At 36.8% G+C, this 108,470-nt stretch overlaps 2 protein-coding genes across 12 annotated transcripts in view; both read left to right on the forward strand.

The window, feature by feature from the left end:
• Nucleotides 1-217: 217 nt before the first annotated feature.
• LOC120539084 (agglutinin-like protein ARB_02240) lies at nucleotides 218-67,051 on the forward strand. Of its 11 annotated transcripts, XM_039768820.1 has the most exons (28): nucleotides 218-266; nucleotides 10,202-10,246; nucleotides 12,569-12,598; nucleotides 12,692-12,721; nucleotides 20,851-20,883; nucleotides 20,980-21,009; nucleotides 23,750-23,782; nucleotides 23,885-23,914; nucleotides 27,317-27,349; nucleotides 27,454-27,483; nucleotides 32,298-32,330; nucleotides 32,433-32,462; nucleotides 33,865-33,894; nucleotides 34,956-34,985; nucleotides 36,066-36,095; nucleotides 38,241-38,270; nucleotides 39,486-39,515; nucleotides 41,678-41,707; nucleotides 42,926-42,955; nucleotides 45,114-45,143; nucleotides 53,972-54,001; nucleotides 54,987-55,016; nucleotides 57,133-57,165; nucleotides 58,151-58,180; nucleotides 61,124-61,156; nucleotides 62,686-62,715; nucleotides 64,537-64,628; nucleotides 66,064-67,051. In XM_039768820.1, exons 2-28 carry the CDS (start codon nucleotides 10,210-10,212, stop codon nucleotides 66,148-66,150), a joined length of 954 nt encoding a protein of 317 aa, XP_039624754.1. In that variant the 5' UTR covers nucleotides 218-266; nucleotides 10,202-10,209; the 3' UTR covers nucleotides 66,151-67,051. The 11 variants fall into 11 exon arrangements, with proteins under 11 accessions (XP_039624754.1, XP_039624756.1, XP_039624757.1 ...); XM_039768822.1 differs by lacking the exon at nucleotides 45,114-45,143; XM_039768823.1 differs by lacking the exon at nucleotides 39,486-39,515.
• Nucleotides 67,052-87,938: 20,887 nt separating this feature from the next.
• Nucleotides 87,939-108,470, forward strand: part of LOC120538559 (secretory phospholipase A2 receptor-like) — a 34,654-nt gene continuing 14,122 nt past the window's right edge. Inside the window, exons 1-5 of the mRNA XM_039767955.1 lie at nucleotides 87,939-88,732; nucleotides 93,247-93,301; nucleotides 98,777-99,124; nucleotides 102,627-102,971; nucleotides 103,320-103,646. Coding sequence (XP_039623889.1) covers nucleotides 88,715-88,732; nucleotides 93,247-93,301; nucleotides 98,777-99,124; nucleotides 102,627-102,971; nucleotides 103,320-103,646 — 1,093 coding nt within the window. The 5' untranslated portion in view covers nucleotides 87,939-88,714. The remainder of the gene's footprint in view (nucleotides 88,733-93,246; nucleotides 93,302-98,776; nucleotides 99,125-102,626; nucleotides 102,972-103,319; nucleotides 103,647-108,470) is intronic.

Genomic DNA, 108,470 nt, shown 5'->3' on the forward strand with positions numbered 1-108,470 from the left:
TTAGACCAATGGATGACATTTGTGTAGTAGACTGCAGTAAGCAAATAAACTTAAAAGTCATAATTTCAATACAGTAAAGCTAATTTTAAACCTGATGAACTGCTTGCTTCTGAGAATGACAGCATGTGATGAAATGTAAAATTAAATTTACTCAAATCAAATGCAAATTCATGCTCTTAAAACAAACATTGTGAAAGTTTATGTTTCATACTGCAAAGTGCAAGCCACATACTTCACACGGCTTGAGACGATCAATCAATAAATAGGTAAGATTAAATTAGTAAGAAAAATAAAATGTAAGTAAAATATTTAGGGTATCATGCAAAAGTGCTGTACCCTTTTCTTTCTTTATATATTCCATTTTTCTACCTATTTCTTTAAAATGTCTCTCAGTGAAAATGGGGGAAACTTTTACCTTAAAACTGAGAAATTAAACCAAGTCATTATTAGATACTTTTTTTGCTTTTTGGAGCTTGCATACTACTTGATTAAGGCAGTACAGCTGATGCTACTGTTTAAACATATTATTAATATTAGACATATTATGTAAACTAGCAGAACTCCCTCATTAGTAAACACTGATGGCATACTTTGGTTTATGGCATTTATAATACCTAAAGTTTAATGGCTTCCAATATAAATTTGTAATCATTAATGTTGGTTCTTTAATTACTGTATTTCATGTTTAGGGTTAAGTACCTTGACAGAAGATGCAAACTGTTTCAAAAAATAACAACATGGGGCTCTTACACAGACCACACAATCTAGTGAATTTTTTTACACTTATGCTTGGACAGATAAGCTCTTGGTCTACCTCACTGAATAATATCTGACTTTAATGGAAATCTTTAGCAGATGCAAAGTCATATACTTTTCACAGAACTGCACATTTTGTCAGATGTTTTCTGTTTTAGAGTATTAATGAACTGTATCACATTTTATTCACTTATTTCTAAGACTGCAAAATAGATTTACTATATTGTTATGATTTTGCAAATAACAGACAACAGCACTTTCTTTTAAATCAAGTTCCTTACCACGCTATTGAACTATTCCTTGCTTTTTTTAATCTGAATTGTTTCCGATTATTATAATAACAGTAACGGCGCACTGCATGATAACATGAGTGAATACACGACCTAGTTTTCAAACTCTTTCTCTGTATGTTTAGCATTCATTTGCTCAGAGATTGATGTGCTTGTTGCTTCCTGAGCAGCTCTTCTTTTCTCCACCCTAGTGGCCCACTTCTTCTCTTCTTTCGTGAGGCATCTTTTTGCGTTACAACTGATTAAGTCAGTTTTTGTGTTGCAATTACTTAGTATGCTTTCTTTAATTTTTCACTTAAGCTTGCACTTAAATCTTCAATCTGCCTCAAGAATGATTTAAGAAATGAAGGGGTAGGGGAAGTGATGGCGAAGGTGGTACGGAATGAAAATGGCACCTGTACGCATGCGCCACATGACTGCCCTGCTGGCCGCTGCCGAGATTTGATTCTACAATAAAATAAAATAAAAAGAGGAATAACCTTGGAGGTCAATCATTACCCCAAAACCAGATAGTAGACGTCACGTAGTATATGTGTACCGAATTTCAGGTGAATAGGTCAAATGGTTTGAAAGCTACAGGTGATTTAAAATCCAGGACAGATAAACGAACAGCCACGGTAGCGTATTATATATAAAGATGTATAGCAGGGGCCTTGTGTAAGGTAACATGCCTCCTAGACATAACCAAATGTGTTGGGAGACTATTATCTATATATATAATTCACTAAGGCAAGACAACCATGAAAAGCATGCCGGAAGGGGCGTGGATTCACTAAGCCCGACAAGTGAGACACCTATGGCGCACACAGGAAGGAGTCACGCCCACCAACTCCAAGACCATTGGATATGACGACAACTTGCAGGGCCACACCCACCAACTCGGACGTGACGACACAGAAAAAATGGCGTCGTTTATGTTCGTCTGTCGTAGAGGCCACATGCAGTGCAGGTCAGGTTAATGTCATGTACCTCCGAGCTACGTTGACTGTTCATAGAGGCATGTTTCTCGCTGAGGTGAATCGCCATATGCAGCGTGTGAAACGGTTTGCGAGGGGTATCCCATGGGATCCTTAAAACAATCCTTTAAAACTGAGGTTAAAGCACAATGAAGGAATCAGTCTTTAAAAACCAATAAGCCCTGTGCCTCTGTTTCATTACCGTCTCACCTGCTTCACCAATGCAGGCCCTGCAACAGTCGAGACGCTCTGTCAGCAGCTGACCTTCTCTGTGTCTGACTGGTTCACACAGAGGCAGCGCAAGAGAAAGCCGCGCCAGAGACAGACAGAGGCACACACACAGGCAGCTGGTGGGCGGCTCTCCGTGAGTTTCTCTTGCGAGCGGACACATGACCAGGCGGTGTGTATGCTTTGAGAACGAGGCTGGACGCGGATTGCGACCGGGCACATGAGCAGGCAGTGTGTATGCTTCGAGTGCGAGGGTGGACGCAACAGGACCATTTAGGAAAAATCATGTCGCGGATGTGATTCGCTGTATGCAGTGTGTAAAACAGTTTTGTTTGTCGCAGATGTGAATCGCTGTATGCGGCATGTAGAACAGTTTGCGAGGGGTGTCCCTGTGTCTTTCCAGAAGTGTTCAACCAACAATAAATAATTATGCGGCGTTTGTTATGCCGCGGGTTCACTATTGTGTTGTATTTTGCTCTCTCCAGAGTTCCATCTTTTCATTCACTTACTGTTGTATTCTCACACTAACCTGTTTTAGACAACCGTGTCTTTCCAGAAGTGTTTACCATTCAATAAATAATTATGCATGAGATTGAGTGTGTTTCTAGGTGTGGGTAAGCCGTTGAACCCCATTCGGGCTGCAAACCGTGGAATTGCCACTAAGTGCGACTCATTTGCTCCCACTGTTTTTGTCCCTACCCTTTGTACACACCCCCCTCCCACACGTTGACTGTTAATAGAGGCATGTTTCTCACGGAGGTGAATCTCCATATGAAGCGTGTAAAACTGTTTGCGAGGGGTATCCCATGGGATCATTAAAACATTCCTTTACAACAGAGGTTAAAACACAATGAAGTGAGCAGTCTTTAAAAAAACGAGTTATTGTTTACGACGCACTACCGCATGCAGCATAGCAAAGTGTTGTACACGCTACATACAGCAATTCGCATCCGCAACAAACATGCGTTTTCTTAGATGCTCCTGCACTTTGTACACACCCCCCTCCCACCTCGCTACACCGCACGGACGATTCTGTATTGGTTCGTTCCGTGCATTGTTACAATGTTGCTTTTCTTGCTGATTTATTACATTACTGATTTGCAAATGTTACATTTTCTCCCTGTGCTTAAAAATTATTAAAAAAACGGCCTGATTATGCGGCGTATGGTACGCTGCGGATTGCCTAGTTCCATTAAATACTTTCCTCAGTTGTTCCTCCATTAAAAAATCTCCCCAGAATAGTTACTCTTGGGAATCCATTTATAATTTCACAACCTGTCCTTCTTGCTAGGACAAGATACTCTCAGCATTTCATCTACAGTATAACCCTGTTTCTTAGGTTATGTGTTTTCTGACAATTTAAAGTTAACTCTACAAAGGTCCTAAGAAATCACCCAAGATTCAAGAATCAGAATACCAGATCCTTGCTAGGCACACTCATACATTCACTTTCATTGGCATGTGAACAAATACAGATAGTTAATGAGCCTAAAAGACACTTTGTTAGAACACAGAAAAGCCACAAAGACTGGTGGAGTATCCAAACTCCACATACATTTCAAATTAGATGGACATTAAACTGGAACTGTAAAAAAAAGTCATAAACACTTTTTCCATCAAACATAAAAAGGTAATAGAGTAAAAGATAAAAAAAGAACTTACTGAACATTGCTGTTCAATTGTGAATTGCTGTCTCTCTTCATCAAACAATTACAAAATAATCACAGAAAAATGCCACACTTATAATAATTTGCATTGTTTCATTAAATCTGAAAAAGTGTGTCAACGCTACAATGATTTCAGTTAGGTGAAAAACAAATATGAAATGCCATCACAATGTTTTCTTTGAATACAAAGGGCACGGTAAGCATCAGTATGACCAGGGGAAAGGAGAACATACAAGATGGCACATGGCATATTGTGGATGGAGCAAGCTGCAAGTGAAGACCACAGCCTTTGGATGATGGCTTACTCTCCATGTTCTCACAGACACATCATACCCTAAAATGTATACAAATGAAAAAAACAAGCTTTATAATAAATAATAAAGTTTCTTTGATAGTGACATATGAATGTACTGACATATAGTTCAGTAGGTTAAAGTGAAAGGAGCAATGGAATTTTTGACTTTGTATTGAATGTAGAGCCATTTGGGAAAAATATTGGATATTTCCACATTTATACATATATATGTGACAACTGTATTGAACCACCTCCTGTAGGCTCACTACCTGCAGGAGGAGTAGTGGCCGAGTGTGTTGTGACCTGGGCGTCGGTCAAAGGCAGAGGTCTGGAAAAGGGGCATATCTCACTGCTAAGACTGTTGTCCCTGTGACCAGTTGGATAAGTGGTGGAAAATGAATGAATGAATGCACTGAACCATACTTTAAGCACTAGGATATGATGCTGCAGTTATATTGAAATGATAGTGCATGTGTTGAATCAGAAAACACAATCCCATGTAGAGATTCACATTCAATCATAATGGCTTGGCAGAAGGTGTATACACAGCTAGAGAAAAATTCTCGAATTTACAGACATTATCGGATCTGCCTTGTCTGTAAAAAACATGAGTGAGCCACCTTCCAGCACTGTGCTCTATGCTCATGGCTTGCTCTGTCCACAATGTGTCATCTTTTGTGTTCTTATTTCTCCAGGTCAAATTTATGCTGGCTGTATACTTTGTATACCTACAGTTGTGCTGCTATATGATACATTTGGAATAATTAATGAAGAAGTGCAACATGTATTCTAAGTAAAAGCAGAACATAACAGTTGATGAACAATTAGTTATGAGAAATTGGTGCCATTTCACTCAGTACAAGTCAAGAAACCAAAAAATATGGTATCAAATTTTGGATAGCTGCCAATATAAATAACAAATCCCACCCAAATATCAGGGAAAGACATTCTGCAACTCTGGTGATGTTACTTGTTGAGATTTTTACAGGCAATGGAAGCAATGTCAGTTATCACAACATTTCCAGTTCTCTTCAAACAGCAAAAAGAAAAGCCTGCTTAATATAGTTGACAAAATAAGACTGGAATTACTTCCTTCCATGAAAGGCAACACAACAGATGTTCAAGGGGGCTGTTATATCAGAAATAGTGTATCACATACATATAATGCTTATCTACTTTATTAAGTTCCACACAAACAATACTTCTGTTTTTCTTGTTTCTGTTAAACCCAACAACCCCTCATATCTGCTTCTGGCCAGACACCACATCCCCCCCTAGTTGATAACATCTTCTAAATGAATGTAAAACCCCAGAGGAAGCCTGTGGTAGTGATTGAGGACCAGTCATTCCATTTCCAGTCACTGTTTGGGGCTTCCATGCAATGCATATTTGGATCATGATGAATCTGACTAGGTGGTGTGACTTTTTCGGGCTGTTTGCAAGACATCTAGAACCATCTTGCAGGAAAAAAAGTAGCTGGTCCAAGCCACTGAGTAATTAGCAATGGATTTGATCAACAGGGTCTAATCTTACTGATGCGGGGAGGAAGCCACGCACACACTCAGGCTTGTTCCTATAGCAATGGTAGTTTTGGTTTTCTGGCCTGAATGAAATGCTGTTGTTGAAATGTAACATGTGTCTGTGAATGTGTTGGCAGAGGTAAAATTTTACCCAAAGGTGGTCCAAAGGGATGGTCAGTTATCTGCCTAACATCATTATCAGTAGTTATCATGTCTGGCAGAGCCCACCGAGCAAAAGGTAATCCAGGCCCCTAATGATGGACTGGGTTGTTACAGTTGCATGAGGCAGGGCTTCTGGCCATTTGAAATAGAGATCATATGCCATCAGGAGACAGCAAGCATTGTGTGGGGCACCAAGTAATTCACCGCAAAAGCCAATCTGAATGTGCTTCCAGGGAGCAAGTGGCCAATGTACAGGAGTGAATGGCGCTGGTGCTCTGGGTGGAGATTTTCTACTGAGGAGACAGGCAGTACAGTCTTTTGCATGTATCTCAACATAACGGTTTATAGGCCACCACACAATATGCCTGCAATTCTGTTTCAGCTTTATGATGCCCAAATTGCCCTTATGTGCCATTCGCAAAAGTTGAGCTTGTAGCACTGCTGGTATCAGAGTACGATGGCCTCCAACAATATAGACATTTTCCCAACAGAATAAATCATCCTTAACTCTATAGTATCGAACCAGTTCCTGTTCTATAGCGGTGGGCCAGCCTTCCCTAATAAAAGAGCAAAGTTTACAAAAAATAGGATCATCTCTAGATGCTTGGCACAGCTGGTCCAATGAGATATCAGAAGAGACAGGAGAATGCAGCATAAACGTCAGGTGTGGCTCCGTGTCACAAATCTGCTTATACTGCAGCTGGCACTCATGCCTAGGATAAGAGGTCTGCTACTGCATTGTGGATAAAGGCCTAAAAATTGTAATGGTGCAGATGGTCTGCCCAGCGTAGAAAACCGAGGGATTAATGACCAGACTCATTCATGTTTAACAGTGCTGTGATAGTCTGGTGTTCAGTATAGTGAGTAAAAGGCCTGCCATACAAGTAGAGGTGCCAGAATTCACAAGCCCACATACAGGCCAACGTTTTTCTTTCACTAACAGAATATTTCTGTTCAGTGACAGATACCAATCATGAAGCATAAGCGACAGGCCTTTCTATGCCATTGTGCACTTGAGAAAGAACTGCTCACAATGCTACAGCAGAAGCATCTCATGCCACAACAGTGGGAGCTATAAGACTAAGGTGAGTTAAAGTAGGAGAACTGGTGAGTTGCTGCTTAATTGTCTCCACTGTCTTCTGACAGTATGATGTTCAGGAGATAACATAGAGGTGCTGTTGTTGAGGCAAACAGTGTGAGGAAGTAAAGATAATATGCTGCCATTCCCAAAAAGGATGACAGTTGTGAGAACTTTTGAGTTTCAGGAAGAGATCAGAGAGCATTCACATTCAACATTATAGGTGTGATGCCTTGCCCTGAGAGCCAATGCCCCACAAATTCAGTTTCGTGCACCCAAAAAGATTATTTTCTGAGTTAAGGGTGACATTGTGATTTAAGAGTTGGTGGAACATCTGAGAAAGGTGCTCATCATGTTGACCCAGGGTGGCCAAATGCACTATGATGCCATCCAAATAAATGGCTACACCTGGAATTCCTGCCAGCAAGAGAGACATAACCTTCTGGAAACAGCTAGGTGCTGTTCTGAGGCCAAAAGGCATCCTCTTGTAATGGAAGACTCCGTGGTGTGTCACAAAATCTGTGAGATCTCTGATTATAGGATGAAGGGTAGCCTGCAGATAGCTGTGATTTAGGTCCAGTTTCCTGAACACTGTAGATCCATGAATATGTGTGGTCAGCTCCTCGGCAGATGGCAAAGGGTATTTATTAGGAATGAATGCTTTATTTACAGAATACAGATCAATGCAAAGATGCAGACCCCTGATTTTTTCTTTGCCACAACTAAATCTGAAATCCACTAGTTCAATAATGTCCTCTTCCAGGAGGAGAAACTTGTTCTCTTAATGATAATGACACTCTCCCCAGTTGTTGCATAAATGAAGAAATTAATTTATCCACTGTAGGTCAACCCAGTGATGCAGCCTAACCCTATAAACTACACTGGGAAATCCTGCTGCCAGTGTGATGTTATCTGCATAATGTCAGTGCTACTTAAATGACACAATTCAAAACAGATCCAAACCCATCAGATTTGCACCCAAGGTGGTAACAAAAATGTAAAATCAAAAGGCCCTTGATCTTCATACTGTACTGTAAGACAAACAGTACCCAGCACTGTTATGTTTAAATTGCCATATTCTGCAAGTGATATAGAGGAGTGTTGAAGTGGGACATGAAAAAAATGTCTGTCATTTGTCACTTTATTGAACAAAGAAACCTTGGCTCCTGTATCAGTGAGCAAGGGGAGAAGGATACATAACAGGCACACATTTTGAAAAGGCTATCTGGTCTGGACACTGAATTAATTATTGTTGAAGATGGAGGTGTCTCGGAAGGGGGGAATTAGGAGCTGAGCGTCACCACCAAGTAAAAAGGTTCATTTTTTGACAATTTCTGCAGTGCTGGCAGAGAGTAGGATATTTTGGTTATTTGGTAAAATGTCTGAGGGAGCCACTGCTTCCACAACACTGTTGGTGAACTTGCGGAGCATTCTTTACAGTCTGCACAAGCATTGGGAGTGATGTGTCAGTAGATGGTGCTGTTGCCTTGCCTGCCAACTTAGATGTGGCCAAAATCTCTGCTTCAACTTGTTCCCCAATCTCTATGGCTTTGCTTAATGATACCATATTCGGTTCCAATAATAAACGTTTTCTCAGCTGTTCACAAGACATTTTCTCAATCAGTTGGTGCCTTATTAACTCGTCTTGTAATGTCCTGAACTTAGAGTGTTGCACAAGCTCACACAACACTGAGATGAAGTGCATGATTGACTAACCTGGCTGCTGAGCATGCTGACAAAACTGGAAATGGCTTAGGAGAACACTGCGTTGGTCCAAAATGGCCAGCCAGTGCTGTCACCAAGGCTGCAAGAAACTCAAGAGTCGGTTGCAGGGTAGAAAAAATGTACTGCCCTTCCACTCCCAAGCAATGTAAAAGAAGTTCCCTTTTCCTTGTTGTATTAACATTATTCATTCCGGCCACCAACAGGAACGTCTATAATGAAAGACACCAGCAGCTCCAGAGAACTAGCGGTTTACCAGGTACTGGCAAGAATGCAGCTTGAGAAGGCAGGACAAACTTTGCCATCCTTGTCAATCTGTTGTATCAAAAATTGTGGGTCACACACGTATAATGCTTAACTAATCTTTATCATCCAAACAAACAATAAAAAAGTTCAAAAAGGTTCTTGCAGTTTAATTGCTCACAAGACTGAGTATCAGAGATCCTGCCCTGCAATAAACCTATCCTCTTTAGACATGTGCCTACTGCTTTCATCCTGCTTGGAATTTTATACAGTTACAGTTGATAAGGCTTTTGGTGACATGTTAAGCCTGAGCAACTATTTGGATTCTGCTTCCATCTACTGGATGAAATAACATGATGCTGAAAAAAAAATCTATGGTTTTCTGCCATTTTATAGAAACTCCAAGATAACTCATCAATATTGAGTGGGACGCAGCCTCCAACAAAAATGAAAAGCTGTAAAGGCAGTTTAAGAATGAACTATAACTGAACCATTCATTGATCAAATCAAGCAATACTGGGTGATGATGAGAATTGTTCATCAGTTATTGGCCTGGAAAGTAAAACTAAAGCCCCAGTAAAATTGAATATTAAATCAAAAATCAAAAATGGATAAAATTATCCAAATCATGATCAAACTCTCTAGAATCTTTAAGTAATGATTATGCCTGTAATAAGGTTACTTATAGGAATGTTGGTATTTGGAATGTTTTTGGTGGACAATTCTTTGATGTGAAAAGTCAAATCAAAACAAAAACAACGATCATCAAATGCATATAATTTAGATTTATTATTACTGTTATATTACCTTGCATATCTTTCTTAATCTTGCAAATCTGATGAATTAAGACTGGAAAGAGCTTTTATTTGAATTTATTTTTTTAATGTAGGGATTTTTTGTATTATTTAATGGAGAAATTTTATTTTACTATATTAAACAGAAGAGGGGAAAAATGAATCTTTTGTAATTTTACCTAACTGTTTTTAAATCTTTAAATCAAGGGACTGATTCAAAAAAACATTTCTTAATTGGCCGAATGTTATATTTTTTGCAACAGTTTGTGTTTCCAAGCAACTAAAAAATTAATAGAAGGGCTACTAGAAAATTGAAGTTGATGTTAAACTTTTTTGGTTTAGGAGGTCTTTGATGTAACACTAAGAGGTATTAATGAAGAGAACGGTAAAAGCATACAGTCAATCCACTTTCAAAAGGTCACGAAGAAAATTTTCAGATATCCCTGAGATCACTGACATTAAAACTTTTATGTGTTTCCTTTCTCTACAGTTACTAAAATGAAGGTGACAGCATTGATCCTACTTGTACTGATATGTAAGTCTTTATTTCGTACATAAATACAATTTTAAACTAATAACAATATAAATCTATAAACATAATAACTGAGGTATTGCTAGCTGACAGTATAGAAGGAGAAAAAAAAATGCCACTCAGCAGAATTCCTGTAGAACGTTCTGGCCCCACCTGGTCAGTTTTAACAGACAAACATGGACAAAGTCACAGTTCTGGTAGTCTTGCGGGGTCAAATGTGATTCTCAAATGTGAATACACTTTTGGAGGCAACCTGTTAAAAAGGTGTGTATGGAATTGTAGAGAAATCCTGCACTGCAAAGGCTGTACCCATAGGGCTTCTGCCTGAAATACATACCACCAGATTCTTCAGTCTTTACATTGTAAACCACTGCTGGGGTTATTTTTATACAGATGTGGACAAATTTGTTGGTATCTTCAAAGTGCATTGAAAAAGCGCTGTATTCCTCCTGAAAATTATTAAATAAAAGACAATTGTCCATTTAACTAAAGCAAGGCCACACCAGGACACATTGCTTGGTATCCCTGGAAAAGATTATAATAATAATTGGATTCAAATGATTTTTCAAACTAGCTGTTTTCTTTAATTAGTATCATACATGTCTCCAATTGTACAATCAGTGACTCAGCCTACTTAAATGGATAAAAACTGTCACTTGGTATTATCTTGCATCCTACACTGAACACAGAGCAGCAAAAACAAAGGAGAGAGTTGTCTGAGGAGATCAGAAGGAAAATTCTAGACAAGCAAGTTAAAGTCAAAGGCTACAAGAACAACTCCATGTAGCTTGATGTTCCTGTGACAATGTTTGAGAAATATTATTAGGAGGTTTAAGGTCCATGGGACTGTAGACAACCTTCTTGATGTGTCTGCAAATGGAAAATCAACCCCGGAATGGGCAGAAGGATAGTGAGAATGGCAGACAAATAGCCAGGGAAAACATCTGAAGAGATACAAACTGAACTACTAGGTCAAGGTCCATGGAGGAGGCTTGGTTTGTTTTGTGGCTGTTTTGCTGCATCTGGCAAGAAACAATGAAATCTGAAGACTATCAAGACATTCTGGAATGAAATGTACTGCCTATTGTCAAAAAGCTCTGTCTCAGTTACAGGTCACTGATCATCCAACAGAACTGTGACCCAAAACACACAGCTAAAAGCACCCAAGAATGGCTAAGAACAAAACACTGGACTATTCTGAAATTGTCTTCTCTGAACACTGATTTAAATCTTAACAAACATCTATGGAAAAAAACAAAATATGCAGTCTGGAGAAGGCATTTTTTAAACCAGATACAGCTGGAACAGTTTGTTCAGGATGAGTGGGCCAAAGTATCTGCTGATGGGTGCTGAAGTCTCATTGACAGCTACAGGAATTGCTTGTTGGCAGTAATTGCCACTAAAGGTTATGCAATAAAATATAAGGTTAAGTGTCCCATCATGTTCTGTCTATGAGTGTTTTCATTTGTGCTACTATTTAAAATATTCTGTTGAATTAAAGCTCCAAAGCAAAGTCTAACTTTTGTAAAATATGGAATAAACAATAAAGGGTGACAATTACTTTAGTCCGTTTCAAGTTATTTCAGAGACAATTCTGAATTATTTTTTATGGCGGAATACTAACAAATTTGCCACATCTGTATAATACTGTAATTATATTCATAAGAATTATCTATTAAAGTTTTGAAAATATTTCAGTTTTTTTTTTTTTCCTGTGCTTTCTTAGTCACTGATACTAGAAAACCCCCACATATAATTTTCAATGAGATTCATCTGGATGTCCAGCTCCGCAAGACATCATGCTTTCCAGGGTTTTCCCCCAATTTGTGCCCTACAGACATAAAATAAAACTTACTTTTAGGCCATTATTTGACCATATTCTTTGTGCACAATTTTTGATATTTGATGTTGTTGATTACAAATATGATAATATTGTTGATATTTGAATCTTTACCTTTGGTTGTAGCCTTTTAACAGTCACTCCCAGGTGAAAAATGCCAAATTTTAAACACAAGCATGTTAGGTAAAGTTTTACATTATTTCAAAGTCAGTGATAACATGTTTATTTGGTATTTTAAATCGTTTAGTACGAATCTAGCCCTTTATGGACATTTATTATAGGGTGAAAAATTACAAATTTGTATTACAACTGAGAATATTTAGACTTAAAACATTTAAATTGAAGAAAACATTTTAATATTTCAAATATTCGAGGCAACTATTCTTGTATATAATGTGCTTCTAACTTATGAAGCAAGGCATTAGCTACTTAAGCTAATTCAGACTTTTTAAAGTAAGTTTATAATTTTGATTTTATTTTCACAGATTCATCCTTAACTTCTCCAAGCACAACAGGTAAAGCATGAATTTAAAAAAGATTTCCCATTAAAATGTATGTTGTGATATTGATAAAATACTGTACGTTTTATTAAATTATTTTCTTTTCAGTCTTATTGTTAACTTCTACAGACACAACAGGTAACCACTGATAAAATATTTCCATTAAAATGTATGTTGTTATAATATATTGAACTGATAATGTTAATTGAATGATATATTTTTTTATTAATTTTATGTTTATAAAATCAACCTTAACTTCTAAAATCACAACAGGTAACCACTGATACAAACACTATCCATTGAAACTTAAGTGGTTAAATTTATATAGTGTGATATGGTAATTATTATAGACAGATAAATAACTCTTCAAAATGAATATATTGCCATTTAATTTATAAAAGCACTGCAGTATGAAAATCATCAAAAATACTATCAAGTTATCCTTTTCATCTGAAATAAGAGTTTTGCTAAAATGTCATTATTATTAAATGTAAGCTTAATAACAGAGTTTAAGGCAAGACATTCTAAATACTCTGTACATACCTACTGACATAATTTTATTTTTTCAGTTTTAAATATTTTGTTGTTTTTTCCTCCTGGCATTTCCACTGCATAACACATAAGCAATCTTATTTTCTTTTCCATTATTTTTCCATGGGCCTTCTACCCTCCCACTCAACGCTCTCGATACTTACATTATTCTATAGTGTGTATTCACACTTAAAGAGAGGTTTACTCTGGTTCAGAGGAATATTTTTTCAAGGAAACATTGTAATACTAAAACCTTATCCTGTTTCTTATGCTAAGAGTTTTAATTGTCATACTTGAGATTTTCAAGAAAGGTAGATAGTTGAGAAGCTCAGGCACTTCAGAGAGTTCACCTCAACACACGCATTACAAGAAAAGGAAAACCTGAAGTCATTTAACTTCTCCTTAAAGCTAAAATTCTACCTCAAACTTTTCATCAAGCTCTACTTACTGTCTTTCCTAAGCAAAATAAGGACTTATTGCAATGTGCATCATACAGACCAATCTCACTTTTGAATAATGATGTAAAGATACTTTCTAAAGTCCTAGTTAGAAGGACTGAGAAAGTGCTTCCTTCTGTAATATCACAACCAAATTGAATTTATTAAAGGCAGACTCTTAATTTCCAATCTTCAATGCCTGTTTAATGTGATATATTCACCCACAAAGTCAAACACCCCGGAGATATTATCATTGGATGCAGAAAAAGCATTTGATATGATTGAATGGAAGTACCTTTTTACTATATTGGAGAATTTTGGGTTTGGCCCAAACATCTTTGCATGGTTCAAATTACTGTATACCTGTCCAGAAGCTTAAGTTTCTATTAACTCAGACTGCTTCAAACTAGAACGGGGTACTAGACAAGGAAGTCCCTTGTCACCACTGCTGTTTGCAATCATCATTGAGCTACTGGCTGCTCACTGTCGAAATGCTTATGAGATAAAGGAGATTATCACAAAAGGACTTGAATATAAAATTTCTCTATATGCAGATGATATGGTACTGTATATATCTGATCGACAAAATACTGTGCCTGCAGTCCTCACAGCACTTACAGAATTTCAAAACATTTCTAGTCTCAGAATTAATTTGAATAAAAGTGTGCTGTCTCCAGTGAATTCACAAGCACACAAAATTAGATTGGACTCCTTCCCTTTAATCATCGCAGATCAGTTTAAATACCTAGGGGTAAACATCACCAGTAAATATAAAGCTCATCTGTCTGCATGGAAAAAAATAAGCAAGACTTGCATAGATGATCTACCCTTTATCTCACTTTAGCTGGAAGAATTAACATTGTCAAGATGAATATCCTTCCTAAGCTTCTTTTATCTATTTCAAAACATTCCAATATATATCAATAAATATTTTTTTAAGAAATGAGATTCAACCATAACCTCATTTATTTCGAATTCAAAACCTCCATGTATCCAAAAGGCGACCCTACAAAGACCTAAGGAAGATGGTGGCATTGCTGTACCTCACTTTCAAATTTATTACTGGGTGGTGAATATACAAGCTATAAAAACCTGGACAGTTACACAATTAGATGAACAGACACAGACTTGGTCCACAATAGAAATAAGATCCTGCAGTACTTCTTTATATTCCTTGCTTTGTACCCTAATAAGTACAAGTCACCGTCAATACACTAACAACCTAATAAGTATTTCACTCACTCAGAATATGGAACCAATGTAAGAAGTATTTTAAGATAGAGAAGCTTTTATCTGTGGCACCTCTGCACAATAACCACCTTTTTCCACTCTCTCAAATGTACACAGTTTTTAATGTCTGGAAAACATCCGGGATTAAATCAATTAAGAGATCTGTACATAGACAATGTCTTTGCATCCTGTGAACAATTACACTCCAAATTTAACTTTCCAGCAATACAATTCTTTCACTACATTCAAATTAGAAACTTTGTTTAACAAAACCTACCCAATTTCCCTCACCTCACACCTACCTCTATACCAGAAGAAATTTTGATCAGTCTTGAGGATTCAAACAGCATTTCTGTAATATATAAAAACATTTTGAAGTCCCTCCCTTTCAAAGATCCCAGAGTACAGTGGGAAAAGGATCTCTCACTCAACATGTGAGAAAAGGAATGGAAAGTAGCAATGCACAGAATTCACTTGAGCTCCATAAGCACAAAGCATAAAATTACTCAACTTAAAATTATACCGTATTTACTCGTGTACCACGCGCAGATTTTTTCCTAAAAATGAGCAATAGAAAATCCGGTGCACGTCATACACGAGGAACATGGTAGAGGGGTAGGTTTGTTTTTGAATCAGTTTGGTGTCTTCATTCAGCATGGATAGTAAGCGTTTACGCTCCTTAACAGTGGGAGAGAAACTAAAAATGATTTTGGAAGCAGAGAAGATAGGAAATCGGGCAGTGGGTCGCAAGTACGGTGTTCCAGAGTCATGTATTCGAGATTGGCGACAGAAGAAAGAAAAACTTTTGTCATGCAACATAAACAGACAGGCATTTCGCGAAAAACATGCCCAGTTCCCACAAGTTGAAGTTGCACTCGCTGATTACATTCAAGGCAGGCGTCAGCTTGGATATGCAGTGTCCACGGAAATGATTTAGGTGAAAGCTCGTGATATAGCGAAAGAACGTGGAATACCCATTACTCAGTTCAAAGCAAGCCGCAGATGGGTTACGCGCTTCATGAAAAGGAATGGCCTATTAATAAGATGCCGCACGACCATTTCTTAGTGTCTACTGGACGCATATGAAGAAAAGCTACTAGCTTTCCAAAAATACGTTATTCAGTTGAGGCAGCAGAAAATGTATTTAATAGGGCAAATCGGTAATGCTGATCAAACTTCAGTTAATTTTGAGAACCCCTCAAACACTACTGTTAATGCAGTCGGAGACAAGAGTGTCCCGATACACACGGGAGGCAGAGAGAAGCAGCGGTGTACCGTGTACCGTATGGGATGTCAGTAGCGGTGGAGAATCCAGCAGTGAATCGGAGGATGATGATTAAACTGGAATATTCTGGTGAGTACAATAATTTTCCACTTGCCGTTACAGTCCTTTACCGATTGTCTCTATACGGTTCTTTCTTGTCTCATTTCACATGGCTATTTGTCATTCCCACCTTTCGCAGCATGGTGTGACAAACACTTAACGTTCTGTAGTAGGGGTACTGCATCATGTGCAGAAAGAATTAAATGAGACATAATTATTCTCCATTACAGTTATTCACGTCGGTGTCTTACTCCAACCTCACTCGCTTCCTATACAATCACAATGCATGTCGTACACGAGGCAAAAGATTTTTTCCCGATTTTCTTTGTAAAAATTAGGGTGCGCGTCTTACACGAGGGAGCGTGGTACAGGAGTAAATACGGTATATCAAGTGCATCTCTCTCATTTAAAATTGTCCAAAATGTTTCCTAGGTAAGATCTAACCTGTGAACATTGCAATTGAGTGCCAGTCTCACTGGGCCATATGTGTTGGGTGTACAACAAATTAACATAATTTTGGACAAAATTTTTTAAATGACTCTCAGACAGCCTTGGTGTCACAATCCCTCCTAACCCATTAACAGCTGTGTTTAGTGTACTTCCAGATGGGCTTAAAGTAGAGTAGGACAAACTGTAATTGTCTTTACTAAACTATTGGCACGTAGACTTATCATGCTCAACTGGAAGAATCCTAACTCACTTCTTTTAAGTCAGTGGATAACTGATGTTATTAGATATATAGATAGATAGATAGATAGATAGATAGATAGATAGATAGATAGATAGATAGATAGATAGATAGATAGATAGATAGATAAATCCCAAGGGTAAATTCACATACTCCAACAGCAGCATACTGATAAAAAACAATATTAAATTAAAGAAAGATAAAAATGCAGGTAAAACAGACAATAACTTTGTATAATGTTAATGTTGCATAGTGTGGGGGAGGAACGATCTCCTCAGTCTGTCAGTGGAGCAGGACAGTGACAGCAGTTTGTCGCTGAAGCTGCTCCTCTGTCTGGAGATGATACTGTTTAGTGGATGCAGTGGATTCTCCATGATTGACTGGAGCCTGCTCAGCACCCGTCACTCTGCCACTGATATCAAACTGTCCAGCTCCGTGCCTACAATAGAGCCTGCCTTCCTCACCAGTTTGTCCAGGCATGAGATGCCCTTCTTCTTTATGCTGCCTCCCCAGCACACCACCACATAGAAGAGGGCACTCTGATAGAACCACTGCAGCATCTGATTGCAGATGTTGCAGGACGCCAGTCTTCTAAGGAAGTATAGTCGGCTCTGTTCTCTCTTGCATAGAGCATCAGTATTGGCAGTCCAGTCCAATTTATCAACCAGCTGCACTCCCAGGTATTTATAGGTCTGTACCCTCTGCACACAGTCACCTCTGATTATTACGGGGTCCAGGAATGGCCTGGGCCCTCCTAAAATCCACCACCAGCTCCTTGTTTTTTCTGGTGTTCAGATGTAAGTGGTTTAAGTTGCACCATTTAACAAAGTCCTTGATTAGGTTCCTATACTCCTCCTCCTGCCCACTCCTGATGCAGCCCACGATAGCAGTGTCGTCAGTGAACGTTTGCACGTGGCAGGACTCCGAGTTGTATTGGAAGTCCGATGTATATAGACTGAACAGGACCGGAGAAAGTACAGTCCCCTGTGGTGCTCCTGTGTTGCTGACTAGAATGTCAGACCTGCAGTTCCCGAGACGCACATACTGAGGTCTGTCTGTATGATAGTCCACGATCCATGCCACCAGGTATGAATCTACTCCCATCTCTGTCAGCTTGTCCCTAAGGAGCAGAGGTTGGAGGGTGTTGAAGGTGCTAGAGAAGTCCAGCAATATAATTCTTACAACACCACTGCCTCTGTCCAAGTGGGAGGGGGATCAGTATAGCATATAGATGATGGCATCCTCCGCTCCCACCTTCTCCTGGTATGCAAACTTCAGAGGGTCAAGGGCATGGCAGACCTGTGGCCTCAGGTGGTGAAGCAGCAGCCGCTCCATGGTCTTCATCACATGTGACGTCAGGGCAACAGGTCGGAAGTCATTCAGCTCACTAGGACGTGATACCTTTGGGACTGGAGTGATGCAAGATGTTTTCCAAAGCTTCAGGACTCTTCCCTATTATGGAGGAATATTTCGGACAAAATGAAATAAATAAATAAATGCGTAAATAAATAAAAGTACTGTGAAATGTGAGCATAAATAAATAAATGTGTCATGAAATGAGAGCCTTAATAAATAAATATGTCATGAAATGAGAGCATAAATAAATAAATGTGTCACGAAATATGTTTTTCGTTGCTTATTTATTTATTTCATTTTGTCCGTAACATTCCTGCAAACCGTCATGAAATACGGCTTGAAATAAAACTGTCACTTTCACTCGTCAAAGTTGAGAGGGTGGGCTCTAACACGCCCTCTAGTTACTGATTGGTGAATCGATAGCACAAGAATTAATTAGAAAAATACTTACTACTGTCGATTAAATGGATTCTGCCGAAGATATTACGTATTTCAGAGAGAGCATTGAAGATTTATCGGAAGAAATTACAATGTTTCTTCAAGGTGTTCTATTGACTCAGCTGGAATGTCAAAGGATGGGCGTCCAGAGCAGGGAACTGCATCACCTGAACTGGAGTGTAGTAGAGTCCGTTCCACCTGTTCTTCGATAATTTCAAAAACAGTTTCATCTATATCGGAGTCTAAAAGGGCCGCCAACATTGTAATTTCTTCCGATAAATCTTCAATTCTCTCTGAAATACGTAATATCTTCGGCAGAATCCATTTAATCGGCAGTAGTAAGCATTTTTCTAATTAACTCTTGTGCTATCGATTCACCAATCAGTAACTAGAGGGCGTGTTAGAGCCCACCCTCTCAACTTTGACGAGTGAAAGTGACAGTTTTATTTCACGCCGTATTTCATGACGGTTTGTAGGAATGTTACGGACAAAATGAAATAAATAAATAAGCAACGAAAAACATATTTCGTGACACATTTATTTATTTATGCTCTCATTTCATGACATATTTATTTATTAAGGCTCTCATTTCATGACACATTTATTTATTTATGCTCACATTTCACAGTACTTTTATTTATTTACGCATTTATTTATTTATTTCATTTTGTCCGAAATATTCCTCCATACCCTATTCCAGGCTCAGGTTGAAGATGCGCTGTAGAGGACTCACCAGTTCCGGCGCACAGGCATTCAGCAGTCGTGGCGATACTCCATCTGGACCCACTGCTTTGCTGGCACCAAGTCTCCTCAACTCTCTGTTCACCTGGGCTGCTGTAATTGTAGGTGGGGATGTCTCTCCTATGCTAGTATCAGCAGAAGGATGGGTGGAGGGCACAGTACTCCAAGGTAAGAGTGGGTTAGGGTGGTCAAACCTGTTAAAGAAGTTGTTTATTTAGTTTGCTCTCTTCATGTCTCTCTCGACGGTGGCACCCCGCTTCGAGTCTGAAGACGGTGATGATCTTCATCCCATCCCACACTTCCTTCATGCTGTTACTCTGCAAATTCTGCTCCAGCTTTCTCCTGTACTGCTCCTTCGCCGACCTGAGCTGGAATCGGAGTTCCTTGTGCACGCGCTTGAGCTCATGCTGATCACCTCCTTTAAAAGCCCTTTTCCTCTGATTATTACTATTTGAAATTGGAAAAAATCTAATTCTCACTTAGAGGATCTGTACAAAACTTTTTCTAAACCTTGGAGGATCTGATAAATAACATTTTAGAATAAGCATTTAAATTGAGAAAGTGAATTCTCTCCCTTCTTTTCTATTCTAGTTTTATTAATTTATTTATTTGCATATTTTTACTATTATGAAAGTGCTTTCACATGGGTGGGGGTCGATTTGTTTCAAACCAGTTTAGTTAAACTTGACTGGCATGTATGGAATGTTTTTTGATTTTAATAAAGTAAAATATAAAAAATATTAATAAGTTCTACTTTTAGCTAAGAAATGAATACTTGTCAGGGTGTGAAGAAGTGGAAGTAATCTTCACTCTAGAATTGTTAAACTACTCAAAAACTGCTGAATTTCTGGAATTGGGAGGACAAGCAGTGGTGCAAGAGCTTTGCTTTCACACGTGTAAAGTCCAGAAAATAATTTTTAGAACTTGAGCTTTCTTTAAATATAATTTTGCTGTTTAAAGTACATTTACCTTCTGTCTGCTGCCACTGCCTAACACTTCTTGTTTTATGTTTAGACAAGCTCGTTTCAAATGAAACAGAACTGTGCTTAAAGTTGAAGCATACAGCAAAGAAAACATTGGTCTATAATCCTTTTAACAATTTAAAGAACATGAAATATAACATAAAATCACTTTCATCTACAGTTGCCATTTCTGATTATTGAGTATCATTCAAAAAACATCTCCACTTTTCAAAGTTTTCAATGTCTTCTAATTTGTTATAAATTGCCTGGATAATACTGCTGAATCCTCATTTATTTAACTGAAAATTGTCTTTGAGAAAAAATAACCATTTACTTTCCAAATTTTGCACAGGCAAAATATTGAAAGGTTTGTTTGTAGTTAATTTTTGAAAGTTTATGAATACTTGACATAAACATTATAATATCTTCCAGTTATGTAAATTACCTGTGTAATGTTACTGTAGCGCACATCAAGTGATCAAGTGAATTACACTCACATTAGTACAAAGTATTTCCACAAGATTTTCAACATGAATTAAATTTTAATTTTATTTTCACAGGACTGTTCTTCAGTTATGCAAACACAACAACAGGTAACCACTGATAAAATAAAGATTTCCTATTTAAGCTTAGGTTGTTTTACATTTTTATGATACAATGTTAATTATATATTTTATCTTTTTTCACAGAATTGTCCTTTTACTGTACAAGCACAAAAGGTAACTGCTGTTTTAAAAAAAGATTTCCTATTGAAATGTATGCTGCTAAATTAATATGATACTATAATTTTTATAAACAGTATGATCATAAATTATTTGTGAAACTGGGTAAAATTGAGTAAAATGACATTAAATTTCAAAAGCACTGCAGTATGCCAATAATCAAAATACTTAACGTAGTCAGTTTCATCAGACATAAGTGTTTGGGTAAATTAGGATTATTAGGGTTATTAGGGTATAATAGTTATTGAATGTAAGCTTATACAGTATTGGAGATAAAAACAGAACATTGTGCTGTATATTTACCTGCAAATGCTTACTTTTTAGTTGTGAATATTTATGTTTTCCCTCCTGACCTTTTCACAGCATATCACATAAGCAATCTAATTTTCTATTCCATCTTTGCTGGTGGGCCTTCTACCCTCTCACTGAATGCTCTCCATACTTCCATTACACTATACAGTAGTATTGTATTCACACTTAAAAGTAGGTTTCCCCTGGTTCAGAGGGATAATTTTCAAGGAAATATTGTAACACTCACTAAAACCTTACCCGGTTTCTTAAGCTAGGAGTGTTAATTATCGTACTTGAGATTTTCACAAAATGTAGATAGGTGTGAAGCTCAGGAATTTGAGATAATTCACCTCAACACATGCATTGTGAATATATAGAGAAGGAAAAGCTGAAATCATTTTAGTTCTACTTATAGCTAAGAAATTAATATATGTCAGGGTGTGAAGAAGTGGCAGTAGTTTTCACACTAGAACTGTTAAACTACTTCAATGTAGTGAATTTCTGGAATTGTGTTTCCTTCCTTGCTCCATAGCTGTCAAATTGGGTCTTAACTGCAGTTTAATTTTTGAAACAATACACCTGCATATTTAAGAAGCAAGACTGTCTTTGTGTTGTGGAAAGAGACATCAAAACAGCAAATGGCAGAACTGTACTATTAGAATTAGTTTATATTTTAATTCAGGATTGTACATCTGAAAGGAAAAAAGGACAGCTAAGCTTCTTAATAATTATAATGTAAATTTATTACATACTTTAATAATTATAATGTAAATGGTTTGTGACATGGTACAATCACTTTAACTACAGTTGGAAGGCAATGTGCTCACAGATTACCTGTTGTAAAAGGCTTCACAATGATTATTTTCACTTTTTATTCCACTATGAACAATTGATCAACTTTCAAGAACTTTTAAAAATCACAAGAAAAAAAGAGAGGCGCATGTAAGTTCAACATACTGCAATGCTCCCCATGCCATATCATAATTGTTGAACTTTTCTGGCTGCTGTTTGATTGTGGAAAGGTTTCGGGGTGACTTTTTCCAAAAACATATATTTTTATTCCCACGTCCCCCTTCTTTGTTATGCAGACCCACACATATGTCCTCTACGTCTGCTCTAGTTTTCTTATTCTTATACTTGCCTGGCCTGCAAGAAGACAGCTCACAGACAGCATGCACTTGCCACTGGGACTACAGACCATCTAAATCAAGAAACGACTGCTACTGTGCTACACTTCACCAATCACAGGACATCTCCTCTTTCTGTATGCCATGGGCTGCAAATAGAGAAACAAGGCAAGCAAGCAGAGCAGAAAATAAACTTGTATTCAGTCATTATACATTTAACGCTCTTAATTATTCTTAATGTGTCTAAGAAAACCAAAAATAAATAAAAGGGTGTTGCAAATCAGATGATGACCTGTCATCGATAATGCAGGCCTGTGCACTTAGATGTATGTGACTTTCCAGCGCTTGTCAGAATGTTGTGTAGATGTGTTCCTTCTGCTTCTCCTCCTTCCTGGTTTTTCTCATCAATTCTGTAGACAAAAGATGATAGAAAAGATACTTTCAGTTTAAGCAGATGACTTTTTAAAGCTTGTCAGGGCCAAGGTGAAAACCCCTAGCCCCTCAGTGTCCAATGTCATTTACACTGGCCATATCAGTTCATGTCCATAAAGCGAGCATGCATTAAGACAAGCAATGGTGCAAGGTCTTTGCTTTCATGCATGTGTAAATTCCAGAAAATAATTATTAAAACTTGAGCTTTCTTAAAATATAATTTTGCAGCTTAAAGTTTTGACCTACTAAATCATACTTGTTTGCTAAAGGTGTCCGCCTGATCTTCTGACTGCAGAAAAATCCTTTCTTTGTGCAACTGTCTGCTGTCTCTGTTAACACTTCTTGGTTTTTGTTTAGACAAGCTGGTTTCAAATAAAAGAGAACTGTGCTTACAGTTAAAGCATATGGCAAATATAACAAACCATTGTGTATACTCTTGAACAAATTAAAGAATATGAAATATAAAAAAATCACTTTCATCTACAGCTGCCATTTCTGATTTTCTATCATGCTTTTGTATTTCTCTGTATAAATCAAAAACAGGTCAACTCTGTTTTCCAAAGTTTTTGCTGTCTTCAAATTTGTTATAAACCTCCTTGAAAACACCGATGAATCCCATTTTATAACTGAAATCTATTTGTTGAAAAACAAATATGTATTTACTTTCCAAATTTTGAACAGGGAAAAACGTTCACAGTTTTGTTTGTAGATTATTTTTTAAATTTTTGACATAAACATTGTAATATCTTCCAGTTATGTATATTACCTGTGTACTGTTACTGTAGCACATGCCAATAACTATGTAAATTACACCAGCATTTGTATAAAGTATTTCTATAATATTTTCATCATAAATTATGTATATTTTTTTCATTTTATTTTCACAGAACTGGTTTTCAGTTATACAAAAATAACAACAGGTAACCACTGATAAAATAAAGATTTCCTATTGAAACTTAGGTTGTTTTACTTTTTTATGATACAATGGTAATCATATATTAATTCTAACTTGTTTTCCACAGAATTGTTATTTCGTTGTACAAACACAACAGGTAACCACAGATTAAGAAAAAAACGATTTCCAATTCAAACGTATGCTGTTATATTGCTATGATACTGCAATTTTTATAAACAATTCCATAATAAATTATTTATGAAAGTGAGTAAAAAGGTTGAAAATAAATGATTTGTGAAACTCCGTAAAATGACATTAAGTTTCTAAAGCACTGCGGTATGCCAATAAAACACTTAACATGTAGTCACAGTTTCATCTGATTTAAGAGTTGGGGAAAAGTGAATTTAAGCTTATACAGTAATAGAGATAAAATAAAAGGACATTATGCTGTATATTTACCTATAAAGTTTAATTTTTAATTTTATGTTTTCTTCTCATGTCCTTTCCACAGCATATCACATAAGCAATCTTATTTTCTATTCCATCTTTGCTGATTGGCCTTCTACCCTCTCACTGAATGCTCTCTGTACTTCCATTGCTCTATTGTATTGTATTCACACTTAAAAGGAGGTTTCCCTGGTTCTGAGGGATATTTTTCAAGGAAACATTGTAACACTTGTGGAACATGACCCGGACACAGACAGGCAGACACGTTCATTTTACCCACCACACGTTTATTTACAATATTTATATGTCTTAAGTGCACCACAAACCCCACAAGTCCCCCAAAATCCTGGCCACAATAATGCCTAGCTTCAGAGCGCCTCCTTCTCTCCTCTCCAGCTCAGTCCACTCCGCTCCCGACTCTCGCCATTGTATGAAGGGAGGCGGCCCCTTTTATACACACCCGGATGTGTTCCAGGTGCTTCCCAGCAATCTCCCACCGACATGCCCCCATGTGGCGGAAGTGCTGTTAGTGCACCCGGAAGCACTCCAGGTATCCCCAGTCTTCTTCCCCCCTGCTCTTCCGGGTGTGGCGGAAGTGCCAAGGTCCAGGGCTCCAAAGGCACGGGGTGCCCCCTGTCGGTGACCACAGGCCCCTACATGGGTTGAGCTTCTAAGCTTTGTACCCATGGCCCCCAAAGGAACCAGGGCAGTCACCCCCACATGGTCTGGGGAAGGTGTAAGCCCTCCTCTGGTCTTCCTAGGTGTCCCGGCTGGGTCGCCACCCCAGCCATCTCTGACACATTCATTAAAAAATTACCCTGTTTCTTATGTTAGGGATGTTAATTATCATACTTGAGATTTTCACAAAATGTAGATAGGTGTGAAGCTCAGGAACTTGGAAGAGTTCACTTTAACACACACAATGTGAATTTATAGAGAAGGAAAAGCTGAAGTTGTTTTAGTTCTTCTTATAACTTAGAAAGTAATACATGTTAGGGTGTGAAGAAGTGGAACTAGTCTTAACTCTAGAACTGTTAAACTATTCCAACATACTGAATTTTTGTAATTGTTTCCTTTCTTGCTCTATAGCTGTCAGCTGGGTTCACACTGTTATTACCTTAACATTTAGTCACGGTGCCAGTTACCCTACACAACCTTACAAGCACTTTTGGGGAAGGTGCAACAAAATGCATATCATGGAAAGGACTGCAATTTAATTTTTGAAACAATACACCTGCATATTTAAGAAACAAGAATGTCTTTGTGTTGTAGAAAGAGACATCAAAACAGCAAATGGCAGAACTGTACTTTTAGAATTTGTTTTTATTTTAATTCATGATTATGCACCTGAAAAGGAAAAAAAGGAAGCATAAGGTTTTTAATAATTATAATGTAAATTGACTGCATAATTTAATAATTATAATGTAAATGGTTTGTGATATGGTACAATCACTTTAAGTTGAGTTGGAAGGTAGTGAGCTCACAGATTACCTGTTCTATAATGCTTTACAATGATTATTTTCATTTTTTATTCCACTATGAACAATTAATTAACTTTAAAAAACTTTTAAATAACACAAAAAAAAAGAGAGACACATGCAAGTTCAACATATTGCAATGCTCCCCAACATGCTTGTTGAACATTTTTGGTTGTTTTTTGTTTGTGGATGGGTTTTTGTGGTGACCTTTTCAGAAACATATATTTTTAATCCCATATCCACATTCTTTTTAATGTAGACCCACACATACTTCCTTCACATATGCTCTACTTTTCTTATTCTTGCACTCAGCTGTCCTGGAAGGACAAATAGTCCACAGACTCCATACACTTGGCGCTGGGACTATGGGCCGTATTAACCAAGAAATGACAGCTACTGTGCTACAGTTCACCAATCAGAGGACATATCCTCTTTCTTTATAGCCCAAACTGCAAGTAGAGAAACAAGGCAAGCAAACAGAGCAGGGAATAAACTTTTATTCAATCACTATAGATTTAACACTTTTAATTATTTTTAATGCTCCTAAAAAAAAGAAAAGCAAATAAAAGGGTGTTGCAATTCAGTGATACACCCTACTATTTGATGAGCTGTCATCGTTGATGCAGGCCGATATGTATGGCTTTTCAGTCTTTGTCACACTGTTGTGTCACTGTTTTCCTTCTGGTTCTCCTTCTTCCTGGTTCTTCTCATCGATTCTGTAGACAACAGATGATAGAATAGTATACAAGAATGCTTTCAGTTTAAGCAGATGACTTTTTAAAGCTTATCAGGGCCAAGGTGAACACCCCTAGCCCCTCACTGTTCAATGTTATTTAAACCGACCATATCACTGCATGTCCATGAGGTGAGCATGCATGAAGACAAGGCATGGTGCAAGAGCTTCGCTTTTATGCAGGTGTAAAGTCCAGAAAATAATTATTAGAATTTGAGTTTTCTTTAAATATGATTTTCATTTTTAAAGTTTTGAACTGTTAAATCATACTTGTTTGCCAAAGGTGTCTGTCTGATTTTCTGACTGAAGAAATATCCCTTCTTTGTACAACTGCCTACTGTCGGCTGTCTCTACTAACACTTCTTGGTTTTTGTTTAGACAAGCTGGTTTCAAGTCAAAGAGAACTGTGCCTACAGTTAAAGCATACGGCAGATATAACATAAAAATTGTCTATAATACTTTTAACAATTTAAAGAATATGAAAAATAATATACTAAAATCACTTTTCTCTATGGCTACCATTTCTGATTTTCTTTCATGCTTTTGTATCTGTCTGTATCATTTGAAAACAGGTCATCCCTGCTTTCAAAAGATTTAATCATCTCTTAATTTGTTATAAATTGCCTTTAAAATACTGATGAATCCCATTTTTATAACTGAAAAAGAAATAATTTACTTTCCAAATTTTGCGCAGGCAAAATGTTCACTGTTTTGCTTGTAGTTATTTTTGATATAGTTTATGAATACTTGACATAAACATTGTAATATCTTCCATTTATGTATATGTGTAATGTTACTGTAGCTCAAAAATCATCAAAAAATGATGTGAATTACAAAAAACAAGTATTTCCAAAAGATTTTCATCATGAATTATATTTTTATTTCAATTTTATTTTCACAGGACTGCTCTTCAATTATAGAAACATGACAACAGGTAGCCACTGATTACAATAAATATTTCCTATTGAAACGTACGTTGTTTTACATTTTTATGATACAATATTAATTATATATTAATTTTCACTTTTTTTTCCACAGAATTGTCCTTCAATTCTGCAAACACAACTGGTAATCTCTGATTAAAAAAAAGATTTCCAATTGAAACTTATCCTGTTATATTAATATGATACTGTAATGTTTGTAAACAGTTTGATCATAAATTATTTGTCACACTGAATAAAATGACATTAAGTTTTAAAAACACTGCAGTATGCCAGTAATCAAAACACTTAGCATATAGTCAGACAGTGTTTGGGTAAGTTTTAATTGTTTTTGAATGTAAGCTTATACAGCATTAGGCATTAGAACAGGACACTGTTTGAGGGAATAGGAAAAAGGAGGTTTTTAAAGGTCAGTATAGGAAGTGACGTCAAAGGGGCAGGACGGGAAGGAACTTCAACCATAGGCTCGGGCCCAGACATGACATCAAGGGGGCCAGAACCAGAAAGGTCTTCATCCATTGGTTCTGACCCAGAAGTGATGTCAACAGGGCGAGGCAGAATTTCCGTGAATGGTCTGCAGGAAAGCAAGAAAAAGAATCGGTGCACTCTGCCACATCCCGGTCTGATTCAGAGTTGCCCTCATTCAAGCCATTTAGCTGCCTCCCATGTGCATATGTGTGACACTATACATTTTTCATTTTGTCAGTTTTGAATATTTTGTTTTTTCCTCCTGTCCTTTCCAAAGCATATAACATAAGCAATCTTTTTTTTTTTATTCCAACTTTGCTGATGGCCCCTCTACCCCCTAAATGAATGCCCTCTATACTTCTATTGATCTATAGTATTGTATTCACACTTAAAAGGAGTTTTCCCCTGGTTCAAAGGGATATTTTTCAAGGAAATATTGTAACACTCACTAAAACCTTACTCTGTTTTCTTACGTTAGGGGTGTTAGTTATCATACTTAATACATACATAATTGTAGGCTGAGTGGTGGCTCTCTGGCTAGGGATCTGTACTGGCAATCAGAAGGTTGCCAGTTCGAATCCCATAAATGTCATTAGGGACTCGCTCAGTTGGGCCCTTGAGCAAGGCCCTTAACTTGCAATTGCTGAGTGCTTTGAGTAGTGAGAAAAGCGCTATATAAATGAAAAGAATTATTACTTGAGATTTTCACAAAATGTAGATAGGTTAAAAGCTGAGGAACTTGGGAGAGTTCACCTAAACACACGCACTGCAAATGTATGCAGAAGGAAAAGCTGAAGTCATTTAAATTCTGTTTATAGCTGAGAAATGAATAAGTGTGAAGGTGTGAAGTGGATGTAGTCTTAACTCTAGAACTGTTAATCTACTGAAATGTACTGAATTTCTGAAATTGTGTTTCCTTCCTTGCTCCATAGTGGTCAAGATGAATTCATACTGTTATTACCTTAACATTTAGTCAAGGTGGCAGTTACTTACCATGCAAAAACTTAGAAAGCACTTTTGAGGAAGGGCAACTAAATGCATGTCATGGATAACGACTGCAGTTTAATTTTTCAAACAATACACTTACATATTTAAGAAGCAAGATTGTCTTTGTGTTGTGGAAAGATGAATCAAAACAATGAATGGCAGAACTGTACTTTTAGAATTTGTTTATATTTTAATTCAAGATTGTTGCACCTGAAAAAGAAAAAAAACACAGTGTAAGCTTTTTTATAATTATAATGTAAATGGATTATATAATTTAGTAAATATAATGTAATTGGCTTATGGCATGGTACAAACACTAATTCGAGTTGGAAAGTAATCAAAACACAGATTACCTTTTCTAAAATACTTCACAATGGTTATTTTAACTTTTTATTCCACTATGAACAATTAATTAATTTTCATGAACTTTTAAAAACACAAGACAAGAACGAGGCACATGCAAGTACGGTATATTGCAATGCTTCCCATTATGCCTGTTGAACATTTTTGGCTGCTTTTTGATTGTAGATGGGTTTTTGGGGTGACCTTTTCCAGAAACATAGATTTTTATTCCCACTTCCACATTGTTTTTTTATGAGAACTTACACATACTTCCTCCACATTTGCTCTAGTTCTCTTATACTTTCAGTCACTTTTCCTGGAAGGAGACACAGCCCACAGACACACTTGCCACTTGGACTATGGGCCGTACTGATCAAGAAATGACTGCTACTTTGCTACACTTCACCAGTCAGAGGACATCTCACCTTTTCTGTAACCCAAACTACAAATAAAGATACAAGACAAGCAAGCAGAGCAGGGAATAAACTTTTATTCAGTCATTATAGATTTAACACTCAATGATTCTTAAAAAAACAAAAGCAAATAAAATGGTGTTGCAAATCAGTGATACCCCCTGCTATTTGAAGACCTGCCATCAATGATGCAGGCCAATGTACTTAGATGTGTGTGGCTTTCCAGTGTTTGTCATATTGTTGGGTGGCTGTGTACTTTCTGCTTCTCCTCCTTCCTGGTTCTTCTCACCGATTCTGTAGGCAACAGATACACTGATAGAAAAGAATACTTTCATTTTAAGAAGCTTGTCAGGGCCAAGGTGAACACCCCTAACCCCTCACTATCCAATGTTATTTACATTGACCATATCAGTACATGTCCATGAGGTGAGCATGCATGAAGACAAGCAATGGTGCAAAAGCTTCACTCCTATTTATTTAACACTAGAATTACCAAAGTTTACAAAACATCTCGTAAACCCGGCCCACCTTAAATCCATTCGCACCTTTCCATCAGAGTCTTTTGTGTAAATGTGTCAATAAGCCCAAGCTGCCTGCTATCCCATGCTCCCTCCACTGCAGAAACGGCAAAAACCTCTCCCAGCTCAAGCCTTGTTTATCAGGGAGTCAGGTACCTAGAGCTGTATAGGCTAATAAATATAGTTATTTGGAACACATGCATTTCATGTGTGTTCTGTGTCTACAAAGATCTATGTAAGTGTAGGATGACAGGAAATGCAAGAAACATTGAGAACATACCTAAAAGACAAACTTTTTCATGTTTTAGTACCAACAGCAACATTTTTACATGAAGTGTATAATGTGTGAAGACTGAAGACCAAATATCAAATAAGCACTTTCAGAAAAGGTACAAATATAACAGAACAAGTGTGCTTTTATTCAAGACTATAAACGAAGAAAAAGAAATTAGGTTAGTGTGGTTTGTTGACTTCTTTGGTAGTACAGCGTTAAGAACTGCTGACTCCTATTCAAAAGGTTGCGAGTTTGAGCCTTCCTGCATCCCAAAATAAACGTTTTCAGTAGTGAGCTGCTCATATTGTAACTAATATACAATAAAAACATACATTTGATTTGAGTCTGTAACAGCCGGTGTAAATGTATGGTACTTGTAAAGATTAGCGTTTCTTTTTTATTCAGTTTTATTCTCTCAGTCATGTTCAGGCTCGCCCTAATCTGACACTGCTGTTTTCAAATAAAGACATGCTATGACAGAGGTGAACTCAGATGAGGATGAGGGTTCTACATCAGAGAAAGAAAACATAAGTCCTCCCCACAAGAAACGTCCACTCACATATAACAACAACGCAGCTGCACCAGGCATAAAGGCAAGATAGATGACACCGTTTGGATGCAAGAAGAGGTCCGGTGTCATCCTGCCAGTCAGTCTGCCCCACACCTGTCCTTCAGCAAAACAGCACGACTTACAGAGCTCGCCAACGTATCGTGCAAAGTCCTGTTTGTGATTATGTTTTGTCATGGTCTTTACATAAGAAACATTTATATGTTACTTATACAGTATAAAAGCCAGATCGAAAGTTATTTACCTTCATTTATTTACTTATCTTCCTACAGCGTAAGGTCATAAGTAGACTTTAGAGCTTCCTGTATTTGATCGACAAGTGCATGCTCACAAATTACACACGTAATGTCATGAAAAATGCTTGCTTACATGTGAGTATGCGAGCAATTCTACAAGAATGCAGTCAGACTTCTTTTTTGGGCACATATACCATCCAGATCTAAACACTAGCGTGGAGAGTTGCTCACATACTGAAGAGTCTATAGCTGCAGGTGGAAGCTGCCGTCACACTTTTGCCATCACTATACTTTGTATATAAAAGTCAGATTGAATGTTATTTACCTTGATTTATTTACTTACCTTCTACAGCGTAAAGTCACAAGTAAACTGCAGTGCTTCCTGTGTTTGATCGACACGGGCATGTTGACACAGCACATGTGTACTGAAGTGACTTTAGCTGCAGCTGGAAGCTCCTTTCACACCCTATGCAACTGTGTTTGATCTTATTCAGAAGAAGATCCTAGTCACCGCACAGGACAAAGGCTTTCCGAGACTAAGGTCATAAAGCTTTGGAAACCGTTTATGGACAGAACCGTAACAACAGCTGCTTGAAGTTTCCACCTCGAGCTAAAGTCACTTCAGTATTAATGTATTGTGTCGACGTGCCCGTGTTGCTCAAACACAGGAAGCTCCGCAGTTTACTTGTGACTTTACGCTGTAGGAAGTTAAGTAAACACATCAAGGTATAGTAAATAACAGGTTGTTTGCTGCTTGGGATTATCAACACATTTGCAACACAAAAGACACTGACGGAGAGATGCGAATGGATTTAAGGTGGACTGGGTTTTACGAGTTTTTTCATAGGCTTTGGTATTTCTACTGTTAACTGAAAACTGTCTTTGAGAAAAAATAATCTTTTATTTTCTAGATTTTACATAGGCAAAATGTTCACAGTTTTGTTTGCAGTTTATTTTTTAAATAGTTTATGAATGTTTAACATAAACATTGTAATATGTTCCAGTTATGTATGTTACATGTGTAATATTATTTTAGCGCTTATCAAAAACTATTAATTTCACTTACATTTGTATAATGAATTTCCATAAGATTTTCATCATGAACTTTACTTTTATTTTCATTTTATTTTCACAGACCTATTCTTCAATTATACAAACCCAACAACAGGTGACCACTGATAAAATAAAGATTTCCTATTGAAACTTAAGTTGTTTTACATTTTTATGACACATTAAGAATTATATATTAATTTTGACTTTTTCCCCACAGAATTGTCCTTTCATTGTACAAACACAACAGGTAACCACTGGATAAACAGAAAAAAAAGATTTCCCTTTGAAAATTATGCTGTAACATTAATATGGTACTGTAATTTTTATAAACAGCTTGATCATAAATTATTTGTGTAACTGAGTAAAACAGTTTGATCATAAATTATTAGTTAAACTGAATAAAATTGTTTTAAATTTAACAAGCACTTTAATATGGCAATCATCAAAACAATTAACATGGACCGTATATACTCATGTATAAGTCAGGTCTTGAAACCTGAAAAATTGATCATAAAATCAGACCCTGACATATACGCCTGTTCAAAAATAGAACACTTAATTTTTTTTTTTCACATCTTCTTGCCTCCTCCGATCTCGCATCAGTTTCTCAGATGCATCGAATTTTGTTGCAGCAGGGAAGTTGCTAATTTCTATCGCTACTCCAACGACATTTAATTTAAAACCAGCCTCATATTTTCTCCTGATCGAATGCTCCATCGTAGATAAGGGATGCTCCTACGATAAAGGTGTATAAAGGCGTGAGATACAAAAAACACAACCAGTGCAAACATCGCTTTGGAATTGTTCAGGTATTACTGCGTGGTCACTTAGGGACAATACAGACAGAGAGGTTAGGAGCATAGGGTAAAAAGGCAGTGTGCTCCGTAGTTACTCTCTCAGGTGTGCGTTAGCATATCATAATCTCTTGGACCAATAGTGTGAGTTTTCCGCATTCGACTTATATGACTAACATTATAAAATACCAGAAATTTCTGCAGTAAAATCAAGTCCCGACTTATCTGATGGAGGACTTATCTGAGAGTGTATGCGGTAGTCAGTTTCATCTGACAAGTGTTTGGGTAAATTTGAATAGTTAGTGAGTGTACGCTTATACAGTATGACATATATAAACAGCACATTGTTTGTGCTCTACATGTACGTATCGATGTTTAATTTTTTCAGATTAGGATATTTTATGTTTTTCCCTCCTAGCCTTTCCACTGCATAACATATAAGCAATCTTATTATCTTTTTTTATCTTTGCTGATGCTTAAGCTAATTTTTACTTTTTAAAATAAGTTTATAATTTTGATTTTATTTTCACAGATTCATCCTTAACTTCTCCAAGCACAACAGATAAAACATGAATTTAAAAAAGATTTCCCATTAAAATGTATTTTAAATCGTTTAGTACGAATCTAGCCCTTTATGGACATTTATTATAGGGTGAAAAATTACAAATTTGTATTACAACTGAGAATATTTAGACTTAAAACATTTAAATTGAAGAAAACATTTTAATATTTCAAATATTCGAGGCAACTATTTTTGTATATAATGTGCTTCTAACTTATGAAGCAAGGCATTAGCTACTTAAGCTAATTCAGACTTTTTAAAATAAGTTTATAATTTTGATTTTATTTTCACAGATTCATCCTTAACTTCTCCAAGCACAACAGGTAAAACATGAATTTAAAAAAGATTTCCCATTAAAATGTATGTTGTGATATTGATAAAATAGTGTGTTTTATTAAATTATTTTCTTTTCAGTCTTATTACTAACTACTACAGACACAACAGATAACCAGTGATAAACTAGTTTCCATTAAAATGTATGTTGTTATAATATATTGATCGGATAATGTTAATTGAATATTTTTTATTAATTTTATGTTTATAAATTCAACCTTAACTTCTAAAAACACAACAGGTAACCACTGATAAAAACAGTATCCATTGTATACAGTGTGATATGGTAATTATTATAGACAGATATAGAACTCTTCAAAATGAGTATATTGACATTTTATATATAAAAGCACTGCAGTATGCAAATTATCAAAAATGCTATCAAGTTATCCTTTTCATCTGAAATAAGAGTTTTGCTAAAATGTTATTATTATTAAATGTAAGCTTAATAACAGAGTTGAAGGCAAGAAATTCTAAATACCGTGTACATACCTACTGACATAATTTTATTTTTTCAGTTTTAAATATTTTGTAGCTTTTTCATAATACTTTAGGTTGTTTTTTAATTAGTAATGTTTCCTGAAAATTCTTTCAAATATTAGTTATCTTGTTTGGAAATTGAAGTATGTACAGAACAACTCATTATTTTCAGCATTGTTCTTTTTTGGACTTTTGCCTGTGATTCTGTCACAATGGCAGCTATTCAGCAAATTTTGTAACTCAACCTGAAAGTCTGTCTGATATTGTCAATTATTGGGTTGAGGTTATGTGTATTTTATGATTTACTGTTATGTTGGTTAATTTTGAGTGATTATTTCTCCCATTTTCATATTATTTATGTTTATGTCATAGGTGATTTTGTAATAATGTTCTGTCTCCTTGACTCAACTAAATTGATAATGTACAAGTAAAAGTAATTGTGATTTCTGTGGTCTACATCTTAAAACAAATTTTTTAAAAATATGACTTCCTGCTTTAGTCAAATGAATGCTTCATGAGTTCTTCATTAGGACTATATTAATTTTACGTTTTCATATGTTTTAAATGCCAGTCACAATTATGAATTCTACTTTAACAACAAGTAAGTTTTATCTGTTTTTTTCTTTGTATGCAGAAGTTGTAAACTCTAGGCTTTGTTCTATTAACTGTTTTTATTGTATTAAGTTTGTGGAATTATAATTCCTTACCTCTTTCATATTCTGTAAGATAGCTACGTGCTGTTTCAACTGTACCTTGTTGTTAACCAGCAGTCAGACCACAATATTATGAAGTTAGAGTTAATTGAAGTTAATTGAAGTTAATTGAGTTGGGAATCTCAATTAAATTTAAAGAAAAAGACAAAACATCTGGACATTTCGTAAGGCTATGGTTGTTTTGTGGAAGGAGGAAACAAAACAGTACAAGGATTCTATTTTCAGAATTTGTTCATGCTTAAATGAGATTATATACCTGGAATGCTAAAGAAGAACAGTGAAAGTTTTTTTTAAATAATTATAAACTGTTAAAGACGTAGTAAAAAGCACATGAATTTCTGTTGAAAGAAGATGTGTGACTAAAAACCAAAACAAAGGAAAACAAAGAAATCTTACTATGGTTTCTTAACCTTTCATGTTTTAGTATTTGTCCACGTCACATTAAAAAAACAGATTACCGATGCTACAGATGTTTTTACTTTTGCCTCTTTTAATATAAATTGATTTGGAAATACTGATGAATACTGGTGGTTTAATTGAAAAACTTATCTCTGAAAAAAAGTAAAAAAAGTCTTTCTTTGGAAAATGATGTAAACTCAAAATAATGCAGTATTGTCTTTTTATTTCCTTCATTAAAAGTAGATTAAGAAAACCAGACATAAAGATTTTAATATATTCCAGCGATCAGAAGTTCCTGCGTAATGTTAATTTAAAACGCATCAAGAATTATGTGAATCACCTTTATGTTTCTGCAGAATATTTGATCTTGAGAAGGTGGTCAATCAGTCTGTTCTAATTTTATCTCTCTTAGCAAGCCACATCAGTAAGTGATGTAGAAAGGAGGGAGGGTAAAAGACCCTGAACGGAAGAAATTTAGGTCTAAAATATTAAATTGTATGTAAGGTATGGAAGTATTCCACAACATATTCATTGTGCCTAAGGCTTTTATTGTCATTATATTTTCGCAGAATCAACTTTAACGTCTACAAACCAAACAGGTAACCACTGATGAAAAACATTTCCCATTGAAACCTATCTTTGTTATAATGCTATGTCAGTCCGTCAATTCTATCCTGAAGTTGGTCACGGGGGTCTTCTGCGCCCATCCTAGCAAACATAGGACACAAGGCAGGAACAAACATTAGACAGGGAACTAGTCCATCACAGGACAAAAACACTCAAAATATCAACCCCAACCTCACTCTTGGGCCAATTTAGGAACACTGATTCACTTAGGCTACATGTCTTTGGACTGTGGGGGGAAACTGGAGCACCCTGAGGAAACGCACACAGACATGGGGAGGACCCAAGATGTGAACCCTGGTCTCCTTATTGCCTGGCAGCAACGCTGTCACTGTGCCACCATACCACCCAATATTCATATGATGATGCTATAATTTCAATTTTATTTTCATAACATCAACCTTCTTCAAAATCAGCAATATTGACTAAAATAACATATCCCATTAAACTGTATGTTGTTTTATTTATATGATACCATTATTTTCATACATAAGTGGATCATAAATATCTTATGAAAGTGAATATAATTACATTTAATCTACAATAACACTGCTGTATTGTAATAATCCGAATTCTTAAAAAGTTGTCCATTTCATCTGACATAGATGTTTTGGTAATTTTTTATTATTATTCAATATAAGCCCACTTTAGAAATGGAAACTGGACATTTTAGTTGTTTTGTACATCCCTATCAATATCGTTTCAGTTTTTTATTTTTGAATATTTCCTGTTGTTTCCACTTAAATTTCCTACCGCATATCACATGCACAAATTTTATTTGTATCCCATCATTGCTGATGGGCCTTCAATCCTCCTCTGAAAACATTGACCCTTTGTTACATTAGCAAACATGTGCATCAGCATTTAAGAAGGACATTTCCCCAGGTCTGTACAGTGTAGTGTAGTGTAGTGTTCCTTTTCAAGGTATCATTGCAACAGTCACCCAGATCTTTATGTGCTTCTTATTATAGGGTTGTTAGTTGTCATATTTGACATATTTATAAAAACGTGAGTGCGTGGGGAGCTCAGGCATTTCAGGGAGTTCACCTCAACACAAACATTATGGTTATAGGGAAAAAAGCTGAAGAGCTTTGTGTTCTGCTTAACCCAAGAAAGGAACACGTATCTGGATGCAAAACGATGGAAATATTCCTAACTCTATCCTTGAAATGACAATTACAACACTTCCCTTTAAATGACCAATGCCAAGATGCTTGGAAGATGGAAGGAAGGAGCAATTAGTTTCTCATCTAATGCACTTATGCCAGAGGAATTTTTTGCAGATATGCTCCAGTGTGTAGTGGAGAAGACTGCACTGTCTTCCTGTGTTTCCTGAAAGCTTCACGACTCTAAGTAGCTCATTATCTCTTACTTAAGATTGTTAATTAGTGAGTGTTTCCAGAAAACTTTTTCAACTAAAGTAGTATGTGACATTCTTTGGAAATGAAAGTATGAACCGAACAACTCGTTATTTTCAGTTTTGTTCTTTTTTGGACTTGTGCCTGTAATTCTTTTTACAAACAGACAGAGGTTTCCATACAGATTATCTTCTTTGGACAATGTAATAACAAGAACTGTATTAATAATATTATTCTATAAAATTATAACATAGCCTATAAATTAGCACAAAAGAGTCTCTTTGTAGCTTTAATGGTTGTAGACAATTTGAGTACCTAATTCGTTGACCAATCAAACTGGTTATGTAATCAGTCACATTATTTGAATGGAAAGGTAAATCATGCCTTAGTATAAGCAAGGACAATGGCAGCTATTCAGATAATTATGTGACTCAACCTGAGAGTCTGTGTAAGATTGTCGATTACTGGGCTAATGTTATGTGTATTTTATGTTTTACTGTTATGTTGGTTAATTTTGAGTGATTATTTCTCCCATCTTTATGTGATTTCTGTTTATTTTATAGGTGATTTTGTAATAGTGTTCTGTCTCCTTGACTCAGCTAAATTGATAATGCAGAAGTAAAAGTAATTGTGATTTCTGTGGTCTACATCTTAAAACAAATTTAAAAAAATGTGACTTTCTACGTTAGTCAAATGAATGCTTCATGAGTTCTTCATTAGCAACTATACTAATTTTAGCTTTTCATTCATTTTAAATGCCAGTCACAATTCCGACTTCTACTTTAACAACAGGTAAGTTGTATCCATTTTTTTCTTTGTATGCAGCAGTTCTAAACTCTAGGCTTTGTTCTATAAACTGTTTGATTATATTAAGTTTGTGGAATTATAATTCCTTACCTCTTTCATATTCTGTAAACTAGCTACGTGCTGTTTCTAACGTACCATTTTGTTAACCAGCAGTCAGACCACAATATTATGGGGTTAGAGAAAGACCACGGTTAGGAATCTCAATTAAATTTAAAGAAAGAGACAAAACATTTGGACATTTCGTAAGGCTATAGTTGTGTCATGGAAGGAGAAAACAAAACAGTATAAGGATTCTATTTTCAGAATTTGTTCATGTTTAAATCAGATTATATACCTGGATTGCAAAAGAAGGACAGTGAAAGTTTTTTTTAAATAATTATAAACTGTTAAAGACGTAGTAAAAAGCACATGAATTTCTGTTGAAAGAAGATGTGTGAAAATAGCCCAAGCTGGAAACAGCTTTACAAAGACTGTTTTTCCTTTTTAACCCACAATTAGCCATTTAATCTGCATTAACTCCTTTTAAAAAACTTTCAAAAAAGAAGAAAATTCAAGTTCAGTGTACTGCAATGCAGTCTGCCATATTATGACAAAAAAACAAAACAAAGGAAAACAAAGAAATCTTACTATGGTTTCTTTACCTTTCATGTTTTAGTATTTGTCCATGTTGCATTAGAAGAACAGATTACCGATGTTACAGATGTTTTTACTTTTGCCTCTTTTATTATAAATTGATTTGGAAATACTGATGAATACTGGCAGTTTAATTGAAAAACTTACCTCTGAAAAAAAGTTAAAAAAGGTCTTTCTTTGAAAAATGATGTAAAGTCAAAATAATGCAGTATTGTGTTTTTATTTCCTTCATTAAAAGTAGTTTAAGAAAACCAGACATAAAGATTTTAATATATTCCAGCGATCAGAAGTTCCTGCGTAATGTTAATTTAAAACACATCAAGAATGATGTGAATCACCTTTATGTTTGTGCAGAATATTTGATCTTGAGAAGGTGGTCAATCAGTCGGTTCTAATTTTATATCTCTTAGCAAGCCACATCAGTAAGTGATGTAGAAAGGAGGGAGGGTAAAAGACCCTGAACGGAAGAAATTTTGGCCTGAAATATTAAATTGTATGTAAGGTATGGAAATATTCCACAACATATTCATTGTGCATTATGTTTTTATTATCATTTTATTTTCGCAGAATCAACTTTAACGTCTACAAATCAAACAGGTAACCACTGATGAAAAACATTTCCCATTGAAACCTATCTTTGTTATAATGCTATGTCAGTCAGTCAATTCTATACTGAACTTGGTCACAGGGGTCTTCTGCAGCCCATCCTAGCTAACATAGGGCACAAGGCAGGAACAAATCTTAGACGGGTACTAGTCCATCACAGGGCAAAAACACTGAAACATCAACTCCAACCACACTCTTGGGCCAATTTAGGAACACTGATTCACTTAGGCTATATGTCTTTGGACTGCTGGGGGAAACTTGAGCACCCTGAGGAAATGCACACAGACATGGGGAGGACCCAAGATGTGAACCCTGGTCTCTTTACTGCCTGGCAGCAGCGCTGTCACTGTGCCACGATACCACCCAATATTCATATGATGATGCTATAATTTAAATTTTATTTTTATTCGATTTTTATTTTCATAACATCATCCTTCTTCAAAATCAACAATATTGACTAAAATAACATCCCATTAAACCATATGTTGTTTTATTGATATGATACCATTATTTTCATACATAAATGGATCATAAAAATCTCATGAAAGTGAATATAATTATATTTAATCTACAATAGCACTGCTGTATTGTAATAATCAGAATTCTTAAAAAGTTGCCCATTTCATCTGACATAGATGTTTTGGTAATTTTTTATTATTATTCAATATAAGCCCACTTTAGAAATGGAAACTGGAAATTTTAGCTGTTCTGTACATCCCTACCAATATCGTTTTAGTTTTTTTTTTTGTTGAATATTTCCTGTTGTTTCCACTTAAATTTCTTGTTGCATATCACATGCACACTTTCTATTTGTATCCCATCATTGCTGATGGGCCTTCAGTCCTCCTCTGAAAACACTGACCCTTTGTTACATTAGCAAATATGTGCATCAGCATTTAAGAAGGACATTTCCCCAGGTCTGTACAGTGTAGTGTAGTGTAGTGTTCCTTTTCAAGGTATCATTGCAACAGTCACCCAGATCTTTATGTGCTTCTTATTATAGGGTTGTTAGTTGTCATATTTGACATATTTATAAAAACGTGAGTGCGTGGGGAGCTCAGGCATTTCAGGGAGTTCACCTCAACACAAACATTATGATTATAGGGAAAAAAAGCTGAAGAGCTTTGTGTTCTGCTTAACCCAAGAAAGGAACACGTATCTGGATGCAAAACGATGGAAATATTCCTAACTCTATCCTTGAAATGACAATTACAGCACTTCCCTTTAAATGACCAACGCCAAGATGCTTGGAAGATGGAAGGAAGGAGCAATTAGTTTCTCATCTAATGCACTTATGCCAGAGGAATTTTTTGCAGATATGCTCCAGTGTGTAGTGGAGAAGACTGCACTGTCTTCCTGTGTTTCCTGAAAGCTTCACGACTCTAAGTAGTTCATTATCTCTTACTTAAGATCGTTAATTAGTGAGTGTTTCCAGAAAACTTTTTCAACTAAAGTAGTATGTGACATTCTTTGGAAATAAAAGTATGAACCGAACAACTCGTTATTTTCAGTTTTGTTCTTTTTTGGACTTGTGCCTGTAATTCTTTTTACAAACAGACAGAGGTTTCCATACAGATTATCTTCTTTGGACAATGTAATAACAAGAACTGTATTAATAATATTATTCTATAAAATTATAACATAGCCTATAAATTAGCACAAAAGAGTCTCTTTGTAGCTTTAATGGTTGTAGACAATTTGAGTACCTAATTCGTTGACCAATCAAACTGGTTATGTAATCAGTCACATTATTTGAATGGAAAGGTAAATCATGCCTTAGTATAAGAAATGACAATGGCATCTATTCAGATAATTATGTGACTCAACCTGAGAGTCTGTGTGAGATTGTCGATTACTGGGCTAATGTTATGTGTATTTTATGTTTTACTGTTATGTTGGTTAATTTTGAGTGATTATTTCTCCCATCTTTATGTGATTTCTGTTTATTTTATAGGTGATTTTGTAATAGTGTTCTGTCTCCTTGACTCAACTAAATTGATAATGCATAAGTAAAAGTAATTGTGATTTCTGTGGTCTACATCTTAAAACAAATTTTAAAAAATGTGACTTTCTGCGTTAGTCAAATGAATGCTTCATGAGTTCTTCATTAGCAACTATACTAATTTTAGCTTTTCATTCATTTTAAATGCCAGTCACAATTCCGACTTCTACTTTAACAACAGGTAAGTTGTATCCATTTTTTTCTTTGTATGCAGCAGTTCTAAACTCTAGGCTTTGTTCTATAAACTGTTTGATTATATTAAGTTTGTGGAATTATAATTCCTTACCTCTTTCATATTCTGTAAATTAGCTACATGCTGTTTCTAACGTACCATTTTGTTAACCAGCAGTCAGACCACAATATTATGGGGTTAGAGAAAGACCACGGTTAGGAATCTCAATTAAATTTAAACAAAGAGACAAAACATTTGGACATTTCGTAAGGCTATAGTTATGTCATGGAAGGAGAAAACAAAACAGTATAATGATTCTATTTTCAGAATTTGTTCATGTTTAAATCAGATTATATACCTGGCTTGCAAAAGAAGGACAGTGAAAGTTTTTTTTTAATAATTATAAACTGTTAAAGACGTAGTAAAAAGCACATGAATTTCTGTTGAAAGAAGATGTGTGAAAATAGCCCAAGCTGGAAACAGCTTTACAAAGACTGTTTTTCCTTTTTAACCCACAATTAACCATTTATTTAATGTGCATTAACTCCTTTTAAAAAACTTTCAAAAAAGAAGAAAATTCAAGTTCAGTGTACTGCAATGCAGTCTGCCATATTATGACAAAAAAAACAAAACAAAGGAAAACAAAGAAATCTTACTATGGTTTCTTTACCTTTCATGTTTTAGTATTTGTCCATGTTGCATTAGAAGAACAGATTACCGATGTTCCAGATGTTTTTACTTTTGCCTCTTTTATTATAAATTGATTTAGAAATACTGATGAATACTGGCAGTTTAATTGAAAAACTTACCTTTGAAAAAAAGTTAAAAAGGTCTTTCTTTGGAAAATGATGTAAATCAAAATAATGCAGTATTGTGTTTTTATTTCCTTCATTAAAAGTAGTTTAAGAAAACCAAACATGAAGATTTTAATATATTCCAGCGATCAGAAGTTCCTGCGTAATGTTAATTTAAAACACATCAAGAATGATGTGAATCACTTTTATGTTTGTGCAGAATAATTGATCTTGAGAAGGTGGTCAATCAGTCGGTTCTAATTTTATATCTCTTAGCAAGCCACATCAGTAAGTGATGTAGAAAGGAAGAAGTGTAAAAGACCCTGAACGGAAGAAATTTTGGTCTGAAATATTAAATTGTATGTAAGGTATGGAAATATTCCACAACATATTCATTGTGCATTATGTTTTTATTATCATTTTATTCTCGCAGAATCAACTTTAACGTCTACAAACCAAACAGGTAACCACTGATGAAAAACATTTCCCATTGAAACCTTTCTTTGTTATAATGCCATGTCAGTCAGTCAATTTTATCCTGAACTTGGTCACAGGGGTCTTCTGCAGCCAATCCTAGCTAACATAGGGCACAAGGCAAGAACAAACCTTAGACAGGGTACTAGTCCATCACAGGGCAAAAACACTGAAATATCAACTCCAACCACACTCTTGGGCCAATTTAGGAACACTGATTCACTTAGGCTACATGTCTTTGGACTGTTGGGGGAAACTGGAGCACCCTGAGGAAACGCACACAGACATGGGGAGGACCCAAGATGTGAACCCTGGTCTCTTTACTGCCTGGCAGCAGCGCTGTCACTGTGCCACCATACCACCCAATATTCATATGATGATGCTATAATTTAAATTTTATTTTTATTTGATTTTTATTTTCATAACATCATCCTTCTTCAAAATCAACAATATTGACTAAAATAACATCCCATTAAACCGTATGTTGTTTTTTGATATGATACCATTATTTTCATACATAAATGGATCATAAAAATCTCATGAAAGTGAATATAATTACATTTAATCTACAATAGCACTGCTGTATTGTAATAATCAGAATTCTTAAAAAGTTGCCCATTTCATCTGATATAGATGTTTTGGTAATTTTTTATTATTATTCAATATAAGCCCACTTTAGAAATGGAAACTGGAAATTTTAGCTGTTCTGTACATCCCTACCAATATCGTTTTAGTTTTTTTTTTTTTTGAATATTTCCTGTTGTTTCCACTTAAATTTACTGCCACATATCACATGCACAATTTTTATTTGTATCCCATCATTGCTGATGGGCCTTTAATCCTCATCTGAAAACATTGACCCTTTGTTACATTAGCAAATATGTGCATCAGCATTTAAGAAGGACATTTCCCCAGGTCTGTACAGTGTAGTGTAGTGTAGTGTTCCTTTTCAAGGTATCATTGCAGCAGTCAACCAGATTTTTACGTGTTTCTTATTACAGGGTTGTTAGTTGTCATGTTTGACATATTTATGAAAAGGTGAGTGTGTGGGGAGCTCAGGCATTTCAGGGAGTTCACCTCAACACAAACATTATGGTTATAGGGAAAAAAGCTGAAGAGTTTTGTGTTCTGCTTCTACCTAAGAAAAGAACATGTATCTGGATGCAAAACGGTGGAAATATTCCTAACTCTATCGTTGAAGTGACAATTACAGCACTTCCCTTTTAAATGACCAACGCCAAGATGCTTGGAAGATGGAAGGAAGGAGCAATTAGTTTCTAATCTAATGCACTTATGCCAGAGGAATTTTTTGCAGATATGCTCCAGTGTGTAGTGGAGAAGACTGCACTGTCTTCCTGTGTTTCCTGAAAGCTTCATGACTCTAAGTAGTTCATTATCTCTTACTTAAGATTGTTTGTTAATTAGTGAGTGTTTCCAGAAAACTTTTTCAATTAAAGTAGTATGTAATCTTGTTTGGAAATTAAAGTATGAACTGAACAACTCGTTTTTTTCAGTATTGTTCTTTTTTGGACTTGTGCCTGTAATTCTGTTTACAAACAGGCAGAGGTTTCCAAACAGATTTGGACAATGTAATAACAAGAACTGTATTAATAATAATATGCTATAAAATTATAACATAGCCTATAAATTAGCACAGAACTGTCTCTTTGTAGCTTTAATGCTTGTAGACAATTTGAGTACATAATTCGTTAACCAATCAAACTGCTTATGTAATCAGTCACATTATTTGAATGGAAAGGTAAATCATGCCTTAGTATAAGCAAGGACAATGGCAGCTATTCAGAGAATTATGTGACTCAACCTGAGAGTCTGTGTGAAATTGTCGATTATTGGGCTAATGTTATGTGTATTTTATGTTTTACTGTTATGTTGGTTAATTTTGAGTGATTATTTCTCCCATCTTTATGTGATTTCTGTTTATTTTATAGGTGATTTTGTAATAGTGTTCTGTCTTCTTGACTCAGCTAAATTTATAATGCACAAGTAAAAGTAACTGTGATTTCTGTGGTCTACATCTTAAAACAAATTTTAAAAAATGTGACTTTCTACTTTAGTCAAATGAATCCTTCATGAGTTCTTCATTAGCAAAGTATTAATTTTAGCTTTTCATTCATTTTAAATGCCAGTCACAATTCCAACTTCTACTTTAACAACAGGTAAGTTTTATCTGTTTTTTCTTTGTAGGCAGCAGTTCTAAACTCTAGGCTTTGTTCTATAAACTGTTTGATTATATTAAGTTTGTGGAATTATAATTCCTTACTTCTTTCATATTCTGTAAGATAGCTACGTGCTGTTTCTAACGTACCATTTTATTAACCAGCAGTCAGACCACAATATTATGGGGTTAGAGAAAGACCACAGTTAGGAATCTCAATTAAATTTAAAGAAAAAGACAAAACATCTGGACATTTCGTAAGGCTATAGTTGTGTCATGGAAGGAGAAAAGAAAATAGTATAAGGATTCTATTTTCAGAATTTGTTCATGTTTAAATGAGACTAGCAAAACACCTGCGCTTCGCAGCGGAGAAGTAGTGTGTTAATGAAGTTATGAAAAAGAAAAGGAAATATTTTAAAAATAACGTAACATGATTGTCAATGTTGCTGTCATATATATATATATATATATATATATATATACACACACATAAAAATATATACATATATACATACATACAGATAAATATATATACACACACATACATATATATGAGCATATACACATACATACACACTATAATATATATATATATATATATATATATATATATATATAGCAAAATACCCACGCTTTGCAGCGGAGAAGTAGTGTGTTAAAGAAGTAATGAAAAGAAAAGGAAACATTTTGAAAATAACACAACATGATTGTCAATGTAATCAATGTAATTGTTTTGTCACTGTTATCTATATCTATATATATAATATCTATATATCTATCTATATATATATATATACATATTTGTATATATTATATATATATATATATTTATATATATATATATATATATTTATATATATCTCCTTTGGGGTCCGAGCAGCTGTTGCTGGGGGTGCCAGAATCCATCGAGGAAGAAAAATGAAAAACATTATTTGTACAAAATCTTAATTTATCTATCCATTCTTAAATAATTAAATGGGCTGGCTATTTCGTATCAGTGTAATATGCTGCTTGTTAAAACGGATGACTCCTGTTCTTACGTGCACTTACTGTAGTGCTGCGTGGGTATTATGAACTATCGTATCTGTTCAAGTTCTATGTAAATTTTAAATATAAGTAATTTTTATTTAGTAGACAGAAATATGTTTGGTAGGAATGTAAGTTAAATTTAGTCATCATTGCATAAATTTTTCTTCAACATAGAAATTTAAAGACTTTTAAATTCAACTTACATTCCTACCAAAGATATTTCTGTTGACTAAATAGAACCTACTGTAGTATATCCAAATTCGAGCTATTGAGCTGTCGCCTGCCTGCCTGGATAAGTCAACCTCGCTTCGCTCTTACTTTTTTACCGTTCATTTAATCATGGCGAGTCGCGAAAAAATTAGAACATGGAAGGAGGATTACACCGAGTATGGCTTTACCAAAACAATTATGGATGGCGAATAAAGTATCAATTATTCATAAAGCTTCAATTGGTGATCTGTTTTTCTGCATTAACCTCATATTTTTTCATAGTTCTTCTCAAACCAAGGGGGTGCGAGGGTAAAATGAATCGAGAAGCGCTGATATAGATATATTGAATATATTGAAATAGTTTTACTGTCAAATAATGGAAACAGTACGCGACACGTGTGTTTCGCCCTAATTCTGGATTCATCATGCATACACACTCGCTGCACCTCCTCTCGGGAATCGAACCTCAGTGTTGCGCCACGGCGTGTGGTTCGTTTATTTGACAGTATGTATGTAGATCGGGGTATATATATATATATATATATATATATACAGTATATATGTGCATATATATGCATATACATATCTATATATATATATACACATATATGTACATATCTACATATATATATTAGGGGTGGGATTCGATTTAAAAAAATTTATCTAATTAATTAGAGGCTTTGTAATTAATTAATATTGATTAATAGCATGTATTCGCACAAGTAAATTTGCCCCAAAGCGCAAATGTTTTTTTAATTTAAAAGTGTTTTAGTGGGCGACAGAATCAAATAATAGACATGGACATGAATATTGTAAACTGAAGCTGTTTTAATTTCTGAAAAAAAATGCATATAAACTGCATTTCAATTCAAAAGAGAAACAAAAATATCATCCCTGGCTAAAATTGGGCAGACTTAAAAATAAAGTGGTATTCTAAGTACTTTAAGCACATGTTCAGAATGGTATTATCTTTAAATAATAATAATAAAAAGTTCAAAATAAAGTGCAGTTTTTTTTTCTTAAAAAAATAAGGCAGAAACATAAAAGGTAATTTGACCAGCTTCACCTTTAAACTCTGAGTAACCCTAGCCAAAATTATTTTGTATATTAGGCTAAAACAGTGTGATCATTGAACATTTTGTAATAAGAATTTATTAAAATTACTAACGGTCACGGATGTCTAATGATCCCCAGTAAGAGCCACAAAGTCCACTTTCTGTAATGCATCTAATTTTGCTTGCTTTTCAGTGTCATAAAACTCTTGAATTTAACTTGAAATAGTCTCTCGGCATGGCAGTTGAAAAGATGGATCACCTGACGGTAACTGTAGCAAATTTTTTCAACCCCCTATCTTCCACCACTATTAGTGGTCTACAGTACAAAGCAATCCGTTTTGCGAGAGAATTTGAAAGTTTGACCGATGTTGACTTACTAATTTTGGTCCTGAAGCCAGTCATTTCATCAGGTTTGGGCTGCCGACACCTTTTGTTGGAACTCAAACTGCTAGTGCTAACATCATACACAGTTTCTGTGTTCGCTGTAACATGTTTTGCATTTAGATGGTACCGTAAGGTTGAAGTTCTTCGGTGGAATGCAAACTCCTTTTGGCACAGTTTGCACAAAACGACTCTTTTATCAAGGCTTCCGTCGGGTAGTCTTTTGAAATGAAATTTTCCTCAGATCAGTCCTAGCAACACGCGTTTTTCTGACTGTTCCATTTTTGTAATTCTGATGTGTGCATCAATGTAATCGATGTACCAGGAAATCATTCATTAACAAAAGTTTCCCTTTTTTGGAATGCAAAGTGTGATTAAATGCGTTATTTTTTAACGCGTTATGGAGCACATGCATCGAAGCTTCTCAGCTGTGCTTGTGCTAAGAAAAGGAAACATTTTAAAAATAACGAAAAATGATTGTCAATGTAACCTTTTGTAGGGTCTGTCCCTGAGACTTATTGTCATCGCAAAGCAGAGCCTTACTGGAAATTGGAGGCATTTGAATTGAAATTGGAGATCAGAGGGTATAACAGTGATGCGAGGAATAAAAACTCTCTCCCCTGAGCAACCGCCAGTAAAAATAGTTGCCTCAATTAGGTTCTTTTGCAGACACGTGACCTGAAGTCTCGTGCCGTTACAAAGTCTTGGTGGCTGTAAGGTTTTCAGTAACATTATTGGCGTCCCAACCATCAAAATTAGATTATGCTCAGTAGTGCCTGGAGGATTCAGAGTGTGGAGAAACTCTAGAGACAGAGTGTGTATCAACTTGCAGATTTTTCTGTGAGTATTTGGTGGCAGCGTCACAAAGTTGCCGCCGTAAGACCGCGTTAGCTGCGGAGCTCAGCTCAGAGCAAAATGAAGTGAATGCAATGAGGTGAATGGGAGGGGAGATGATGTCACTCCCCCACCCGCCCTAACTGTCAATCCCAACCACAAACACAGTCTCTCGGAATTTGCATAAGCACAGTCCTTCACCAGCAATTTTAACTTAGTTACAAAGTGGTGAAAACTCTCGTTTATACCCTGCATCCTCTCATTAAACTTCTATCCCGCGAATATTCGTATTAGTCGTGAGCGTGACAAACGCCAGCCACAGCCTGTCTATGAACTTAATTTAAACTTTAGGTTTACACCGTGCTTTGTTGCCAAAGTAGCTGCACTCATGAATATGCTTGTATGCACTGTTCATGACAAACAGCAGCGGGTGCGTGTCTAAAAACTTAATTAAAACTTACGGTTTACACCATGCTTTGTTTCCGCAGTAGCTGAACTTATGAATATGCTTATATGCATCATTCGCTAGCCTCTTATTGTTTCTCTGCCTTCTCAATTGTATAATGCATGTTTTCTTCAGCGTTTTTTGGAGCTCCTCCTTGTTTTCTACGTACTGCGTTGACAGTCAGTTCACGTAATTACGTGGGAGGCGTCATGATCTGACACGCAACTCCGCCTCCCACGGCCATTAAGTTGCAGTCCATTACAGTATATGGAGAAAAATAGGTTCCAGTTATGACCATTACGCGTAAAATTATCGAAATGAAACCTGCCCAACTTTTGTGAGTAAGCTGTAAGGAATGAGCCTACCAGATTTCAGCCTCCTACCTACATGGGAAAGTTGGAGAATTAGTGATGAGTGAGTCAGTGAGTTAGTGAGTGAGTGAGTGAGTCAGGTCTTTACCTTTTATTAATATATATATATATATACACACTCCTGTAGCCACAATAAATGCCTTTATTTTATAGACAAACCAGGGATGAACAAGTTCCTTTCTGCTGCAGCTACAGCTGCGACACACATATAAAACATCAATAATAACTCATAAACTTGCAATATTATTTAGGAAAATCGCAACATTTTACTCACCAAAAATTTGGATTATTTGTAAACAAAATCCATCGTCCTCTCTTTCCTCAAAAACAGTTCAATTACTCTGTCATACGGATTATCCGTGCTCTTCAGTTCCATCAAAACCTCACTTTCTATCAGCATCGAAGCTAATGCTGAAAGGTGAACCCGCCCTATGGTATTTCTGGCATAAGTTTGATTTCGCTTTAGGGCTGAAAATGTCTGCTCGACAGAAGCAGTTTACACAGGAATGCTCACCGCCAAATATACCAATGTGAACAGCGGCCCCATGCTCTCATGCAGATTTTTCTGATGAAGGAAGTCAAGAAGATCAGTGGGGAATTCTCCTGCAAAATCATCCATGGCATACATTGCAGTCAGTTATGTTTTTAGCCAAGACAGATCAAAAAGCACTCTGTGGCTGTTGTGTTAAAGTGGAGAAGGCTGCATGTGTGAATTTTTTCTTGTGTTCCCGAAACTTCTGGGGCTCGAGGAACGTGATAAACATCAGGTTTTCATGGTCTTGAAATCTGGTCTGTGTCTGGCAAATAATATTGTTCAGAATCCTGCCATGGAGTTGGCCGTAGTGCATGCGACAATCTTTCACTCGGAGCGTTTGCGGTGCGTTCAGTGGCCTCGTAGAGTTCCTCATATCGGCTTCTATCCAATCAATGGGTCTGAATACGGTGACGTTACCGTACGCCTGCTAAAGGGCCCTACTGACACCAATTCAAAATCTGATTGGTTGAAGCAACAGGTTAATCGACATTTATTCTGTGTTAGAGTGCCTCCACAACAGATTGTGAAAGCCTCTCTTCCTGGCAAAAAATGATGGCTGAAATGTGATTGGTGAAGTGCTTTAATACGAAAATCCGCCTCCCACGGCTATCGAGCTGCAGTCTATTCTCTCTGCCTGGCAACAAATGACGGCTGAAATGGGATTGGTTAAATATTTTAATACAAAACTCCGCCTCCCACAGCTATCGAGCTGCATTCTATTACAGTATATATGGACGAAAATATGTTCCAGTTATGACCATTACGCGTAGAATTTTGAAATGAAACCTACCCAGCTTTTGTAAGTAAGCTTTAAGGAATAAGCCTGCCAAATTTCAGCCTTCTACCTACACGGGAAGTTGGAGAATTAGTGATGAGTCAGTGAGTGAGTCAGTGAGGGCTTTGCTTTTTATTAGTATAGATTATATACCTGGAATGCAAAAGAAGGACAGTGAAAGTTTTTTTAAAATAATTATAAACTGCTAAAGGCAGTAAAAAGCACATGAATTTCTGTTGAAAGAAGATGTGTGAAAATAGCCCAAGCTGGAAACAACTTTACAATGACTTTTTCTTTTTTAACCGACAATTAACCATTTATTTAATCTGCATTAACTCCTTTTAAAAAACTTTCAAAAAAGAAGAAAATTCAAGTTCAGTGTACTGCAATGCAGTCTGCCATATTATGACTAAAAACCAAAACAAAGGAAAACAAAGAAATCTTACTATGGTTTCTTAACCTTTCATGTTTTAGTATTTGTCCACGTCACATTAAAAAAACAGATTACCGATGCTACAGATGTTTTTACTTTTGCCTCTTTTAATATAAATTGATTTGGAAATACTGATGAATACTGGTGGTTTAATTGAAAAACTTACCTCTGAAAAAAAGTTGAAAAGAGTCTCTTTGGAAAATGATGTAAAGTCAAAATAATGCAGTATTGTCTTTTTATTTCCTTCATTAAAAGTAGTTTAAGAAAACCATACATAAAGATTTTAATATATTCCAGCGATCAGAAGTTCCTGCGTAATGTTAATTTAAAACGCATCAAGAATTATGTGAATCACCTTTATGTTTCTGCAGAATATTTGATCTTGAGAAGGTGGTCAATCAGTCTGTTCTAATTTTATCTCTCTTAGCAAGCCACATCAGTAAGTGATGTAGAAAGGAGAGAGGGTAAAAGACCCTGAACGGAAGAAATTTTGGTCTGAAATATTAAATTGTATGTAAGGTATGGAAGTATTCCACAACATATTCATTGTGCATTATGCTTTTATTGTCATTATATTTTCGCAGAATCAACTTTAACGTCTACAAACCTAACCACTGATGAAAAACATTTCCCATTGAAACCTATCTTTGTTATAATGCTATGTCAGTCAGTCAATTCTATCCTGAAGTTGGTCACAGGGGTCTTCTGCCGCCCATCCTAGCTAACATAGGACACAAGGCAGGAACAAACCTTAGACAGGGTACTAGTCCATCACAGGGCAAAAACACTCAAAATATCAACCTGAACCACACACTTGGGCCAATTTAGGAATACTGATTCACTTAGGCTACATGTCTTTGGACTGTGGGGGGAAACTGGAGCACCCTGAGGAAACGCACACAGACATGGGGAGGACCCAAGATGTGAACCCTGGTCTCTTTACTGTCTGGCAGCAGCGCTGTCACTGTGCCACCATACCACCCAATATTCATATGATGATGCTATAATTTCAATTTTATTTTCATAACGTCATCCTTCTTCAAAATCAACAATATTGACTAAAATAACATATCCCATTAAACCATATGTTGTTTTTTTGATATGATACCATTATATTCATACATAAATGGATCATAAATATCTCATGAAAGTGAATATAATTACATTTAATCTACAACAGCACTGCTGAATTGTAATAATTAGAATTCTTAAAAAGTTGTCCATTTCATCTGACATAGATGTTTTGGTGATTTTTTTATTTTTATTCAATATAAGCCCACTTTAGAAATGGAAACTGGAAATTTTAGTTGTTCTGTGCATCCCTATCAATATCGTTTTAGATTTTTATTTTTGAATATTTCCTGTTGTTTCCACTTAAATTTCCTACTGCATATCACATGCACAATTTTTATTTGTATCCCATCATTGCTGATGGGCCTTCAATCCTCCTCTGAAAACACTGACCCTTTGTTACATTAGCAAATATGTGCATCAGCATTTAAGAAGGACATTTCCCCAGGTCTGTACAGTGTAGTGTAGTGTAGTGTTCCTTTTCAAGGTATCATTGCAACAGTCAACCAGATTTTTTTTCGTGTTTCTTATTACAGGGTTGTTAGTTGTCATGTTTGACATATTTATGAAAAGGTGAGTGTGTGGGGAGCTCAGGCATTTCAGGGAGTTCACCTCAACACAAACATTATGGTTATAGGGAAAAAAGCTGAAGAGTTTTGTGTTCTGCTTCTACCTAAGAAAAGAACATGTATCTGGATGCAAAACGGTGGAAATATTCCTAACTCTATCGTTGAAGTGACAATTACAGCACTTCCCTTTAAATGACCAACGCCAAGATGCTTGGAAGATGGAAGGAAGGAGCAATTAGTTTCTCATCTAGTGCACTTATGCCAGAGGAATTTTTTGCAGATATGCTCCAGTGTGTAGTGGAGAAGACTGCACTGTCTTCCTGTGTTTCCTGAAAGCTTCATGACTCTAAGTAGTTCATTATCTCTTACTTAAGATTGTTTGTTAATTAGTGAGTGTTTCCGGAAAACTTTTTCAACTAAAGTAGTATGTAATCTTCTTTGGAAATGAAAGTATGAACTGAACAACTTGTTATTTTCAGTATTGTTCTTTTTTGGACTTGTGCCTGTAATTTTGTTTACAAACAGACAGAGGTTTCCAAACAGATTATCTTCTTTGGACAATGTAATAACAAGAACTGTATTAATAATAATATGCTATAAAATTATAACATAGCCTATAAATTAGCACAAAAGAGTCTCTTTGTAGCTTTAATGCTTGTAGACAATTTGAGTACATAATTCGTTAACCAATCAAACTGGTTATGTAATCAGTCACATTATTTGAATGGAAAGGTAAATCATGCCTTAGTATAAGAAATGACAATGGCAGCTATTCAGATAATTACGTGACTCAACCTGAGAGTCTGTGTGAGATTGTCGATTATTGGGCTAATGTTATGTGTATTTTATGTTTTACTGTTATGTTGGTTAATTTTGAGTGATTATTTCTCCCATCTTTATGTGATTTCTGTTTATTTTATAGGTGATTTTGTAATAGTGTTCTGTCTCCTTGACTCAGCTAAATTTATAATGCACAAGTAAAAGTAACTGTGATTTCTGTTGTCTACATCTTAAAACAAATTTAAAAAAATGTGACATTCTACGTTAGTCAAATGAATGCTACATGAGTTCTTCATTAGCAACTATATTAATTTTAGCTTTTCATTCATTTTAAATGCCAGTTACAATTCCGACTTCTACTTTAACAACAGGTAAGTTTTATCCATTTTTTTCTTTGTATGCAGCAGTTCAAAACTCTAGGCTTTGTTCTATAAACTGTTTGATTATATTAAGTTTGTGGAATTATAATTCCTTACCTCTTTCATATTCTGTAAGATAGCTACATGCTGTTTCTAACGTACCATTTTATTAACCAGCAGTCAGACCACAATATTATGGGGTTAGAGAAAAAACACGGTTAGGAATCTCAATTAAATTTTAAGAAAAAGACTGAACATCTGGACATTTCGTAAGGCTATAGTTGTGTCATGGAAGGAGGAAACAAAACAGTATAAGGATTCTATTTTCAGAATTTGTTCATGTTTAAATCAGGTTCTGTACCTGGAATGCAAAAGAAGGACAGTGAAAGTTTTTTTAAAATAATTATAAACTGTTAAAGACGCAGTAAAAAGCACATTAATTTCTGTTGAAAGAAGATGTGTGAAAATAGCCCAAGCTGGAAACAGCTTAACAATGACTGTTTTTACTTTTTAACCCACAGTTAACCATTTATTTAATGTGCATTAACTCCTTTTAAAAAACTTTCAAAAAAGAAGAAAATTCAAGTTCAGTGTACTGCAATGCAGTCTGCCATATTATGACTAAAAAAAAACAAAACAAAGGAAAACAAAGAAATCTTACTATGGTTTCTTAACCTTTCATGTTTTAGTATTTGTCCACGTCACATTAAAAAACAGATTACCGATGCTATGTTAATTTAAAACTCATCAAGAATGATGTGAATCACCTTTATGTTTGTGCAGAATATTTGATCTTGAGAAGGTGGTCAATCAGTCGGTTCTAATTTTATATCTCTTAGCAAGCCACATCAGTAAGTGATGTAGAAAGGAAGGAAGGGTAAAAGACCCTGAACGGATGAAATTTTGGTCGGAAATATTAAATTGTATGTAAGGTATGGAAGTATTCCACAACATATTCATTGTACATTATGCTTTTATTGTCATTTTATTCTCGCAGAATCAACTTTAACGTCTACAAACCAAACAGGTAACCGCTGATGATAAACAATATTTCCCATTGAAACCTTTCTTTGTTATAATGCTATGTCAGTCAGTCAATTCTATCCTGAACTTGGTCACAGAGGTCTTCTGCAGCCCATCCTAGCTAACATAGGGCACAAGGCAGGAACAAACCTTAGACAGGGTACTAGTCCATCACAGGGCAAAAACACTCAAACATCAACCCCAACCACACTCTTGGGCCAATTTAGGAACACTGATTCAATTAGGCTACATGTCTTTGGACTGTGGGGGGAAACTGGAGCACCCTGAGGAAATGCACACAGACATGGGGAGGACACAAGATGTGATCCCTGGTCTCTTTACTGTCTGGCAGCAGCGCTGTCACTGTGCCACCATACCACCCAATATTCATATGATGATGCTATAATTTCAATTTTATTTTTATTTGATTTTTATTTTCATAACATCATCCTTCTTCAAAATCAACAATATTGATTAAAGTAACATATCCCATTAAACCGTATGTTGTTTTATTGATATGATACCATCATTTTTATACATAAATGGATCATAAATATCTCATGAAAATGAATATAATTACATTTAATCTGCAATAGCACTGCTGTATTGTAATAATCAGAATTTTTAAAAAGTTGTCCATTTCATCTGACATAGATGTTTTGGTAATTTTTTATTTTTATTCAATATAAGCCCACTTTAGAACTGGAAACTGGAAATTTTAGTTGTTCCTGTTGTTTCCACTTAAATTTACTGCCACATATCACATGCACAATTTTTATTTGTATCCCATCATTGCTGATGGGCCTTCAATCCTCCTCTGAAAACACTGACCCTTTGTTACATTAGCAAATATGTGCATCAGCATTTAAGAAGGACATTTCCCCAGGTCTGTACAGTGTAGTGTAGTGTAGTGTACCTTTTCAAGGTATCATTGCAACAGTCACCCAGATCTTTACGTGTTCCTTATTATAGGGTTGTTAGTTGTCATGTTTGACATATTTATGAAAAGGTGAGTGTGTGAGGAGCTCAGGCATTTCAGAGAGTTCACCTCAACACAAACATTATGGTTATAGGGAAAAAAGCTGAAGAGCTTTGTGTTCTGCTTCTACCCAAGAAAGGAACACGTATCTGGATGCAAAACGGTGGAAATATTCCTAACTCTATCGTTAAAGTGACAATTACAGCACTTCCCTTTAAATAACCAACGCCAAGATGCTTGGAAGATTTAAGGAAGGAGCAATTAGTTTCTCATCTAGTGCACTTATGCCAGAGGAATTTTTTGCAGATATGCTCCAGTGTGTAGTGGAGAAGAGTGCACTGTCTTCCTGTGTTTTCAGAAAGCTTCATGACTCTAAGTAGTTCATTATCTCTTACTTAAGATTGTTTGTTAATCAGTGAGTGTTTCCTGAAAACTTTTTCAACTAAAGTAGTATGTAATCTTCTTTGGAAATTAAATTGGAACAATTTGTTATTTTCAGTATTGTTCTTTTTTGGACTTCAGCCTGTAATTTTGTTTACAAACAGACAGAGGTTTCCATACAGATTATCTTCTTTGGACAATGTAATAACAAGAACTGTATTAATAATAATATGCTATAAAATTATAACATAGCCTATAAATTAGCAGAAAAGTGTCTCTTTGTAGCTTTAATGCTTGTAGACAATTTGAGTACATAATTCGTTAACCAATCAAACTGGTTATGTACTCAGTCACATTATTTGAATGAAAAGGTAAATCATGCCTTAGTATAAGCAGTGACAATGGCAGCTATTCAGAGAATTATGTGACTCAACCTGAGAGTCTGTGTGAGATTGTCGATTATTGGGCTAATGTTATGTGTATTTTATGTTTTACTGTTATGTTGGTTAATTTTGAGTGATTATTTCTCCCATCTTTATGTGATTTCTCTTTATTTTATAGGCGATTTTGTAATAGTGTTCTGTCTCCTTGACTCAGCTAAATTGATAATGCACAACTAAAAGTAACTGTGATTTCTGTGGTCTACATCTTAAAACAAATTTTTAAAAATGTGACTTTCTACATTAGTCAAACGAATGCTTCATGAGTTCTTCATTTGCAACTGTATTAATTTTACTTTTTCATATATTTTAAATGCCAGTTACAATTCCTTCTGCTTTAAATACAAGTACAAGTAAGTTTTATCCATTTTTTTCTTTGTATGCAGCAGTTCAAAACTCTAGGCTTTGTTCTATAAACTGTTTGATTATATTAAGTTTGTGGAATTATAATTCCTTACCTCTTTCATATTCTGTAAGATTGCTACATGCTGTTTCTACCGTACCATTTTATTAACCAGCAGTCAGACCACAATATTATGGGGTTAGAGAAAAAACACGGTTAGGAATCTCAATTAAATTTTAAGAAAAAGACTGAACATCTGGACATTTCGTAAGGCTATAGTTGTGTCATGGAAGGAGGAAACAAAACAGTATAAAGATTCTATTTTCAGAATTTGTTCATGTTTAAATCAGGTTCTGTACCTGGAATGCAAAAGAAGGACAGTGAAAGTTTTTTTTAAATAATTATAAACTGTTAAAGACGCAGTAAAAAGCACATTAATTTCTGTTGAAAAAAGATGTGTGAAAATAGCCCAAGCTGGAAACAACTTAACAATGACTGTTTTTACTTTTTAACCCACAGTTAACCATTTATTTAATGTGCATTAACTCCTTTTAAAAAACTTTCAAAAAAGAAGAAAATTCAAGTTCAGTGTACTGCAATGCAGTCTGCCATATTATGACTAAAAAAAAACAAAACAAAGGAAAACAAAGAAATCTTACTATGGTTTCTTAACCTTTCATGTTTTAGTATTTGTCCACGTCACATTAAAAAACAGATTACCGATGCTATGTTAATTTAAAACTCATCAAGAATGATGTGAATCACCTTTATGTTTGTGCAGAATATTTGATCTTGAGAAGGTGGTCAATCAGTCGGTTCTAATTTTATATCTCTTAGCAAGCCACATCAGTAAGTGATGTAGAAAGGAAGGAAGGGTAAAAGACTCTGAACGGATGAAATTTTGGTCGGAAATATTAAATTGTATGTAAGGTATGGAAGTATTCCACAACATATTCATTGTACATTATGCTTTTATTGTCATTTTATTCTCGCAGAATCAACTTTAACGTCTACAAACCAAACAGGTAACCGCTGATGATAAACAATATTTCCCATTGAAACCTTTCTTTGTTATAATGCTATGTCAGTCAGTCAATTCTATCCTGAACTTGGTCACAGAGGTCTTCTGCAGCCCATCCTAGCTAACATAGGGCACAAGGCAGGAACAAACCTTAGACAGGGTACTAGTCCATCACAGGGCAAAAACACTCAAACATCAACCCCAACCACACTCTTGGGCCAATTTAGGAACACTGATTCAATTAGGCTACATGTCTTTGGACTGTGGGGGGAAACTGGAGCACCCTGAGGAAATGCACACAGACATGGGGAGGACACAAGATGTGATCCCTGGTCTCTTTACTGTCTGGCAGCAGCGCTGTCACTGTGCCACCATACCACCCAATATTCATATGATGATGCTATAATTTCAATTTTATTTTTATTCAGTTTTATTTTCATAACATCATCCTTCTTCAAAATCAACAATATTGATTAAAGTAACATATCCCATTAAACCGTATGTTGTTTTATTGATATGATACCATCATTTTTATACATAAATGGATCATAAATATCTCATGAAAATGAATATAATTACATTTAATCTGCAATAGCACTGCTGTATTGTAATAATCAGAATTTTTAAAAAGTTGTCCATTTCATCTGACATAGATGTTTTGATAATTTTTTATTTTTATTCAATATAAGCCCACTTTAGAACTGGAAACTGGAAATTTTAGTTGTTCTGTACATCCCTATCAATATCGTTTTAGTTTTTTATTTTTGAATACAGTAATCCCTCGCTATATCGTGCTTTGACTTTCGCGGCTTCACTCTATCGTGGATTTTAAATGTAAGCACATCTAAATATATATCATAGATTTTTCGCTGGTTCGCCGCTTTCTGTGGACAATGGGTCTTTTAATTTAGGTTACATGCTTCCTCAGTTTGATTGCCCAGTTGATTTCATACAAGGGATGCTATTGGCGGTTGGCTTAGAAGCTACCCAATCAGAGCATGTATTACATATTAACTAAAACTCCTCAGTGCTATAAGATATGCTTCCCGCGCGGTGCTTGTTTGCTTCTCTCTATCTTTCTCACTCTCTCTGCCTGACGGAGGTGGTGTGAGCAGAGGGGCTGTTTGCACAGAGGACACGGACGCTCCTCTACAAAATGCCGCTTTATTGCGGTGCTTCTGTATACTTAAAAGCACGTATTGATTTTTTGATTGTTTGCTTTTCTTTGCGAGCGCTCTCTCTGACATTCTCTGCTCCTGACGGCGCTCCTTTATGATGGCGCTCCTTTGAAGATAAGATATGTTTGCTTTCTTTTAATTGTGAGAAAGAACTGTCATCTCTGTCTTGTCATGGAGCACAGTTTAAACGTTTGACTAAAGGGTGTTATTTCATGTCTAGAGGGCTCTAATAATGTTAACAGGGTGGGAGAGTTTATAAGGGCTTAATATATAAAAATAACCATACAAACATATGGTTTCTACTTCGCAGATTTTCACTTATCGCGGGGGGGTCTGGAACGCAACCCCCGCGATCGAGGAGGGATTACTGTATTTCCTGTTGTTTCCACTTAAATTTACTGCCACATATCACATGCACAATTTTTATTTGTATCCCATCATTGCTGATGGGCCTTCAATCCTCCTCTGAAAACACTGACCCTTTGTTACATTAGCAAATATGTGCATCAGCATTTAAGAAGGACATTTCCCCAGGTCTGTACAGTGTAGTGTAGTGTAGTGTACCTTTTCAAGGTATCATTGCAACAGTCACCCAGATCTTTACGTGTTCCTTATTATAGGGTTGTTAGTTGTCATGTTTGACATATTTATGAAAAGGTGAGTGTGTGGGGAGCTCAGGCATTTCAGAGAGTTCACCTCAACACAAACATTATGGTTATAGGGAAAAAAGCTGAAGAGCTTTGTGTTCTGCTTCTACCCAAGAAAGGAACACGTATCTGGATGCAAAACGGTGGAAATATTCCTAACTCTATCGTTAAAGTGACAATTACAGCACTTCCCTTTAAATAACCAACGCCAAGATGCTTGGAAGATTTAAGGAAGGAGCAATTAGTTTCTCATCTAGTGCACTTATGCCAGAGGAATTTTTTGCAGATATGCTCCAGTGTGTAGTGGAGAAGAGTGCACTGTCTTCCTGTGTTTTCAGAAAGCTTCATGACTCTAAGTAGTTCATTATCTCTTACTTAAGATTGTTTGTTAATCAGTGAGTGTTTCCTGAAAACTTTTTCAACTAAAGTAGTATGTAATCTTCTTCGGAAATTAAATTGGAACAACTTGTTATTTTCAGTATTGTTCTTTTTTGGACTTCAGCCTGTAATTTTGTTTACAAACAGACAGAGGTTTCCAAACAGATTATCTTCTTTGGACAATGTAATAACAAGAACTGTATTAATAATAATATGCTATAAAATTATGACATAGCCTATAAATTAGCACAAAAGTGTCTCTTTGTAGGTATAATGCTTATAGACAATTTGAGTACATAATTCGTTAACCAATCAAACTGGTTATGTAATCAGTCACATTATTTGAATGAAAAGGTAAATCATGCCTTAGTATAAGCAGTGACAATGGCAGCTATTCAGAGAATTATGTGACTCAACCTGAGAGTCTGTGTGAGATTGTCGATTATTGGGCTAATGTTATGTGTATTTTATGTTTTACTGTTATGTTGGTTAATTTTGAGTGATTATTTCTCCCATCTTTATGTGATTTCTGTTTATTTTATAGGTGATTTTGTAATAGTGTTCTGTCTCCTTGACTCGGCTAAATTGATAATTCACAAGTAAAAGTAACTGTGATTTCTGTGGTCTACATCTTAAAACAAATTTTAAAAAATGTGACTTTCTACGTTAGTCAAACGAATGCTTCATTAAGTTCTTCATTTGCAACTGTATTAATTTTACTTTTTCATATATTTTAAATGCCAGTCACAATTCCTTCTACTTTAAATACAAGTACAAGTAAGTTTTATCTGTTTTTTTCTTTGTATGCAGCTGTTTGAAACTCTAGGCTTTGTTTTATAAGCTGTTTGATTGTATTAAGTTTGTGGAATTATAATTCCTTACCTCTTTCATATTTTCTAAACTAGCTACATGCTGTTTCTACCGTACTATTTTGTTAACCAGCAGTCAGACCACAATATTATGAGGTTAGGGAAAGACATGACAAAATACATACCACAGTTAGGAATCAATTTTCCAACCCGCTGAATCCAAACACAGGGTCATAGGGGTCTGCTGGAGCCAATCCCAGAGCAGGAACCAATTCTGGGCAGGGTGCCAACCCACCACAGGACACACACACACACCAAGGCCAATTTAGAATCGCCAATCCACCTAACCTGCATGTCTTTGGACTGCGGGAGGAAACCCACACTGGCACGGAGAGAACATGCAAACTCCACACAGGGAGGACCTGGGAAGCGAACCCGGGTCTCCTAACTGCAAGGTAGCAGCGCTACCACTACGCCACCATGCCGCCCACAGTTAGGAATCTCAATTAAATTTAAAGAAAGAAACAAAACATCTGGACATTTAGTAAAGTTCTTGTTGTGGAGGAAACAAAACAGTATAAGGATTGAATTTTCAGAATTTGTTCGTGTTTTAGATGTAAGATAATACACCTGAAATACACAAGAAGGACAGTGAAAGCTTTCTAAATAATTGTAACTGTTAAAAACATAGTAAAAGCACATGAATTTGTGTTGGAAGGAAGATGAGTGAAAATACCCCAGGTTGGTAACTGCTTTGCAATGGCTGTGTTTCCCTTTTTAACCCATGATGAACCATAATTTAACTTGCATTAACTCCTTTGAAAACACTTTGAATAAAAAAGAAGAAAATTCAAGTCCAGTGTACTGCAATGCAGTCTGCTGTATCACGATTAAAAAAAAACACACAAAACAAACCAAAGAAAACTTGCTACGTTTTCTTCATTTGTTAAATACAGTATTTTAGTATTTCCCCATATCTCATTAGAAGAACAGATTATCGATGATTACAGATGTTTTTACTTTTGCCTCTTTTATTATAAATTGACTTGGAAATACTGATGAATACTGGTGGTTTAATTGAACTTCCTCTGAAAAAAAAGTAAAAAAATGTTTATTTGGAAAATTATGTAAAGTGAAAATAATGCAGTTTTGTCTATTATTTCCTTCATTGAAGATAGTTTAAGTAAGCCTCAGATAAAGACTTTAATATATTTCAGTGATCAGAAGTTCTTGAGTAATGTTAATGTAAAATGGATCAACAATTATGTTAATCACCTTTATGTTTGTATAGAATATTTGTTCTTGAGAAGGTGTTCAATCAGTCTGTTCTCATTTTATATCTCTTATCAAGCCACATCAGTAAGTGATGTAGAAAGGAAGGAGGGTAAAAGACCCTGAACTAGACCTTGTCTAAAATAAAATTTTATGTAAGGTATGGAAGTATTCCACAACATATTCATTGTGCATTATGCTTTTATTGTCATTTTATTTTCGCAGAATCAACTTTAACGTCTACAAACCAAACAGGTAACCACTGATGAAAAACATTTCCCATTGAAACCTATCTTTGTTATCTTTGTGCTATGTCAGTCAGTCAATTCTATCCTGAACAAGGTCACGGGGGTCTTCTGCAGCTTATCCTAGCTAACATAGGGCACAAGGCAGGAACAAACCCTGGACAGGGCACCAGTCCATCACAGGGCAAAAACACTCAAACATCAACCCCAACCACAAACTTGTGTCAATTTAGGAACACTAATTCACTTACAGTAGGCTACATGTCTTTGTACTGTGGGGGGAAACTGGAGCGCTCTGAGGAAACGGACACAGACATGGGGTGAACATGGAAACTCCATGCATTGAGGACCCGAGACAAAGACCCTGGTCTTCTTACTGCCAGGCAGCAGCACTGTCACTGTGCCACCGTACCATCCAATATTGATATGATGATGCTATAATTTCAATTATTTTTTTATTTCAATTTTACTTTCACAAAATCATACTTTTTCAAAATCTACAAATTTGATTAAAAAAACATATCCCATTATTTTCATACATAAATGGATCATAAATATCTCATGAAAGTGAATATAATTGCATTTAATCTACAATAGTACTGCATTATTGTATTAATCAGAATTCTTAATATGTTGTCCATTTCATCTGACAAAAATGTTTTGGTATTTTTTTATTTTTATTAAATATAAGCCCACTTTAGAAATGGACACTGGAAATTCTAGTTGTTCTAGATGTGACCCGAACGTAATTTCCCCATAACATTGTATGTAGTTACAATTTATCCGTTCCAGACTGTATGAACTATATGTAAATATAGATTTTTTTAAGAACAAAAATAGTTAATTATACCATAGAATACACAGTGTAATAGTAAACTAAATGTAAAAATGTTGAATAACACTGGGAAAACCTTGAACAACAGAGAAAACTAACATTGTAAAAGTTCACGCTAGACCCTTACGAAGCGCTCACTGTAAACACTTGTTTTGAGTTTTAAGTACATGGAAAAAAAATTAAATTCCACTTCTCTTGCAAAACTTTTCAAACCATCCTCTACTGGCTTTAAATTCCTCACCTTTACCACTCAAAGAAGGATTTTTTTTTCAGCAAATCACCATGAATCTTCCTGGCTTTCTCGCATACAATTGCCTCACTTACGCTACCCCCTGCAAGTTGCTTCTTACTCAAACAAACTAGCAACAGTTTTTCCACCTCTTCTAGCACTTGATTCCTCTGCTTTGTTAACATTGTAACTGCTTTTGCAACATCAGCTGCTTTGTTAGGGCCTGTATACGCAAACAAAAGAAAATGGGAAACGGAGAATGGGAAATCATTGGCATGTACGATCGCTCCTAGGGAAATTGGCCGCCAGTGTTTTTGTTCACTACCAGAGCATATGGTCGTGAACAGATGCAAAATTTTGGCAAACTGTTTGATCGTAACCCGTTCGTGACCAGAGGTTCTACTGTAATTATAAACTGTTAATGACATAGTAAAAGCACATGAATTTGTGCTGAAGGAAAATGAGTGAAAATTGCCCAAGTTGAAAAAGGCATTACAATGACTTTTCTTCCCTTTTTAACCCACAATGAACCATTATTTAACTTGCATTAACTCCTTTGAAAAAAGTAGAAAATTTAAGTCCAGTGTTCTGCAGTATCATGGTAAAAAAGAAAACTTATGGTTTCTTCATTTTTTATATATAGTCTCTACAGTTCTTGTTATATCTCAGAGAATCTCATTTTTAAAAGGTGCAAAGTGAACTTTGGTAGTCTTAAACATATATGTTATGCATTAATTGCAGTATATTTTGTCTCTATTCTGGTTTAGTGAAGAAAAGGCTGATAATGAGGGTCATCATTAATGTACCAATTGGGATGAAGCCTGAGGACTCACTTATAACTAATGCCATCTTAAAACAGGTAAGGAACTGTATCTACTTAAATAATATGCACAAAAACATTCAAATTCCTTTTAATCGACTATACCTTTCAGCTTATATTAACAATAAAAATGTATTTTTCAAAGTATAGCTCTAACTACTGCATATATCTATAGTAAAGAGAAGGTTCGGAAGCCTGATGGCTCAGTTATGAGCACTGTTGGCTCAATGCTACACGAGTTATTGCTTGAATCCCAGCCTCGTCACTGTTTGGAGATTATACATCTTCTCTGTCTCTGCATTTTTTGTGGCACTCCATTTTTACTTTCACCTTCCAAAGACAAACATAACATAAAACCCTTAATGCCCTTAATCCAAATTTAGTTGCATGAGACAACAGCCTCTCCTTAGCAGTGAGAGACAAAAGGCTGGCAACCCCGTCAGAAGAATTACCAGTACATTACAGGGTTCTTTCTTTCACATAAACACATTCATATAGGTACAACTTCCATGTATATCTTTAAGAATATGAGTAGAAATTATTTCCATCCCTCCATTATCCAACCTGCTATATCCTAACACAGGGTCATGGGGGTCTGCTGGAACACAATCCCAGCCAGCACAGGGTGCAAGGCAGAAACAGCCCACTGCAGAGCACACATACCCACACACCAAGCACACACTAGGGACAATTTAGGGCCACCAATACACCTAACCTGCATTTATGTGGACTATGGGAGGAAACCGGAGCTCCCAGAGCAAACCCACGCAGACACAGGAGAACATGCAAACTCCATGCAGGGATGACCCAAGAAGCGAACCCAGGTTTCCTTACTGTGAGGCAGCAGCGCAACCACTGTGCCACCGTGCTGCCCAGAAATTTTTTCCCTAAGGAAAATCTCTGTATACACAAGGAGAATAAGTAAACTCCACAAACACAATGACTGGATGCAACAACCTAGGATACTGGATTTGTGTGGCAACAAACCCCCAAACATGTGTTAGAGGGAATTTGCCTCTATGAATCAGCCTGAGTGTGTGTATGAATATACCCTCTGATGGACAGGCCAGGTTTAGTTTTGGCCTTGTGCACAATGCTATCAGATCAAGCTCCAGCACATTGCTAAAAAATACATTGAGCAGATTCTCAGAATGGGTGGTCACTTTACAGAGTGCAAAATACAAAGCTGAGATGGATCAGTGTTTATTGCTGCTGTTTTATGATTCCAGGAGACTGGTTTCATATCTCATCCTAGTTGCTTTTTGGTGTTCTTCCCTTGTGTAAATGACTTTTTCTCTGGGTACTCTTAATTTTCTTTCATATTCTAAAAATGTGCAAATTAAGAATGACAAGTTTCAATAATTGTTTCAGCTTAGCTAATGTGGAAGTTTTCTTTCTGATGGAATGGTGCTTCCTATGGACAGGTGATCCTTGTCAAGATGGTTTTGTAAAATTAAAAATCTTTTCTTTTCAGTTCACGGATAAAGATTTGATGCAAAACATTACAGCAAAGTGGATAACAAATAACGGAGCTATTTTCATGATACCAAACACATCATAAGAATGAGAGCCATTGTGAAATTAACATTTGGACTATATGCTGTTTCATCCATCGTCAGATGTGCATTTCTTCATAGGTGGCTTCTTCGATGTCTATATTCCATTAATAATGTATACACCTCTTATGGAATTTTGAGTCTTTACTATCACAGGGTATAGTGAAATTCTTACTTTGGGTCAGCTTCAAGCATCTAAACTTGGCACAGCTGAGGCAGCAGTTTTTATAACCTGTCTAATCTTTGGCTGCAAAAGAACAAAATGCACACTGATGTACTGTGGATCTATAACTGCAAAGTTTCTTGGGATGGCATTCACTAAAGAATTAATATAATATAAAGTTTAATTTATATGATATTTATTTTTAAAAACCTTTCATCTGTGTCCCATACAATTGACTTGAAGAACTCATTTTTAAGTAACAAATAGAGTGCACTTCATAATTTTAATGCAATTAAGATTTCTGCCAATTAATTTAACTTTATAAATGGTTCAGAAATATTTTTTAGGTCCTCATCCCACTGTTCTGTTGTGTATGTGTGGCCAAACATTTGCAGTGGATTATCTTGGGAGTAGCTAAGTACAACTGCTTCCACAATTGTACTGCTGTTTAGATGAGAAGCCTGTTAGTGGCGTACAAATGCTTCGGCTATAGACTTTGTGCAGTCTGATCATTAAAGGGAAAAATAAAAGTGAAAGTGGCACCCCACATCTGGCCTGGCTACACAATGTACACTTCCATTTGTTTAGCAAGGATTTTTTTTTGTTTATGAAATATTTACTGGACATGGCTATTTCATTAAACGCACATTTTCACCCAAACACTTGTTATAAAACACTGCAAAAAAATGAAATCTAGGCAAATGAAAAATATTTATATCAGGACTTTAAATCTTGTTTTCCTTATTGTAAGAATTTTTGACTTATGTATTTATGATTATTTAGCGTATTTTAAGAAATCTTGTCAAGTAAATTTTACTTACTCATTGGCAGGTTTTTTTTTTACTAAGTAAAAGCAAAACAACTCCCATTTAAAGTTTTGTCTAGTTTTTGCATATGCATTTTTTGCAGTGAATAGAAAAAGTACTTGAAGCTCTATGTGTTTGACAGTGTATGTATGAGTGCCTTAGGAGTTTTCAGGGCAAAAGGAACATACTATATACAGCTGTGGGTCGACAGGGTACTATTTCTCTCAGTCATTTCCACTTTCTTGTCCAGATGTAGTTAAGAAAATAGTATGTTGGAGATACAGGTTCTGCATTTTATTTCTTGAATTGTATGAAAATGTTTTTGAATAATTAGGTAGATGTTTCTGTGCACTATTTTCTTAAAAAAAAGGTGCAAAAGACGATTTTGGATATGTTTATAAATGATCGAGTTAATATTTTGTGAATATCTTAAATTATTTATAATTTAATGTAAGGTATCTTCACACTATTTAAAGATATTTTGAAATATTTTTTAAGATTCTTCAAATGATTTTGTTACAGGTCCCAGAATGAGACCCTGCAAACAGACTGTACTGTATATGCCTATAATAAACTTTGTCTAGAATGCTGATAATGCTGCAACCACTTGTGGTTTTAGTAACAGTGAAATGAACAGGCCAAATAAACAACAGGAAAACAATTGTGGCGTGCGTCCCTGACCTCTTTTCAGCAGTAGTTTTTATTTATTTATTTATATGTTCACAGTCCATATTTATAAATAGTCTTATACATACAACTGCTCATAAATAAAACAAGATATGCATGCATACATTTATTTATAGATACATGAATATAGATATACTGTATATACACATATATTATATGTTGGTGTTCTTTACTTATTCACCTAAATCACATTACATAAATGTATAAAATCTATATAATAACTCCTGAGATGGCACGCTTGCCCTTCCCTAAAGCATTGTGGCTTTATTTATACACGTATATTCTTTCTAAGTCTGAGTAACAATCTGATTATTAGGTGGTTACCTACCAGGTAACACTTGAGGTTGGTTGGCCAGTTGGCAAACATCCACCACATCCTCTCAGTTGCTAGAAGCACATCTTAAACATGTGATGCAGTATCTGCCAAATAATACACATGTTTCGCCCTTGCTGGGATTCATCAGGTGTACACACGTTTGCATCCCCTTATGGGGATCGGACGTCAGCGCCTGAGGTGAAATTTCTAATGTTGCACTACACCAGCTGGTTTTCTTATTTGGCAGGGTGAAGATCAGAGCATTACATTCTTTTTAAGTCTTTGGCTTTGCCTCAGGTGCTGACATACGAGGTTAGATCACCATAAGGGGATGTAAAAGTGCATACACCTGACGATCCCCAATAATGGCGAAACACATAGCTGGCCTACACTTGCTTTTTGCTCTATATACCAAAATACAATTTTTATAACTTGAATATCTTGAGATGTGCTAAAGGCAGAGTAGTAGCTCTGAGGATAAGGATCTGTACTGGTATCTGAAAGGTTGCCGGTTCACATCACATTCCTACCAGAAAGATTCCTAGTCCTTTGGCCCCTTGAACAAGGACCTTAACCTGAAAATTGCTCTAGGCTCACTGAAAAATGGCTGACCCTGCACTATGGCCCAAAAGGTCATGCAAAAAGACAATTACCCCTTGAGGATTAATATGGCATCAAATTTCAACAGTTACTGCTTTCACTGTATAAATCTGAGCATCTGATGTTGCTCTCAACACAATCCAAATGTCTTTTCTTACAGTGTTTGGTCAAAGTTCATTAATGTTTATGAAAGAACCTGAAATGTAACTATTTTGTATTTTAGATTGTTGATTGGGCAATTTATGCAGTGAATTGTACTCTATTGTTAACATATTTGTGTCATACTGTTTTTTCTATTATTGTATCTTTCCTTTTCTGTACTGTCTGTTTTGTCTATTATAGGGCCATTTATACAGTGATATTTATATTACACTGTTTTTTGATTGTTTTGTTTTTTCTATTTCTACATATTTTGAAATCATTCCATGGCTTGTAATTATTTAAACCTGCTATCACAGACATTAAAAACTGGTTAATAAAGCAGTTTCTTTACTTGGAATTTCAGCCTGTACCGCGTGGTTTTAATTATATTGCATAAAGATTATACTGCCCACTCCTTTGAGATTCCATAGTGTGTGTCTCCTTTAAAGATGAAGGAAGTACACTGTTTACACTCTCCAAAAAAAGGTAATGGATTAATACCTTAGTAAATGTGGCATCAAATTTAAAACATAACTATTCAAAAAGATTACAGAAAATGCAAGGTATAAAAACATTCATTTGATCTGATTCAAATCTCTAAACCAAATATTGTTTGCTTACATGAGAGATAGTTATAACTTGTTAATCCTTCAGAATATGTAAAAATTCTAAAATATTTTCTGCCAATTACAGGAACATACATAAATGATAATATGTTAAAGAAAGAAATATGAACATTCACCTTAGAATACAACATTGTAGAGGTGTAAGCCTTGTGGACGCGGCCCGGACACAGACAGGCGGACATGTTGTTTCTCACCACCACACGTTTATTATTTACAATATTTACACAAGTATGGTCACTCAGACCCAGTTCATTAGTGCACAAACCCCAACTCTCAGTCCTGGCCACAAAATGCCTCTCTTCGGGCCGCCTCCACTCTCTCTTGCCTTGTCCGTCTTCCACCCGACTCTAGCCTTGAATGAAGGGAGACAGCCCCTTTTATATGCTCCCGGATGAGCTCCAGGTGGTTTCCCGGCAGCTCACCGGGTGTCCTCCTAATTCTGGTGTGGTGGAAGTGCTGAGGTAACAGGACCCTAAGGCATTGGGGCGCCTCCTGGCGGTGGGGCTACCATGCCCTCAACCCGTGGGCCCCAAAACAACCAGGATGGCGGCCCCCACGTGATCCAGGGTGGGCACAGACCCACATCCGGTCCCTCACGGTGTCCTGGCCGGGTAGTTGCCCCTGGCATCCCTGACAGCCTATATTCTGATCATCATATTTTATGGAATATTTTTTTATTTCAGATTTAAATGTTATAATATTTAAAATTAAAAAATTGAAAAGATCACTTTCTTTTTCTCTGTAACTCTATAATACAAACATATTGAAACATACTGTATTACGTTTAACCAAAAAAAAAAACTGTCAATTCAGCAGAAATGGTTTATAGTATTTTTCTATTGAAAAACTGATCTAAGGTGAAGGATTTATATACTACATGAACAAAAAACCTAAAGAAAAATTGAAATTCTATAAAGTACTAGCCATGTTACCTGTCGAACACAGCAATAGAATGCATTTAAAAAAAAAACTCTTTCCCTAGTTGTACTTTCAGTGCCTTTTCTTGGTGTCCTTGTGTGTCTGAACCTCTCTTGAGCAGCACTCCCTATTTGAAGTGAGTTCCCATAAAGCCTGCTTATCATTTTCAAGGAACCTTGCTCAACTCCTGTATGCTTTTATACTTTTCGTCTTTGAAAGAGACACTCAGTATGCTTCCTTCTCTTTTACTCCTGCTTGTGTGTCTCACACTTGCATTTCCTCTTTCAGTCACATCACAAAAGCCAAAACTGATCAATCACACTAAAGCCAAATTGATCAATTAGATTGCTCAGAGGATCGAGACACACACAAACCTTAGCGTTTTATTATATAGCAGATTTAAAAAAATTTCATTTAGATATTTATTCCAGCATGTTTTCTTATAGACTATTGTATTGGAAGCCATATTAATATTTAGAGATATTTCAAATGAACTTCAGATGTCTTAAAATTCAATCTAAGTTTCTTTAATTTCTGAGATTTTTGAAATATATTTGAATATCTCAAGTAACTTCCTGTACATCTGAAATATCCAAAATACATTTTCAGTTATTAAAATTGATCTTGTATTCACTTTAAGGTACCTAAAAATCAGTAAAAATAATAAACTATAATAAAGATTTATATTCTTTAGGTAGGACATCCTGGTTATTTTAAAATACTAAGAAATCATATTGAAATATGTAAAAATGTACTTTAGATATCTCAAATGTGAGTTAGCGTATGTTGATTACATTTTCAGATTTCTTAAAATAACAGTCAGACAGTTTCAGAAACCAGAAAGTACATGTTGAGATATAATCTCCTGTGCAATTCAAGTCATCTCAGATCCATTTCAAAATATATCAAATGTTTTTTTTAATTCAGTACATTTTCCATCTACAAGATGTAGTAGACCACTATGAGAAATATCCCATGCAGTCACACTGTTATCTACATCACCTTTAAGTGTTCCACTTATCACTGCTTCCACTGTTAGCTCCAAGGCTTCAACTTTGCAGAAAATATACTCTTTTCAAAGTATAAAAAGAATATTTTTTCTTTTTTAGGAAGGGTACTGGTTACATTAAATTCTGTTATACCTGGCTTTTGTGATAACAAACATACATTTATAGGTAACAACCATATACACAATAGTATATGCATCCATGTAAAAAAAAAAAACTGAAATAGGAAGAGTGGATGCTCTGGGCTTTTTTTTTTGCATTGTTTTCCAACAAGCTTAATTTCACACACCTTCCCTCCATGCCCTTTTAATCTTTCATGAACATGACATGATGTAGTATAATGGTTTTAGTTTATTGAAGAAAGGCAGGAAGTGAGTGAAGATTCACAGTGAAAAGTTAAATATTTTGAAGCATCAAGTCTTATATTAATAGCAATAAAGATTGTTATGGGCAGTCAAATTGACATTTAGTGATATTTCTAAATTATTTGTGATATCTTAATATCTAACTCACCTTTGAAAATAACTGATACAAAGATATCCTGAATATCCTGTATATTCTGTATATCTTGGCACTTGGTCTCTCCTGCTGAGCGATCTAGGAGTAGGGGTGACCAAGTGATCTGTGTGGGCTTCCAGCATATGGCCATGTTGTGGCAGCAGACAGGAGAAGAAGTAAGGCTCAGCATGGCACTCTGTCTGTGTAAGACAAGACAATATCAGCATGTTTGGGCACCTTGCAGCAAACCCCACATAATTAAAATTGCAAAAAGAGAAAAAGTAAAAATGTTTGTTAAATGCAATTGAGTCTTCCTCAGACTTGTGTCGTCTCAGGGAGACTGCTGAGGATGGTGGCTCTTCTGCTGTTATGTACTGTTCTGTCAGGAAAAGGTGGGTCCAGGAGAGCGGACCCCGGAAGTGACATTGGAGGTGGAGACCCATCAATCTTCCTTTCTGTAAAGGAAGGAAAAAAGAAAGACTGTTATCACACAGCGCCATCCCCTGGATCGGTGGAAAATTACCGTCAACTGTCTCCAATGCACACTAGTATGCCAACTGAATGCTGACTGGCAATGGGAAGCTGAGCCCTGGTATGGTTCAATGTGCTGGTTGGTTGTCTCCTCTGGCTGCAGAGATCCCGTCTGGGGTAAACAGAGATGTCAGTTTTTAAAAATGAGGCACTTGTCGCTCAGGATTGATTTTTAAAGGAGAGATTGTGCCTCATATTTTAACCTCGTTTTATTGTATTTATTTATTAGACATTTTAACTTCCACAATCACAGGATTATTAGTGTATTATTTATTTACAAGCTAGTTGGAGTAAAAGCACTTCAATACTCTGCACCAACCACATGCTGATTGTGTGTGTCCTCAATTACCTGTTTGATCCTCGGGTATATGATCAATGGTTCCACATTCAAGAGGCTCCTGGAACTAACAATGGATTGTGGAGCCACCCTGGACCATCACAGATGGACGCATCACAGAGTTATTATAAGGAGGCAGGGGTTTTCAAACATCTTCAAAATATGACTGCTTTTCACATGTGACCATATGAAAAATTAGCTCTACTCTGAGCTCCTCCCGGATGACTGAGCTCCTCACCCTATCTTTAAGGGAAAGCCCAGACACCCTGTGGAGGAAACTAATTTCAGCCGCTTGTATTCGCGATCTCGTTCTTTCGGTCACTACCCATAGCTCATGACCATAGGTGAGGGTAGGAACATAGATCGACTGGTAATTGAGAGCTTTGCCTTACAGCTGAGCTCTTTTTTCACCACGACAGACCGATGCAGAGCCCGCATCACTGCGGATACCGCACCGATCCGCCTGTCAATCTCACTAGCCATTCTTCCCTCACTCGTGAACAAGACCCTGAGATACTTAAACTCTTCCACTTGGGGCAGGATCTCACCCCCAACCCTGAGAGGGCACTCCACCCTTTTCTGGCTGAGGACCATGGTCTCAGATTTGGAGGTGCTGATTCTCATCCCAGCTGCTTCACACTCAGCTGCGAACCGCTCCAGAAAGAGCTGAAGATCACGGCCTGATGAAGCAAAAAGGACAACATCATCTGCAAAAAGCAGTGACCCAATCCTGAGTCCACCAAACCGGACCCCTTCAACACCCTGGCTGTGCATAGAAATTCTGTCCATAAAAGTTATGAACAGAATCGGTGACAAAGGGCAGCCCTGGCGGAGTCCAACTCTCACTGGAAACGGGCTCGACTTACTACCAGCAATGCAGACCAAGCTCTGATACCGGTTGTGCAGGGACCGAACAGCCCTTTTCAGGGGGTCCGGTACCCCATACTCCTGGAGCATCCCCCACAGGATTCCCTGAGGGACACGGTCGAACGCCTTTTCCAAGTCCACAAAGCACATGTAGACTGGTTGGGCAAACTCCCATGCACCCTCCAGGATTCTGCTAAGGGTGTAGAGCTAGTACACTGTTCCGTGACCAGGACGAAAACCACACTGTTCCTCCTGAATCCGAGGTTTGACTATCCGACGGACCCTCCTCTCCAGAACCCCCGAATAGACTTTTCCAGGGAGGCTGAGGAGTGTGATCCCTCTATAGTTGGAACACACCCTCCGGTCCCCCTTTTTAAATCCAGAGGCACTGTCCCCGATGTCCATGCGATGTTGCAGAGACGTGTCAACCAAGACAGTCCTACAACATCCAGAGCCTTAAGGAACTGCGGGCGTATCTCATCCACCCCCGGGGCCCTGCCACCAAGGAGTTTTTTGAACACCTCGGTGACTTCAGTCCCAGAGATGGGAGAGCCCACCTCAGAGTCCCCAGGCTCTGCTTCCTCATTGGAAGGCATGTTAGTGGGATTGAGGAGGTCTTCGAAGTACTCCTGCCACCGACCCACAACGTCCCGAGTCGACGTCAATAATAATAAATAATAATAAATTTTATCTTACGATAAGATAAAGAATGCAAATTAGTAGCAAAAAGTTTCATTCATAATGGATATTTAAAAAAAGGCAAGATTTCTCTCCAAGTCATGGCATGAGCTCATCCTTCAGATTCAATGAACTTTAACAATTTACTTTTCTTTTAACAACTTAATTATAGATATAAGTGTTGTGATATGCCACCATTCTGACTACTCCAATACCACAAGCTTTCTCTGCCTCTTTCAGATTTAGGGGTAATATTCAATATTTGATACACCTTTTAGCCGGGCTACCAGAACTATGAAGAGATCTGTATAAATTATGCCATTGTGAAAAGTCCACATAAATCCACTTTTCCTTACTCTATTTGAGATTTGAATGTGACAATAGACTGTTTTTCAACATATATAGTACCTCAGGCAAGATACAACACTTTTTGAAATTCTTAGTAGTAATTAGTTTGTAGTAGACCATGCTAGTAGGAATATGTGTTTTGGTAACAACCTTCTTCTGTCTTTGACTTTAGTTTCGCCTTACCTTTTTGGTTCTGGTTACTTGTTTGTGTTTTTCCCTCATGGTATTTTGACCCCCTGCTTGCACTGACCATGTCTCTTTACTGCTTTTACATTACATTACATTACATTTGCTTATTTGGCTGACATCTTTATCCAAGGCGACTTACAACATTTATGATACAATTGGTTACATTTCTTTTGATTTTCTCAATGCAGGAGAGGAAGGTCAAGGGACATGCTCATGGTCACACAATGTCCGTAGAAGGATTTGAACTCATAACCTCAGGGTTTGAAGTCCAGAGCCTTAACTAGAAAACCACACTGTCTGTCTACAGCTACTGCTTTAATCATCTCCCAATTTACTAATGCTCACAATAATGCTCAAACACTTGCATCCTCAGTATTCCTTTCTTTTTTAGCGAATAAAATGTAGCAAAAGCAATGGGTGCAATCACTTTGCCTTGCCTTGCTACTAATTATGAAGAAGGTGGGTTCCATGTATTTTTCTGTAACTGGCATCCTTTGTGCCTCATCTGGTCAGGCCCAGGAAGCCATTGGTAAGGGGCTCAAAATGCCTGTTGGGAGAGGGGGACATTTCATGATATGAGCTTGGTTATTATGGCAGATGTTTCTTTGTGTTTTCTGGAATTAGTGGAACTGTCTGGCTAGATTAGATTAGTGCTGATAACTAAGCTATCATCGTTGGATTTTTAATTAGAAAAACAAATTATTGAATAAAAATATATTGTAGAACTGTCAGAGTTATTTTTACTTTATTAGAGTTGTTTTTCACTCTGGTATTTTTAATATTTGTCCATCAACTTTAAATGGTCAATTTTCAATTAATTTATTGCGATGAGTCAGGTTATCTGAACTAAACTGTCAGAGCGCCACACCAATAAAGTACAATACTCGTCTTTACAGTAAGTATATCCATGAAGATGTAAATAAAGCTGTATACCTTTCAAAAATATGAGGTGGTGCTTTTGTAAAGAAAGATATTACAGAGAAAAAAGAGGAAATGCTGAACAATGAGTTGATTTCTTGTGTAATATAAGTCAAGAGAGCATTCACAAATTTGCTTGTTTACTGTCATACTGATGCAATAATATTTTCATTTTTGTATTTTTGTTTAATTTTATAACCTACTGCAAAACTGACTTAATCATCTTGAGTGCATTGCTTTTTAATGCCAAACGTTACATTAAATTAGAGTAGTGCTTCATTAAGACCAATAAACCCTTGCTTTCTGAGTTCACATCTTCAGTTCAGGGATGCAGGATGGTGGAGCCTCACCAGTCAGTATTACTGCAAGGCAAAGAAGGACACTTACACCCGTATTGGACCAGGGTGGATTCACCATTAAACCTAACCTGTGTGTTATTGGAAGAAAACTGGCATAACCTAAAACAGACACATGCATGATACTGGGAGAAACTACAAACTCAAGAAATGCAGTGTCTGAGCCAGGATTTGAAACCAGACCTGTGGAGCTAAGAGACAATACTACTCATTATTATTATAAATGTTGTGCATACATACATATATGAACTAAGTTTGTTAGCTGTACTGCTTACTAGAGAACAGAATTATAAATCTAAAGACAGTTATCTCAGCAAATATTATGACTAACCTTGAATGGGTGTACCAAGTCATTCGAGGACACACACATACACTCTAACACTCTTCATTAGAATTGCCAATTAACCTAAACTGCAGATATTTGGGGAGAGGCGGATTTGTCACTGGTTTGTGATTAAATTGGGAATGATTCACATTTTGACAATTATTGTTTGAATTATTCACTTTGTAATAAGATTATTCATGTTTGTTTTATTTGGTTTATATTAGATTTTTTCTTTTATACACAACATGTTGATTGATGTATTGTGTTAATTGTGCTTTTATTCTTTTAAGTGGTATTTTCATTTAATTGGTTAATTAATGGGTTAACATTTTTAATTTATTTCAGATAAAGTTAGTTGAGGGCAGTAAATAACAGCTGAGCAGAAAGACAAGGGAAGATAATAAGGCCAAGCTGTATGAGTGAGAAGCATACAGAAAGAAATGGTTTTGTAATGCTGTTTATAGCTTTCAATTTAATGTTTTTTTTATGTTTTAACTCAAAACAACAACCTTGGGTACTTAAACTAAGTTTTTATTTTTAACTGAGAAAAGGGCTTTGGCTGGCAAGGTGAACTGCAAAGGGGTGGATCCTGGTGTATTAGAAATCCAAAAGGCTTGGCGTCTTTGTACAACACACAAGGGGGAATGTCAGTCAGTCAGTCATTTTCCAACCCACTATATCCTAACACAGGGTCATGGGGGTCTGCTGGAGCCAATCCCAGCCCTCCACGGGGAACACCGACCCACACACCAAGCACACACTAGGAACAATTTAGTATCACCAATGTACCTAAACTGCATGTCTTTGGACTGTGGGAGGAAACTGAGGCACCTGGAGAAAACCCACGCAGACACGGGGAGAACATGCAAACTCCAGGCAGGGAGGACCCAGGAAGCACACCGTGCCACCGTGCTGCTCAAGGTGAAATGTGGAGGAGTAAAAAGAAGTAGGTTGTAAGGGAATTGGAGAGAAACCTGACTGGCCATTTCTTTTTGTAATGCACATATTAATAAAATGCAGTGCATTTTTCATTCCAACAGATAAAGAATCAGAAACATTAACACACAGGCATTTGACTTTTTATTAAGGTGGGTCATTTATATGAATGACTAAAGAAGTAATAAAGACCAATATTTTCACATTTTCACACCTTTTTTGTTATTTTTTTTTTTTTCAAAAAAGTGTTGTAAGTCTTTTCTCTCTATGTATTGTTGTGGAAAAAAACATATCTCCATATTCAAAGAAGGCCATCACAGAGTCCAGACACTTTATTTGCACAGAGTTATGCACAAATGTCTCGGTCAATAGAGTGAGCAATCAAACAATTCATCTGTTTTTATACTTTTTCCTGATTACATCACTTTTTCTAATACTGTACATTATCTGACTTCATTTGCAGAACTCTATTACCTCCTTCAGTCAACTAAAGTCACCAGTAATGTCTGTCTCATGTCTTTTCGCCCATTATTCCAAAGTTAGTTAAGAGGGATATTTTCTGGACTGACTATTGATCTTTGCATCACAGGAGTGTTTGAACTTTCTCATCAGTTTATCCCTGCTTACTGGAGGGGTGTTTATTACCCATTTACTTCATTCTAACCTTAGGCAAAATATGGTGGTATCTTCTTTAAAATGGGGCAGTGACCTGTTGTGCTTTCCACTTTAGATTGATAGTAGCATAGTGTGGGGGAGGAACGATCCCCTCAGTCTGTCAGTGGAGCAGGACAGTGACAAAAGTCTTCTGAAGCTACTCCTCTGCCTGGAGATGACACTGTTCAGTGGATGCAGTGCATTCTTCATGATTGACAGGAGTTTGCTTAGTGCCCATCGCTCTGCTACAGATGTCAAACTTTCCAGCTTTATTCCTACAATAGAGCCTGCCTTCTTAACAAGTTTGTCCAGACGTGAGGCTTACTTCATCATTATGCTGCCTCCCCAGCACACCACCGCGTAGAAGAGGGCACTCACCACAACCATCTGGTAGAACATCTGCAGCATCTTATTGCAGATGTTGAAGGACGACAACCTTCTAAGGAAGTATAGTCGGCTCTGACCTTTCTTACACAGAGCATCAGTATTGGCAGTCCAGTCCAATTTATCATCCAGCTGCACTCCCAAGTATTTATAGGTCTGCACCCTCTGCACACATTCTCCTCTGATGATCACGGGGTCCATGAGGGACCTGGGCCTCCTAAAATCCACTACCAGTTCCTTGGTCTTGCTGGTGTTCAGGTGTAAGTGGTTTGAGTCACACCATTTAACAAAGTCTTTGATTAGCTTCCTATACTCCTCCTCCTGCCCACTCCTGATTCAGCCCACAATAGCAGTGTCATCTGCGAACTTTTGCATGTGGCAGGACTCTGAATTGTATTGGAAGTCTGATGTATATAGGCTGGACAGGACCGCAGAAAGTACAGTCCATTGCGGTGCTCCTGTGTTGCTGACCATAATGTCAGATCTGCAGTTCCCGAGACGCACATACTGAGGTCTGTCTGTAAGCTAGTCCACGATCCATGTCACCGGTTGTGAATGTACTCCCATCTCTGTAAGCTTGTCCCTAAGGAGCAGAGGTTCGATGGTGTTGAAGGTGCTAGAGAAGTCCAAAAACATAATTCTTACAGCTCCACAGCCTCTGTCCAAGTGGGAGAGGGATCGTGTAGCATATAGATGATGGCATCCTCCTCTCCCACCCTCTCCTGGTATGCGAACTGCAGAGGGTCGAGGGCGTGACGGACCTGTGGCCTCAGGTGGTGAAGCAGCAGCTGCTCCATGGTCTTCATCACATGTGACGTCAGAGCAACAGGCCGGAAGTCGTTCAGCTCACTAGGACATGATACCTTTGGGACTGGGGTGACACAAGATGTTTTCCAAAGCCTCGGGACTCTCCCCTGTTACAGGCTCAGGTTGAAGTTGCATTTAGTTAACCTTGAATTACACTCAATCCTTTTCGATGTGTTTAATGATTTATTCTGTTATAGCTTTATACAGTATATGTATGTGTGTATATTTTATATATATATATATATATGCATATTTATATATATATATATATATAGTGGCAGATTGCGGGTCATTACCTGGCCAGAATGCCTTGTGGGCCCGGAAAGGGACATTAATAGCTTCCGGGTAAAAGAGAGAACCACGGGAAAGGGACAAAAAGGTTCTAGCCTGGTGCCTTAAGCCTTGTTGAAAAAACCTGCCAGGGACGCCCGGAGTGCTTTCGGTGCAAAGGGCAGCACTTCCGCCACACCAGGAAGTGCTGCCGGAAGATTGTCAACCGGCCACCTGGAGCACATCCAGGCGGGAATAGAAGGCGCCACCTCCTTACAGTCGAGGAGCCAGAGTCAGGAGTGGGAGTAGGACAAAGCTCCCAGGAGGAGAATATAGGTGGTCAAAGACAGAGAGATAGAGAAGTTCATTGCGGGTGATTATTGCTGGTATATATATATATATATACTTTTTATATATATATATATATATAAAAATAACAAGGAATTAAAAAAAAAATTTCCAAAATTTATTTACCCTCAAAATACTCTCCCTGAGACACAGTACACTTGTCCCACCAATGATTCCATCTTAAAATCTTGCAAAGTGATAGCCTTCAGTACCTCCGTGGTTTGCTTCTTGACCTCCTCTACATCCTCAAAATGTTTTCCTTTAAAATCCCTCTTCATTCTTGGAAATAAGAAAAAAATTGCTGGGTGCAAACACTCAGTCCTGTGTGGGCGGGAGTGTTATTGAGACGTAGAAGCCACTCGTCTGATTGCCGCAATTTGGGTCATTTTCTACGCACTGCATCACGCAATCACTTGAGCACTTTAAGGTAAAAACCCTTGCCTGGCTCAAAGCTTCTTCTTGGAAGGCCTCCCGAAGCATTGTGACAGCGTCTACTGCTGTTGTCCTTAAAAGGAAACAGAACAAATACGTTATTCTTTCAAGTCTGCCATCACAAAATTGAAGAAGACGGTAACAGAGGCTCAAGACAAAAAATTACACTGATCTTACAGTCCTTTCCCCAAGGACGCCACTTCGCCAAATGATGCAAAGAGTAGTCTAGTAATGTCAGAACTAACACCCCTCCAGCCTCCAGAAAAAAAAATATATATATTGTTGTGGATGCCAGGGGCGATGACCCGGCCGGGACGCCTTGGAAGACCGGAAGTGGGCTAGCATCCATCTGGGTTCAAGTGGGGGCTGCCTTCCTGGTTGCTTTGGGGGCCACGAGTTCAGGGCATGGAAGCCCTGTAGGGGCCTGTGGTCACGTCCAGGAGGCGCCCCAATGCCTTGGAGACCTGTTGCCCCAGCACTTCCGTCACACCAGGAAGTGCTGAGGGGAAGATTTAGGACGGCACCCGGAGAGCTGCCGGGAGGACAGCCGGCACTTCCGCCACGCTGGGGCGTGGCCATGGGAGGAATGCTGGGAACACCTGGTGCTCATCCGGGAACTGGATAAAAGGGGTCGTCTCCATTCATTCAGGGCTGGAGTCGGGAGGCGGAAGGACAAAGCACAGGAGAGGTGCGGAGGCGGCCCGAAGAGAGGCATTTGTGTGGCCATTACTGAGTATTTGGGGTGTTGTGCACTGACTGGGTCTGAGTGACCATTAATAATATTGTAAATATTGTAAATAAATGTGTGGTGAGGATTAACATGTCTGCCTATCTGTGTCCTGGGCCAAGTCCACAATATATATTAAGTGGTGGACGCCCAGGGTCCCTATCTGGCAGGGAAGCCTTCTTAAATTTCCCCTTGGGATTAATAAAGTATCTATCTATCTATCTATCTATCTATCTATCTATCTATCTATCTATCTATCTATCTATCTATCTATCTATCTATCTATCTATCTATCAAGGACCAGGGGACATGGCATTAACTCCCCTGGAGCACAAAATGGCAGCCCCCCTAGGTTGCAGTGGTGCCTCAGATTCCCACAGGTGCTCCATTGGAGTTGGTTCTGTGAGTTCTGTCAAGGGGTGCTGCAGGGACTGCAGAGCCGTATATTGTCAGGCTTCTGCTTCACTCGGAAGTGCTTCTGGACCACGCTAACAGGCCACCAAATTTTCTTCCAGGTGCAACTTAAGAGAAGCCAGCTGCCTTCATTCAGAGAGCAGGAAGAAGAGGGATGAAACTTGCTGGAGGAGTGGAGGCAGAAAGACAGAGAGAGGAAGTCAAAGAAAGAAGGCAAAGAATTGCTGTGTGCTGCTTTATTATTGTGTATTGTACTGTGCTGTGGGAGATGGCTGAAAAGTTCTTTACACTAAATAAAGCCGATGTTGTGCTTGTGAACTTGTGTCTGTATTTATTTGTGTCAGATTTGGGGAGCTGTCACATGCATGTGCATTGGGGGCAGCTTAAAGGCTCAGATAACAGTAATTTCCTGTCAGAACATCAGAGGGTGTTGTTAACTGATACCTTTCCTTCCTCTCTCTACAGACCGGAAGAATGAAGACTTTAAAACCTGTGACATCACTTCCGATGTCTGCTTGCCTGGACTCACCCCTTCCTGCCAGGAGTCCTTAAATCCAGAAACACTGCCATCTTGAAATCAGTCTTTTTGTAAACTCACATTGACACAACATTTATTTTTCATTTTGATGTGTTTATAACCCATTTTATTGATATGATATGGGGTTGGTCTTCGGGTGCCCCAGATTTTAAAGATTGGGTGTCTTTTACAGTGGCATAGTTAGCAGGATTTTTATAACCTTGCTGGAAAATGGAAAAACAGGAGAACATGACCAGAATACACACTGGGCGTTAAAAGTCCAGGAAGGGGAACAATGGACTCGGGTTGCTGAGGCGGAGTTACACAATTGAACACATACTACACTATAACAGGAACAATCATTGGAACTGTCCCAGGTATTACTTCCATTATACCTTGATGATGAAATTGAGAATTTTTTTTTCTAGTGTTCAAACTTATCGCTACCCATCATCACTGGGAGCGTGCAGAGTACGCACAGATACTGGTGCTGCTTTTGAGGGGACCAGCACCGCGGGCCTACTATGACCTTGATGAGCAGGCTGCTGCCAACCTACCTACTAAAGGCCAAGATGCTGCTAAGGTGTGGCATCAGCCCGGACCAGCAGGCAACAGCATGTCAGGATTGGAGTTTTGAACCTGAGTGGCCAACCCGCTCCCAAGCTTTTGAATTATGGGGCAAAGTTCAGCACTGGCTGAATATCATAGTGGAGGTGACTTGTGACTACCTAATGAATGGCCTACCTTATTTTCTTGCCCAGCCAAACCGTAGGCAAGATGTTAAAAATATCTCATCGCAACCCTTGAGTGACATCGTGCAACCTCACAACTTGAAGGTTCAGAAAAGCCTGCTGATCGACAAAAATCTCAGAGTGCATCATCATCCCTAAGCCTACCTGCCGCAAGATGGAGCCAGCAGTCAGACCACAGGTCAACAATTGTGTGTAGGTGGGCCAAACCATCCCCTTCTACCCCCATTTTGATGAGTCAATGAACTGCAGTTGGGGGCGAGGAAAAACATACTGTTTTATGGCCAGCCCTCTGTCATCTCCTTTCACCAAGGTGGTTGTATTAAATGGGCAAAAGGACACTACACTTATTGATTCTGGCAGTAATATATCAATTGTTGCTCACTGTTATGTGATTCTACAACAATAGGAATCCAGAGTGACACGGGGAAATTCAGTGGTACAGGGGTGCCTTTAGTGTCATAACAAACCGCGGGGTAACCTGAAAACTTAGGGTGGTTGTTATGCGGAGCCCAACTTATCTGGTGATAAATAGGCTGTAGAGTTACCCTTAGTGATTTTAACCTTAATTTGTGGATATATTTCTTGGCTAGCAACATGAATTCCAAATTACAACATTCAGTAACGTGCTGGCAATTTTCATTTTAAAGTTAATTTGTACAAATTTTTAATGCTGATAATTGATTAATTATGAGACACACTGTATTTCTGCTGAGGAATTATTCAAAGTATTTCTTCACGGTCTCAGTGACTACAATTTAAGGCAGGGTTTCCCAACTCCAGTCCTGGAGGACCACCGTGGCTACAGGTTGTCATTCTAACCCTTTTCATAATTAGTGACCTGTTTTTGCTGCTACTTTAGGCACAAAGGCTAGAACACATACTTAAGAAAGTGAGAATTACAAGCAGACGGTGGTACTGATCAGATGAATGAATTACCTGAAATTGAACTCATTGCACATCTGTGTACAAGATGTGAGTTAATTTTGGTGACAAGTGCACATGAAAGCACTTAATGACTGAAAATAGTCACAAACTCTTTACTGTACTGTATCATGCCAAAGTTAGTAAAGCTGCTATACATTCATTAACGTTAAAACTGCTTTGCTTTGAAAGTAAAACAAACTGGAACTGTCTAGATGATAAATGAATTGAAATTTCATTGAAAAGAAACATTTTGAGGTTTTACATTCTAATTTCTATCTTTGGAGTTGCAAGAACTCGAGACTCCTCTAACCAAAGATCCCCCTGCACTTTCTTTTTGAAATTTAATTGTAATATTTTCAATATTTTTATTTTTTATTAACTATTTTGTAGTTTGTTTTTTTTTAATTTTTAATTGTTTTGATTACTTTCTTGCTTCTCATTTTCACCTCTAGATTTTGGGCCCAAGAGTATGGGACTCACTAATTATACAGGTCATTTGCAAAGATCCTCTCTCACTGAGGCACGGAGTTCCTTCCTCCTTAGGTTTGATGCCCCTTCACTGAAACAATTCTTCCCTACTCTTTTCAGCTAAGAGTTATGTTTTTTTCATGGTTAGTTCTTCAGTATTTTAGAGTATCATTTGTATTTCATTCAAGGGGTTCTCCCGTTTTTGGTTAAATTTTAAAGTATTTCTGTGCTAGTTATTCTGATAACTATTAGTAATAGATGTTCATTTTTAGATTTTGCACATGATTCTGAGGTATTCCTCTTTGCATATCAGACTGCATTTTTGTTCTGAAGGGTTAGCAGCTCAAGATTTAAATGTTTTAAACAGTTTTGGAGTTTGAGGAATCATTTTGGTTTTTAACGTTTTTTGACTAAACGCAGTTTTGTTGTTCTTGAATTTTGCTTTGTGTGTTTCACTTAAAAGTTTCTTTAGTTTTGTTTGTTTATATAAAGGAATGTTTTCAATTATTTTTTTGCTTTTGCCTTGCCTTCAATCTTATCACCATGGCAATTAGCTTTTCTCGTATTTTTTCTTAAATTATGATTTTAGCTTAACTAAAGAAAACATAATACAGGATTATAAAATATCAACAGTCTTGCATGACCCAAGCTGACATAACTCTCCCATCTATTAAAGCACTTATATGTACATGAGAAATATTAATGGCCACAGGAAGCATATAAAAAACAAGTCATGACTCTACCTCTAGCTGTATTTAATATGAAGGTCTGCTTATCTCTCTGAAATCCTAAATGGAGTTTCCAATAAAAATTAATTCCAAATGCTATAGGGTGTTTTCAGGGTCTATAATGTGCAATAATGCACAACCAGCACTGGGCCAGAAGACTGGAGGAAACCAAACAATACACCAATGTGTCTCAGTGTGAAATAGTACAAGGAGGAAATGGAGACTGGGATCAAGGAAGAGGGAAAAACACCTAGTTTGTTTGAATTCCCTGTCTGTTTTTACAACTGTTATATCTATGCTATGAACAATGATAGATTCATATAAGTTTCTTTTAGTTTTTCTTGTATTTGAATTTTTTATTCATTTCCTTGTCTCTCTGCAGTTATCATATGCAAAGGAAAAATTAACACATCCTGTTATCTGTTATCTAGTATTTGATTCTGCAAGAATATTTATGGCTGTGGTGTACCACAGTATGGTACAATGACACCTACATAGACACTTAGTAGTGAACAGCCAGTGGCTTATGCAGCAGAACTGAAAGATGTCTCTGATGGATCAAATGTTAAGAGACTAGATGGCTTGCATGGCAACATTCATGGGAAGCATCACTATATCACTTCAGATTGTTCAAGTTCCAAAAAAGACAGGTACCTCTTCACATAATGACTACACACCAGTAACCCACACAGTGTTGTAAAGTATGTACTTGGGTATATTTTGAAAATGAATATGAAATTTTCTGCCTACATTCACTTTTACTTCACTACATTTATATATTGCCACAGCTAATCCTGACATGCTAAGACATTGTCCTCACAGTGCCTGCTGAATGGAGCAGTTTTTTGTTTAAATGAATTGTAATAAGTGTTTGTGTTACGAAAATTCACTTAGCAAAGGGGTTTTCAGAAATGGACTAGCTTCTTCTTAAACTGGGGAGAGTCTGTATGTTTCTAAAATAACATGTCTAAGGGCATCTCAAGTTCTACTGTCTACCAAAATACTTGGGAACAAATTCATTGTGTCTATGGTGACCTGTGTAAAGAAAAACTTCCTGATGTTTGTGCAAACATTTACCTTTAAGAAGTTTCCAACTGTGTCCGTGTTCTTGCTGAGCTCATTTTAAAGTAACAGTCTCGATCAACTGTACTAATTCCTTTTATAATTTTAAACACTTCAATCATGTTACCTCTTACTCTCCATTTGCTTAAACTGTAAAGTCTTAGCTCTTTTAATCTTTCCTCATAATTCATCCCCTGTAGCCCTCGAATCAGCCTAGGTGCTCTTTTGTGGACTTTTTCCATGCGTTGCTATGTCTTTTTTTTAGCCAGGAGACCAAAATTGTATACACTACTCCAGATGAAGTCTAGCCAGTTTGTTATAAAGCTTAAGCATTAGACTTTGACTTGTACTCTGCACATCATCCTATATAACCTAAAATTCTGTTAGCCTTTTTAATGGCTTTTGAATGCTTTCTGGCAGTAAATAGTGAGAAGTCCACCATGACACCTAAATCCTTCTCAAAGATGTACTTTCAACTTTTAAACCCCCATTTTATATGCAAATCTAATATTGTTATGTCCTAGGTGTAACAGTTTATGTTTACTTTCATTAAATTTAATCTGTCCAAGTCCCTCTGTAATGACCAAATGGATTCAAAGATTATCAGCCAATCCCCCTAGCCTGGCATCATCTGCAGACTTAACCGGGCTTTCAACAAGTACTCCATTCTGTTGCATATCGATGACATCTCAAGGTTTTCAAGTCAGTCAGTCAGTCATTATCCAACCTGCTATATCCTAACATGTAAAATGAAGAGGTGAAGAATCTGCTGGAGCCAATCCCAGCACAGGGCAGGAACAAATCCCAACCCACCGCAGGGAATACACACACACACACACACCAAACACATACTAGGGACAATTTAGGACTTTGTGTTTGTCTTTGGACTGTGGGAGGAAACCGGAGCATGGGGAGAACATGCAAGCTCCACACAGAGAGGACCCGGGAAGCGAACCCAGGTCTCCTTACTGCGTGGCAGCAGTACTACCACTGCACCACTGTGCCGTCCGCAAGGTTTTCAAGGCTTTATTTAAATAAAGGCATTATTATAGTCTATGTGCTACTGACATTTCAGATATCAAAAATGTTCTTCTAAAGTGAAGCAATAGGTGTTGCCAATGATAGGCTGCTAAATAGAACGCAAACTGGCATATAAATATTTACATTTTAGCCTATAATTTTTTTCCCCACACAATGTTTATAATAAGTTAGTGCCTATGCTTCACATATGACAAGTCTATCGGCAAGGAATTCTCTTCTACAGAGAAAGGTAAAGAAGATAAAGTGGGAGCCTTACCAAAATGTGTCATTAATTATTAGCCTTTCCAAAATCAAAGCTGGTAAATGATTGATTAGTTAATGTCAACTAATTAATTTCTCTTCTCCACACTACTAAGTAGAAGTTAACATAAAGATAAGGTATGTTCTATTTTATTAAATCCAAGTTTAAATTTATTATCATGTGTACACAGTATAAATTCTGAGGGTCTAGGAAAATAGGAAAAAATAGTAAATACAACACGAAACAGTAACTATTACAAATAAATATCTAATTTTTAATTTTATATATATATATATATATATATATATATATATACAGTACAGTACAGTATAATGAAAAGTTGACTCACTCACCAACAAAACTCACTCTGTGTAAGTGGTTGTGCCCTTTTTTAGCATATACAAGCAGGTATATTTAATTAAGGTATGTTAGAGGTCTGAGGGGATTGTCTGGACTTTTTGTTTGATAACAATGTTGCAGTAATATTGAGAACATTGTTAAACTCCTGATATGAAACTACAGTTGGCAAATTGATACAATTTAGGCAATATAAATACAACTAAGTTTAAATAAAATAATCTGTGGGTCAGGTTTAAAATGGGAAATCGCTGACTGAGTCAAGTTGTACACAGTTGTCTCTTTGTTATGTGTTGATAAATGAAGTTGATGCAAAACAAATGCAAATTGATTTGTAGTTAAACAGATATCTACTTCATAGAACATGACATATAGAGCTTGAAACAGACTATAGTCAACAAATTCTTGGAGTCTGTGAATTAGTCGAGAGGTAAGAGAAAATATTGTCTTTTAGAATTTTTTATTTTAAACATTTTGCAAAATTGATTCATTAGTGTCGAACTACAGCAAAACCAGTAGGAGTATTTAAATGTGGTACAATTACTGCTCTTAAAACATAAAGCTGAGCTCGTGGCTCACAAAATCAATTTGATTGCTTAGTGTTTGGAGAGGTGACGGAGGAAGGAAATTTTACAATAAACATTGCATAAAATAATATCAAAATTAGATAAAATTACTTATGTAAGGCAGTAAACAGCCATGGATGGCTCTGTTCCTGAATTTTTTATTGTCATATAGAGAGGCTGGCTGTGACTCCAGGGCATCAGCATCTTACCCTGTTGAGCTAAAAGGAACTCTCTCCATTTAGCTGAGCAAAGGTGGCTTCTGATTTTAATGGCAACTAAATGGATAATATATTACACAGTGGCACTATTACTCTATCTCTGCATCTTAGATTTACGAGCCCTCACTACACTCTACCCTCCCGGGAGTTATCCCAGAAAAGACACCAAATGTTTCGAAAGACATGTTTGTGACCCATCTGTCTATGTTAGGGTGTAAAATAAAGGGGGTTCAGTGCCCCGAGTGATTTCTTGCTGGTTACGGAGCATTAGCTTAGGTTAGTAGAAACCCTGACCAAAGAGCTAGTCATTCACAAAGCAAGCTGTCACACATACTGGAGAAAATGTGTCGTTTAGAGGATGGGAAACTACACTTAAACCTGAAGCTTGAACTTGAGCCTGAACCCCACATTCATGAACTGGACTAACCAGGTATGTATCAATTATATTGTGTTGCAATTTTTGTTATTTTTTTGCTTATGTAATTCTCCAGTGATTTTTTTTTTCAAATAACTCAAAAATATAAAAGTATGAAATGGGGTTTCATTGTACACTTTGTATCTTACTCTTTCATTGCTTCTCATTTCCTAGCTGGATTAACACTTAAATGGCAGCCCAATGTTGCGACATGTATTAGTTTTGATGCAGTTCACTTTCTTAGTAACAGTCTACAGTTACAACAGTTGCAGTTTCAGTGACAGCAAAATATTGGCCTTATCATAACACAGTCTGTAAAATCTTGGTGTTTAGTGATGCAACTGAAAACTGAAAAGCCTGTTGGCAATTTCATTGTGTAATTAATAGTCTAACATAATAATATTTCAATTAGGTGGTTTACCTCTGTTTTGTCATATGTATTTAATTCAATGCAGTTTTATGAAACAAAGGCTATCATAATATCTACAAATGTAGTATTACTAAAAATTACTGTGCAGTTGTTAAAAGATAGATTATAGTTTAGGTATCCCTTATAAACAGCTATTAACCATTTGCATGTTATAAAATGTATTATAAGCCTTTTTATCATAATATAAAAAATGACAGTAACATGTTTTGAGAGTCTTATTATTTGAATGATTATTATTTTTAATAACATAATTATTAAAACGTTTATAGACTGTTAATAGCTGGTTTATAATGGACAACTAAACTAAAGTGTAACCAAAATTATTTTTTCACAATCATATTGTACACAAATTTGCTGCTGGAAATTCTGCTGTTAATCCTTTAAATTCAGCCTCATTTTTGTCCTTTTAAAAGGCTACAACTTCATCAGTCCTTCACTTGATATTCATGTTCTTCCCTCCAAATTAAAGGCTGGACATTTCAATTTCAGTATTTAGGAAAATTAGTTATGTTATACACCAGTCAGACAGCTGAATAAGTTGCAAACTTAAGTCATTATTTTTACAAAAAATGCATTTTGAACATTATTATTATTTTCATAGGTGTTGGAATAAGCTTCCAAACACTATAAAAGTGTCAGTGAATGTGTCACAAACACCCAGAAAAAATGGTTATGAAATATATGCAAGTAATATGTCTAGTTTTACTGTTTTGAAGCAGCACAAAAAACAGGATTATTATTCTGTGTTGGTACCGCTTTCAAATAAGTATACATAGAATAGTATCCATTATTGAAAACTTATAAACTTTGTATCACTCTGAAGGGCAGATCTTTCTCTGTAAGAACAAATATAGTTGGTAAAGAAATTATACTGTGTATTCAAATTACACCAATAGTTACAAGATTCAAAAATGTCTTTAAAAAACCCTGAAGTATAAAAAGAAGAAAACATAGAAAGTGGAAAGTGATGCAGTTTGAAAGATTAATCATGCCTCTGCTTTAGTAGATAATTGTTTGCCCATCATATTGTACACAGTTGAATCAGGACATTCAATAGGGGCTCGGGGGCAGGTATTGCAGTGATACAGAGATTCAGCCATCTTTGAGGGAAAAAATAAAAACATTGCAGTGTGGTTTTGGGGTGTGTTTTTAATGCCTTTAATTGGAAAAACACTGTATTTTACTTACAATGAGGAAATTAATCTTTTTTTTTTTTTGCTTTATTGTTCAGTCCTGCCACCAGGCCCAAAACAATTCGTTGAGTTTAAAGGGTTAAGTGAATCAGTTTGTATACATTTTAAAAATACAATGCCATTTTTTGAGTTTAAAATAAGGTCTACAGAACACTGGTCAAATGTGAAAAAAACATTAAAACCGAATAAAAAGAATTTCAAAGCAACAACATTTAATTTAAAAAAATGTTTTGAGGTGCATATGTTCCTGACAAAAAAGGAAATGGGAAGTAATAAATGTTATCAGAGATTCTTGGCAATTTTCCTCCATGGATAATTATACATTTCTGTATTTGTCTGCTTATAGCAGCCTTCATGGGTGGAATTTTCATGTACATAAAGAACAATAATAGAGAAGCAAAATATTAAAAATCTATGCATGTATCTGAAGCTGTTAAGAGTGATATTGCCTTTCTACTAAGCAACTTCTAAAATGCACACATCTGTTTACATGTTCCCAAATGTTATCCAGGTGTGTCATTGCATTACAGCTAAATGTGAAGCAGGTGAAGAAAATGTTTTATAATACTAGCAACTGAATTATTGTTAACTAGCAAACCAAATAGTGTAAAAATGAACAGGTTACACTGCATATTTGGTGGCATTATAGCACAGGCATTAGAGTTGCTGTTACATGGATTTAGCATCCAGTTTTTGGGTCACATGCTGTGTTATCGTGGGATAAGTGGGACTCACAAAGTTCATTATGGATGAGTCTAACACTCACAAGACACACACACACATGCAAGAGTGATGCATGTACTATCACTCCTTAGTACTCCATAAAGAGACCCACTGCCCTTAGACACCAGAAGCTGGTGCATCTTGATTTTTGCTACCTACCAACACTCCTTACTATGTTGATCACCATTGGAATTGTCCCTTCTGAGGGCTAACCCTGTGGGAAAGATCCATCCACACCAGGAGCTATGCATAATGCTGTGCGTAGAATTCACACTATAACATGTGTGAACGCTGGCCCGGACACAGACAGACGGACATCGTATGTTCACCCAACACACGTTTATTTACAGTACTATTTACAAATAAAGTCAGTGCACTTCCCAGTCCTTTGTACCTTTCTCCTGGCCGCCTCCAGTCCTCCAGGGAGGCGGCCCCTTAAATAGGAACCCGGATGGGCTCCAGCTGCGCAGCCGGAAGCCCTCCAGGTGTCCCCTGTCTTCTTCCCCCCAGCACTTCCTGGTGTGGTGGAAGTGCTGGGCTCCAGGGTTGTTCAGGCACCGGGGCGCCGCCTGGTGGTGGCCACGGGTCCCTACAGGGCTGGGCTTCCAAGTCTTCTACCCGTGGCCCCCAACGTAACCAGGGCGGTCGCCCCCTCGCGGTCTGGGCGGTTTGGTTAGTTAAATCTGAAAACACTGATGTTCTCACATAAAATATTTCTCCTGAAACAGTAATATTTATTTGCTTTGTCTGACTTACAAATAAAGACATACAAAACGTTTATCCACATATATACAAAATATCAGTGCACCACATATATGTACTGTCATAACATAAAACAAAATACTGTATATTTATGCAAACACATAGGAGTGTAAAACATAAAACAAAATCTAAGGATGCCACTCTCAGGGTCTCACAGCACTGCTCTGTTAGTAAATATTTCACAGTTCAAATGCAGTTCATCATACCTCATCAGAGAAAGAAGCTCATGGTGCCCTTCTTTACAAAAAGTATTTGGTCCCCAAATATCTCCAAGACACCTGCCCAGTCATTGCCTCTATGGAGATTGCACATTCTGTTTGAGTGAGCTAGGTGCTGGCTAGGTGAATTTTCCATTCCAAATTAATGTGAGTGAGAGTGTCTGTGTGTGTGAGTGTGCACAAAGTGGCAGCTTCTTTGTCTAAATTCTGAGAAAAATCTTACCACAAAATACTTAGAGGCGTGAATTTTGGGGGGTGTGGGTTTGATGAATGCTTACAATGGAAATAATTTTCAATTCACAACAAACATGAGTGAAGAAGCGGAAGTTGTATCAATCAGACATATGTAAGGTGACACCCATTTTGGCATAGTTTTACGCATATAGATACTCAACAAATGGTATTGAATATACCATTTAGATTATAAAATTAAACACACTTAAAAAATGAAAAACTACAAATAATAATTCAGCTTAGCCTTAGCATGCACCTAATAAGGTTACTGAAATAATGTTATTAAAATTTAACTGACAAGACACTTCACCATAGATAAAATAAATCCACACCAAGGTATGTATGATATTCCTAGTTTTAAAACACACATATACAATGGGAAATATTAAACCAACATTAGGAAAGTTGCAAACGGATTAATTGATGAATATCACAAAAATGTTTTTTTTTTTTTCTAAAAATGACATTGATATGCTTTTTTACAATATGTTTGCAATCTCAAGAAGCAGATCAGTACTCAGGAACACTCCAAGCTTGCAAATGGATGTATTTAGTAAGTTTTAAGGCTTTTGTTTTCATCTCAGGGCCAGTGCCATACAGACCCCATTTTAAACTGCAAAAATAGGCAAGGTAATCTTTAAAATAAAAAAAACAAAATGCTTCTCTTGAGAGCATAATTTTCCATGGCAAATTGATGTATAACATAATTGTGAAAAAGTATTGTGATTAACTTTGGAAAATGTAACTATTTTGTTAAAAAATTTATGTTTAAAAATAAATTATTGATTATTAAGGAAGAAACCATGTTCTCTAAAATTTTGAGATGAGTATTTTCATGAAATTAGTGTCCTTGAGTTATTATGATGGGTTCCAAAAAATTTGACTAAACCACCTGTCCTTCCTTAATTCCTAATCTATATTTTATAATACTTTAATATTTTAATAACATAATTTTCATTCAATCTGCAGCCTACTGAAATGAAGATATCAAACAAGTTGAAATTAATCATTCTTTTTTTAACAGGTAAGTTATATAAAATTATTTTCTTTATTTTTTTTATGTAACAGTAGTTCACTTGCCTTGCGGACTGAGGTATAAGTATGATAACCCCAAAGCATGAACAAGCACATTAACCACCGGTGATATCATGAAGTCATTGCCATTTTGAAAGCTAGAAGATAATCGTAGATCACCAGCATGTTAAAACAAGGTGAAATATCCTTGTGAAGCAGTCCTAATAATTCTTGGATTTATACGTCCCTGTAGAGATCCACACCCTCAACATCGGTAAGTAGATAAGCAGTCAACCAGGTAATACATCCAAATGGCTATCCTACAAGAACGTGATAATGATACACCAGTCCTGGGTAAGTAAATATACATAATAGACTTAGGTATATTTGAGACATAGTCTGCTCAAGGTAAGTACGCTGTCAAATTAGTTAGACATGTAGAAACTTTACATTGAAGCTATAGTTCCAGTTTTTGGTTAATCCTCTTCTTACTGTTTGATTGAAAATAATTTTCAAAGGACAATAGAACTTTATTTTCACACTAAAATAAGAGAGGAACTGCTGTCTTCTTTTGAGATAACAGAAGACCTTTACATGTAAGAAGTTTATTGAGGGGAACTGTACAGACTTAATGGAATAAAAACACAATTTACTAGTCAGCTAATCATTCGTTCAAATAAATACTTTTAAAATTAGGCAGCTATTTCATAGTAAGCATTTATTTAAACATCAAATATCCATCCATCCATATCCAACCCGCTGAATCGGGTCACAGGGGTCTGCTGGAGCCAATCACAGCCAACACAGGGCACAAGGCAGGAACCAATCCCAGGCAGGGTACCAACCCACCGCAGGATGCACACACAAACACACCCACACACCAAGCACACACTAGGGCCAATTTAGAATTGCCAATCCACCTAACCTCTTTGGAATGTGGGAGGAAACCTGAGCGCCCAAAGGAAACCCATGCAGACACGGCGAGAACATGCAAACTACACGCAGGGAGGACCTGGGAAGCGAACCTGGGTCTCCTAACAGCGAGGCAGCAGTGCTACCACTGCGCCACCGTGCCACCCTTAACATAAAATATAATCAGGGAATTCTTCAATTAGAACTAACAGTGGGACATGAATTCAAACTAGCTATAAAACTCTTGATGAACAAAAATAAAAATGCACACAGCCACTAATGTGAATGTCTCCTTTTAAATGAAAATGATAACAGCCATATTCCCAAATCAATATTTTCTCCCAACTCTGGATTTAGGAAAATGGCCAGCAAAGGATGCCAAAATACTAAATAATGAAACATTCAGTGCCAGAATACTCCTGACCTGAGAGAGATACCTCTATTTCACATTCCGGCTGGGACATCATAATTATGAAGGGAAGCAACATGGACTCTCAACCCTATAGGGGCCTGCGGTCACCGCCAGGGGGCGCCCCGATGCCTGAGGAGCCCTGGCCCTCAGCACTTTCGCCACACCTGGAAATACTAGGGGGAAGAAGACCAGGAACACCCGGAGTGCTTCTGGGTGCACATCCAGGACTTCCACCACACCAGGGAGTGCCGGCAATAGCTCATTTGGAGGCACCTGGAGCACGTCCAGGTGGATATAAAAGGGGCCGCCTCTCTCCATTCGATGGCTGGAGTCAGGAGGAAGAAAGACAAAGCTCGGGAGGAGAGGAGTGGAGGCAGACCTAGAGAAAGAGGCATTGTATGAGGCCTGGACTTTGGGGGAGTATTGGGTTGTGTGTTTCACTGTAAATATGGAAAATGTAAATAAACGTGTGTTGGTTAGTGAACCATTGGTGTCCGCCTGTCTGTGTCTGGGTAATATTCCACAATGACATCCCAGATGGGACACTCCACCTGATACAAGGCAGGGACTTGTCTATTTAAATAATTTTAAGGACGGCCTGGTGCAGCAATTGAGCCCAAACACGCACTGCGGGAGCAGTGAGCACACAACCCCGCGGGAGTGACTCACCCCACAGACCAACACCGGTCCACAGAAGGGCCATTTCCCCCTAGTGCAGAGTGACAGCAAGCTGCTGCCCCCGGGACCTAACAAAAAGAGCTGCAGCCCTCAATAAAAAAGGTTGAGGACCCTGGTAGTGGGTACACTAAAAACAAATAAAAAACTGAAAAAAAATCTTGAAATGCAGCCACATTACACAGCAAATCTGTAATTGCTAGATATTTCTCTTAGAAAAAGTGAAGATTCAAAACCATTAGGATTTAGAAATAGACAGGGAGAAGCTAATATTAGCTTGGTCAGGTCTGCATTGTCCAAAATGCATTGTGATTTGCCATTTTTTTTTTCTATTTTAAATTGCAAGAATTACAGCTATTTCAATATTTAATTTCACTATATCTAATTCTATATTTCTTCACAATTTATAAACCTACTGCAGTACATGTAATTGCCAGAGATGTGCCTAGGCCATATTTGGTTTATTTGTTTATCAGTTTTTGGGCAATAAAAAAAAAATAATGGATAAAGCTACTTGATTAAGTAAACCTATTTTGTTGTTTGCCCATTTTCAAAATTTTGTATATGTTGTAAAGAAAAGCAAAATTGTGATTCACCTGTTATTAACGATTATGTTTTACGGTGTAAAAGTGTCCAGGAAATGCACTTTAACCTCTAAGGTTCTTTTTAAATTGGTGGACAAGTGAAATGAAATGCCTAAACTGTTAGCATTGATTCACACAAACATCCTGCAAAACTTATCTATTCAACATTCTCTCAGCATAGAGAAGTTCAAATACAAAGCAAGAACTTCTCAACACTGGCAGAGGCTAGCTACCTCAACTTTGGTGCCTTACCAGGGGCTAGAAAGCACTCTGCTCACAAAGTGTTCCTGCCAGGATTCTCTTACTTGTTGATTTGTCTTCAGATAGCTTCCCCTGAAAAGGTTACACTTTAGATTACCCTAGCAAAAGCCAGAAACTGCTGCTCCTATCAGATTTTTGTATCCAGTTGGCTACCTTTGGAAGGGCTACACAGTCTAACAGAAGCCAAGGCCTAATCACTGACTATACATAACCTAAATGGAAAAGTTCATTTCATTCCTAAATGTCAGTAAACAACAGGGCAACTTCAGCAAAGCAATGCTCCAGCTATTTCAATCATTACTCACATTTATTTGAAGGACAAACCGAATGTTAGATATGAAAACATACAACATAAACAAATCAAATCAAGGTCACACAGCAAGCTTTGTTTCAAGTGCTGTAGCTTTGATTGTTGTAGTCCAGGGGTGCCCACACTTTTTCGGCTTGCAAGCTACTTTTAAAATGACCAAGTCGAAATGATCTACCTACATTAAAAATGCAATATAAAGACTGGCGTCCTTTAACATCTGCAATAGGATGCTGCAGATGTTCTATCAGACGGTTGTGGCGAGTTCCCTCTTCTATGCGGTGGTGTGCTGGGGAGGCAGCATTAAGAAGAGGGCCGCCTCATGCCTGGACAAACTGGTGAGGAGGGCGGCTCTATTGTAGGCAAGGACCTGGACAGTTTCTCTTTCTTAGATCTCTTTTCGGAATGAAGTCAGTTTCGTAGTTTTTTTGAACAGTTCGAAAGTGCCTTTCCACATTTTCCTTCTTCGGAATAGCAATCATAGTTTGACAGATCAGACAAACACACTTCGTTTGTGACACTGTGAGAAAAAAAATCCTCTTCCAATTCCACATCCAGCCCATACCCTCCCCAAACATTTTTTTTTAATCCCTTCTTTAGTTGATATAAAATGGAAGGCTAACTAGATCACTTAGATAGCCAGAGTTTTGCAATGGCTCGCTCGTTTGATTGTGTGTGCAGGATGACCAGTGTGTTGGAAGAAAAGAGATCTCAGACTGGTCGCCCTGTATGTCAATCAAGTGGCAAATGCCATAGGGAGGATGTATAAACTAATGTTTAAACATTTTTTTTAATGCATCGTGATCTACCTGCACTACCTTTCCGATCTACTGGTCGATCGTGATCGACGTTATGGGCACCCCTGTTATAGTCTTTTGTTTTATTCAGCCAGGTACATTGCTTGCTCTGTATGTCTCACCAGGATGTATTCTCTTTGGCAGCTGTTTCTCTCTCTCCTCCTCCTTATGCTTATTATAAAATCCTTTGTATTTATAGAGTCTTGCTGACTGCCTTATGCAAGATGTTGCCTAAGTCAAAAATTTTGGACCACCCATGGTCTGGTTGATTGTTAATTAAATTACTTTTAGATAGAGACATGAAACATGTTAATCTTAAAGTCCCAAGCGTCCTTTTCACTTATTCTTGCAAGCAAAATACACTGGTCACTTTATCTAAGCTTAAACATACACATTCTAATAGACAATGCCACTCTTAACAATTTCATACTTATTTTCCCAGAATACCTGTCTATGTCTATTTTGCATGTACCCCAGGATTTTATCTAATTTCAAATTCTACTCTCTTGGAAGACTACCTCCTGAATATTAAAGAGCTAGTGAGGTCATTTGTACCCATTTGATATTTCAGTTACAGACCATTACCCACATGAGCTCTGAGCGCACAAGTTAAGAGTTATTATATAATAATTCCAAAATAGAAACAGATCTTATATATAAACGTTTACGTGTGGAGGTTTGTGTGTGTTTGTCTGTCCGGCCCGGAAGTGAGAGGTGGAATTGGAGTAAGGTCTCCATCTCTGAGGAAACACAAGCGGGGCCAGCACATCAGCAAAACGAAACCTCTGAAGAAAAGATTGCTTGCTTAGCCGCTAATACAGAATCCAGACGAGCACATTAGCAAAACGGTATCCCTTTTTCTTTTCCTCCCTCCGCTAATACACAAGCGATGCAAGCATCTCGGCAAAATGAAACCTCCGAGGAGAGAGATGCCCAGAGTAGTTCCTTTCAATTACCTGACATCTCTACATTTCAATTTTTTTCTGATGATTGCAATAGATTCTAAGACCTAGTTATTATATAAAACACACAAATTAAATATTACGAGTTGTACTGAGCATACAATAGTATTACATCTGATTACACAGATTATAATAGCATCACACTACTAGGAGCTTTGTTTTGGTAGACATATATGTGAATAGTAATAGGTGACTTCAAACTGGCTCCGGGTGACAGTGTTCTGTGATGACTTGCAAGTCCCAGGCGTCTGCCTTAATGCTGGCTTATTAATTTGTTTTTGGTGTATAGTATATTGCATTTGGTTTGTCTGTGTGTATATGTGTGTATGGGGGCAGGAGAACCGTAGTGTCTGTAAACCAGTCCTGAATTAAGTATTCTTTTTTTTCTGAAAAAAAAAAAAAAAATCTGTAAGCCTAAACTGTCAGCATACCATAACAAGGAATTGTTAAATAAGATATTTTGTCCTGGCAGTAGATTAATGTTACAGGTTTCTAGATGTATTCCAAACAACTGAATCACTTATTATTGCAAAAACTCTCATTCTGTCTTGGTATTTTTCTTTTCTGTATTCCAGACTCCATATTACTTATTTCCTGCAGTGGAAATGATTTTTATTTTGTACCAACTCCTATGACATGGAATGCAGCTCAGAGCTTCTGTAGAATCAGTATCAACTCGGATCTGGTAACTGTTACAAGTGAAGACATGCATCAGCAGCTGGTACAAATTTCAAGAAATTATAGTTATTATAATTATTTTTGGGTAGGGCTCTATAATGACAGAAACAACTGGAAATGGTCCAATGGAGACAACATAAATTATTCTAATTGGAAAAGGAACTTGTTTTGTGCTTACATCAAGGCAGATGGATCCTGGATGGATACTGTCTGTGAGTTTAGGAAGACTTTTATTTGCTACAAAGGTACTGGACAAGTTTGATTATCTAAAACTTCCAAGTTTATATTTAATACACGTTTGTATTTTAAAATATATTTAAATGTTAACTTAGTAATTCAGTTATTTTAGTATCTTTATGCTAACTTTTTATGCATATATTTTATAGCATCCAAAATTGCAAATAGATTTGAAATATTGCATCCTATGATTTCCCAGACTAAAATCTTATTAGTTCCTTTGACAAGACAAAAATATTTTGTTTCTTCTTTTATGTTTTTGCTGTTGAACACATGAAAAAACACAAAACACCATAACATATGCAAAAAAGGACAAGTACTAACCTAACTGTAGTGGCTGTAGTGTATTAGCTGTGGTTTCAAGCAAAAGGTGGAGCACTGGATCTTGATCCCTTTGTGTTGCCCCTTTTGCTTGAAACCACAACAAATACACCAGAGCCACTAAAATTGCAAATATCATAGAACAACAGCTAACACAAGTTCAAAGCTGTCTGTGCACTTTCTGCCTTTAGGAGTCTACACAAAGCCTGAGCTAAACATTGGCTTGAGATTGCACACTCATTGGTAACTCAATGGTTTCCCTATCTATGTATTTTTAAAAATCCATTCCATGCACCATTCAAGTTCCCATTAAGATATTTGGTTAAAGAATAATTCAGTAGGGGGGATAAAGATGGCGTCTCTTAGTAGTTTGCTTCAGTTGAACAGTGTTAGTTTTAGTGTTTGGTATTGGTTTGAGTAATTCAATGTTGCATACTCAGGAGTGGTTAACTGAAATGTAAAGTAAAGGGAGAGAAGACCAGGCAAAAAAAATCAAGAATTGTTTTAATAATTTACACACAGCATCTGAATTTGGAATAGGGGCTCTAATGAAGGCAGGTTATAGACTTTTTCAGTTACATTCTTATTAAAATTTCAAACCTACATAAACAAGGTTAAGAATCCCCTTTTGTCAATATTGGTGATTGGTTTTCATTTAAAAGCATACTCTAACAAAAACTGGTTACTGCTTGTTAATTTCAATTTCTAAAGATTCATCTTCAGTTATGCCTTACTAAAGTTTTTCTTTAAGAAAAGAAGAATTGTGGACATTGTTATTTTCTTTGAAATGAGTGAACTCTGTGCTGTTTACTTGTTTAGTTTTAGAAATAAACAACGCCAGAGACTGCATTGTTAAGAAGAAGTTCCTTTCCTTCTTTGTTGAATATATGTTTGTATATATTTTTTTATTCCATCTAGACATATGAACTGTAAATACAAACAGCATTTGGAACATTAACACTTTTTTCTTATCTGCTTATGTTTCAAGTGACCACTACTACTGTAGCTCCCAAAGAGACTGCAATTTGTGTGCTGTTTCTTCTTGAGATGCTCTCGGCACACTTGTTTTTGCACTACTAGCCTTAAATGTTTGTATGACCAGGATCACTCCATTGCTCCACTTTGTTCTCCATTGAAAGCTGTCTTGTCTGGTAATTGGTAATATCTGATTGAAATCAGCAAACCCTTATCTGGCTCTGGCATTGTCCTTCACAATAGAAATTTTGTGCTTAGTGGAACAAATGATCATTCTAGAGCTGCATAGTCATTGCTCCATTTTTTCTCTTTGAATATTGGGCAGGTGCCAAAGCATCTGCCCATATTGGCCTCTTCTAAGGAGTAAAACCCTTGGAAGACAAGTTTGACATGCTGGGTTTTTCCAATGACCACATCCATGACCTGGGCAGATTGTTACATTCCTTCTCTTCTTTGGTTTTTACTTTCAGTATATCTGTCATATTTCTAATAATGCCTTGTCTGCTCTCTTACTAATCCCCATTAACTGATCACTCCATCTATGCACTTCTCAACTCTTTCACTCCCTTTACAAAGCCTGACTTGGCTCTATACTCTCTGTAGTGAAAATCATTTTACCAACCTCTTTCTAGTCTTACTCTGGACTCACAGCATCTCCAATTTCAGCTGAATTTCTGGGAATTATTTGTTAAAGAGATCCTAATTACTAATTTAATTACCAGTCTACTCCAGAATTTTAACTTGAATCAGCTTGAATGGGCAGAGCTACCATACCTCTCCTTTAAGGTGACTGTTATATGTTAGTGTGCAGTCAAGTTATTTAGCTAAACAAAGACAGGAAGAATTCAAATTGAGAAATACCTGTCTTCTATGAGAAATTGGCACTTATCCTGTCCTAACTCCCTACTTATGTTACTCTATCTAAGAGTGCTGCTGTTTTCACATTAAATGTGTGCATTTCATGAGAAAGACAAAAAAGTTCTTTCATTCACTAAATACTGTACATTCACTTTTATGGAAATTTTCTACATGATTTATGGACTATGAATGTGTTGCATCTTTACTTTAAAAACCTGGTTTCATTATTGTGTTTTTGGAAATCCATTTTTGCATGAAACTTTGTAGAAGCTGAGATGTGGCAGCAATGGACATTTGTAAATTCATGTATAACAGTGGGAGAGGCAGATGGAACAGTAGGAGTAAGAAAGAAAGTGTAGTAGTTGCCAGAGACTCCAAGAATTTTATTAAATCATTTTTATACTGTATATCATCTATGCTATTGTAAAGGAAATGTGTACTTGGAGGCTGACATGTTCAGATGTTAAAAAGAAAAATAATTTATAAAAGTACTATCCTAATTAAATACAATTCACACAATGAATACATTTACATGTGCTTTGATAACCCGGTTATTCCCATAAAGCTGGTTTCAAAAAGGTTTCAAAGTATACCATTATTCCTGTTTTTGGCATATTGGTTTCTGAGAAACTAGGTTAACACAAGTAGATCTCTCCATGAGTAACCTAGTTATGTTGCCATGTAAACCCTTAACCGGGTTGCAGTTAAGAATTTCATATGCATATCTGTTGCACTCAGTTATCCTGTACAAGTCTATGGCCAGTTACATCTAGCAGCCACAGGTACAAAACTGTGGAAGAAGCCACAAAGATAAATTTCCTGAGGCAAATGCTCAGGCAATCGCATTATTCCTTCTCCTGGGTGAAATAATCTGTTTCAGTATTTCAAAAATGGTCAATTTATGTTAATGATCTGAAATTACAGTGCTAGGCTCAGCAGCCCAATCTTGGGAGACACAAGTTCCATGCTTGTTTAATGATTCATGGCAGCCAATGATATTGTTTGACTGTTTCTTGCACAGCTTAATAATGTTGGAGCATTTTAACAGGGGAGATCTCCAAAACAGGACTTGCACACGTAAACAGGGTTTTTTAAGAAACTAGGTGTCTATCCTAACTAGGTTTCTCACTGTATCCTGGTTTTGTGAGTGCATGTAAACACACACAATGTGAAACTAATATACATTCACAGATAAAATTATGACTATATAAAACTTTGGTGCATTGTTTTTAATTTTCTGTTTTATGTCTATCAGCTCTAGGAATGAAGAATGATATATGATTTGACTGTAGGTATATTCTCCCTGTTTAACTTTTATAAGTATATCAATAATTAATGTGTTTATTTTGATCACAGAAACTAATAACATCAGTGGGAGATATTTCTGGATAAATGAGAGTATGACATGGAGCAGTGCTCAGAACTACTGTCGAGTAAACTACACAGACCTGGTCAGCATAAGAAATGAGAGTGAAAATGAAAAGATAATGAAGGAAGCACAAGGTAGTCCCTTCTGGATTGGCCTGTTCAATGATGGCTGGACATGGTCTGATGGAGGGAATTCAGCATTTCGAAACTGGGATTTAAATTGGCATTTGAATACTGAAGACTGGACAAGTGAATTATGCGGAATGATTAGAGTTAATGGAGGCTGGAATGTCTATCAGTGCAACTATAGATCATTCTTCTTCTGCAGTAACAGTAAGTTACTTTTTTTTTCTTGCCATCCTTATAGATATGCTAGAAAGAGCTTAAGCTTTGAGAAAGCATAATAACAAAAATTAATTCAAAACACACAGATATTCTTAATTATCTTATTTGGCAGATTAATAAAATGAAACATTATTTGTTGTAATACTGTAGTTATGAAAACTGAAAAAAAAATTACAGTTTTCTTACTTTTTATATTTTTTGCTGAATAATGCATTTACCAATATGTGTACATCCATTTTAATTAATTATTTTCTCTCAGAATTGCAAATATTTCACGTTTAAAAAGATAAATAACAAATCAGAATATACTGCTCACATGTGAACTCTGTTTTTTAGGAGTCTGTGGACCATCGTCTTGCACTATAACATATATTTTTGTATCAGTTGCATTGTCCTGGTATGATGCTCAGAAGTACTGTAGATCAAATTACACTGACCTGGTAACTGTTGATAACCAAGCAGTCAATAACCAGGTGATTCAAGTCAATGCGAATAATGGATGGATTGGGCTCAGACATGGAAACGATACTTGGCAGTGGTCCAATGGAGACAAAATAACCTACACGAAATGGAGACCATCCCGTTACTGTGCTCAGGTTCAATCAGATGGCTCCTGGAGAGATTCAAGTTGTAGTGAGCAGATCTCTTTCATGTGCTACAATGGTAAATATATTTCTTATGATATATTGTTATAACAGTGCTGTTGCTGTTTCAAGCTGAATAAAGCTGGTGTTAAAGTACTGAGATTCAGCTTCGTGTTTTGAGGAGCAAGATGGAGACTCGCACTTCACAGCGCACACACACACAGTCACAATGCTGTAGTAAACAGATGTTGACTATATGAGTGAGGCACACAGACTCACACGGAGAATAGGAGACGATTGCCAGAGAGAGAGAGAGAGAGAGAGACGCGCTTGGCGAGCGAGCGAGCGACATAAGGAGAGAGAGAAGTTTGGGTTTGGCCCGAACATTTGTGCATGGATTAAATTACTGTATACTAACCCAGAAGCTTCAGTTTGCATCAATAACATTTGCTCAGACTACTTTAAACTAGAACGTGGCACAAGACAAGGATGCCCTTTGTCACCACTGCTGTTTGCAATTGCCATTGAACCACTGGCAATACATTGTCGAAATACTGATCAGATAAAGGGGATTAGCAGAGAAGGACTGGAACAGAAAATCTCATTATATGCAGATGACATGGTACTGTATATATCGGATCCAGAAAATTCTGTGCCTGCAGTCTTAGCAGCACTCACAGAATTTCAAAAGCTCTCTGGTCTCAGAATTAATCTGAATAAAAGTGTACTCTTTCCGTGAATTCTAAGCATATAATATTAGATTAGACACCCTTCCTTTTATCATTGCAGAACAGTTTAAATACCTCGGGGTAAACATCACAAGTAAACATAAAGCTCTTTATCAACAAAATTTCGTCGTCTGTATGGAAAAAATTAAACAAGACTTGCATAGATGGTCAACCCTTCATCTCACACTAGCTGGAAGAATTAACACTGTTAAGATGAATATTCTTCCTAAGCTCCTTTTTTTATTTCAAAACATACCAATATACATTAATAAATCGTTCTTTAAGCAATTAGATTCAACAATAACCTCATTTATTTGGAATTCTAAACATCCACGCATCAAAAGAGCGACCCTACAAAGACAAAAGGCAGAAGGCGGCATGGCTCTACCTAACTTCTCAGTTTTATTACTGGGCAAATATACAGTCGATAAGAACCTGGACACAAATAGAAGAACATACACAGGCATGGACCGCAATAGAAGTAAAATCCTGCAGTACTTCTTTGTATTCCTTGCTTTGTGCTCCAATAAACACACGTTATCGGCAATACACTAATAACCCAATTGTGCTCCACTCACTTAGAATCTGGAACCAATGTAGAAAGCATTTTAAGACGGAGAAGCTTCTTTCTGTGGCACCCTGCAAAAGAACCACCTCTTTCAACCCTCACAAACATATGCAGTTTTTAATATCTGGAAAAATTTGGAATTAACTTGCTTAGAGATCTTTATATAGACAACGTCTTTGCATCCTATGAACAATTACGTTCCAAATTTAACATTCCAGCTACAAATTTCTTTCACTATCTTCAAATCAGGAACTTTGTTAAACAGAACCTTCCAGATTTTCCTCATCTTGCACCCTCATCCACGCTGGAAAAATTATTGCTCAATTTCAAGGAGTTAGACTCCATCTCTACAATATATAAAATCCTTTTACAATCCCTTCCTTTCAAAGATCCAAGAGGACACTGGGAAAATGACCTCTCAATTAATATATCAGAAAAGGAGTGGAAAGTAGCAATGCAGAGAATTCACTCAAGCTCCATATGCAAAGCATACAATTATACAACTCAAAATTATATATCGAGCACATCTGTCTCGACTAAAACTCTCAAAATGTTTCCAGGGCATGATCCAACCTGCGAACGTTGCAACCAAGCCCCAGCCTCACTGGGTCACATGTTCTGGGCCTGCACCAAATTAACATTATTCTGGACAAAATTTTTAATTACCTCTCAGACAGTCTTGGACTCACAATCCCTCCTAACCCATTAACAGCTGTGTTTGGGGTTCTTCCAGAGGGTCTTAAAGTGGAGAAAGACAAACAAACTGTGATTGCATTCACTACACTGTTGGCACGCAGACTTATTCTGATAAACTGGAAGAACCCAAACTCTCCTCTTTTAAGTCAGTGGGAAACTGATGTGTTATATTATTTAAAATTGGAAAAATCAAATACTCAGTTAGAGGATCTGTGCAGACTTTTTCAAAACATGGCAGGATCTAATCAGTAATATTTTGAAATGATTTTATAAAGCACAGAGAATTTGTTGATTTAGGTATTTTTAAAAGCCTTAAATTTTACACCGTTTGGCTTGCTCTCTCTCTCAAGGGTGGGGATCGATCTGTTCTTAGCATAATTCTTTTTTTTTTTTTTTTTTGTAAAACTTGATTGCTATTTTTTGATTGTAATAAAATTAATAAATAAATAAATTAAAAAAAAAAAAAAAAAAGGAGAGAGAGAGAGAGACGCTGGCGCTAGCGAGTGAGCGAAATTAGGAGAGAGAGAGAGACGCGCTGGGCGAACGAGTGAGCGAGATAAGGAGAGAGAGAGACACGCTGGGCGAGCGAGTGAGATAAGGAGAGAGAGAGAAGAACCATAAGCTCAGTTGTAATCACATGACGCTCAGCAGACAAAGTGTATCCATACTACTCGTATTGCAGAGACATTGCTCGTTTATCAAGTCAAAATTTATTAAAAATTTTTGCTCGTCTTGCAAAACACTCGAAAAAAAAAGTTACCCGTAAACCGAGGTTCCGCTATATATATACACATATATATATATATATACATATATACATCTATACTACTAAAAGGCAAAGCCCTCACTGACTCACTCACTCACTGACTCACTGACTGACTCATCACCCGTGTGGGTGGAAGGCTGAAATTTGGCAGGCTCATTCCTTACAGCTTACTTACAAAAGTTAAGCAGGTTTTATTTCGAAATTCTACGCATAACGGTCGACAACGTCTGCCATGTTGAACTTTCTTATTTATGGCCCTATCTTCATGAAATTTAGTAGGTGGCTTCCCTGCGCTAAACGAAACCGATGTACGTACTTATTTCAATGGTATGACGCCACTGTCGGCCGCCATATTGAACTTTCCAACATATACATATATATACAGTATATACATATACATATACATATACACACACATATATATATATACATATACATATATACTGTATACATTGTGAACTTGGACCCGGACACAGAGAGACGGACATCTTTGTTTCCACCAAACACTGTTTATTTACAATAATATTTACAATAATCACGTGCACAAACCCCAGTGCCTCCAGCACTGATTCCCCCAATGTCCAGGCCACACAGTCCTGTGCCTCTTTTCCGCCTGGCGCCTCCAGTCCTCACTCCAGCTCCGTCCTCTTCCACCCGACTTCCACTAATGACTGGAGGGAGGCTCCTTTATAGGAACCGGATGGGCTCCAGCTGCTTCCGGCAATCTCCGCGGACACACCCCGTGTGGCGGAAGTGCCGGCTGCGCCTGAAGCCGTCCGGGTGTCCCTGTCGTCTTCCCCGGCACTTCCTGGTGTGGCGGAAGTGCCGGGCTACCGGGATAATAAGGCACTGGGGCGCCGCCTGGCGGTGGCCACGGGCCCCTACAGGGCTGGGCTTCCAAGCCCTCTACCCGAGGCCTCCAGTATAACCAGGACGGACGCCCCCTCTCGGTCTGGAGGAGGCACAAGCCCTCCTCTGGTCCTCCTGGGCGTCCCGGCCAGGGACCACAACATATATATACATATATATACATATACATATATGTGTATATATATACAGTATGTATGTGTCTATATGTGTGTGTATAGCTTTGGTCACTGAGTGCAAGGGAAAAATAATAAAATGTAGTCTATAAGTTATTAAACAGTAAAACATTAATGTTTTAAGAAGTAAAGCTACATTGAGCACTACCGGAGTGGTTTTGAGTAAACTACATTTTAAAGACGGTGTAACACAACAGGTAAGTAGTACTAACAGCATCTAAAATGTACAGTATATGGATGATCTCTCGGTAGTAGATCCCTTTTGAAAGGTGCTACACGACGCTGTGGTATAGAAATTACATTTTCTATGTGAATGTCCAAATTTCTGCCTCTGGTAATGTGCCTTACTGGCATTACTGGCAATTAAAGAAAATTAGTTTTGTGTAATCTGCAGTGTTAAGAGAGAAAGGCTTTGGTTTGGAATAAAAGGAAAAAAGGTGTAAAGAAAGGAAAGTTGCCTTTTTCTTTTATATAGTGTAGAGATGTCTTAAACTTACGATATGAGCGCCTTTTGGGGACAGTCGCGGTGGTTCTTGTGTAGACTGGTGAGACGTCCCTGCCATTAATCGGCTGTGATGGCACTGTCGGTCCTCCACTCCTGTGTGTGTCTTCATAATCCGAGCTGACAACCTCATAATCGTATACGTGCAAAAGAAAGTGCTATGTGCCTTAATATTAGTTTGCCGCGGTGTAGAAAAGGGATCCCATGTTTGCACTTGTCTGGGCTATAGCTCAGGGGGAGGAGGAAAAAAATTTAAAGTGCTCACTTTGACTTAAGGCAGAAGCGCAGTCAGCGTCTCAAAGGCTGTCACAGCTATGCGCGTGCGCGCAGGCTGCTCGAGTTTTGCAGGGATGGAGACGCCACTTTTTGCAGAGACGTTCACGTGACGCGCTTTCTTTCGACTCTTACATTTTTGTAGCTGTGGTGTGTGCATGAATGTAATCGATGTACCAGGAAATCATGCACTGACAAAAGTTCCCCTGTGCTTGGAATGCAAAGTGTGATTAAATGCGTTATTTTTTTAACGCGTTATGGAGTACATGCATCGAAGCTTCTCAGCTGTGCTTGTGCTAAGAAAAGGAAACATTTTAAAAATAACGT

This window comes from Polypterus senegalus, chromosome 11, assembly GCF_016835505.1.
Source record: "Polypterus senegalus isolate Bchr_013 chromosome 11, ASM1683550v1, whole genome shotgun sequence".
NCBI classification, from domain to species: Eukaryota; Metazoa; Chordata; class Cladistia; order Polypteriformes; family Polypteridae; genus Polypterus; species Polypterus senegalus.

Bases quoted from the DNA above. Each gene is read 5' to 3' on its own strand.
- LOC120539084 (XM_039768820.1), top strand. From the start codon at position 10,210: ATGAAGGTGACAGCATTGATCCTACTTGTACTGATAT. The intron at 23,783-23,884 runs GTAACCACTGAT...TGTTTTCCACAG, and splicing joins TTATACAAAAATAACAACAG to AATTGTTATTTCGTTGTACA. The intron at 27,350-27,453 runs GTAGCCACTGAT...TTTTTTCCACAG, and splicing joins TTATAGAAACATGACAACAG to AATTGTCCTTCAATTCTGCA.